The sequence below is a fragment of the Mustela nivalis genome (genome assembly GCF_964662115.1).
Source record: "Mustela nivalis genome assembly, chromosome: X".
Lineage (NCBI taxonomy): Eukaryota > Metazoa > Chordata > Mammalia > Carnivora > Mustelidae > Mustela > Mustela nivalis.
The window spans coordinates 66,423,826-66,568,004 of record NC_139040.1 but is presented as its reverse complement, the minus strand read 5'-3'; the positions used below and the strand labels follow the sequence as shown (position 1 = coordinate 66,568,004).

Below are 144,179 nucleotides of genomic sequence, written 5' to 3'. Positions count from 1 at the left end.
AGATGCTCCTTACTTACAGAGGGAAGCCCATCAGAATAACATCAGACCTGTCCACAGAGACCTGGCAAGCCAGAAAGGGCTGGCAAGACATATTCAGGGCATCACATGAGAAGAACATGCAGCCAAGAATACTTTATCCAGCAAGACGGACATTCAAAATGGATGGAGAGATAAAGAGTTTCCAAGACCGGCAAGGCTTAAAAGACTATGCAACCACCAAGCCGACACTGCAGGAAATATTAAGGGGGCTTCTATAAAAGAGGAAAAATCCTAAGAAGAGCATTGAACAGAAATATAGAGACAATCTACAGAAAGAAAGACTTCAAAGGTAACACGATGTCAATAAAAAGGTATCTATCAATAATCACTCTCAATGTGAACGGCCTAAATGCGCCCATAAAATGGGACAAGGTTGCAGATTGGATAAAATGACAGGACCCATCCATATGTTGTCTACAAGAGACCCATTTTGAACCTAAAGATACACCCAGACTGAAAGTGAAGGGATGGAGAAGCATCTTTCATGCCAATGGGCCGCAAAAGAAGGCTGGGGTAGCGATTCTCATATCAGATAAATTAGATTTTAAATTAAAGACTGTAGTCAGAGATACAGAAGGACACTACATCATTCTTAAAGGGACTATCCACCAAGATGATCTAACAATTGTAAATATCTATGCCCCCAATATGGGAGCAGCCAACTACATAAGAAAATTGTTAATCAAGATAAAGAATCATATTGATATAAATACACTAATAGTAGGAGATCTTAACACACTTCTCTCAGAAATAGACAGATCACCGAAGCAGAAAATCATGAAAGAAACAAGAGCATTGAATGACACACTGGACCAGATGGACCTCATAGATATATACAGAACATTTCACCCTAAAACAACAGAATACTCATTCTTCTCAAGTGCACATGGAACCTTGTTGCTCTCGCCAGCAAGAACGACCAGAAGAACTCAGCGAAGCAAGCTTTATTTCTGGGTAGCTGTTGGGATCTCCCCTTCACAGCCCACGCATGTGTATATATACCAAAGTTGTACAACCAATCACTTGCAGCCACATAGATACAAGAGGCATTTTGGACTACTTCCTTAATCCTCAGCTCCACCTACTGACTCGCATCCAGCCGCCATCTTAATGGCGTGTTTACTTTTGGGCACCGACATCTCCCCCTTTTCTTTTATATTAGGCATGCAAGGCAGGAGATCGTGCCTGTCTTAGGTTGTCAGCTGCCATGAACATGCTTACCCGTCATCGGATAATTCCCCCTGGTTGGAGAACTCCTGGCTTAGGTTGCTATGTGCATGCAGCCAATCTTACCCGTCATTGACTACCGATCTAGCGCTGCCAGCCAGATTTGGGGAAATGTACCAGCTTCCAGTGCCATGTAAGCTTGTACTAGCGCCAACTGTTGTCTACGTTGTTGTTTACAGAATGATGCAAAACAGCAGAACATAAGGATCAAGCTCAGGAGTAGTCCAATTAATAGTGCACCCATACCGGCCCACTCTTTAGCAAACGAGAGTGTTTGGTTTACAACAGATACCCAATCCCATAATGGAGCTATGTCAATCTTAGTTGCATTAATAGTGAATATTTGTTGTCTTAACAATCTTGTCAAATTATAATATTGATTGGACCATGTCCCATTTAGGTGTCTGCTTAACTCTTCCGACAGATTAGTGGCAATAGAAAGGTCATTATAGGCCACGGAAGTTATACAAAGTCCAGAAAGTGATTGGATGCATCCGGTCGTCAATAGTTTCTGGAGAATGTCCACTTGTTCCTGGATTAGATCTACTCGCTGATTGACGATCATAATACCGGCTTGAAGGTGGCCATTAATTAGTTCTTGTGTGGCGAGGGCTTCTGCAACTCCAGTAGTTAGGTTATTAAGAGTGGAGGCAGTCTGTACAGACGTGGTGAGAGCTACAGCCGCTGCAGTTGCTGCAGCTGCGGAGGCCGCTACAGCCGCAATAATGGCTGCAGTGATCCCAAAGTCTCTTTTATGTCTTGAGAGCAATACAGGCAAATCATTAGGATTTACAGAAAGGAGCATCGGAATGAAAGTAGGTATACAGAAGGGAGGATGGCGGACTCATTCATCAGTGGCATGGGGAACGGCCAGGCTTTCACTATTGCCCATTGGTGCATCTGTTGAAGGGATGCTGGTGTCACCAGGATCGCTATCAGGCTGAGCATCAGGACGGGGTGGGCCATGTTGTTCGATTCTTCTAATCAGTCGCTCCGGGACCCAGATAGGCACTTGGGCATCCTGTGGAAAAAGACAAACAGAACCTCAGTGCCATCTTAGGACCGGGTCAGGGCCTCTCCATTGGCCCGTGAGTATATCCTTCCACTTTGCCTGGGCTAGAGTGCATTCGGTAACCACCGCATGCCTGTCCACTGAAGATGTACCATTATGGTCCAAGGACAAAAAATTTAAAATGTAAAGGGTGAGAGATGTAAGATCATAGGGTGACTTGTAGTCATCCCCTATTCCCCCTTTTCTTATTTTTTGTAAGCATCATTTGAAGGTGCCATTGGCGCGTTCAATTATTCCTTGACCTTGTGGATTGTAGGGTATACCTGTAGTATGGACTATACCAAATTGACTCAGGAGTTGGTGGATAGATTTTGATGTATATGCAGGTCCATTATCTGTCTTTATTTGTTTTGGGATACGCCAATCTGCGAAGCATTGTAGGCAGTGTGTGATGACTTGTTTTGAATTCTCCCCCATGAGGGGAGTAGCCATTATGATACCCGAATAAGTGTCCACTGATATATGTACGTACTTTTGTTGCCCGAATTCAGGTACATGATGTGTGACATCCATTTGCCACAGGTGATTAGCTTGAAGGCCTTTGGGATTTACCCCCAAGGAAGGCTGAGGGAGTAATGTGGCACAATTCCCACAGGTCCTTACTAGATCTCTTGCCTGTTCTTTGGTGATATGGAATCTATATCTTAAGGTATTAGAATTCACGTGCCATTTGCTATGGAACAGCCTCGCCTGTTCGAAGGTAGGGCAAATAAGTTGGAAATGACTATTGTGGTCTGCTAGAGCATTGCCCTCAGATAATGGTCCCGGTAGGCTCATATGGGCTCTGATGTGATCTATCTCCGGTGTTAGGACCATTCGGGTAGCTGCTCTGATATCGAGCCCTGCTGATCCAGAGGTTGCGCGCCTTTCTCCGAGGGAGGATACCATATCCTGGGCATTTGCGTTAGCGGCCCATAAATTTGTGTTGGGCCCCGGGGTGCGGGGCCCTGCTTCCTGTTTTTTGAGTCATTGGATTGAATCCAGTTATTCGGTGGCAGGGGATTTCCTTGAATATCTTTCTGGGACCTACATTCATTAGCCCAATGATTCCCTTTAGGGTAATGAGGGCACAACCCAGGTGCGGGCTTGACTGGTCTAGGAGATCCTTTACCCTCTGGACAATCCCTCTTAAGATGACCGTCCCTTCCACAAAGGAAACAAGCCTTGGAAGAACTCCTGGTTCCTCCATTGAAACTTCTTATCCCTTGGGCTACTGCTGCTGCCATAACTTGGCCCTGAACAACTGTATCAGTGATGTCTCGACACACTTTGATATATGTAGTCAGGTCCTTAGACTTCCAAGGGCAGATAGCCTCTCTACACCATTTATTTGCTTGTTCATAGGTTAATTGTTTAACAAGGGGCATTGCTTGGTCCACATCCCCAAATATGCACCTTGCTACTTGGAGCAGACGATCTACAAAGTCAGCATATGGTTCATTAGGCCCCTGCAACACCTTGGAAAGTTGTCCCTGCAAATCGCCAGAACCCTGTATGGTCTTCCAAGCCCTAGTGGCTGCAGCTGCTATCTGTACATACACCCCTGGGGGGTACCCAATCTGATTGTTTTGTCCCACAAATTGACCTCCTCCCATGAGCATGTCAATATTCCAGTGGGGATTCCCTGATGCGGCATTACGCCGGGCAGTTTCTGAGCTACACTCTTGCCAAGCAGTTTTCCATATCAAGTATTGTCCACCAGACAGAGTTGCTTTTGCCATGTTAGTCCAGTCGTCTGGGGTAAGGTTCTTGCTACCGACTGCTTCCAAAAGTGAAAGTGTATAAGCAGCCTGTGGCCCATAAGTAGTGACTGCTTCCTTAAACTGTTTAATAAGTTTGAAGTCTAGTGGTTGATGAAACTTCTGTTGATTTTGATCTTCAAACACTGGGTATGCAAGAGGGGAGGGTTTAGTAAAGTCCGTAATGTCCCTCCATCCTGCATTTCTACATTCTGGACAACAGCATGCCCCTCGGGAGCATGAAGTGTTATATGGTGGCGGCCATTCTGCAGGTGGCGCTATAGGCCTACATTCAGGGGTAGGAATTCTTGACCTTCTGACAGAGGGCGCTAGGGAGTCATATTTTTTCCCGGCTTCTTTGTATGTCCTTCCCTTTAAAGGTTCCTTAGGGACATCCTCTTTTAATTTTAAGTGCATCCTGGCTTCCCCAAGCTCATCTTCAGAGGAGCTCTCCTCTGAACTTTCTCCCCCTCTACTAGATCCTGCCTTAAAGGCTTCTCTGACCTGCTCCATCTCCTCAACACCTTCCTCGATAACATTTTTAACTGTTTTATGGTTAGAGTCTAAACAGGAGCGTACTAGCTTCCAAATAGCCATCATACCTAGGGGCAGTGGCTCTTGTCGGTCCCGCTTACGTAGTTCTTCCCCCAAATGTTCCCATTGAGGAATATTAAGAAGTCCTTCCTCTACAAACCAAGGGCATAGCTCCTCAACCTTTTTCAAGAACTGCTGAGCTGCTTTCGTTTTTAGTGGAGTGCCGTTAGCCTTAAGCACTTCCGTCAGTAATCCCTCCATCTTAGTAAACTTTGATCCCATTATTTCTCGTCCTATGCCTAGAAACCCTTTTACTTCTCATCCTATACTTAGGAACTTTCTTACTTCTTGTTCTATACTTAGGAACTTTCTTATCTGAAATTTTGTGCGTACTTACCGGATCGTTGTGTTCACTGAGAACTCCTCGGTTTCCGAGGGTTCCCGGGTTTTGGCACCACTTGTTACTCTCGCCAGCAAGAACGACCAAGAGAACTCAGCGAAGCAAGCTTTATTTCTGGGTAGCTGTTGGGATCTCCCCTTCACAGCCCGCGCATGTGTATATATACCAAAGTTGTACAACCAATCACTTGCAGCCACATAGATACAAGAGGCATTTTGGACTACTTCCTTAATCCTCAGCTCCGCCTACTGGCTCACATCCAGCCGCCATCTTAATGGCGTGTTTACTTTCGGGCACCGACAGAACCTTCTCAAGAATAGACCACATACTGGGTCACAAATCAGGACTCAACCGATACCAAAAGACTGAGATGATTCCCTGCATATTCTTAGATCACAATGCTTTGAAACTGGAGCTCAATCACAAGGAAAAGTTCCGAAGGAACTCAAACACCTGGAAGCTAAAGCCCACCTTGCTTAAGAATGCCTGGATCAACCAGGAGATCAAGGAAGAACTGAAACAATTCATGGAAACCAATGAGAATGAAGACACTTTGGTCTAAAACCTATGGGATACAGCAAAGGTGGTCCTAAGAGGGAAATAAATAGCCATTCCTCAAAAAAATGGAAAGATCCAGAACACAGCAGCTATCTCTACACCTTAAAGAACTGGAGAATCAACAACAAATCAAACCAACTCCATGCATAAGAAGGGAAATAATCAATATTAGAGCTGAGAACAATGAGGTAGAAACCAGAGATACAGTAGAATGTATCAATGAAACTAGAAGCTGGTTTTTTGAAAGAATCAATAAGATCAATAAAAAAAAAAGAATATAGCCATCCAATAAAAGCATGGCAAGTTAGACAACTACTTAGTGCCACCTTTTGTTTAAGACCATGGCTCATATCATATTAAAATATTTTACATAAAGTAAATGCCTTATAGCTCTTACTTACTTTGCTAGAAATCAGTCTGAGAAAGATTTGGGGGAAATAAGCCTTTGTTTAACCTCAAGATCAATTCTTTATTGAGATGTTTCCCTCCCAGAACCCTGATAATTTTTTGTACTCTCTCTCACCAAGCTGGCTTAGAAACCCTCTCAACATCTCATATGTTTTCACAGTACATGTGTTTCTTATTCTTCATATTCCTTGATGAAATAGTAGATGCCTGGCAAATACTTATTGAATTAATGAATATCTGTAGCTTCAAAGCACAACTTAAGATTGATTTTAAACAATCTCCTGATTTATTTTCTTCTTTCTGCTGTCTCTTCTCAGTCCACTTAGGGATATTATTGGCAGTTTTATTTAAAATACATTAGACATATTTTAGATGCCTCAAAAATCCCCAAAATGACTAAATCTATTACTGAAACAAAAAATGGCATACCCTTATGGACATCAGGGAGGGTATGTACTATGGTGAGTGCTGTGAAGTGGGTAAACCTGGCTATTCACAGACCTGTACCCCAGGGGATAAAAATATATTATATGTTTATAAAAAATAAAAAATTTTAAATAAAAACATGGCAGACTTAAAAGAAATAAGATCGATAAACCACTGGCCACACTAATCCAAAAGAAAAGAGAGAAAGCCCAAATTCATAAAATTATGAATGAAAAGGGAGAGATCACAACAAACACCAAGGAAGTAGAAACAATCATCAGAAGTTATTATCAACAGGTATATGCCAATAAGCTTAGCAACCTAGATGAAATGGATGCATTCCTGGAAAACTATAAATTCCCAAAATTGAACCAGGAAGAAATTGACAACTTGAATAGACCGATATCTAGTAAGGAGATTGAAGTGGTGATCAAAAACCTCCCAAAAAACAAGAGCCCAGGACCTGATGGATTCCCTGGGGAATTCTACCAAACCTTCAAAGAAGAAATAACACCTATTCTCCTGAAGCTGTTTCCAAAAAATTGAAGCAGAAGGAAAACTTCCACACTCTTTCTATGAAGCCAGCATTACTCTGATCCCCAAACCAGGCAAAGACCCTACCAAAAAGGAGACTTTCAGACCAATATCACTGATGAATATGGATGCTAAGATTCTCAACAAGATCCTAGCAAATAGGATGCAACAGCACATTAAAAAGATTATCCACCATGACCAGGTGGGATTCATCCCTGGGCTACAAGGATGGTTCAACATTCGCAAATCAATCAATGTGATAGAACAAATTAATATGAGAAGAGAGAACAACCACATGGTCCTCTCAATCGATGCAGAAAAAGCATTTGACAAAATCCAGCATCCATTCCTGATTAAAATGCTTCAAAGTATAGGGATAGAGGGAACATTCCTGAACCTCATCAAATCTATCTATGAAAGACCCACAGCAAATATCATCCTCAATGGGAAAAAGCTTGCAGCCTTCCCGCTGAGATCAGGAACAAGACAAGGATGCCCACTCTCACCACTCCTGTTCAACATAGTATTAGAAGTCCTAGCAACAGTCATCAGAAAACAAAGAGAAATAAAAGGTATCAATATTGGCAATGAAGAAGTCAAATTCTCTCTCTTCGCAGATGACATGATTCTTTATATGGAAAACCCAAAAGACTCCACACCCAAACTACTAGAACTCATACAGCAACTCAGCAACGTGGCAGGATACAAAGTCAATGTACAGAAATCAGTGCCTTTCTTATACACGAACAATGAAAATACAGAAAGGGAAATTAGAGAATCGATGCCATTTACTATAGCACCAAGAACCATAAGATACCTGGGAATAAACCTAACCAAAGAGGTAAAGGATCTGTATTCGAGGAACTACAGAACACTCATGAAAGAAATTGAAGAAGACACAAAAAGATGGAAGACCATTCCATGCTCTTGGATCGGAAGCATAAACATTGTTAAAATGTCTATACTGCCAAGAGCAATCTATACTTTTAATGCCATTCCTATCAAAATTCCACCGGTATTCTTCAAAGAGCTGGAGCAAATAATCCAAAAATATGTATGGAACCAGAAGAGACCCCAAATCGCTAAGGAAAGGTTGAAAAACAAAAATAAAACTGGTGGCATCACGCTACCTGATTTCAAGCTTTACTACAAAGCTGTGATCACCAAGACAGCATGGTACTGGCATAAAAACAGACACATAGACCAGTGGAACAGAGTAGAGAGCCCAGATATGGACCCTCAACTCTATGGGCAAATAATCTTCGACAAAACAGGAAAAAATATACAGTGGAAAAAAGACAGTCTCTTCAATAAATGGTGCTAGGAAAACTGGGCAGCTATATGTAGAAGAATGAAACTCGACCATTCTCTTACACCGTACACAAAGATAATCTCAAAATGGATAAAAGATCTCAACGTGAGACAGGAATCCATCAGAATCCTAGAGGACAACATAGGCTGGACCCTCTTTGATATCAGCCACAGCAACTTCTTTTAAGATATGTCTCCAAAGGCAAAGGAAACAAAAGCGAAAATAAACTTTTGGGACTTCATCAAAATCAAAAGCTTCTGCACAGCAAAGGAAACAGTGAACAAAACAAAGAGGCAACCCATGGAATGGGAGATGATATTCACAAATGACAGTACCAACAAAAGGTTGATATCCAGGATCTATAATGAACTCCTCAAACTCAACACACACAAAATAGGCAATCATATCAAAATTGGGCAGAAGACATGAACATACAGTTCTCCAATGAAGACATACAAATGGCTATCAGACACATGAAAAAATGTTCATCATCACTAGCCATCAGGGAGAGGGCTCAAAACCCTCAGAAACTAAAATCAAATCAAAACCACATGGAGATATCACCTTACACCAGTTAGAATGGCCAAAATTAGCAAGACAGGAAACAACATGTGTTGGAGAGGATGTGGAGAAAGGGAAACCCTCTTACACTGTTGGTGGGAATGCAAGTTGGTGCAGCCACTTTGGAAAACAGTGTGGAGATTCCTTAAGAATTTAAAAATAGGGCTTCCCTATGACCCAGAAATTGCTCTACTGGGTGTTTACCCCAAAGATACAGAGGTAGTGAAAAGAAGGGCCATCTGTACCCCAATATTTATAGCAGCAATGGTCATGGTCGTGATACTGTGGAAAGAACCAAGATGCCCTTCAACGGACGAATGGATAAGGAAGATGTGGTCCATATACACTATGGAGTATTATGCCTCCATCAGAAAGGATGAATACCCAACTTTTGTAGCAACATGGACGGGACTGGAAGAGATTATGCTGAGTGAAATGAGTCAAGCAGAGAGAGTCAATTATCACATGGTTTCACTTATTTGTAGAGCATAACAAATAGCATGGAGGACAAGGGGAGTTGAAGAGGAGAAGGGAGTTGAGGGAAATTGGAAGGGGAGGTGAATCATAAGAGACTATGGACTCTGAAAAACAATCTGAGGGTTTTGAAGGGGGGGTAGGAGGTTGGGGGAACCAGGTGGTGGGTATTATAGAGGGCACGGATTTCATAAAGCACTGGGTGTTGTGTAAAAACAATGAATACTGTTATGCTGAAAAGAAATTTAAAAAAATATATATTATGAGCAACTATATGCCAACAAATTAGGCAATCTGGAAGAAATGGATGCACTCCTAGAGATGTATAAGCTACCAAAACTGAACCAGGAAGAAATAGAAAACTGAACAGAATCAGCAAGGAGATTGAAGCAGTAATCAAAAATCTCCCAACAAATAAGAGCCCAGCATCAGATGGCTTCCCAGGGGATTCTACCAAACATTTAGAGGAGAATTAATAACTATTTTTCTGAAACTGTCCCAAAAGATAGAAATGGAAAGAAAAACTTCCAAACTAATTTTATGAGGCCAGCATTACCTTGATCCCAAAACCAGGACCCCATCAAAAGGAGAATTCCAGACCAATATCCCTGATAAACATGGATGCAAAAATTCTCACCAAAATAATAGACAATAGGATCCAACAATACATTAAAAGGATTATTCACCAACAACCAAGTGGGATTTATTCCTGGGCTGCAAGGTTGATTCAACATCTTCAAATTAATCAATGTGTTACAATACATTAATAAAAGAATGGACAAGGACCATACAATACTCTCAATAGATGCAGAAAAAGCATTTGACAAAGTACAACATATTTTCTTGATTAAAACTTTTCAAAGTGTAGGGATAGAAGGAACAGACCTCAATATCTTCAAATCCATCTATGAAAAACCCACAGCAAATAGCATTCTCAATGGGGAGAAACTAAGAGCTTCCCCCTAAGGCCCCCTAATATCACCACTGCTATTCAACATATTACTAGAAGTCCTAGCCTCAGCAATCAGACAACAAAAAGAGATAAAAGGCATCCTAGTCGGCAAAGAAGAAGTCAAACTCTCACTCTTTGCAGATGACATGATACTTTCTGTGGAAAATCCAAGACTCAACCCCCAAACTGCTAGAACTCATACTGGATTTAGTAAAGTGTCGGGATATAAAAATCAATGAACAGAAATCAGTTGCATTTCTATATACCAACAGCAAGGCAGAAGAAAGAAATTAAGGAGTCAATCCCATTTACACTTGCACCAAAAAACACAAGACACCTAGGAATAAATCTTACCAAAGAGGTGAAGAATCTGTGCTGAGAAAACTATAGAATACTCATGAAAGAAATTGAGGAAGACACAAAGAAAAGGGAAAATGTCCCATGCTCATGAATTGAAAGAATATTGCGAAAATGTCTATGCTATCTAGAGCAATCTACACATTTAAAGCAATTCCTATCAAAATATCATCAACTTTTTTCAAAGAAATGGAACAAATAATCCTAAAGTTTGTATGAAACCAGAAAAGTCCCTAAACAACCAGAGGAATGTTGAAAAAGAAAACCAAAGCTGGTGGTATCACAATTCCAGACTTCAAGCTCTATTAGAAACCTGGAATTATCAAGACAGTATGGTACTGGACAAAAACAGACTCATAGATCAATGGAACAAAACAGAGAGCCCAGAAATTTACCCTCCACTCTATGGTCAACTCATCTTTGACAAACCAGGAAAGAACATTCAGTGGAAAAAAGACAATGTCTTCAACAGTTGGTCTTGGGAAAATTGGACAACCACATGCAGAAGAATAAAACAGGGCCAGTTCCTTACACCACACACAAAATAGACTCAACATGGATGAAAGACCTCAATGTGAGATAGGAATCCACAAAATCCTTGAGGTTAACACAGGCAGCAACCTCTTTCATCTCAGCCACAGCAACTTCTTCCTAGACGTATCACCAAAGGCAAAAGTGAACTATTGAGACTTCACCAAGGTAAAAACAAAAAACAAAAAAACAAAAAACTTTTGCACAACAAAGGAAACAGTCAACAAAACCAAAAGACAACCAACAGAATGAGAGAAGTTTGCAAATGACATATCAAATAAAGAGCTAGTATCCAAAATCTATAAAGAACTTATCAAACTCAACACCCAAAAAAACAAATAGTCCAATCAAGAAATGGACAGAAGACATGAACAGACATTTCTGCAAAGAAGACATCCAGATGGCCAACAGACACATGAAAAAGTGCCCAGCACCACTCAGCATCAGGGAAATATAAATCAAAACAACAGTGAGATACCACATCACACCAGTCAGAATGGATTAGATTAACAAGTCAGGAAATGACCGATGTTGGTGGGGATGTGGAGAAAGGGGAACCCGCCTACACTGTTGGTGGGAATGCAAGCTAGTGTAGCCACTCGGGAAAACAGTATGAAGATTCCTCAAAAAGTTGAAAATAGAGCTACTCTATGACCCAGCAATTGCATTCCTGGGTATCTACCCCAAAGATACAAACATAGTGACTTGAAGGGGCACCTGCTCACCAATATTTATAGCAGCAATGTCCACAATGGCCAAACTATGGAAAGAGCTTGGATGTCCATTGACAGATGAATGGATAAAGAAGATGTGGTAAGGGAATATTTTGCAGCCATCAAAAAATGTAATCTTGTCATTTGCAACGATGTGAATGGAAGTAGAGGGTATTATACTAAGTGAAATAAGTCAATCAGAGAAAAGCAATTATCATATGATCTCACTGATACGTGGAATTTGAGAAACAAGGCAGAGGATCCTAGGAGAATGAGGAAAAAATGAAACAATATGAAGCCAGAGAAGGAGAATAAACATAAGGGACTCTTAGTCTAAGGAAACAAACTGAGGGCTGCTGGAATGAGCAGGGTAGGAGGGATGGGGTGGCTGTGTGATGGACATTGGGGAGGATATGTGCTATGGTGAGTGCTATGAATTGTGTATGACTGATAAATCACAGACCTGTACCCCTGAAACAAATAATACACTATATGTTAATTTAAAAAATATATAAATAAAAATAATTTCCAGTTAGTTAACATACAGTATAATATTAGATTCAGGTGTTCAATTTAGTGATTCATCACTTACATATAGCATCAAAATATTCCAATGAGCGATTAGGAACATGCTTGAGATAATTGAAAAAACAAAAGTACCTGCAAATAAATAGAAAGTCAAGGAAAGGGAGGGGCACCTGGGTGGCTCAGTGGGTTAAGCTTCTGCCTTCGGCTCAGGTCGTGATCTCGGGGTCCTGGGATCTCGGGGTCCTGGGATCAAGCCCCGAATCAGGCTCTCTTCTCAGCGGGGAGCCTACTTCCCCCCCTCTCTGCCTACTTGTGATCTCTCTCTCTCAAATAAATAAGTAAAAATCTTAAAAAAAAAAAAGAAAGTCAAGTAAAGGGAACAGAGAGAAGCAAACCAAGATACACACTCTTTTTTAAAAAATTTTGTTTTTCTTAATTTCTTTTCAGTGTACCAGAACTCATTGTTTATGTACCACACCCAGTGTTCCATGCAATACGTGCCCTCCATAATACCCACCACCAGGCTTACCCAACCTCCCACCCCCCATGCCTTCAAAACCCTCAGATTGTTTTTCAGAATCCACAGTCTCTCGTGGTTCGTCTCCCCCTGTGATTTCCTCCAACTTCCTTCTCCTCTCCATCTCCCCATGTCCTCTGTGTTATTTCTTATGCTCCACAAATAAGTGAAACCATATGATAATTGACTCTCTCTGCTTGACTTATTTCATTCAACATAATCTTTTTCAGTCCCATCCATGTTGCTACAAAAGTTGGGTATTCGTCCTTTCTGATGGAGGCATAATACTCCATAGTGTATATGGACCACATCTTCCTTATCCATTCGTCCGTTGAAGGGCATCTTGGTTCTTTCCACAGTTTGGCAACCATGGCCATTGCTTCTATAAACATTGGGGTACAGATGGCCCTCCTTTTCACTACATCTGTATCTTTGGGGTAAATACCCAGAAGTGCAATTGCAGGATCATAGGGAAGCTCTATTTTTTAATTTCTTAAGGAATCTCCACACTGTTTTCCAAAGTGGCTGCACCAACTTGCATTCCCACCAACAATATAAGAGGGTTCCCCTTTCTCCACATCCTCTCCAACACATGTTGTTTACTGTCTTGTTAATTTTGCCCATTCTAAGTGGTGTAAGGTGGTATCTCAGTGTGGTTTTGATTTGAATCTCCCTGATGGCTAGTGATGATGAACATTTATTCAGGTGTCTGATAGTCATTTGTATGTCTTCTTTGGACAAATGTCTGTTCATGTCTTCTGTCCATTTTTTGACATGATTATCTGTTTTTTGTGTGTTGAGTTTGAGAAGTTCTTTATAGATCCTGGATATTAGCCTTTTGTCTACTGTCATTTGCAAATATCTTCTCCCATTCCGTGGGTCACCTCTTTGTTTTGTCGACTGTTTCCTTTACTGTGCAGAAGTTTTTGATCTTGATGAAGTCCCAAAAATTCATTTTCACTATTAAGAAACACACTCTTAACTACTGAGAACAAACTGGTGGTTATCAGAGGGGAGGTCGGGGGAAATGGTTAAATAGATGTTGGGGATTAAGGCATGCACTTGATGTGATGAGCATTGGGGATTGTATGGAAGTGTTGAATCTTTATGTTTTACACCTAAAACTAACATAACGTTGTATGTTAACTATCTGGAGTTTAAATAAAAACTTTTAGAAAAGAAAAGGAAAAAAAGGAAGAAATGCAAGACATAAAAAACAACCAAACTGAAATTTTAGAATTGAAAAATATAGTCACAATTTAAAACACAATGTATAAACTTGAGAGCCTAGAGAATGAGACAGAGGAAAGCATATGTAAACTGGAAGATAGAAAAATAGAAAATACTGATTTGAACAGAAAGAGGAAATATATTTAAAAAGGAATAGATTCTCAGGGGCCAGTGAGACACAATATTTGTGTCACCAGAGTTCTGGAAGGAAAGAAGAGAGGGAATGGGGCTGAAAAAGCAACCATATTATGAAGTGTTCATAAATTATGGAAAAGATCTAAACCTACAAATGCAAGAAGCCAATTAACACTCATGTAGGATTTTGCTGAAGTCCACAACAAGACATTATAGTTAAACTTACAATGACTAAAAGTAAATACAATCATATAAAAATCTTAAAACCAATGACTGAAATTTCATCTCATCTATATAGGGAAAACAGTTCACATGAACACCATTTCTCATCAGAAACTATGGAAGTCAAACTTAAGAAGTGGTACATTTTTCAAGTTCAATAAAATCAATGCAGAAAACATATCCAACTACTGCAGATTAAGGTCTGAGAGCTTCTGATAAAGCCTGATCGTGATACTAACAGGTGGAATCTCTGGGAAAGGGAAGAGAGTAAAAGGGAGGGTGTTGTGATTGAAATGAAACACACAAAATTCCCCTGCTGTTCAAGTCCTAATACAAAGGAAAGCAAATGCACAGCAACAACCCCAACAAACAATGCAGCCTCCAATTCAGGAAATGTTCATGATGAGAGAATATACTTCTACTGAGTTCACTTATACAGCTGCCACATTGTGGCAAAAGGCCAGGTAAAGTATCAAGGCATGTTTAGTGCAGCTATGGGATCCAGGGGCCAGGCAGTCAGAAATGCAATGGCATTTCTCTGACAGGTCAAGAAGCAGAGAAAATGAACATCACCACATATCCTGCCCTCTGGCAGCACATGCATGGTGCTTAGGGGGTTTAAGGTACTTACTCCATTATAGATTGGATTATTCTAGCCTGCAGAGAGGTTTGGTCCAAAAGGGGAATCTCCCAAGCACAATCTATAGAGGAGTTAGAGCAAATTCTCTGGGAGTTGAGAATGAAAAAAGCAATCTGTGCCCCTGTCTTTGAAGGCCCTGATTGGGCCACATTTACTGCAGAAATGAAACGCAAGATAAGCCAGTCCACTCTAGGACCTGGTATAGGTTACTGATATCGATATTAGCCCAGTCATGAGATAAGACATTTATGATGTTGGGTAATCAAAAGCTGACCTAGGGGAAACACAAATTCTAGCAATGGCTATGGGCTATGGGAAAGATAGAAAGGGAGCTTGGAAAGCTAAAAGGTTATCCCAATCAGCTGTAAAGCTGTCCAGTAAAAGTAACCCAGAAGCAAATGTGATTTGACCTCCTTGCTACTAGAACCCCACCTGAAAAGATAGATCAGCAACCCAACACTGTGTTGGTTAGCCTCTGGAAAACTTTTAAACCTGAACAACAATTCAGACCTGCCCCACTTGCCCCTACCATCCCTGAGGCCCCACCTGCTCCAGCAGGGACCTCAGGGATACAGTCCTGTTCTAGGTGGGTGCTTCACATGCCCCAGGAAACAGACCAAGACTGCATCCAGGTTAGGGCCATTGGAGATGATAAGAGACCTCACATTAAGCCCACTATTCACTGGTCTCCAGAAATAAACAAAAAGTGACAGCTCTGTTTGGCACTGGAGCCGACTATACTCTAATACATATCCATTATGCTTTCAACAACCTGGTATGGCCCGTTAAAAAAAACTAAATAGCTCATGGCAGAGAACCATGGACTACCAAGAACCGAACAAGGGAGTGCCCCCACATCCACGTTGGCTATGCCCAATACTGCCACCATCTTAGATACTTTGGCCATGGTCCTTGGAATGTACCATACTGTCCTGGACTTAGCAAATATATATATATTTTTTTCAGTATACCCCGGCCATAAGACCGAATTGCCTTCATATAAGAAGGGCGATAATTGATCTTTCAACTGTTTCCCCAAGGCTACCGTACATACCCACAATATGTTATGTGATGACAGCTTAAGATTTGTCTCCATTCTCCTTTCCCACATCAGTAAAACAAACCCATTACACTGAGGGTATAATGTTAAAATGTGAAGACCTGCCTGTGCTGCAGAACACCCTGCAAACTTCACTGGAACATCTGCAAGGGACAGAATGGACAGTAAACCCAAAGAAAATGCACGGCTCAGGAACATCCATAAAGTTTTTGGGAGTTGTATGGTTGGCTAAGATATGCATTGTCCTGAAGCTATAATTGACAAGATGCAAGCCTATATGATCCCTAAAAATGTGAAAGAAGTGCAAGCTTTTGTAGGGATTTTGAGGCTATGAAGGACTTTTAGTCCCAGCATGGCACAGTGCCTCCATCCCCTACACCACTTGATGAAGAAAGAACCTGGTGTTCACAGTAAAGCCGATTAACGCTCTGGTCATCTCCCAAGCAGGGCTATCATTTGAGTCAGATGTATCTGTGAATCCAGAAGGTATCCATTGGGCACTGTGGCAGAGACAATAGAAGGAGAGTACCTCTAGGATTTTGGTCACAGCTCTGAAAAGTGGAAGAAACCCAGTATACACCCATAGAGAAACAGCTTTTTTAAAAAAGATTTATTTATTTATTTATTTATTTATTTATTTAGGGGAGAGGGGTAAGGGGAGAGGGAGGGAGAATCCCAAGCAGACTCTACACTAATGGTGGAGCCCAACACAGGGTTGAGTTCACAGCCTGAGAAGAAGGAAGAGTCAGATGCTTAACCAACTGCACCCCCAGGCACCCCCATTGAGTAACAACTTTTAGCAGTGTATATAGAACTCCTTCAGGTAGAGCCTCTCATGAAAGAACATTATATCATAGTAAGAACTTAACTTCTTATTATGGGGTGGGATGCTATCAACCCACCTCTGCCATGGCTCAAACTCCCACTTGACTAAGTGGTATGCTTATTTGCAGCAAAGGAACACCATATTCACCAGCTCACTGTCTCTAGAAATGCAGAAGCTACTAGGCCCTGTAGAGTATGTAGATTTTCCAAATACCCTCACACATTCCTGTGGTGGCCCTTGCATCCTGTAGAGAGGAGTGGGGGAAATTCCAGCTAATGCCTGCCATACGGCTAGGTCTAGTTAGGGCATTCTCCACATGGGCTGCAGTCACTATTCATCCCAACACTGATACCATCTGGATAGAAACAGGAACAAACCACAGCAGCCAGTGGGCTGAACTCCCAGCAGTTTAGCTGGTGATTGCTCATGAGACTTGGCCATTAACCCTGACTGACAGTTGGGTTCATCTAAAAGGATTAAACCGATTTCTTGGATAATGGGAAGCTTAGGGGTGGATAACCACAAATAATCCCTTTTAGGGTTGTATATGTGAAAAAGACATTTGGGTTTGCCTGAAAGAGCCTGAGGCAGTCCTCATTGTCTTCCATATCACAGCTTATAAGGCACTGATAACCCCTAGCCCAGGTATAGCCACTAGCAACTGACTTTTCAGTACATACAGCAGATTGGGTGCATAGGAAGAGCGGTGGGTCATCATAGTACTCAGTTGGAATGGCATATTGCCAAGAATAGTGGATTTCTCCTGAAATGCCGTGATTTGGTTAACCAATGCCAAAGGCAACTGCCAAAGGAGTTGGGAGCCATCGATCAGAACTCAACCAGTGAGAGACTGGCAAACTGGTTATATTGGCCCTGTCCCTCCAAGTGAGGGTTTAAAATATGCCTTTGTTTGTGTGGACAGCACATCTGGCCTAACCCAAGCCTTCCCATCACTGCAGGCTACTACCATTAGGGCATTAGAGAAACTGAGTAGTATCTAGAAATATGCTCACATTTTAAGGGTCATTATGTTCAAGACTAGACAAGAGAACATAACATTAATAAAGGTTCCATCTCCCTTACAACCTGCAAGTAGCAAGGTTAGTAGAAAGGAAGAATGGAAGAGTAAAGCAGCAGATTAAATTACTAACAGGTAAAACCACCTTGGCCAGATGAACTAAAGTACTACCCCAAACTTTAATACATTTGAATGATCAACCAGTAAAGCCTGCTGCCCCATATGTCAAACTGGGGACCCCTTCCAAGACACCCACTATCATAAAGGTGTGGAAGTCACAGGAAAGAGTCACTGTCCCAACTCTCACCGCAGATCAATGTTCTTTGTTGCTGAGAACACTAAACCCCATCAGACTTAGGAAAGGCATTATCTACTGGGATTTGCACTGGAATGTCCTACTGGAATGGGTGATTACTTTATATCCCTGGGTGGGTAAGGGAAACACTCAGTTTTCACTGGGATCCCATTGTCCTGCTGCTATTCAGACCTATTGAAATGCACTATACTTGGAATGAAGCACATGCCATTGAAAGAGGGAAGAATTTAGGGGTCTTGATCTAGCATGTCTTACCCCAAGTCCATCTTCCCATCCTGATAGTGTTGCTTCCCCCAGCCAGTGAATATGGTATGAACAACAAGGTCAAGTTCCTAAAGCTGCCAACTTCCCTCTCTTCAAGGCCAGGTGGGTATATTAGGTTTTCCACTGGTGCAATCATTTGGCTATCATCTCCCTTCCTTCCATTGGCTTACAATAGAAGTCATTACTGAATTCACCCAATGATCCTTAAATGATAACCAGAAAAGCCTGTCTTGAATGAACACTGAAATGTCCCTAATCATAAAAGCTGTCCTCCAAAATAGGATGAACTTGGGCATTGTAAACTACTTTGAAAGGAGGAATCTGTGCCATTATCCAAACAGAATGTTATATGTTCATACCTTATGAGTCTGCTAATGTATTATCATTATTAAATCATATGAGTACACAAGTGAATGTCATAAGTAATATTGCCCCCCAGACAACGGGACGTAATAAATTGAATCAATGGATCAGATGATGGGGCTCTTGCTGGAAAAAAAATATTACTTATTTTGGGAATCATTATCTTAATCTATGTTTTCTCTTGAACATTTCCATACTGGTGTTATGGCATCTGCCCCTCATATAGGCAGATAGCCACAAAACATGCCAGTTCCATGCTAGTGAACCTTGCTAACCAGTTAGGGCACATTGTGGAAGAAGAATGGCATGTAAGATTGTAAGAGCCTATCACAAGGAGTACAGAGTTGGAGGTCATCAAGAGGGCACGGCCACCAGTTGAACAACAAGCTAGATCCAGGCAATCAGAGACTCCTCAACCATCCCCTATCTTTGAAATGTACATTTAGTTTACTGTTCTCATGGTGGGAGTCATCATCAAGGACACAGTCTTGAGAAAGGAATGTGTTACTGAGACCATCTGGACAGTATATGTGCCAAACCCTGTTAAGGCCTTTATATAAACTTCTAAAATTCTAGAAGGTGGATGCAGCAATCTATTCATTTTGTGGCCACCCAGGACAAGACTTATATGTAAGTTCCCTTGTTATTGAAAATGCCACCTACCAATATGGGATGGTCTACCTCTTTATTTGATCTCTCCTTGCCCTCCAGGTATAGGGGCCAGTCTACAAACAAACAGCTGGGGATTTCAATAGCCTTCTCTCAAAAACTAATAGAACAAATAGAAAGAAAATCAACAAAGATATATAATTCAACAACAGTATCTAATCAACATTTCCAGAACACTTCAAACAATAGCAAAAAGAGTATTCTTTTCAACTGCCTATGTAATATATACCAAAATGGACTATATCCAAGGTTATAAATCAAACCTCAACAAATTGAAAGAAATCCTACAGAGTGTGTTCTCCAACTACAGTGGAAGAAAACTGGAAATTAATAACAAAAACTTAAAGAAAGGAAAAATTGCAAATACTTGGAACTTGAAAAAAATGTGCTTCTAAATAATCAATGGGTCAAAAAGAAAGTCTCTAGAAGAATAAAAATGTAGTAAACTCCATAGAAAAGAAAATATTCCATATTAAAATTCATGACAACATTAAAGCAGTGGTAAGGGGGAAATCAAATAGCACTAAATGTATACATTATATGAGAAAAATAACAAATCAATAATCAAAGCTTCTACCTCAAGAAACAAGAAAAAGAGGAGCAACATAAACTCAAGGCCTACAGAAAAAATGAAATAATAATAAAGACAGAAATCAACGAAACTGAAACCACAAAGCAAATAAAAAGCTCACTCTGAAAAATGTCAATAAAATTGACAGACCTCCAAAATCCCTGACAAAAGAGAGAATACACAATTTACCAATACTGGAATGAAACAAGGGACTATCATTATAGGCTCTGCAAATATCAAAATAATAAAGATATAATATAAACAATACTACACATAGGAATCTAAAAATTTAGATGAAATAGATCAATTACTCAAAAAATACAAACCACAATTCACCCCAAATTAAACATTATTTGAATAGCTCTTTAACTTTTAATGTAATTGAATTCATACTTTGAAATCCCCCCAAAAGTCTCCAAGCTCAGATAGTTTCACTGGAGAATACTAGCAATGATTTAAAAAATTAAAACTAATTCCACATGATGCCTTCCAGAAAACAGAAAAGGAAATAACACTTTTTAATTTATTTTAAAAGCTAGAAACCTGATACTAAGACCAAACAGATGACAGAAAAAGAAAACTATAAAATATAAATGTAAAAACTCCTTAGCAAAATATTAGCAAATAGAATTCAGTAATATATAAAAAAGAATCATACACCATGACCAAGTTGGGTTAATTCAAAGGATGCAGGGTTGGTATAATATTTAAAAATCAATCAGGATGTCACCAAGATGAACCAGCTTCCAATTCCCCAACAAAGATCAATAATTAGATAACTATCCACAAACAAAAATAACTCTGAAATAGTTTGAGTCCACTTAAGAAGCTTTAGCAACCCAGTGAAACAAAAACCTGAAAATAACCACATGAGAAGTAGAGAACAAGACCTTTGCATTGCCTACATCATCCCTTCCACCATGCCCTCAGTGCTCAGTCCCAAGAGGGAAATCTCCCATTTGAAAGAGTACCTTCACTGGGAAAGGGAGAGTGGAGTGGGCAACCAGTTTCCCCAGACTTTTGGAGCACTGCACAAAGAATCCATTTCATTTTCACTCCATCCAGAGAGTGGCAAAGCTGAGATATGTGAAGATGACCAGGAACAAAGAAGGGCTACCAATATCAGTCACACAGCAGGAGTGACCGGTTATCAATGACCTACTCTGCAAACATCCACAATAGTTTTTGCCACTAAAAGCAAGAGCTAGCTATCAATGTGACCCCCCTGTAGATTTCACTAGTTTTTGCCTCACTGTTATTCAAGTTGACAGCTTTTTCTAGGACTGAATTTGGTCCTATATACTGTCACAGCCTACATCACTGGGCTAACCTGAAACCTGCATGCCTCTGGTTCAACCCTCATCATTGGCCTCCACTGCCAATAGCCATTCACATACTTAAGGAGAGAGAGTTTAGCCAAAGTACTGCATGCTAATAGACAAAACTCATGCTCTTGGTTTGGGGCCCAGATATCCAGCCCTGTCTTCTGTCACTGGTTTGCACCAGTAGGCTCAAAGCTAGCCCTTCCAGCTGTGTACCTGGATGCCACTAGCCTGATCCCCATCAACAGTATCCACTGCCATGTGCATGCCTGCAGAATGATCATGTATCCACAGGAGTGCATGTTGACGGCCAGGGCCCAGGTAGCTGCTCATAGGCTGATTTGGACCTATCTCCAGTCACTGGCTAGCACAATTGTGCTCATTTGCAACTAAGCCCTCCAGCTGTGCACCTGCATGCCCATGAACTGACTCCCAATACATGCCTCCATTGTCATTGTCAAAAATGTAGATCCCAATGGCCTGAACGAATGAGTCACATCCAGATCGGGAGCTGCAACACTTCCCTGTTCTTGGTACTCTACATCACTAAACCCAGGGCCACAGCACACTCCAGCATGACACCATCCACAGGAGAAGGTCTTTTCTTATGGAGATCAGTCCATAAAGGTTGGAAGAAGTGAGTGCTTCTTCAAATTTTCAGACAACTGTACAAGACTACAGGGATCAAGAAAAATCACAGAAATATGACAACATGGAAGGGACACAGTAAGCTTTCAGTAACTAACCCCAAAGTAGTAGAGATATGTGATGTGCCAGAGAGATAATTCAAAACAATTGTTCTGAAGACTAGGAGAGAGTTACAAGACAACACAGATAAAAGATTTTAATGAAATCAGGAAAACAACACAAGAACAAAATGAGAACTTCAACAAGGACATAGAAAACATTTAAAAAACAAAAATTTGTATAGCTAAATAATACAAAGACTAAAGAATTCAATAGAGAGCTTTAACTGCAGACTAGAACAAGAAGACAAAAGAATCAATGAGCTCAAAGACGATAATTTGAAACTATTCAGACAGAGGAGAAAAAAGAAGTAAGAATAAAAGAGGAATAGGAGGAGAGGAAGATAGGAGGACTCTAGGCTCATCTCCTCCCATAAACACAACTAGGTAACTATCAAATCATCCCAAATATCCCAGAAATCAACCTGAAGACTAACAGAACAAACTCCATGACTAAAGGCAGAGAAGAGGTCACATCAAAGAAGGTAAGAAATGCAGACATGTAGTTTAGGGGAGAAATTAATCACAGGTGTGGTGGGGGAGGGAGCCATGGTTGGTGAGAAGAGCAAGAGAGAGAGAGAGGAGCACACAGGCAAATGAACAAGGAGAACGTTTCCCGAAACACTTTGGCTTGGAATATGACAGTGGAAATATTAGTTTGTACAACCAATGAAACTTAAAGCCTGGAGTCAACAGGCTTGGCACTCGTAGAACTGGGAGAGCACAGTGCTACTCTTGGAAAGAAGGCAGGCAAACAATCCAGGGGCAGATAGCATAGAAATGGTGATCTGAAAAATACCTGGGGGCACACAGCAAAGAGATTATTCTCTGCTCTTGGACTGCATCCCTGAGAGACAACATTCATGGAGATCATCTTCAGGAACAAAGGAGCTGACTGGCACTATTTCCCTCCCCTACCATTCAATATAACCACAGAGCCACCTGTGGGAAGCACAACAGTACTCACACTGACTGCCTAACTTGCTTACACTAAGCCACACCCCTCCCCATGCTCTCCTGAGACTTCCTTATTCCTTCAAACTTGCCTCAGCTCCAGTGCAGTTAGCCCCTTCCCCAGAATACCAGGACAAACTCCTACCCAAATCACATCTCTATATTAGAGTTCCACAGGGCCTCAGTTCTGAGGGAAGTAGTATCAGATCTCAAGCAGACCAGAGCACACCTACTTAAAACAAGCTACATTCAGGACAGGGACCAAACATTACCACAGCAAACAAGGAGAGTCTCCAAAAATCTGAAGGATAGAAAGGGAGAAACACAACAACAGAATGCCTACAACACACACTAAAGACAATAACTCCAGTGTCAAGTTGAGGGCACTTTCTGACCGCTTCTTTATAAGGCCATTACTTTCAGGATTAAAAGACATAACTCACTTTTCTAACACAGAGAAGAATGCAGAGACTTAGACAAAATGCCAACATGGAGGAATTTCCCCCAAATAAAACAATAAGGCCACAGGTAGAGATCTAAGCAAAACAAATATAAGTAACATGCCTGATAGGGAATTAAAAGCAAAATCATAAAGATATTCACTGGGCTTGAGAAAAGAATAGGAGACATCAGTGAGACACTTACCAAAGAGATAAAAGAGTTAAGAAAGTATTAAGCAGAAAGCTTTTCCGCTAAGGTCAGGAACACGGCAGGGATGTCCATTATCACCACTGCTATTCAACATAGTACTAGAGGTCCTAGCCTCAGCAATCAGACAACAAAAGGAAATTAAAGGCATCGAAATCGGCAAAGAAGTCAAATTATCACTCTTCGCAGATGATATGATACTATATGTGGAAAACCCAAAAGACTCCACTCCAAAACTGCTAGAACTTATACAGGAATTCAGTAAAGTGTCAGGATATAAAATCAATGCACAGAAATCAGTTGCATTTCTCTACACCAACAGCAAGACAGAAGAAAGGGAAATTAAGGAGTCAATCCCATTTACAATTGCACCCAAAACCATAAGATACCTAGGAATAAACCTAACCAAAGAGACACAGAATCTATACTCAGAAAACTATAAAGTACTCATGAAAGAAATTGAGGAAGACACAAAGAAATGGAAAAATGTTCCATGCTCCTGGATTGGAAGAATAAATATTGTGAAAATGTCTATGCTACCTAAAGCAATCTACACATTTAATGCAATTCCTATCAAAGTACCATCCATCTTTTTCAAAGAAATGGATCAAATAATTCTAAAATTTATATGGAACCAGAAAAGACCTCGAATAGCCAAAGGGATATTGAAATAGCCAACGTTGGTGGCATCACAATTCCGGACTTCAAGCTCTATTACAAAGCTGTCATCATCAAGACAGCATGGTACTGGCACAAAAACAGACACATAGATCAATGGAACAGAATAGAGAGCCCAGAAATAGACCCTCAACTCTATGGTCAACTAATCTTCGACAAAGCAGGAAAGAATGTCCAATGGAAAAAAGACAGCCTCTTCAATAAATGGCGCTGGGAAAATTGGACAGCCACATGCAGAAAAATCAAATTGGACCATTTACTTACACCACACACAAAAATAGACTCAAAATGGATGAAGGACCTCAATGTGCGAGAGGAATCCACCAAAATCCTTGAGGAGAACACAGGCAGCAACCTCTTCGACCTCAGCCACAGCAACATCTTCCTAGGAACAACGCCAAAGGCAAGGGAAGCAAGGGCAAAAATGAACTATTGGGATTTCATCAAGATCAAAAGCTTTTGCACAGCAAAGGAAACAGTTAACAAAATCAAAAGACAACTGACAGAATGGGAGAAGATATTTGCAAACGACATATCAGATAAAGGACTAGTGTCCAGAATCTATAAAGAACTTAGCAAACTCAACACCCAAAGAACAAATAATCCAATCAAGAAATGGGCAGAGGACATGAACAGACATTTCTGCAAAGAAGACATCCAGATGGCCATCAGACACATGAAAAAGTGCTCCATATCACTCGGCATCAGGGAAATACAAATCAAAACCACAATGAGATATCAACTCACACCAGTCAGAATGGCTAAAATCAACAAGTCAGGAAATGACAGATGCTGGTGAGGATGTGGAGAAAGGGGAACCCTCCTACACTGTTGGTGAGAATGCAAGCTGGTGCAGCCACTCTGGAAAACAGCATGGAGGTTCCTCAAAATGTTGAAAATAGAACTGCCCTATGACCCAGCAATTGCACTACTGGGTATTTACCCTAAAGATACAAACGCAGTGATCCAAAGGGGCACGTGCACCCGAATGTTTATAGCAGCAATGTCCACAATAGCCAAACTATGGAAAGAACCTAGATGTCCATCAACAGATGAATGGATCAAGAAGATGTGGTATATATACACAATGGAATACTATGCAGCCATCAAAAGAAATGAAATCTTGCCATTTGCGACAACATGGATGGAACTAGAGCGTATCATGCTTAGCGAAATAAGTCAAGCAGAGAAAGACAACTATCATATGATCTCCCTGATATGAGGAAGTGGTGATGCAACATGGGTGCTTAAGTGGGTACGAGAAGAATAAATGAAACAAGATGGGATTGGGAGGGAGACAAACCATAAGTGACTCTTAATCTCACAAAACAAACTGAGGGTTGCTGGGGGGAGGGGGTTTGGGAGAAGGGGGTGGTATTATGGACATTGGGGAGGGTATGTGCTTTGGTGAGTGCTGTGAAGTGTGTAAACCTGGTGATTCACAGACCTGTACCCCTGGGGATAAAAATATATGTTTATAAAAAATAAAAAATTATATAAAAAAAAGAAAGTATTAAGCAGAGAAAAATGCAACAAACAAGATTGGAAAAGGCTTGGTGTAATGCACAGCATGCTGGAAAAAGCAGGGGAATAAATAAATAATGGAATATAATGAAGCTCAACAAAAGAGAGGAAAAATTATGCAACACAAGAATAGACTGAGGAAACTCAGTGACTCAATTAAATGTAACAACATTCATATTATAGGAGTCAGAGAAGAAAAAGAGAGAGAAGGAGTCAGAAAATTTAAGTGAAGAAATAATTGCTGAAAAATTCCCTTATCTAAGGAGAGAAAATGACTTCCAGATCCATGAGGGACAGACAAACCCATCCAAATCGACAAAATAAGGCTAACACCATCATATTATAATTAAATTTGCAAAATATAATGATAAAGAAAAGGTCATCCTAGCAACAAAGATATATTCCTTAACATATAAGGGAAGATCAATGAAGTTAGCTGGGATTTCTCAACAGAAATTTGGCAAGCCAGAAGTAAGTGACATGAAGGAAGAATTAGCAGTCAAGAATACTCTCTCCAGCAAAGTGATCATTCAGAGTAGAAGGAGATAAAAAGTTTCCCAGAAAAACAAAAATTAAAAGGGTTAGCAATGTTTGAACCAGCCCTGAATGAAAAATTAAAAGTGACTCTGAGTACAAAGGAGAGACTAAAAATGACAAAGATAAGAAAGAATTAGAGAACTCTCCAGAAACAATGATAAAATAAGTAATAAAACAGCACTACATTTATATCTATCAATAATTACATCAAATGTAAATGGACTAAATGCTCAAATCAAAAGACATAGGATGCCAGAATGGATTTAAGAAAAAAAAAATCTATATGCAGCCTACAAGAGAATCATTTTAGAATTACACACCGACAGGTTGAAAATGAGTGGATAGAGATATCATGCAAATGAATATGAAAAGAAAGCCAGAGTAGCAATACTTATTTTGGACAAGCTAGACTTTAAAACAAAGACTGTAATAAGAGACAAAGAAGGGCACTATACCATAATTAAAGGGACAATCAAAAGAAAAGATCTAACAATTGTAAATATTTATGCATCCAACATGGACAACCAAATATATAAAACAGTGAAGGAATTCATCCATTTATATCAATGAAAAGATCATCTAATCAGAAAATCAACCAGGAAATCATACCTTTGAATGACACAAAGGGCCAGATAGGTTTAACAGATATATTAAGATCATTCCATCCTAAAATAGCAGAATACACATTCTTTTCAAATGCATATGAGACATTCTAGTGGTTCTAAGAGGGAAGAGCATAGCAATACAGGCCTAACTCAAGAACAAGAAAAATCTCAAATAAATAATCTAACCTTACACCAAAGGGAGCTAAAAACAGAACAAATAATACACAAAACCAGTAGAAGGAAGGAAATAATAACTATTAGAGCAGAAATAAATGATCCAGAAACTAAAAAAGCAATACATTAGATCAATGAAACCAAGAGCTGATTCTTTAAAAATATCAACAAAATTGATAAACCTCTAGATAATTAATTGTAAAAAATGAGAAAGGACACAAATAAACAATATCACAAATGAAAGGCAAGAAGTAACAACCACAGCCATGTAAATACAAACAATTGTAAAAGAATATTATGAAAAATTATATGCCAACAAATTAGACAAGCTAGAATAAATGGAAAAAAAATCCTAGAAATATATAACCTACCAAAGCTGAAACAGGAATATATAGAAAATATGAGCAGACCATTTACCAGCAGTGAAATTGAATCCATAGTCAAAAATCTCCCAACAAACAAAAGTCCAGGACCAGATGGCTTCATAGGCAAATTTTACCAAACATTTAAAGAAGAGTCAATACCTATTACTCCCAAATTATTCCAAAAAATTAAAGAGAAGGAAAATTTCCAAATTCATTCTGTGAGGCCAGTATCATCCTGGGACCATAACCAAATAAAGATACCACAAAAGGAAGAGAGAGAGAAAGAGAGAACTACAGATGAACATAGTTGCAAAAATTCTAAAAAATTATTAGCAAACCGATATCAGCCACAGCAACTTCTTTCAAGATATGTATCCAAAGGCAAAGGAAACAAAAGTGAAGATGAACTTTTGGGACTTCATCAAAATCAAAAGCTTCTGTACAGCAAAGGAAACAGTCAAAAAAACAAAGAGGCAACCCACGGAATGGGAGACAATATTTGCAAATGACAGTACAGCCAAAAGGTTAATATCCAGGATCTATAATGAACTCCTCAAACTCAACACACACAAAACAAACAAGCATATCAAAAAATGGGCAACAGATATGGACAGACACTTCTCCAATGAAGACATACAAATGGCTATCAGACACATGAAAAAATGTTCATCATCACTAGCCAGCAGGGAGATTCAAATTAAAACTACATTGAGATATCACCTTACACCAGTTAGAATGGCCAAAATTAGCAAGACAGGAAACAACATGTGTTGGAGAGGATGTGGAGAAAGGGGAACCCTCTTCCACTGTTGGTGGGAATGCAAGTTGGTGCAGCATCTTTGGAGAACAGTGTGGAGATTCCTCAAGAAATTAAAAATAGAACTTCCCTATGACCCTGCCATTGCACTACTGGGTATTTACCCCAAAGATACAGATGTCGTGAAAAGAAGGGCCATCTGTACCCCAATATTTATAGCAGCAATGGCCACGGTCGCCAAACTGTGGAAAGAACCAAGACGCCCTTCAACGGACGAATGGATAAGGAAGATGTGGTCCATATACACTATGGAGTATTATGCCTCCATCAGAAAGGATGAATACCCAACTTTCGTAGCAACAGGGATCAGACTGGAAGAGATTATGCTGAGTGAAATAAGTCAAGCAGAGAGAGTCAATTATCATATGGTTTCACTTATTTGTGAAGCATAACAAATAGCATGGAGGACATGGGGAGTTAGAGAGGAGAAGGGAGTTGGGGGAAATTGGAAGGGGAGGTGAACCATGAGAGACTATGGACTCTGAAAAACAATCTGAGGGTTTTGAAGGGGCAAGGGTTGGGAGGTCGGGGTACCAGGTGGTGGGTATTATAGAGGGCACAGATTTAATGGAGCACTGGGTGTGGTGCAAAAATGAATACTGTTATGCTGAAAATAAAAAAATAAATTTAAAAAAATTATTAGCAAACTGAATACAAAAATATATTTTAAAAAATACAGCATGATCAAATGGACTTTCTTCCAGAGATGCAAAGGTGGTTCAATATTTGCAAAACAGTCAACATGATATAGCACCTCATTAATGGAAAATAAAAACCATATGATCTTTTCAATGGCTGCAGAAAAGCATTTAACAAAGTACAAAAGCCATTCATGATAAAATCCTTCAACAAAGAACTAGAGGGAAATATTGCAATATAATAGGGCTTTTTATGGAAAACTCACAGCCAACATCATACTCAAAGGAGAAAAACTAAGAGCTTTCCCACTAAGGTCAGGAACCAGAAAAGGATGTCCACTCTCACCACTGTTTTTCAACATAGTACTGAAAGTTCTCGACACAGCTATTAGACAACAAAAAGAAATACAAGGCGTCCAAATTGGTAAGGAAGAAATAAAACTCCTACTATTTGCAGATAATATGATATTCTATATAGAAAACTCTAAAGACTCCAACAAAAAAACTGATAAATTAAGTAAAATTGTATCTTGCAAAATCAGTGTGCAGAAATCTGTTGCATTCCTATACAATATTAATGAAGTAGCAGAAAGTGAAATTAATAAAAATTTAAAAATACACAAAAACAATAAAATACCAAGGAATAAACTTAATCAAAGAGGTAAACGACCTGTTTTCTGAAAATCATAAAACACTGATGAAAGAAACTCAAGATGATGTAGAGAAATAGAAAGATATTCCATCCTCATGGCTTGGAAGAACAAATATTGTTAAGACGTTTACACTACCCAATGCAATCTACAGATTTACTGTAATTCCTATCAAAATACCACCAGCATTTTTCACAGAGCTAGAACAATCCTAAAATATGTATGGAGCCACAAAAGAAACCAAATACCCAAAACAATCTTGAAAAAGAAAACAAAATTTGAAGGTATCACAATTCCAGACTTCAGGTTATATTACAAAGCTGTAGTGATCAAGAGAGTATGGTACTGGCATAAAAATAGACACAGAGATCAATAGAATAGAACAGAAAATCCAGAAATGAACCCAAAACTATATGGTCAACCAATCTTCAACAAAGCAGGAAAGAATATCCAATGGGAAAAAGACATTCTTTTCAACAAATGGTGTTGGGAAAACTGGACATCAACATGCAAAACAATGAAACTGGAACACTTTCTTTCACCATACACAAAAATAAACTCAAAATGGATTAAGGGCCTAAATGTGAGGCCTCAAACCATAAAAATCCTAGAATAGAGCACAGGCAGTAGTTTCTCAGACACTGGTCATAGCAACACCTTTCTAGATATGTCTCCGGATCCAAGGGAAATAAAAGCAAAAATAAACTACTGGGGCTACATCAAAATAAAAGGCTTCAACACAACAAAGGAGACAATTAGCAAAACTAAATGGCAACCTACTGAATGGGAGAATATATTTGCAAATGACACATCCAAGAAATAGTTAGTATACAAAATATATAAAGAACTGATATAACTAAACACCCAAAAAACAAATAATCCAACTAAGAAATGGACAGAAAACATGAACAGACATTTCTCCAAAGGAGACATACAGATGGCCAATAGACACATGAAAAGATGTTCAGTATCACTCATTATCAGGGAAATGCAAATCAAAATCACAAGAGATAGTACCTTACATCTGTCAGAAAGGCAAAAATCAAAATCACAAGAAACAACAAGTGTTGGCAAGGACGTAGGGAAAAAAGGAACTCTCTTGCATTGGTGGTGGGAATGCAAATTGGTACAGCCACTTTGGAAAACTACATGGAGGTTTCACAAAAAGTTAAAAACAGAACGACTCTAGCATCCAGTAATTACACTACCAGGTATTTACCCCCCCGCAAAAATACAAAAAGCTAAGTCAAAGGGATACACACACCCCTATGTGTATAGCAGCATTATTTACAATAGCAAAATTATGGAAGCAGCCCAAGTGTCCCATCAATTGATGAATATGGTATATGTATATAATGGGATATTATTCAGCCACCAAAAAGAATGAAGTCTTGCCTTTTGCAATAACATGTATGGAGCTAGAGAGTATAATGCTAAGCAAAATAAGTCAGTCAGGGAATGACAAATAGCATATGACCTCATTCATATGTGGAATTTTTTTTAAAAAAAGAGAAAAAAGAGAAAGAAAAGATAAACCAAGAAGCAGACCTGTAACTGTAGATAACAAACTGATGGTTACCAGAGGAAAGATATGTGGGTCAATGAGTTATATAGGTGTTGGGGATTAAGGACTACAGTTGTTGTTATGAGCACACAGTGATGTATGGAATTGTAGAATCACTACATTGTACAACTGAAACTAATATAACACCATATGTTAACTATACTAGAATTAAAATTAAAAATAAAAAAGAGAGAAACAATAATTTAATAATAATAGATAATTTCAGTGAAGTTGTAGGATATAAAATCAATGCACAAAATCAGCTATTTTTCTATATGCACTGACAACAAACTATCTGAGAAAGAAGTGAAGGAAATAATCCTATTTACTATAGCATCTGAAACAACAAAATATTTAGGAATAAATGTAGCCAAGGAGGTGAAAAATATGCACACTGAAAATTATAAAACCCAGATGAGAAAAATTGAAGACACAAGTAAATGGAAATATATCCTGTGTTCATGGATTGGAAAAATTAATATTATTAATATATGCATAATACACAAAGTGATTTACAGATTCAATGCAATCCCTATCAAAATCTCAATGACATTTTTCACAAAAATGAGGAAAAAATCCTGAAATTTATATGGAACCACAATAGACTAGATAGCTGTAGTAATCAAAGCAGTATGGTACTGGCAAAAAACAAAAACAAAAACAGACATATAGAGAAATAAAACAGAAGAGAGCCCAAAAATTAATTCACGGATTTATGGTCATTTGATCTTCAACACAGTTGCCAAAAACATGGAAACAGCATATTCTCTTCAATAAATGGTATTGTGAAGCTGGATAACCCTATGAAAAAGAATAAAATTAGACTCTTTCTCATGTCATACACAAAAACCTACTGAAAATGGATAAAGACTTAAATGTAAGATCTAAAACTATAAAGCTCCTGGAAGAAAACAGGGGGAAAATTTGACATTAATTTGGGCAATGATTTTTTGGATTTGGCCCTAGAAGCATAGTCAAAAAAAAAAAATACATAAGTAGGGTTGTATCAAACTAAAAACCTGGAACTAATTAATAAAATAGAGATAACATTTGGAGTGAAAGAAATATTTGCAAACCATACATCTCATAAGGGGTTAATATCTAAAATATATAAATAAAATAACCCAAATAAAAATGGGCAAAGTGTTTGTATTACCAAAGCAATCTACAGTTTCAGTAGAACCCCTACAAAAATACTGATAGCATTTTTTTTTCACAGAACTCGAACAACTATTTCTAAAATTTGCCTGTAACTGCAAAAGACCTTGAATAGCCAAAGAAATCTTGAGGAGGAACAAAACTGGATATATATCACAATCCCAGATTTAGATATACTACAGTTATAGTAAGCAAAATAGAATGGCACTAGTGCAAAAATGAACATATAGATAAAAGAAACAGGATAGAAAGCCCAGAAGTAAACATCTACATAGTCAATTAATATTTGAAAAAGGAGGCAAGAATATACAATGGAGAAAAGACAGTCTCTTTAATAAACAGTGTTGTGAAAACTGCATAGCTACATGCCAAAGAATGAAACTGGACCACTTTCTTACACCATATACAAAAATAACTCAAAATGGATTAAAGGCCTAAGTGTGAGACCTGAAATCATGAAACTCCCAAAAGAAAACATAGGCTGTAATCTTTTGGACATCAGCCTTAGCAACATATTTATGAATATGTCTCCAAGACAAGAGAAATGAAAGTAAAATTAAACTATTGGGACTACACCAAAACAAAAAGCCTTCACACAACAAGCAAAACCATCCAAAAAAGGGGGGGCAACCTACTGAAGGGGAGAAGATACATGCAAATAATATATCCTATGAGGGGTTAATATCTAAAACATATACAGAGCTTATACAGCTCAACACACACACACACACACACACACACACAGAGAGAGAGAGAGAGAGAGAGAGAGAGAGAGAGATAGAAACAACAAATTCGATTTAAAAATGTGTAGAGGACCTGACTAGACATTTAAAAAAAAAAAAGATATACAGATGGTCAACAGACACATTAAAAGATGTTCAACACATTGGGGAGGGTATGTGCTTTGGAAGAGGCTGTCTTTTTTCCATTGGACATTCTTTCCTGCTTTGTCAAAGATTAGTTGACCATAGAGTTGAGGGTCTATTTCTGGGCTCTCTATTCTGTTCCATTGATCTATGTGTCTGTTTTTGTGCCAGTACCATGCTGTCTTGATGATGACAGCTTTGTAATAGAGCTTGAAGTCCGGAATTGTGATGCCACCAACGTTGGCTTTCTTTTTCAATATCCCTTTGGCTATTCGAGGTCTTTTCTGGTTCCACATAAATTTTAGAATTATTTGTTCCATTTCTTTGAAAAAGATGGATGGTACTATGATAGGAATTGCATTATGTCCACAATAGCCAAACTATGGAAAGAACCTAGATGTCCATCAACAGATGAATGGATCAAGAAGATGTGGTATATATACACAATGGAATACTATGCAGCCATCAAAAGAAATGAAATCTTGCCATTTGCGACAACATGGATGGAACTAGAGCTTAGCGAAATAAGTCAAGCAGAGAAAGACAACTATCATATGATCTCCCTGATATGAGGAAGTGGTGATGCAACATGGGGGCTTAAGTGGGTACGAGAAGAATAAATGAAACAAGATGGGATTGGGAGGGAGACAAACCATAAGTGACTCTTAATCTCACAAAACAAACTGAGGGCTGCTGGGGGGAGGGGGTTTGGGAGAAGGGGGTGGGATTATGGACATTGGGGAGGATATGTGCTTTGGTGAGTGCTGTGAAGTGTGTAAACCTGGCAATTCACAGACCTGTACCCCTGGGGATAAAAATAAATGTTTATAAAAAATAAAAAATAAAGATGTTCAACATCACTTATCATCAGGGAAATGAAAATCAAAACCACAATGACATATCACCTCACACCTTTTAGGGTGAGTATTATTAAAATGACAAGTTGGTGAGGATATGGAGAAAAGGGAACCTTCATGCACTGTTGGTGGGAACGTGAATTCATGCAACCACCATAGAAAGCCATTAAGAGGTTCCTCAAAAAATTAAAAAATAGAAGTATCATATGATCCAGCAATTCCACTTCTAGGTATTTTTCCAAAGAAAACAAAAACACCAATCTGAAGAGATATATTCAACCCTATGTTCTTTGCAGCATTATTTACAATAATCAAGATATGGAAGCAACCCAAGAGTCCATTGATAGAATGGATGAAAAAGAGTTGGCGCGCGCACGCGCGCGCGCACACACAGACACACACACCAAATAATGGAATAATACAAAACTATAAAAAAGAGTGAAATCTTGTCATTTGCAATAACATGGATGGATCTAGAGGGTATTATGCTAAGTTAAATAAGACAGAGAAAGACAAATACCATATGATTTTACTTACATGTGGAAGGATTCTAAAAACTGAAATAAACCAACAAACGGTGTCTTAAATACAGAGAACAAATTTGTGGTTGCCAAAGGGGTAGTGGGTGGGGTGATGGACAAAATAGATGAAGGGGACTAACCGGTACAAACTCTCAGTTATAAAATAAGTAAGTCCTGGAATTGGAAAGAAGAGTATAGGGAATATAGTCAGTAATATTGTAATAATGTTGTATGATGACAGATGATGACTACACTTATATTGGTAAGTTATGTATAGAATTCTCAGATCAATACATTATACACTGGAAATTCATTATATACTGAATATTAATTACACTTCAATAATAGATTAAAAAATTGGGAAGCATGGGTAAAATAAGGGGTACTTAGAGTACACTTATCTAACTAAACACCAGAAATATATAGAATTGTGGAATCATACTGTATGTTTAAAATTAATATAACATTTATTGTGTTAATTATACTTAAATTAAAATTTTAAAAACAAATATACCATATAAATTATAACCAAAAGAGATTGAAGGTGGGTATAATAACAAAAATAAGTCAAACACTGCTGCAAGAGACAAAAAAGGACATTATATATTGCCAGTAGTCAATTTGCCAAGGATATATAACAATTAAAAATATATACACCAAACATCAGGTCTCAAAATATATGAGGTAAACATAGACACAATTGAAAGAGGAAATACAGAGCCCTCAATAAGAGTCGGAGAATTTAATACCCCACATTCAGGATCCATAAAATAATCATTGTATAAGTAAGAGGATAGAAGTCTTGAACTGCACAATATATCTACTAGACCTGGCATACACATAATGGTCCATGAAACAACAGCAGAACATACATTCTTCTCATGTGCCCAGAGAACATCTTCCAGAATAGATGACTTCTAAGTCTACAAAACAATATGAACACATTTAAAAGTAATGCAAAGCATTACTCTGTTCACAAAGGAATAATACTAGAAATCAATAGTAAAAAAAAAAAAACAGAAAATTCTCTAATATATGGAAATTAAACAACACTCAAAAACGAAAGCACAAGGAAAATTTCAAAAATACTTTGAGAGAATCAAAACAAAACATATAACACAAAATTTTATTATATAGGATGCAGTGAAAGCAGTGCTAAGAAGGAAATTAATAGATACAAGTGTTTATATCTAAAAAAGAAGAAAGATCTTAAATCAACAACTCAAATTTACATGTTAAATAACTAGGAAAAAAAGAAAAACTAAGCCCAAATGTAGCAGAATAAAGAAAATGATAAAAAAATGAAGCAGAAACAAATGAAACAGATGATAGAGAAAAAAAGTAAATCAACAAAACCAAAAATTGGTTCTTTGAAGAGATCAACAAATTTGACAAAACTTTACCTATATTGACTAAGTAAAAAGAGGAAAAACTTAAAATTATTAAATCAGTAATGAAGTGAAACCTTACTACTGACATTTCAGAAATAAAAAGATTGTAAAAGAGTATATTTTAAAAAGAGTATATGAGGGGCACCTGGGTGGCTCAGTGGGTTAAAACCTCTGCCTTCAGCTCAGGTCATGATCCTAGGGTCCTGGGATCCAGCCCCACATCCAACTCTCTGCTCAGCGGGGAGCCTGCTTCCCCTTCTCTCTCTCTGCCTGCCTCTCTGCCTACTTGTTATCTCTGTCAAATAAATAAATAAAATCTTTAAATAAAAAAGAGTATATGCAAATTTGTCCACCAAGAAACTGGATAACCTAAATGAAAAGGACAAACTTTCAGAAACACACGATCTACCAAGAAAATCCATGAAGAAATAGAAAATCTGAATAGACCTATTAGTAGTATGGAGATGGAATTAGTAATCAAAAACCTCTCAAGAAAGAAAAGCCCTGCATCGGATGGTTTCCTTGAGTTAACTACATCAAACATTTAAAGAAGAATTAACATTAAACCTTCTCAAACTCTTATGAAACATTGAGGAAGAGCAAAGATTTCCTAATCCATTCTATAAGGCTAGCATTATCATGAGATCAGAAGTAGACAAAAACATTGAAAGAAAGGAACTAGAGATCAATAATCCCTATGACTAGCAAACCTCATTTAACAGCATGTTAACATGATCATACATTATGATCAAATACAAGCATGGTTCAGCATACAGAAGTCAATCAATATTTTATCCTACATTAACAGAATGAAAATATACCATAGGATCATCTCAATTGATGCAGAAACATCATGTAACAAATTCTATCATCACGTCATAATATAAAATTATCCAACAACTATGAAAGGAAATTATCTAAAGATAATAAGGCCATATATGAAAACCCCACAGATAACATCATACTTGGTGAAACTGAAAGCTTTGCCTTTCTCAAAAAATTAGTTGACTATATATGCATATATTCTTGGATTTATTTCTTGGCTTTCCAATCTATTTCATTAGTTTGTGTGTCAGTTTTTATACCAGTACTATATTAAACTATATTATATTACCAGTACTATATTATACTATATTATATAATATATTACCATACCATCATGGAAAATACTATGGAGATTCCCCAAAAAAATATAAAAATAAAACTACCATATGACCCAGCAATCTCTCTTCTGGATATGCAACCCCCAAAAATGAAAGCAGTACTTTCACAATAGCACCAAAAACAATGAAGTACTTAGGAATAAATTTTACCAAGAAAATAAAAAATCTGTACAATGAAAACTATAAGACTTTGCTGAAAGAAATCAAAGAAAACACACAGGAATGGAAGGATATCCTGTGTTCATGGATTGAAAGAGTAAATATTATTAAAACATCCATGTTGGGGCACCTGGGTGGCTCAGTGGATTAAGCCTCTGCCTTTGGCTCTGGTCATGATCCCGGAGTCCTGGGATTGAGCCCTGCATCAGGCTCTCTGCTCGGCAGGGAGTCTGCTTCCCTTCCTCTCTCCCTTCCTCTCTCTCTCCCTTCCTCTCTCTCTGCCTGCCTCTCGGCCTACTTTTGACCTCTCTCTGTCAAATAAATAAATAAATAACTCTTAAAAAAAAAAGTCCATGTTACCAACAGCCATTTATAAATTCAAAATAATCTCTATTGAAATCCCAATGGCATTTTTCACAGAGATAGAACAATAATCCTAAAATTTGTGGAAACATAGAAGATGCAAAATAGCCAAAGCAATAATGAGAAAGAACAAAACTGGAGGCATCACACTTCCTGATTTCAAGCTATATTACAAAGCTACAATAATTAAAACATATGGCACTGATAAAAATAGACACATATAGAATAGAATACAGAACCTAGAATTAAACCCCCCCATACATGGTAAACTGATATTTAATAAGGGAGCCAAGAATATCCAATGTAGAAAATACAGTGTCTTCAACAACAAATGGTGCTGGGAAAATTGGATAACCACATACAGAAACATAAAATTGGATCCTATCTGACACCAGTCAGAAAAATCGGCCTGAAATAGATTAAAGACTTAAACATAAACTTAAAACCATAAAACTTCTAGTAAGAAAACAGAGGGAAGAATCTCCTTGATTCTTTGGTCTTGGCAATTTTTTTTTTGATATTACACCAAAAGCACAGGCAATGAAAGAAAAAATAAACAAGTAAGATTAGATCAAACTTGAAAGTTTCTGCATTGCAAAGAAACAAAAAAAATCAACAAGATGAAAAGGCAACCTACAGATGGAAAAAAATATTTGCCAACTATGTATCAAAAAGTAAACTATCAAAAAGTAAATAATGTATCAAATGTATCAAATTATGTAAACACCAAAATGTTTCAAGTATTCATACAACTCAGTAACAAATAAAATTCTAATTGAAGAATGGGCAGAGAAATTACACAGATTTCTTTTTCCAAATAAGACATCCTAAAGGTCAACAGGTACATGAAAAAGCACTCAACATCAATAATCATCAGGAAAATACAAGTCAAAACCACAGTGAGATATTATTACCTTACACTTATCAGAATAGTGGTCATCAAGAAGGCTAGAATTAAGAAATATTGGCGAGGAAGCAGAGAAAAGGGAACCCTTGTTCAGTTGGTGGGATTATAAAATTTGTTCAGCCACTATAGAGACTAATATGGTAAGTCCTCAAAAAATTAAAAATAGAAATAACATATAATCCAGTAAGCCCACTTCTGGGTATATATCAAAAAAGAAATGAAAACAGGTTACTGAAGAAATATATGTATCCCATATTTATTGTAGTATTATTCAAAATAACCAAAATATGAAAATATGTGTCCATCAATGGATAAGAGGATTAATAAGATGTGGTGTATACACAATGGAATACTATTCCACCATGAGAAAAAAAGGAAATTCTGCCATTTGTTACAACAGAGATGGACTTTGAAGACATTATGCTATGTGAGATAACTCAGACAGAGGAAAACAAATACTGTATAGTATTTCTTATACATGAAATCTTTTTTTTTTTTTAAGTAAACTTGAAAACACAGAGAGTGAATTGATGGCTATAAGAGGCTGGGGAGTGGGGAAATGGGAGAAGTATTGCTTAAGGGTACATACTTGCAACTGGTAGGTAAGTAAGACCTGGAGACACAGCACAGTGAAAAAAACTGTATTATAAACATTGAAATTTCTAAGGACTAGGTTTTAATTGTTCCCACCACTAGAAGAAATGACAGTTATGTGCATGACAGAGGTATTACCTAATGCTACAATGACAATCCTATTGAGATATAAATTTATCAAGTCAATATGTTGTACACCTTAAACTTATACAACATTATATGTCAATTATATCTCAATAAAAGATTTTTTAATAAAATAAAGGAACAGAAAATATGATGCAAACAGTAACAATAAGAGAGATGGAGTGTCCATAGTAATATAAAAATATAAACCAACATTATTATTTGAGATAAAGAGGGGTATTTCATAATGATTAAGGATTAATTCATCAGGAAAATACAATAATTATAAACATTTGTATCTAAAAAGGATACTATACAAAGCAAAAATTAATAAAAATGAATAAAAATGGAAAATTCAGCAATAATAGCTGGAGACTTCGATGACCCATTTAAGTAATGGACAGCAAAATAAGACAGAATATCAAAAAGGATATAGAAAACATAAACAGAACTATAAGGTAGATATAACTGACAGTTTTAGAACAATCCAACCAATAACAACAGAATATAAATTCTTCTCAAATGTACATAAAACTTTCCCAAAATAAATGATATGGTAAAACAACAAAACAAGTCTCTGGAAATTTAAAAGGATTTATATCATACAATTTATCCTCAAACTACACTGGAATTAAATTAGAAATCAACAACAGAAGAAAATTTAATTCTTAAATTGAAAATTAATTTAAGTTTTGGAAATCCTTAAAAAAGGAACAGGCAGAGACAGAAAAAGAGACAGGGGGAGGGAGAAAGAGAAGTAAAAAGAGAAGTGGAAGAAGAAGAAGAAAAAAGAGAGGGAGGGAGAAGATCCAGGTTAGAAAGGAATAGATAAAACTGTGTTCATTCACACATTACATAAATTTATATGTAGGAAAACCCTAAGAATTTTACGGACACAGGCACAGACACACACAGACCCAGCATCCTGGGATGGAACCCCATATTGCATCTCTGCTCAGTGGGGAGTCTGCTTCTTCCTCCCCCTGCTCTTGTGCTCTCTCTTGCTTGCTCTCTCTCTCTCTCCCTCTCAAATAAATAAATAAAATCTTTTTAAAAAGATAAGAGGAGGAATCCTTGTGGTGATGTGGTGATGTAACTGGTCTTTATCTTGTCTGTGGTGGTAGTCATATGAACCTATGCCCGTGGTAAAATTGCATAGAACTAACTTCATACACACATACACCCACACAAAATGAATACATGTACAACTGTGGAACTCTGTAAGATGGGCAGATTGTATCATGTCAATTTTGTGGTTGTGATAGTGTACTATAGTTATGCAAGACTTTATCATTGGGAAATACTGAGTAAAGTGTAAACAGGACCTCTGTATTACTTCCTACAATTATATGTCAATCTTTAATTATCTTGAAAAAAAAAGCTTAATTTATAAATGGGCAAAAGATTTGAATAGACATTTCATCAGAGAGGTATATTATGAAAAACAAGCACACAAAAAGATGTTCAACATCATTAGTCACTAGAAAAATATAAAATAAACCTACAATGTGATACACCTCATTCCCACAAGAATAGCTCTAATAAAAAAGAACATAAAAGTTGTTGGAGAGAATGTGGGGAAAATGAAACTCTCATACATTTCCAGTTTATAATGCAAACTGATCTACATTGAAAAACGGTTTGGCAGTTATCTTAAAATCAACACTCTTACCAGATGACCCAGCAATTCCTCTCATAGATATCTACCCTTGAGAAATTAAAACCTATGTTCACACAAGGACATGTATGTGAATTTTCAAAGCAAAATTTTCATAATATCCAAAATGTGGAAGCACACCAAATATCATCAATTGATGAATGGATAAACAAAATGTGATATACCTTTACAATGACACACTATTTATCAATTAAAAGGAATGAAGTACTTGTGCAAGACACAACATGATAAACTTCAAAAAAATTATGCTAAGCAAAAGAAACTAGATACAAAAGACTACATATTGCATGATCCAATTTATTTGAAAATGACCAGAAAAGAAATCTTTAGAGACAGAAAGTAGATTAATTATTGCCTGGGGCTAAGGGTCAGAATGGGGAATGATTGAAAATGGAATAGTGACTTCTTTTGGGTATGACAGAAATGTTCTAAGATTAGTTTGTAGTGATAGTTGCACAATTCTGTAAATTAACTAAAATCACTGAATTGTACACTTAGAGAAATAGAGTGAGTGAGAGAAAAGGAAGGAGGAATGAGAGGACTCTTAAAAGTTACATTTCTTCTCAGATGTTCGAAGATTGAAACCTCCTCTGATGGTTACACCTATGACCTCTTGCCTCAAGTCCCCATCCATCAGAGAGGGCAGTTATTCCTATACCCTGCTTAGCTCATCAGACAGAAAGTTATATGGCCTGCTTTTTTCTCCACCCACTCCAACTTTAGTATTCTTTTTTTTTTAATATTTTATTTATTTATTTGACACTCAGAGATCACAAGTAGGCAGAGAGGCAGGCAGAGAGAGAGGAGGAAGCAGGCTCCCCACTGAGCAGAGAGCCCTATGCGGGGCTCACCCCGATCCCAGGACCCTGGGATCATGACCTGAGCCAAAGGCAGAGGCTTTAACCCACTGAGCCACTCAGGCACCCCAGCTTTAGTATCCTTGATGGTTGCTAAACTATCATTTAAAAATCATGTCACTCCTAGTGTTTACTGACAAAATGTGTTTTTCTCAGCTTGTCCAATTCCAAATTCTCCTATGGTTCATCAAAATAAATTATAAATGCATTTTCAGCACAGTGTATATGCAAGAAAGCAGACCATATTTGTGAGTTTCTTCAAGCAATAGCACTGCTTTGTCCTTTTGACATCTGAGTAAATGTCAGAGACCACTCTCCATTTTGGCAGTATAATTTCCCCCTCCTTCTCCTCCTCTCCCATTCCCTACAGCCATCATTTCTTCACTCTTACCATAGTTCTAGTATCTCACTTGCACTTATCACAAAGTCCACCCGTTATACTCCTTTCCCTTTCTCTCCTTCAAATATCCCTTCCTATCCTAATCCTAACTGGTAAAAAGGAGAAATTACCATATAAGTAATAATCAGCAAAATACTTCCCTCTAGTCAGTGACTTAGTGGAACTTTATGGATAATATAACATGTTTGGAAAATTTTTGGTATTGCCTATGACTTTTTTGCTTTTTGAAAGGGAAGAACTTCTCTGAAATGTGGATTTGATCTTAAGTCTAAAGTATTTCACTCCCATAAATGACAATATGACAAGTTTTTATTAATATCCAAGTAAAGCAGATGTATTGTATCTGTCCTATCAGAAGGCTTTTGTAAAATATTTTAGATTAGTAGGTAAAGTTCTGTATAGTATAAAAACTAACTTTTGTTGCTTATTGATAGTGTTGCAACATATTTTTAAGGTTTCTAAATAAATTAGGTATTGAGTACAAAACATTTTTTTCACCTTAATAACACAAACCTATTGATAATAATAGTTTGAACAGTGCTGCCTATAAAACTAATTTCTTCCCCCCTCATGCATCCTAAATGCTCTGTTTATATTGCTATACCACTAGAGTAATAGTCAAATTAAGTAATACTTAAATTAAAGTACAATTATGAGGTGCCTGAGTGGCTCACTTGGCTAAGGGATTGAGTCTTGGTTCCGGCTCAGGTCATGATCTCATGGGTCATGGGATGGAGTCCTATGTTGGGCTCCACACTCAGCTTGGAGTCTGCTTGAAGATTCTTTCCCTCTGCCCCTTCCTCTGCGCATTCTCTCTCTCTCAAATAAATGAATAAATCTTTAAAAAAATAAAGTACAGTTACGTCTGTTTCCTCAGTCTCACCATCAAATTGGAATGGAGCTGTAGTGTAGCATAAAGAGCAGTGAAGCTGATATTAAAATACCTGGATTATAGGATTTGTTTTATTAATAAGCAGCTACATGACTTTACTGTCTTAATGATCCCCAAACTATGACAAGGATTTCTGTGCTGCTGCTAAGTATTAAATAGTTTGACACATGGATTGGAAACTCAAAATATGTGATCCCTACAACATTTTTGTGGGCATAGAGAAGATAGGAAAAAATATTTAAAATAAAAATTTTTAGACAAAATGTTACCACAAATTACTTAAACTTCCTGAGACTCAGTTTTGCCAGCTATAAAATAGATACGATAATGCTTACCTTATAGGATTTTTTAAGGGTTAAAAGATACTGTACATGAAAGAGATTAGCTCAGTGTCTGGAAGATGGACAATATTAATTAATATTTCCTTAGGTTGGAATGCTCCCTCCACCCCGTCCATGGCCTTCTTCCCTATTAAAAAAAAAAAAAAATACACACATCTCCAAACTTCAAACACCTTTCAAGAAACAGCCTAGAAGGTACCACTCTACAAAGCCTTTCCAAACAACGTCAGGCAGGGTGGCCCTTTGATTAAGAGTACTGGGCTTTTAGAAAAAAGAAAAGATTCCCAAGTTTAAAACCAGGTCCGCCATTAATAACTCCATGACCTTGGGCACGTTACCTATCCTCCGTGCATAGAGGTCTCCCATCTTTAAAGTGAGATCATTCTGGTACATATCCCATGCAGTTTTGAAGTATTAAATGAGATATACACAAAGAGTGCTTAGCACGGTCCCAGATACTAAGTCTTTTATTAAGTATTACAGTAGAAGTAGAAGTAGTAATACAAAGTTTCCTCTTCAGTAAAATGTTAATGAAAAATGCCTCCCAGGGTGGCAAAATTCTGATGCAGGAGTCTTATTTAAACTGTCATGCTGAACAAACATGCGTAAGAGGTTGGTATATACCTCGAGATATCTGGGGCAAAGTTCTAACCTCACGTTATAGAATATGCATTCCCTGCACTGAGGGGGGGGGGGGGTGTGGAAAATAATACCCACGACTAATTAATGGGAAATAAAGCCAGAAGATACGTCCTCCGACTCCAAGCAGCGCAAGTCCAAAGAGTAGTAAAGCACAGAACCTGCAGACCGGGCCTCGATAATTCCCCAGAGCTCACCTCTAACGCCCCCTTTCCTTTAGAGCCGCGCAAGCGTAGATTGATTTTGTTCCTCTCTCCTCCGTGCCCCCGCCTCCAACCGCCCCCCCGCCACCTCGTCTGCCTCAACACGCAGGCGCATCTCCTCAAATCCTGTCCCTACCCCCGCCCTCTTTCTCTTCCTTTCGTTCCCCCTCCTCTTACAGCACCTCTGCAGGTTCAAACTCTGCTCCGTGAGGGTGGCGGCGATCGAGAGGTCACGTGATGAGCATCCTGCTGCCCAACATGGCGGAGTTCGACACCATCTCGGAACTGGAGGAGGAGGAAGAAGAAGCGGCAACGTCGTCGTCCTCGCCGTCGTCGTCGTCGTCGGTATCGGGACCCGACGACGACGAGGAAGATGAGGAGGATGAGGAAGAAGAAGAGGACGAGGAAGAAGAGGAGGAGGAGGAGGAGGAGACACCACCCCCGCCTCGGGTAGTGAGTGAGGAGCATCTGCGGAGATATGCCCCGGATCCTGTATTGGTGCGGGGCGCCGGCCACATCACTGTGTAAGCAAGAGGGGCCATGGGGTTTGAAAACGCTGAGATTTGTCGACAGAGAAATGAGAAGGTGGTCGAGGGGCTTGTGGGGTGGGGGAGGGATGACTGAGGCATACAGTTAGAAAAGGACACCAGGTCTAAATGGAGAAACCGAGGGAGATAACGTGCAAAGGAAGTGAGGAGAATGCAAATGTGTTGCACCAACATCAGGTAAAGAGTGAGTATAGGATAGAGAGGTTAGAGGTTTGAGAACCAGAGGGATTGGAGTAGAGCTTCTGTGTATGCTGGCAAGTAAATAGTCTTTAAACTGCAGGATGTACCAGAGGATTCTTTGCTGCTAAGACTGGTGTGTAGTGGAACACGGTGACTGCTGTGACATGTTATAAGACCTAGGTTTGGATTCTTCCAAACAGAAACATGACCCGTTTCGTGAATAATATTAAAAAATATCCACCCACCCACATATTCCTTCATCCATTCTTCCTAATACTTATATGAATGAATATAATAATCCTTTCCATGTCTTGATAACTCATTCTGACATTCATTAAATATCACACGATTAGAAGTTCAGATTAAGAGGTAGTTGTAATGTAAAGGAGCAATAGATTGAGAGTGACGGCTCTTGGAACTTAGTCCCAGTTTTGCTTCTTACTGGCTCTGTGACCTTGCTCAGGTTACTTCCTATTTCTGGGCCTTAATTTCTCCATCTGTAAAAATGGGGGGTGTGGGGTAAATGGTTTCCAAAGCCTTTCACCTCTGAGATAAGATACTTACAGGAGATTTTGTATGCCCAAACATTAAATATGCAGATATGAAATACTTACATAAATTATTCCCCCCAGGAGCTGAGGTTGATTTTTTTTTGAAAACTTATGCAGAGTGACTTTTTAAAAAATTGAAGTCTTGGATCATATTTGAGAAAATAAAAGGAGAGACCTCATAGCATAGAGGTTGCAAAGCAAAGAAAATTTTCATGGCTCTCCGCGCTTTGAAGAGTGCTTTTTCTTTTTTATGTGCTTGGGCTGTATATGCTCGAAAGTTTGAGTGTGTATCTTGTTCATCCTCTTAACTATGCTGTCTTTTTCTGCATTTTGCTATCACTGCCTCTAATTTTGATAATGACTCACTTAGTCCCTTCGACTTTCAATTGAGTTTCTATTATCAGAAATCATGTATTATAGTATGCAACACCTCCCCCATCATGTTAGCTTTTAATTTTAACATGTGAAATATTTTGATTGTAATATATTTTTGTGAACTTTGCATGAAATATATTAAGGACGATTTTGAAATTGTGGAAGAGTTTAGGAAGATTTTTAGACCAGCTTTTTGGTTAGGCAATTATTTTAATACAATTTTTCTTGGCCCAAGAGTTTTGCAGATAGTCTACAATGATCAGATGCCAGCTTACTGTGCTATTTTACTTTTATTCCTTTCATCACTAGGGAGACAATTTATTACTCAAACTAATTATGATTCTGGCACCAAAGGTTACTTTCATGCAGATTATTTCACATGACTGAACAGAAAAAGGGTTTTTTTCCAGTCTGTAATTTTATATTCCCAACATTCGTCCCCCTCCTTATTTTCTAACACTCAGAAAACAGAGGAGGAGCAAGGAAACAGAATTTAAGTTAATAGAAACTTATTTGTGGTACTTTTCACACAATCGTGGTGAAGTACTTATCAACCTATTTTCAATTAAAAGCAAAGCGCTGACACTTGCCATATCTAGGGCCTTGTGATAGTTATAATGTCCCATCCAGCTCAAAAATTCTGAATTAGGAGTGTGAAGTAGTGACACTGGAAGTAACTATTGGTATTAACTGAAGCCAAAACCTGAAAAGCCGCAAACCAGTACTTGAACCACTAACCAATGTATATAGTTTGGAAAATTATTTAGTTGTGTTGTACACATTCTCTCAACTGAAAAGCACATTTGATCTTAAATGTCTGAGATCTGAAAAATGTTAAATGTTTAGGAGAAATTTTATTGAATCTGAAAAACTGGCCTTTCTATGGTAGTGAAACTTTCGCGGTATCAGGTAAAGTATGATCCTTATGAAATGGTTAATCTAATTCTGAAACATCTAAAAAAATCAGCTTCCGTTAAATTCTTTTCTGGCATGTGAGTGTTAGAGTTGTCCTATCTGAATGAAATATTTCTTATTCTCTCCTACCTCTTATTTTTTCCATTCTCTGTGCAGTCATCTATTCTATAGAGGACTTTGTTTCTTTTCTAAATTTAAAATTTGAGCACCTTTGGTTCAAACTCAGTATATCTTAAGCCATCATTTTCCGTCCCCACATTGGTTGTGCATTCCAGTTACCGCATTTCTGATCCTGATACCACCACTCTAATCTTCTGGGGTAGTATTTCAAATCCTTGAGTCATTTTTTAAAAGATTTTATTTTTATTTATTAGCAAGAAAGATAGCGAGAGCAGAAACACAAGCAGGGGTGGTGGGATAGGGAGAAGCAGGCCCCTTGCAGAGCAGGAAGCCCAATCTGGGGCCATCCCAAGACCCTGGGATCATGACCTGAGCAGACACTTAACGACTGAGCCATCCAGGCACCCCTCCTTAAGTCATTTTAACTCTTACTTGTCAAGTGCCACTCTATCCCAGAATTATATCATCATATATTTGAAATGTCTATTAAACTTTTCATTTTCTCTATTTCTGCTGGCACCACCCTAGTTTAGGTTGCCTTCAACTCCTGCTTGAATTATTGCCACAGTCTGCCACTTCTTTCTACTCCAGTACATTCCGCATACTGGTGCCAAACTAATTTTCTTAAAACAGAGTTTAATCATGTCACTTTGCTGCTGATAAACCTGCACTAGATCTTAATTAGATCTGAATTCTTATGCTCTCTTCTTCCAGCCTCAGAGGTCAAAGAGTTCTTTCACTTGTCCAAAGTTCACTGCTTCACTTGTACTTTCTGTACCCTTCTTTTCCAGCCTCCCAAATCTTGCTCCATCAGGTAGCCCCATCTCTCTAATATTATCTCTCTGTATCAGCCTGTAAACATATTCATAGTTTCTCTTTTTGTTTAAAAACAAAGTAAGACAAAGCTTTCCTAGACCTATGTTCCCCTTTAGCTATGTCTTGTCCTTCTTCCTTTCCTCTCCAGATTTCTTAAGAGTAGCTACAGTCACCATACCTATTTCCTTTTCACTCCTCTGTAACCTGGATTCTGCCACCATGACCACAGCCCAAGGGGCGGGGAAGAACTAGCCTTGTTAAGAGCACCATGACCCTCTTGTTGCTACATTTATGGGCATTTTTCATTCTCTTTCTGGTCTTCAATGCTGTATATGACACTTATAACAACTCCCTCTTATTTGGAGGCTTATATTCTCGGGGTCGCAAACGCACACACCTTCAGAGGTAATAGAGGTCACAGAAAATGGTGCACCATGAGTAATGGGGTCTCAGTTGAACTAGAAGGTAGTACATGTTTTGCCTAAAGGAATTTAAATTCTGAAGTTAAAACATTTTGCCAGTCAAACAAACCTAGGAATTCCTTGGCCACTTCACTCTCCTGGGTCTCCTGTATTTTTCTGGCAATTATTTAACTCTCTCATTCATGGACTCCTCTTACTCTTTTGACCCTTGAATACCAGTGGTCTCTGAGGTTTTGTTCTCAACCTACTACTCTTCTCATTCCCTATTCTGCCTAGATGATCTCATCGTGATTCTCATGGTTTCAATTATCTGACATCTCCCAAATATTTATCTCTGTGCCACACTTTGCTGAGACTTTCACCTGGGCTTCCTCACCTGACAGCCCACTGTCATCTTAAATTCTGCATATTCAAAACAGAATTTAACCCCCCCAACCAATCCCTTATGCCTCCATCCCAACCCCTCAAAAAAAAAAAAAAAAAGGCCTCCTGTTTCTGTTTTCCATCTCAGTTCAGTGTACTTCCACGTATCTCATTATTAATCCTTGGTTCCTCTTTCTCACTTACATTTATCAGCAAGTATTAATAATATATGTCCTAAAAATTTCTTCTTTTCCTCCCTACCAGCACTTGCTTGATTCGAGCCCCTTTCACCACCCTAACCAATCAACTTGTCTTCATCCTTGTCAACTTCACATCCATTCCCCAGCCTGCTGCTAGATTGAGATGCCATTTTACTGCCCAAGACTATTCTGTGATTTTCCCTTTATCCACAGGATAGAATCTAAGCTCCCTAACATTGCATAAAGAACTGTACCCTGCCTATCTATCAGCCTAATCTGCTGACATTTCCCCTTATGGCTTATATTTTCCTGTTCCTAGCATGCTATTTCTTATTTCTTTTCCTTTGCTCAAGCTGGGACCTCCACCTAGAATTCCAGTACCCACTGCCCTTACCCCAGCTCTCCATATGTCACCACCTCCTGCAAGTCTTCTCTGCCCCCACTAAATTGTAACCTGCAATAGTAGTAACAATTTTTAGTGCCCTCTGAATCTTCATGGCCTAGCACAGTGCTTGCCTGAAGTAGACAATCAGTAAAAGTGAGTTGAAGGAATATTGGTTCACTTTAGTAACACTCAGTATTCCTACCATAATGTATGCTGTATTTTAGGCCCTCGACAAATACGGGTTACTTGAATCATGCTGTGGAGAGTACTTCTGATTCTGAGCAAAGAGCAATATGGGTACAGTAATATCACGAGTCCCAGTGATGAGGATTATGACATGGACTTACCTCTGATATCTTTGTTAAGGCATCAGAATACCCCTATTTCTATCATCTTAACATATTGGCTTTCTAGTTACTTTTAAAAGATGCTAATCTTTTAACATGGAACAAATTATAATTTTTTAAAAAATAGAATGGGCTAACCATACTAATTGTAATTCCAATTCTAAGATGATGAGGATGAATGGGTATTTGGGGATTTTTTTCCAAATTGAAAAAATATATGGCAAAATTAACTCTACAGTTTTGAGTTTATAGAAACAGACACAATAAAATGCCTCTTGGAAATACTAAGTGTTTTAGAAATACTATACATCTGAGTGATATAACTTAGTATCTACCACTTTTCTTCTTAGTGTTTCTAGGATAAGTATTTGGATCCAATGTATTGAAATACATACAAGGATAATTATATCTCATGAGATCTTTATTTATAGGTATTATCACACTCTGTTTTTAAAGATTTTATTTTTTTATTTGAGAGAGAGAAAAAGCACGAGAAGGGGGAGGGTCAAAGAGAGAAGCCGACTCCCCACTAAGCAGGAAGCCTGAGGTGGGACTCCAGGATCATGACCTGAGATGAAGGCAGTCGCTTAACCAACTGAGCCACCCAGGCACCCTGTCACACTCTTTATAGTACTTAAAACATACAGGGGTGCCTGGGTGGCTCAGTCAGTTAAGCATCTGCCTTCGAAGAAGGTCATGATCTTGGGGTCCTGGGATCAAGCCCCGCATTGGGCTCCCTGCTCAGAGAGGAGTCTGCTTCTCTCTCTCCTTCTGCCCCTTCTTCCCCTGTCACCCATTTGTGTACCCATTCTCTCTCTCTCTCAAATAAATAAAATCTTTTAAAAAAATGAACATACAGATATTTACCCTTCATAGTAGATCTGTATAGAAGTTAGTAGAGATGATAGGTTACCAGTTCTTATAAAATTCTCACTAAAATTAATCTATAAGAGCTAAAGTTATTCCATATAGAATTGAAAAAGATGGGAAAAAGATGGCCAAGTTTGCCAAACAGTGTATTTCTCCAAAAAGTTGGACAGCAGTTATTATACTTAGACTATAATTATTGATACTTCTCAGGTCAGTTAATGGAATGCCTTTTCTATAAACAATTGTCTTTGAGGAATTACAGTGATGCATTGTTAATATGTGTTTGTATAAGGTAAATATAAGATTTTAGAATGGGGAAGCTATGGTAACTTGCTATTTTACAGTGTGGCAAGACATGATTATTTTCATATAAAATATTAAAGAGATTTAACTATAATATTTTTGAAAATATCTTTGAATTTCATAGCATAAGCTTTTCTTTTTCATGGTATAGTAAATAAAGTTCAATGTATACACTAAAGAATTATTACTGTAAGTACATAGTTTTCTAGTAAAATCATGTTTCTTAATGGCAGAATTTTACTTGTTTTATCTGAACATATAAGCTTTCATTTGTATAAGGTTTTCAAAGTCTGGTGTGTAGCCATTTCCAAAAAGATTAAAAGCAATGAGGATGTGGGGAGGGAGAGAGAAGGGAAGAGCAACTAAGAGGACCTACCCTTCTTTCTCAGTTTCCTTTACTCCAAAGAATCATCCAAGAAATTAAAAAATTTGAAGACACTTGACAGATAAAATGCAGTCATTAGGAACCATCAGCTAGGACAGCTTCAAACACAGAATAGGCTCTATATTTAATGAAGTTGATAAAATGGACAGTGCGAGAAGTTCCCAAGTGTTCATTTATCTAATGCTGGAAAATCCCCACATCCTGGCTAATGCTTATCACTAATCAATAATGGGTAGGTGATTTTGTCTAACCTCTGTGGATTCACAGTTCTTAATAGTTTGTTTATGAAACAGAGCTGAGGTGTTTATTCAGCAGCAGCCATTTCAACATTTTCCTAGTAGCTATAAAGTGAAATGTATGCCCAAGGTTATTTGAGTTAAGTATTTTTTTTAAATGCTGAGTTTCTAATTAAAAAAGATAAAAGAAATCTCTGGTAGGCAAGAATCGGATTGTTACTGCCTTTTGGCCAAAATTCTGAGAGTATATCAAGACTAGTTCGCCTATATTTATAACTTTTGAAAATATGTTTGTGTGTGTGTGTGTGTATGCATTCACATACATACATACACATGTTAAAGGAGTATTTTAAAAAATAAAATGACACCTTCCTTACCATATTTAATATACTTTTTATATTTTAGAAAAGATAATCCCTTTTTATATTGAAGAATATTGGTAATGTGAATATAGCAAGTATATATTGAGAACTTGAGCACTGGTGTATGCACTATGAAAAATACAGGAGAAAAGTGAAGTATAAACCTTGCTTTATAAAACTAACAGGAAAATTGCTTTCAAGATATGTCTATAGCAATAGAGCAGCAAAGAATAATGGGAAATATTTTATTAGCTATCGAATTATATAGTACAGATTAGAAACAGCTGTGAGCATTTAGAGAAAAAGGAAATCCATAAAAGCTTGAACATTGGTGGTATTACAGCAGTGGTTGGGACTTGACTTGAGCCTTGAAGATTGCATAGGATTTAAACTAGGGAAGGGAAGCAAGAGGAACCACCTGAGCAAAGACAATAGCCAATATGGCTGTTGCAGTGGAAGGGAAGGAATCATTATGAGAATGATTTCAAAGGAACAAATATCAGGATTTGGTGCCACCTCAGAGCAAGCACGGTGCAAAAAATAAGGGAGGGAAGGTGCAAAACCAAAACCAAGGTCTAGGTTAAAGAGAATCAATGTGTCATTGATAGATATGAAAAATTTGAAGGGGGGAGGCTTGTTTCCAATAAAGAGATAACATTTAATTTTAGACATGTTTTACTTGAGATGGTATTGTTTTTGGTAAGATACTGAAATCGAAATTTTTAGTATGCAATTAGAGATCAAAGAATACTGGAAAATGTAGAACTAGAGATACAGATTTGGTGGTAATCAGCATAGAAGGGTCAAAGCTACTAAACAAAGAGGGACTGTTAAAGTTCACGTAGAAAGACAAGCAGATGACTAAAAGCCAAATTTTTGGAAAATGCAAGAATGTTAGAGGAGAGTAGAAGGATGAGAGAGTGTTAGGGAGTGATCAAACAGTGTGACAAAGCTGCAAAGTAAAGGGAAAATGTTCTAGGAAGAGAATATATAATTGGCAATAAATAAGACATGATGAACTTGTCTTTCTGAATAAATTTACTCAGTGAGAGATTGTTTTCAGAAAAGTGACAGCATTATAAGGGAAATTATAAACAGTTAAGAAAGGAGGGAATAATAAGGAAATGGAAACAAGAAAGTTCACTTGCTCAGTGGTAAATGCAAAGAGACTAGCAAAGCTGGGGCTACAGTTGAACTAGTATGTGGTTTATCTTCCCCTCTCCTCAGGCAGGAGTCATTTTGAAGTGGTGCTGGTCCTTGCCAGGGCTGCTTTAAGGATAAAATGTGCCAGGAGCTGCTTTGGACAGATGGGTGCCTAGTGGGGTAGGTTGGATGGGGTAGATTCACAGGAGAACACAGAAGCAGTGTGTGTGGTGTTAGCAAGGTAGGTGGAGAGTGTTCTCCCTGGTTCCTGCAGGTGTCCTGATATCTAGGCTGGGGATAGGATGGAGGTAGGGTTGGCACCCACAAGCTCTTTTGTTCTTGAAGAAGTCTCCTAAAGATCCCTGCCCCTCCAGCACACATTCTGAGATTAGTAAATAAATCTCCTTTCTGTATACCCAGACCCTTTTTAAATTTTTGTTTCAATGCTTTTATCTAGCAGTGTTGTTTGTTAGGATGTCTCCTTAAGGGCTTAGTTTCCTGTTGCTCTCTGGCTCTCTAAGAGCTAATCCTGCTGATTTTTTTTTAATTTATTTTTTTAAGAGAGAGAGAGAGAGCACGCGCACATGTGCAAGGGGAGGGGCAGAGGGAGAGAGAGAATCTTAAGCAGGTTCCATGCTGAGCATGGAGCCCAATGTGGGACTCAGTCTTACAACCCTGAGATCATGACCTAAGCAGAAATCAAGAGTTGGATACTGAACAGACTGAGCCACCCAGGTGCCCCATAAGCCTGCTGATTTTTACCCAGAGTTAAGCCCTACTGCATTTCAAAGCCAAATATTATGGGGACTTGTCTTCCAAGTCCAGGTTCCTGGGGGGGGGGGTGGTTGGGGTTGGTGGGGGTCTGCTCCTCTCCCTTCTCAGTGCTTGTGATGTCCTTTCCGTTTGTGGTTAGTGTCACCAGGAGCTTGAGTCCTGACCATGTTTCTATACTTCCTCCCCTTTGTGTGACTTGTTCTCTTCAGTTAACTGGAAAGTCTGCTGTGCAGTCTTTGGGTGGTTTTCTGTGTTCATTGCACGGATATGGCTGTTATCTAGGGTGTATCTGTGGAATGAGGTGGACTTGGGATCCTCCTACTTTGCCATCTTCCCAGACTCTAAATCAAGAACATGTTATTGACATTGCATCCAAAAGGCATTTAGACAAGATATGGAAATAGAGCTCTACTTTAAAGTGTATAATGTCTCCTTTTAAAAATGAAACCTATTATCTGTTACTGTGTTACACAATAAGAATTTACTCCTTGTAGAATAATGAATTAAATTATATCTTTTTGAGATCATCTTTTACACATCAAAAGAATCAAACGTTTGGTTAGATGTTTTTCTACCTTTTAGATAGTGATGAGATCACTATTTAGCTACATATAACTGAAATGAAGGACGTTTCTTGCTCTCTTATATATTGGTCATGTTATTGAATGCTGAGTTGCAAATATATATTTAATACTGAAGTGTTAGTTTCTCAAAGAGCACATGAAATTTTCCATAAAAATTCATGTATGGGATATACTGTCTTATTTTTTTTAAGATTTTATTTATTTATTTTATAGAGATCACAAGTAGGCAGAGAGGCAGGCAGAGAGGGGGACGCAGGCTCCCCACTGAGCAGAAAGCCTGATGTGGGGCTCGATTCCAGCACCCTGAGATCATGACCTGAGCCGAAGACAGAGGCTTAACCCACTGAGCCACCCAGGCGCCCCTATACTATCTTATTTTCCAGTTTGGCTGTATCCTGTGTCCAGGTATAGACTTATAAGGAAACATTATTATGAGAATATTATGTTCTCATTACATATACTGATACCTAGAGAAGTAATTAAGTATTTTTAAATGAAGTTAAGATCTTTTTGTGGTTGCTAATTAATTGTCCCAACTATCTTAAAACATAGAATTTGTTGTTTAAAAATACATTTTAAAAACACAGAGTATACACACACACACACACACACACACACACACACACACACACAGATGTGTACCTTGCTACTAGCTGCTAAGTGTAGAGAATTTTTGTGTTTAAGATGTGCTTATGTTCCAGAAAAGGAGCCATTAGCATAAATGATACAAGGAGAATGTTATTCCCACATAGTTTTAATAGGACATTTGGATTCTTACATGTCTTTAATGTGACCATAAGACTAAAGGGCCATAAATCAGTCGAATCAAACAGTATTGTAGCTTATTATTAAACAAACTTCTATTAAATACCTACTAGATTACTTTATGCTACTAAGCAAAAAGATAAATAAGTCATTGTTTCTGCTTGCAAAAAGCTGAGTACAGGACAGAAAGAACTTAGGGATCAGCATTTGAATTTTGGTCCTCCCCACCTTACTAGATATATGACTTTGTGCAAGTCTTTTAGTTACTTTTTGAAAAAAAAAATTTCTGAGTGTCAGCTTCCTTGTCTTTAAGAGGGCGATGACAGTACTACTCTTTCAGGGTTGTAAACTTCAGAAGTAACATATTTATCTAGCACAGTGTCTAACCCATGGTAAATTGTTATTTTATTGCCTACCTCACCAAGAATTCTCAATAAATATTCCTGTTTTGTTTTGTTTTTTAATTTTTTCTTACAACCCATCATCTACTTACTATACTACACTACACTGTAAAATTATAGTTACTATGGTATGTCATCTGAAGATGGTATACAGGATGATATGCAGGACGTGACCTTTGTGATATCCCTTCAAGTAGGTGATTGAAGGCTCATAAAATTCATCTTGACTTCTGAAAACAGATTTCAATGAGCTTACTTGAGTCAGAGCTTTCAAGGCTGAGACCTGTTTTCTGAAAACAAGTTTAGCATATACATGAAAGCCATTCATAAAGATCAACCTTTGAGTATCTGAATACTAACTGATCATAAGTTTTTGAGCTACAGCTCCAAAGGTTATATTAGTCTTTATTAGGAAAATTTTCATATATGCATAAAAGTAGAAAGAATAGTATTATCCACTCCTACGTACTACCAGCCAGTTTTAAAAGTTATCAACTAGGGGCACCTGGGTGGCTCAGTGGGTTAAAACCTCTGCCTTCAGCTCAGGTCATGATCCCAGGGTCCTGGGATCAAGCCCCATGTCGGGCTCTCTGCTCTGCGGGGGGCCTGCTTCTCTTCCTCTCTCTCTGCCTGCCTCTCTGCCTACTTGTGATCTCTCTGTCAAATTAATAAAATAAAATATTAAAAAAAATAAAAGTTATCAACTAAAATGGGTTTTAACAGAAACATTAAAGTCAAAAATCTTATTTCCAGCTCTAATTTGTTATTTAATCCCATATCATGCATGGATGTAATTAGAATACCACTTTAACATTTGCACCATAAGTTTCTTTTACTATTAATTCATATTAATAATCAAAGATTTGTTTTCTATAAATACCATAACATTATTTTTAGGACACATTTTTAAATCACAACATCAAACAAAAAATGCAAGCCTTTGTTAGTTAAAAAGGGAGGGGGTAAAGAGTTAAATATGCTGGGTAGAATATATTTTGTTCTTTGTTTTTAAGGTTTGGCTTGAGCAACAAGTTTGATACTGAATTTCCCTCAGTTCTAACAGGGAAGGTAAGTGAGAGTTTGCTTTGAACTTTTCAATTCTAAAAGCATTGTTTTATAGTTTATTCAGTATTATGACAAATACTTTGGCTCCCTGGTATTGATAATAACAAGAGGCCAGGGTACTTGGAAGCTGTGTCATTACTGACAAAGCTGTCACCATGACTGCTAGCCTATGACCATTTATCTTGTTCACTGTCCATTAATGCCAGCTATTAATTGCTTATCTGTTCAGTTTTTCCAATTTTGACCTTTATTCTCAGCACTAGTAGCTATAATTGTTTTCATTTAGGTCCCTAATCCCAGTGTTCTTTAGAGTTAACAAAGTTATCATTGTTTAACTTTGTATCACTCTATTATTTTTAAAAGTGTCCTACAGTATGATTTGTTACACATCAAAAGAATCAAGTGTTTGGTCAGACATTTTTCTACCTTTTAAATCGTTTGAGTTTCTAAAATTGGACTCGCTGCAATAAATTACTACTTTTCTGTTCCCTGGTTCCTCTACATTCCACGGTATCTTCACACTTCAGGTTCAGTATTCAAAGACTTTTTAGGATTTGAGACTATGTTTAGAAAATTCTCTTACAACAGTAATGCTAACTTATAGGCCCAAAGAAAAAGGCTTTGACTAAGGCAAAAAGTTGCTTACACATGTTTGTTACTTGAGGAAATACACAAGAAAGAGAAAAGCCATTATATTACAAAATACTCAGTAATTTCCAAATGGTTAATAGGTGAATGCTAGATAGGTGAAATGATGACTTGGGGATAAAAGAAATTAACTTTTTGTATTTTGAAGCCTGTAATTTAATACTATTCTGTACAATTTTATTACTAGAACAATGCTAATTGTCAGTATAGATTTGGTCAGATTTTAAAATCATTCCATTCCCTAAAGGGCCTTTATGCAATTTATTGTTAAATTTTGTGATAATGTTAATGAGAAAAGCAAGGTACAAATCCTTGTCTACAGTATGTGTAATAAAGGGGAGAAATAAGCACATTATTAATTGTATAAAGAAATTCTAGAAGACTGCACATGGAACTAAATAAAAGTGGTGACCTTGATGGGAGAAGGGGAATGAGATAGATGGAGGCAAGGGTAAGGATAAGACCATTTTTGGTATTTTGGTATTTAGTATTATTTTGATTTTTGAACCATGTCACTGTGTTACCTATTCAAACCTGAATTTTCTTTAATTTGTCTGCTCATTCTACACTCTGAGAATGGGATAAAATGCATCTAATATTGGCTCCTTTTTGTCATGATACATTTTCTAGCTGCTTGCTTTTCACTTTTGGCCTAATCTCAGAGCATTATTCAGAGGTCGGTAGGGAGCAAAAGACAGCAGAGCTATTTCTTTTCACAGGAGTTGTCACTAGAATTGTAAGAAATTCTATTTGATTTAGCCCTGAAAGATATTTTATACTTTATTTGCTTCATTTACCCCCTGAAAAATGGGAGCTAGCTAGAGACAGTATAGAGTAGTTAAACTTTGAAATCAGATCTGGGTTGGAATACAAGGTCTATCACTTACTGTCTTTGTGGCCTTGAGAGAGCCACTTCTTTGAGCCTCAGTTTTTACGTGACTAGTACTTCATTTGTTATTGTAAGGATTAAATGAAAGAACATATGTAATAACTTCGAGTATATTGTCAGGTACTTACTAGCTTCCCAATGTAAGGTTTTTTTCCCCACCAGTGTATCCCAGTTTCATCCTGATTATTTCTCCAATTTTTTCTTACCAGCTTTCAATTTTTAATTGCTTTTTCTACTTTTATATTCTTTATCTGAGTAACAGTTTATTGACTGGTCCCACCAGTAACCTGTCATTTTTAAACTGTTGACCTTTTCTCTCTCCTTATGTATACTGTCAAATCATTCTATATAATAAGCAAGTGGAAATAGTCCCTGGCTAAGTTAACAGAAGATATATGTCCATTTACATTTTTAGGGTACAAAGAGCCCTCTGGTTTGATGTTTTGGCCTCACTCTCTAGAATGTTCTACCTTCCTATCCTGATCATTTAGAATAATTTGCCAACTGAAGCAGCAGTTCAAACTTAGATTTGTTTTATATGAATTTTCATATATGTTTTCTCCAAAAGAAAAAAAATAGCTGTAGAAAAACCCTTTGAATAATAATGTGTTTGTGGAAAGATGACAAATTCAGTATTAAAGAGAATGTGAACTAAAACATCTCCAAGAGAAAACCTGTGCTTTGTGTTTCCCTGGTGCTGCTGCATGTGTTGTCTGGGCAGTTATATTAAGTTTTATTGCTAGTTTGTTTTTTAAAAGTTTGAATTACAAGTCCAAGGATTTCTAGAAAATGAATAATAAAAAAAAATGCCAGTGCCTAGAATTTACAGGCATAAAATGTATCCATCTTTGAAATGGGCTGGTTTTATACACTCAAGGAATACTTAGAATATTTCTTCATATTTCTTTCCAAGCCTTTTAAAACTAAAAACTCCATCATTGAAAAAGGTAGTACAGTCTTTTTAAACTAGAGTAAGAATATTAAGCTGCAATCTGGATATGAGCTATTTTTAAAGATATCCTTTCTTTTCAGGTGACCATTTCTATAGCACATATCAATGATTGGGTATTCTAGTGTGCATTACTTTAAGTGGACAGGATTTCTCATTATTAAATGAGGCATAAATGATACCGTGATTTTTTTCTTAGTTTAGTTTTTAGTGATGAAAACATCACCAACAGGAATTCTGAAAGTCTGATTTTTAAAAGCCACATGGTAGTAACATTAATTTTGTTCACTTTTCTCTTTAATGAGACAATTTTTGTCCAGTAGGCGCTGTTGTAATTGTATAGGTTATTATGAATTATCCAAATGCTTCTCTAATAACTGGGGGAAGAGGCAAGAAGAATTACATTAACCAGAAAAAAAAAGGAAAAAGGAAGGTCTGAATTCCAAACTTAACAGCCTTTGTGTAAAATATTTTAAAATGAACAAATGCAGTCTTTAAAATAGAAAAATAAATCTACCTTTTAAAAAATCAGTCTTCTGGCATGAATGGGATTCTAAATAGCTTTTATGCCTAAACTAAGCAAAACTGCACAGAATTAATTCTGAAATCGTAAAAAGCCATTTTGACAAGATTCATGGCTCAGTATTAATTTTGTGCTTATATGTTAATGCTTCTAATACAAATAAAAAGATGACCTTCTATATTAAGTGCAGAAAAGATTGTTTTAGCCATTTTACTAATGATAAGTCTTCCTGTCATGATAAGATATATCAAGCAGGTGTGTACCGCAGATTCTGGTGACCAGAAAATGAAAGAACTACAGTACTTTGGAAAAGAAATGAAAACTTCTGGCCCTCAGCTTAGAACAATTAAATGGTATTATGGGGAGATTAGTGTGTGATATTGGGGGAAATCTAAGCCATAAAATCGACCACTACTATTGTGATCAAATATGACAAGTGATTGATAGGGTTGTGTTCCCCATGATTGAAGGAGGCAAAACAGTCTTGCTGGGTTTTGCTTATATTTTCTTGTTTGCAGTCTCTTGCATCCTGTTATAAAATATTATCACTCTTTCCCCCACCTTTATGATGTGGCTTTCTTTTTCTTTTCAAGAAAGTCAAAAGGAATTCAGTGTTTCTTTATAACCTGCCATTTAGCTAGAAAGTAAAAGGCTTCCATCTAACTTTCATTACTAAAGATACTCAATTATATGGAAGTAAATGAGTAACACACAGTTAACTAAACATTATTTTCACAATGTTTAAATCAGGAGTTAACCAATTCTCATTTACTATGTCCTTATCTGTTTTAAGACTTTACTGTTATTCAAACACAGATTTTCTTTCCAAAGACAATCCTGGCCTCCTTTTAAAGGCAAAATGAAGGTTTTATTTTGTTTTTTGAAATTCTAGTAGTTTTCCTTTCAATGTATTTATCTTATGACTTCAAAAAATTTGAATTCTCATTTTTAGTAACTTCAGTATAGTAGTTTATAGTTTAATCATGGTGACAAAGTAATAATTGACACGATTATGTGTTAAAGGTGGAAAGTATTGGCAAGAAAGAAGGAAAATTGCTACATTCTTTTAAAAGTTTTGTTTATTTATTTCCAGAAGCATGTAATAAAAGAAATTTTATAATAAATTTTATATATCTTGGCATATATTTTATTCACAATATTTTAAAACAAAAAGCACGTTTTACCTTTTCAGCTGATTGGTTTCTGGCCTTAGCCTTGCTCTTTATTTTTATTTTTTTGTCTGTGCTTATACACTTCTAAATAAATACTCTAAGTAAAAATTTTACTTTTTAAATAAAAATTTAAATTCTAGTTATAAGCACTTAAATTTGTAAGTGCACAGATTTAATAATTTTATGACTTACATTAGTTTAAATAAAACTTACCATATTTTAAAAATATATTAGTGTTTCTAGATACACAATTTAAAGAGAATTTATAGTAATGTTATATTACAGATTAGAGCTAAATATATAAATATATTTTCCTTATTTTAATTTCTATTTCATTGCTCAGTGATTGACTAGGAAAAAGAAGTTGAGTATCACTGAGAGGTAAATCTTGAGATAGCAACTTGGCATTGTTTTTTTTTTCTGATGTAAAATGCTCTTTCTTTTTTTATTAATTATTTTTATTAACATATAATGTATTATTTTCCTCAGGGGTGCAGGTCTGTGAAATGTCAGGCTTACACACTTCACAGTACTCACTATATCACATACCCTCCCCAATGTACATAACCCAACCACCCTCTCCAGCACCACCTCCCCCCAGCAACCCTCAGTCTGTTTTGTAAGATTAAGAGTCTCTTATAGTTTGTCTCCCTCCCAATCCCATCTTGTTTTCATTTTTTTCCTTCCCTACCCCCCAAACTCTCCACTCTGCCTCTCAGATTCCTCATACCAGAGAGATAATATGATAATTGTCTCTCTTATTGACTTATTTCACTCAGCATAATACCCTCTAGTTCCATCCACATCATAGCAAATGGCAAGATTTTCATTTCTTTTGATGGCTGCATAGTGTGTGTATGTGTGTGTGTATATAAATGTATACACACACACATACACATACACCACATCTTCTTTATCCATTCATCTCTTGATGGACAGCTCGGCTCTTTCCATAGTTTGGCTATTGTAGAAATTGCTGCTGTAAACATTTGGGTGCACGTGCCCCTTTGGATCAGTACATTTGCATCCTTAGGGTAAATACCCAGTAGTACAATTGCTGGCTCATAGGGTAGCTCTACTTCCAACTTTTTGAGAAGCCTCCATGCTGTTTTCCAGAGTGGCTGCACCAGCTTGCATTCCCCTTTCGCTGCACCCTCTCTAACATCTGTTGTTTCCTGACTTGTTAATTTTAGCCATTCTGACTTGTGTGAGGTGGTATCTCATTGTGGTTTTGATTTGTAAATTTCCCTGATGCTGAGTAATGTTGAGCACATTTTCATGTGTCTGTTGGCTATCTGGATGTCTTTGCCAAAATGTCTATTCATATCTGCTGCCCGTTTCTTGGTTGGATTATTTGTTCTTTGGGTGTTGAGTTTGATAAGTTCTTTATAGATTTTGGATACTAGCCCTTTATCTGATATGTCACTTGTGAATATCTTCTCCCATTCTGTCAGTTGTCTTTTGGTTTTGTTGACCGTTTCTTTTGCTGTGCAAAAACTTTTGATCTTGATGAAGTCCCAATAGTTCATTTTTGCCCTTGCTTCCCTTGCCTTTGGCAGTGTTTCTGGAAGAAGCTGCTACAGCTGAGGTCAACAAGGTTGCTGCCTGTGTTCTCCTCAAGAATTTTGATGGATTCCTGTCTCACATTGAGGTCTTTCATCCATTTTGAGTCTATTTTTGTGTGTCATTTAAGGAAATGGTCCAGTTGTACTCTTCTGCATGTGACTGTCCAATATTCCCAACACCATTTGTTGAAGAGACTGTCTTTTTTCCATTGGGAATTCTTTTCTGCTTTGCCAAAGACTAGTTAACCGTAGACTAGTCTACGTAGACTAGGGTCTATTTCTGGGCTCTATTCTGTTCCACTGATGTATGTGTCTGTTTCTGTGCCAGTGCCATACTGTTTTAATGACTACAGCTTTGTAGTAGAGCTTGATATCTGAATTGTGATGCCACCAACTTTGGTTTTCTTTTTCAACATTCCTCTGGCCATTTGGGGACTTTTCTGGTTCCATATAAATTTTAGGGTTATTTGTTCCATTTCTTTGAAAAAAATTGGTGGTATTTTGATAGGGATTGCATTAAATGTGTAGATTGCTTTAGGTAGCATAGACATTTTCACAATATTTGTTCTTCCAATCCATGAGCATGGAACGTTTTTCCATTTATTTGTGTCTTCATCAATGTCTTTCATGAGTACTTGATAGTTTTCTGAGTGCAGATTCTTTGCCTCTTTGGTTAGGTTTATTCCTAGGTATCTTATGGTTTGGGATGCAATTGTAATGTTTCTTTCTTCTATCTTGCTGATGGTGTATAGAAATGCAACTGACTTCTGTGCATTGCTTTTATATCCTGACACTTTGTTGAATTCCTGTATGAGTTCTAGAAGTTTTGGAGTGGAGTCTTTTGGGTATTCCACATAAAGTATCATATCATCTGCAAAGAGTGAGAGTTTGACCTCTTCTTTGCCTTTTATTTCTTTTTGACTGATTGCCGAGGCTAGGACTTCTAGTATTACGTTGAATAGTAGTGCTGATAGTGGACATCCCTGCTGTGTTCCTGACCATAGGGGGAAAGCTCTCAGTTTTTCCCCATTGCGAGTGGTATTCACTGTGGGTTTTTCATAGATGGCTTCGATGATATTGAGGTATGTACCCTCTATCCCTACACTTTGAGGAGTTTTGATCAAGAAAGAATGCTGTACTTTGTCAAATGCTTATTCAGCATCTATTGAGAATATCCTGTGATTCTTGTTCTTTATTAATATATTGTATCACATTGATTGATTTGTGGATGTTGAATCAAACTTGCAGCCCAGGAATAAATCCCACTTGGTCATAGTGAATAATCCTTTCAATGAACTATTGGACCCTATTGGCTAGTATTTTGGTGAGAATTTTTGCATCTGTGTTTATCAAGGATATTGGTCTGTTATTCTCCTTTTTGGTGGGGTCTTTGTCTGATTTGGAGATCAAGGTAATGCTGTCCTCATAAAATGACTTTGAAAGTTTTCCTTCTATTTCTATTTTTTGGAACAGTTTCAGGAGAATAGGTATTAATTCTTCTTTAAATGTTTGGTAGAACTCCCCCGGGAAGCTGTCTGGCCTTGGGCTCTTGTTTGTTGGGAGATTTTTGATGACTGCTTCAATCTCCTTACTGGTTATGGGTCTGTTCAGGTTTTCTGTTTCTTCCTGGTTCAGTTGTGGTAGTTTATATGTCTGTAGGAATGCATCCATTTCTTCCAAATTGTCAAATTTGCTGGCGTATAGTTGCTCATAATATGTTCTTATAATTGTATTTCTTTGGTGTTGGTTGTAATCTCTCCTCTTTCATTCATGATTTTATTTATTTGGGTCCTTTCTCTTTTCTTTTTGATAAGTCTGGCCAGGGGCTTATCAATTTTATTAATTCGTTCAAAGAACCAGCTCCTAGTTTCATTGATCTGTTCTACTGTCCTTTTGGTTTCTATTTCATTGATTTCTGCTCTGATCTTTATTATTTCTCTTCTCCTGCTGGGTTTGGGCTTTCTTTGCTGTTCTTTCTCTTTCTCTTTCTTTTAGGTGTAGGGTTATGTTGTGTACTTGAGACCATTCTTGTTTCTTGATAAAGGCTTATATCGCTATATATGTTCCTTTTAAGACCACCTTTACTGTGTCCCACAGATTTTGAACAATTATGTTTTCATTATCATTTGTTTCCGTGAATTTTTTAAAATTCTTCTTTAATTTCTTGGTTGACCCATTCATTCTTTAGTAGGATGCTCCTTAGCCTCCTTGCATTTGAGTTCTTTCCAACTTTACTCTTGTGATTGAGTTCTAGCTTCAGAGCATTATGGTCTGAAAATATGCATGGAATGATCCCAATCTTCTGGTATCAGTTGAGACCTGATTTGTGACCTAGGATGTCATCTCTTCTGGAGAATGTTCCATGTGTACTAGAGAAGAATGTGTAATCTGTTGATTTGGGATGAAATGTTCTGAATGTATCTGTGATGTCCATCTGGTCCAGTGTGTCATTTAAGGCCTTTATTTCCTTGTTGATCTTTTGCTTGGATGATCTGTCCATTTCAGTGAGGGGGGTGTTAAAGTCCCCTACTATTATTGTATTATTGTTGATGTATTTCTTTGATTTTGTTATTAATTGGTTTATATAGTTGGCTGCTCCCACGTTAGGGGCATAGATATTTAAAATTGTTAGATCTTCTTGTTGGACAGATCCTTTGAGTATGATATAGTGTCCTTCCTCATCTCTTATTATAGTCTTTGGCTTAAAATCGAATTGATCTGATATAAGGATTGCCACTCCAGCTTTCCTCTGATGTCCATTAGCATGGTAAATTGTTTTCCACCCTGTCACTTTAAATCTGGAGCTGTCTTTGGGTCTAAAATGAGTTTCTTGTAGGCAACATATAGATGGGTTTTTTTTAATCCATTTTGATACCCTGTATCTTTGGATTGGGGCATTTAGCCCATTAACATTCAGGATAACTATTGAGAGATATGAATTTAGTGCCATTGTATTGCCTGTAAGGTGACTGTTACTGTATATTGTCTCTTTCTTTCTGATCTACTACTTTTAGGCTCTCTCTTTGCTTAGAGGACCCCTTTCAATATTTCTTGTAGAGCTGGTTTGGTGTTTGCAAATTCTTTCAGTTTTTGTTTGTCCTGGAAGCTTTTTATCTCTCCTTCTATTTTCAGTGATAGCCTAGCTGGATATAGTATTCTTCGCTGCATCTTTTTTTCCTTTAGTGCTCTGAATATATCATGCCAGATCTTTCTGGCCTGCCAGGTCTCTGTGGATAAGACTGCTGCCAATCTGATATTTCTACCATTGTGTGTTACAGACTTCTTGTCCCAAGCTGCTTTCAGGATTTTCTCTTTGTCACTAAGACTTGTAAGTTTTACTATTAGATGATGGGGCATGGACCTTTATTTATTGATTTTGAAGAGGGTTCTCTCTACGTCCTGGATTTTTATGCTTGTTTCCTTCCCTAAATTAGGGATGTTCTCTACTATAAATCACTCCAGTATACCTTCTGCCCCCCCTTCTTCTTCTCTGGTATCCCAATTATTCTAATATTGTTTTGTCTTATGGTATCACTTATCTCTCAAATTCTCCCTTCATGGTCCAGTAGTTGTTTGTCTCTCTTTTGCTCATCTTCTTTATTCTCCATCACTAGGTCTTCTATATCAATAATTCTCTCTTCTGCCTCATTTATCCTAGCAATAAGAGCCTCCATTTTTTATTGCACCTCATTAATAGCTTTTTTGATTTCACATTGGTTAGATTTTTGTTCTTTTATTTCTCCAGACAGGGTTTCTCTAATATCTTCCATGCCTTTTTCAAGTCCAGCTAGCACCTTGAGAATGATCGTTCTGAACTCTAGTTCTGACATATTACCCATGTCCGATTGATTGGGTCCCTAGCCATTGGTACTGCCTCTTCTTCTTTTTTTTTTGTGGTGAGTTTTTCTGCCTTGTCATTGTATCCAGATAAAAATATATGAACGAGATAATAAAATACTGAAAGAGTTGCAAAGACCTCAGAAAAATGTACACTACCCAAATCAGAAAAGATCAAAACCGAGGGGAGAAGAAAGGGGGAAGAAATAAATAATAAATACATATTTTTATTAGACTCGTAAATAGAACAGAGCCACCCACTTGATTTGGGGTATATTTTGGTCTCTTGGAAGAATTTACCTCCCAAAATTTTAAAGAAAGAAAGACTTTATGTACAAAAATAAGGGTAAACATGATGAAGGGATGGAATTATGAGTGTAAAGATGAAAATTTTTTTAAAAATTCTAAAAAAGGAATTGATAAGATAAATTGGTTGGAAAAAGAAAAAAAAAAAGAGGAGGGAATGTGCTCAGGCTGGAGACTAGAACTCTGCCATGTGCTGGATTAGGGTATATTTTGATGTATTGGAAGAAATTGTGTCCCAAAATTATTTATTAAAAGAAAACCTGTATGTATACAAAAAATAAGGTTAAATACAAGGAAGGAATAAAATAACACTATAACAATGAAGGTTTAAAAAGAGTTTTTAGAAAGGTATTGTTAAGACAAACTAGTTATAGAATGCTAAAAGAGGAAAGAGGAAAAGTTCATAAAATAAAATAAGAAAAAAATAAAATTAAAAAAAATTAACTTTGCAAGACTAAAGGGTTATGCAGAAAAGCCATGAATTCTATGCATTGCTTTCCCCTAGCTTTGGAGTTCCTCTGTTCTCCTTGATCAGTGAGTTTGGTCTTGGCTGGATGTTCTTGCTGATCTTCTGGGGGAAGGGCCTGTTTCAGTGATTTTCAAATGTCTTTGCCCTAGCTGGAATTGCACCGCCCTTGCCAGGGCCCGGGCTAAGTAGTCTGCTCAAGTTTGCTCTCAGAGCTTTTGTTCCCTGAATGCTTTCTGTAGAGCTCTGGAGGATGGGAATGAAAATGACCGATTTCCAATCTCTGGAACAGAGGAGCCAAGAGCTCGGGGCCCCACTCCTCACTGTGCCCTCAGAGATAAGCAGTCAACAACTCCTGTCTCCCTGGTCTCCAGCCTCACTCCGAGCTCATGGGGCATGTTACCAAATGTTTCTATCTCTGGTGCACAGCCCCAAACCCAGCAGATTCCTGCTGCACTGTTCCTTCAGGAGCAGGAAATGAATCTCCCCAGATCTGCCACTTGTGGCATGAGAAGCAGTGGCCCATCTGTGCCTTGGATCATGGTTTAAGAAAACCCCAATCAGAAAGCTCATTCTTTGGCTCTGTCTGTAGTCAGCTTTCCTGCTCCAATACCTGGAAGCTTTGCCAAACTCAGACACTCCTGATCTTTCTATGACCCAGCGGGACCTGAGACCACCCTGTCCCTATGAGGGCTTCACCTCCACTAGCCTGTGGAACGATGTCCCTCAGTGGAGCAGACTTCTAAAAGTTCTGATTTTGTGCTCCACTGCTCTTCCACTTACCAGGAGCTGGCCCCTCCCCCATGGTCTATCTTCCTGTCTCTTCAGATTCACTTCTCCACGTGTCCTACCTTTCAGAAATGGTCGATTTTCTGTTCCTAGAATTGCTGTGCTTCTCTTCTATCTCCTGTTGAGTTTGTAGGTGTTCAGAATGGTTTGATACCCATCTAGCTGAACTCCTGTGATCTGATGTCGCTTCAGTCTGCTACTGCTCTGCCATCTTGCCTATCTCCCCTCCGGTTTTTCTTTTTTTTTTTTTAAGATTTTATTTATTTATTTGTCAGAGAGAGAGAGGGAGAGAGCACACAAGCAGGCAGAATGGAAGGCAGAAGGTGGAGAGAGAAGCAGGCTCCCTGCCGAGCACAGAGGCCAATGTGGGACTTGATCCCAGGGACCTGGGATCATGACGTGAGCCGAAGGCCGAGGCTTAACCAACTGAGCCACCCAGGCATCCCACTCCCCTCTGTTTTTTAAAAGGACATCTCTTTTTTTACTCTAAAGAATTGAAGAACTGAAGAACATTGAATTTGTGTTCAAAATGTGGCTGATTGTTCCTAGGCTCCATCACTTGCCTACTCAGCCAGATGCCTACAGGTGCCTTTGCACACTGCACTCAATTGCATGCTCCCAGCAGCCCTCATGGGCCATGCCCAACCAGACATCATCAGCTACCGTCACATACCATGCCCAGCCCTGTGCCCTTAGACACCCTGGCCTGAAGCCCCCAGCTGCCACAGTGCTTCAGGGGATCCAGCATAGGACTAATGACCCAGCAGAAATTTTGCTAACACTACCTTCCTCAGTGGGAACTCCTCCCACCCAGAGCTGGCCTACTGGGTCCCACAGAGAGCAAGCATGGCCACAACAGGCAGAAAGTCACTGCAGATGACTGCACTAAAAGGAAAATTGAATCAGATGAAACAGAAGGGCATAAAAACACACATAGGATACTCTACTGAAGATCTAGATTCTGGTAAACAGGGGACACTGCACTCTAGGGCTCTCCAGGACCTCTTCTTCATAAAATCACTATTCAAGAACAGAAGAAACACTGACTTAACCTTAACACAGAGAAAAAGACACAGAGAGGCAAACAAAATGACGAGAGAGAGAAATTGATCCTAAATGAAAGAACAGAACAAGGCCATAGCCAGAGACCTAAGTCAAATAGATGTAAGTAAGATTCCTGATAGAGAATATAAGCAGTGGTCATAAGGATACTCACTGGACTTGAGAAAAAAGTGGAAGACCTGAGTGAGACCCTTAACACAAAGGAAGGAATAACATAGCAGAGATAAAGGTCACAACATAAATGAAATGAGAAACATGTGGGGTGCCTGGGTGGCTCAGTTGGTTGAACATTTGCCTTTGGCTAAGGTCATGATCCTGGGGTCCTGGGGTCCTGGGATCAAGCCCTACATAGGGCTCTGCTGAGTAGGGAGCCTACTTCTCCCTCTCCCTCTACCTCCTGCTATACCTACTTGTGACACCTCTCTCTCTGTCAAATAAATAAAAACTTTAAAAAATAATAATAAAGAAATGAGAAACATGTTTGATGGAATAAACAAAGGATGGAAGAAGCAGAGAAATGAATTAGTGACCTAGAAGACAAAGTAATGGAAAGTAATCAAGCTGAACAAGAGGGAGCAAAGAAAGAGAAGATGCAAAATGAGAATAAACAGAGAGAGCTGAGTGACTCCATCAAATGTAATAGCATTCATATTATAGGAATCCCAGAAAAAGAAGAGAGAGAAAGGGGGGGCAAAAAATTTATTTGAAGAAATAAGAGCTGAAAGTTCCCCTAATCTTGGGACAGAAAGAGATATCTAGATCCAGGAGGCACAGAGAACCCCCCCCCCAACAGAATCAACAGAAGCAGACCAACACACAGATATGTTGTCATTAAATTAAAATATAGTGATAAAAAATTTTAAAAGCAGCAAGACAAAAGAAGTCATTAAATTACAAGGGAAAACCCATAAGGCTAGCAGGAGGTTTTTCAAAAGAAACTTTGCAAACCAGAAATGGGTAACATGATATATACAAGGTGCTGAATGGGAAGAATCTGCAGCCAAGAATACTCTACCTGGCTAGGCTATCATTCACAATACAAAGAGAGATAAAGTTTTCTAGACAAGCAAACGCTAAAGGAGTTCATGACCATTAAACCAGCTCTGTAAGAAATATTAAAAGGGCCTCTTTGAATAGAGAGACCAAAAGTGACAGTTAAATGCAGGAAACACAAAAGCAGTAAAAATGTATTTTTCTGCAAAAAAGTCAAACTCACAAAGGAAGGATATAAAATACAATAACATACCTAAAAGGTGTAGAGGACAGGAGAAAAGAATATGTTCAAACTTAAATGACCATCAAAAATATGGACTGCTATATGCAGAAGAGGTTATATACAAACCTTATGGTAAGCACATATCAAAAACCACTAATAGATATGTAAAGAATGGAGAGAAAAATCCAAACATGTCATTAAAGAAATAAGCAAAACATGAAAAAAGACAAGAAAGGATCAGAGAAATTCTTCAGAAACCATCACAAAACAAGTAATAAAATGGCAATAAATATATGTATCTATTAGTAATTACTTTGAATGTAAATGGACTAAATGCTTCAATCAAAAGACATAGGGTGGCATAATGGATTAAGGAAAAAAACACCCATCTATTTGCTGCCTGCAAGAGGCCCATTTTAGACCTAAGGACCCCTACAGATTGAGAGTGAGAGGATTGAGAAACATTTAACATTCAAATGGATATCAAAAGAAAGCCAGAATAGCAACATTTATATCAGACAAAACAGACTTTAAACCAAAGACTGTAACAAGAAACAAAGGACAATATATAATAATAAAGTGGATAATCCAACATGAAGATATATGAATTATATGATATATGAATTATATGCTATAAGATATATGAAGATACGTGAAGATATGATAATTGTTTAAATGTAAATTATATATGTAAACAGTTAATAACAAACATAAAGGAACTAATTCATAATAACACAGTAATAGTAGGGAACTTTAACACCACACATTGAGTGGACAGATCTCTAAACAGGACATCAATAAGGAAACAATGGCTTTGATGACACACTGGAATAGATGAACTTAACAGATATTCAGAACATTCCCTCCTAGGACAGCAGAATACACATTCTTTTCAAATGCACATTAATGATAAAAACTCTTAACAAAATAAGTTTAGAGGGAATATACCTCGACATAATAAAGGCCACCTATGAAAAACTCGCAGCTAACATCATCCTTAATGGTGAAAAACAGAACAAAACAGGGATGTCATGTTTGCTCTCACCACCTGTATTCGACATAGTACTTACTGTAAGTCCTTGCCACAGCAGTCAGACAGCAAAAAGAAATAAAAGGCATCCAAATCAGCAAGGAAGAAGTAAAAGTTACACTATTTGTAGATGACATGATACTATATATAGAAAATCCTAAAGACCCCACCAAAAAATTGCTAGAACTGATAAACAAATTTAGTAAAGTCACAGGATACAAAATCAATGTACAGAAATCTGCTGCATTTCTATACACTAACAATGAAGTGACAGAGAAATTAAGAAAAACATCCCATTTACAATTTCATCTAAAATAATAAGACACCTAAGAATAAACCAAACCCAAAAGGTGAAAAACCTGTATTCTGAAAACCATAAATCACTGATGAAAGAAATTCAAGACAACACAAAGGAATGGAAAGACATTCCATGCTCATGGATTGGAAAAACAAATACTGTTAAAATGCCTATATTACCCAAAGCAGTCTATAGATTTAATGCAATCTACAACAGCATTTTTCACACAACTACAATCAACAGTCCTAAAATTTGTCTGGAACCACAAAAGACCCCAAATGGCCAAAGCAATCTTAAAAAAGGAAAGCAAAGCTGGAGGCATCACAATTCCAGACTTCAAGTTATATTTCAAAGTCATAATAACCCAAACAGTATGGTACTACCATAAGAATGATGTGGAGACAAAAGAACACTCATGTACTGTGGGGAATGCAAACTGGTGCAGCCACTATGGAAAACAGTATGGAAGTTCCTCAAAAAAGTTAAAAATAGAACTGCTTTATCATCCAGCAATCACACTACTAGGTATTTACCCAAAGAGTACGAAAACACTAAATCAAAGGGATATATGCACCTCAGTGTTTATAGCAGCATTATTTACAAGAGCCAAGGTATGGAAGCAGTGTAAGTGTCCATGGACTGATGAATGGATAAAGAAAATGTGATATATAGTTACAGATACAGATATAGATATATCCACAAAATGCAATATTATTCAGCCATATAAAGGAATGGAATATTGCCATTTGCAACAACATGGATGGAACTAGAGAGTATATATAATGCTGAGTGAAATAAGTCAGCCAGAGAAAGACAAATACCATAGGATTTCACTTGTATGTGTAATTTTAGATACAAAACAAGTAAAGGGAAAAAATAAGACAAAACAAGAAATAGACGGTTAATTATAGAGAACAATCTGATGGTTATCAGGGGACAGGTGAAGTAGTGATGGGGATTAAGGAGTGCACTTGTCTTGAAGAGCAGGGTAATGTATGGAACTGTTGAATTACTCTATTATACACTTGAAACTAATATAACACTGTATGTTAACTTACTGGAATGAAAATGAAAAATTGGAAAACAAAATGTAGCTAATTAGCCTTTTGTTTATAATAGAACATGTAGCAAGGCTATGGATTATTAATGGTTACCTGATCAAATGCCTTGCCTTCAGGTGAGACCATGCAAAAGAGAGCTTTGCTTTTCTTTCTCCAAATCTAGTCAAGAGGAAGTGGCTTCCTTTTTCAAAGCATTCTGGTTAGTGAGGTTCTTTTTAAGATATGAGGCCCATTTCCTATAAGATATATGAGACAAAGGTTATTATTTTCATTTTATATAGGAGAAATTAAAACTCAGAAAAATTAAATGAATTTGCCTATGATTTTTCATAGCTAATAAGTAAGAATCAAAATCTTCATTTATTGTCTGATATGCTTAGCCTGTTAGCATTTTCTTTTTTTCATTTACAAGGCTTGGTTTTCTGAATTTATTTTCATATTTACCCTAGGAAGTTAGTCATTTAATTGAAATTCTTTTTACTCAGTGATTATCTTAAGTCATATTGCCAGCAGTTTAGTTGGAGTGTATAGATTAGTTTACATACCCATGTAAAAACAGTTTTTTGAGCCTTGCAATTTTACAACTATTGTTGGTTAACATATTAGGAAGAAAATCAAATGTATGGGTTAAGCAATTAACTTTATTGGTTGGCGTGAACAATTATAATAAAGCTAGTATAATGTTTTAATCATGATGGTGCTGGATTCTTTGGTCATGTATATTTATAACATCTGCATGTTTTTATAGCATTGATTCTAAGATATATCTATTAAAAGACAAAAATGTAATAAATTGAATTCTCTACTACAATTTTTTTTGTAAGAGTTGTAAAACTCCGTATTTTATACACCTAACGTGTTAAAGGGCTTTTATTTTATAGCAGCTTATTTTTTTTCTAATATTTTCATAATTTTTGCATGCCCAGCCACATGTTAGAATTTTTTCCCATAGATTTTACAGTCTGACAGCTTTCTAAATGAAAGAGAATAATATTTGTGATCCACAAATGTGATTTCACTGAAAGCAAACTATTTTTAGTATGCCTTTGAATTGTATAACCTTCAAGCAGAATTTTCAGTATAAATCTAATTATGCCTGTCATGCTCTTGCCTTTGAACTAACTTTGTCATTGTTTACAGAGAGGCACAAGCAGCCACTTCCAGGAATGGTGGTAGTAATTAAGATATTAAATTTGTATATTTAAAAACCTTTCAAATTTCAAAATTTACAGCAGTTTTTTTAGTACATTTTATGCTGAATATTAAGACACTTTTTTAATGCCGTTACTCCTCGCTGTCTTGTTAGTGTAATTTTTCCCTACAAATGATGGCAAGTATTAAAATTGTGCTGCAAATTTGCCAGGGAGAAAGTTTCAAGAGTTGCCTATTTAAAAATAATCCAGGAATATAACCAGAGTCTAATTTTAATTCCATTTTCTCTGGCAGTATTTAGGTTTTTATTGTTACATTATGCTTCTGGTCTTACTAGCGTGAATAATTGGAGACTATAATATTGCCTGAATAATGAGAATGTTTGGTAGAAAAACTGCTTGACAGGTATTCTTTACCACCAATTTTGCTGTCATTTTAATGCTGGTAATTTCAGAAGATTATTTTTGAACATCAGAATTAAGTTCTGTAAACATGAAATTATATTGTTTTGCTTTCTAATGTCATCCAAGAGTATGGTAATACAGTAAAGGAGGAAATCTATTTAGACATGTAATTCCTTAAAGTGTTTATAAAAGACAAACATTTTCTTCACATTTAAAGGTAAATAGTGGAAAGCTGCCCATAAAATGTTAAGTAAAGATTGCACCCTTGTTATAGGTGGCCCCGGAAGAATTTAAGACGAGCATTGGCCGTGTAAATGCATGTTTGAAAAAGGCTCTCCCGGTCAATGTGAAATGGCTACTATGTGGTTGTCTCTGCTGCTGTTGCACACTGGGTTGCAGCCTGTGGCCTGTTATTTGTCTCAACAAAAGAGTGAGTAACCATTTTATTGTATAACCATAGAGCTAACATTTATTGATCCCTTATATGTACCGAGTATGTTAAATGATTTTGTAAAATTCTCTTAACAGTGTTAGCCTCATTCTAGAGACAAGTTTAGGGACAGAGAGATAAAGTAATTTGTCCAGCCTTTATCAATACTTTGTCACTTAATATGATTTCCCATCATTTTATTTTTTTTTCTCTTTTTTTGACTATTATTTTTTATTAGTTTCAGGGATAGAATTTAGTGATCCACCAGTTGTATATAACACCCAGTGTTCCTTTCATCAAATGCTCTCCTTTCACCCATCACCCAATTATCCCTTTCCTCTCCCCACCTCCCTCCAGCAACCCACAGTTTGTTTCCTAGCGTTCAGAGACTTTCATGGTATGCCTCCCTCTCAGTTTTCATCTTATTTTATTTTTCCTTCCCTTCTATGTTCGTTTTTTTCTTAAGTTCCACATATGAGTAAAATCATATGGTATTTGTCTTTCTCTGACTGACTTATTTCACTTAGCATAATATCCTCTACTTCCATCCATATCATTGCAAATAGCAAGGTTTCATTCTTCTTGATGGCTGAGTGATATTCCATTTTATACACACACACACACACACACACACACACACACACCACCTCTTCTTTATCCACTCATCTGTTGATAGACATCTGGGTTCTTTCCATATTTGAGCTGTTGTGGACATTGCTGCTATAAACATTGAGGTGCAGGTGCCCCTTTGAATTACTTTGTTTGTATATTTTGGGTAGATATCTAGTAGTGCACATGCTGGTTTATAGGGTAGCTCTATTTTTAACTTTTTGAGGAACCTCCATACTGTTTTCCAGAGTAGCTATAGCAGCTTGCATTCCCAACAACAGTGTAAGAGAGTTCTCCTGTCTCCACATCCTTGCCAATATCTGTTATTTCCTGAGTTGTTAATTTTAGCCATTCTGACTGGTGTGTGGTGATATCTCACTGTCATTTTGATCTATATTTCCCTGATACCAAATGATGTTGAACATCTTCATGTGCCTGTTGGCCATTTGTATGTCTTCCTTGGAGAAATGTCTGTTCATGTCTTATGACCATTTTTTGACTGGATTATTTGTATTTTAGGTGTTGGGTTCGGTAAGTTCTTTATAGATTTTGGATACTAGCGCTTCATCTGATAAGACTTCTGCATGTATCTTCTCCCCATTCTGTCCGTTGTCTTTTAGTTTTGTTGACTGTTTCCTTTGCTGTGCAAAGCTTTTTATTTTGATGAGGTCCTAAAAGTTCATTTTTGCTTTTGTTTCCCTTGCCTTTGAAGATGTGTCTAGCAAGAAATTGCTGCAGCCAAGGTCAAAGAGATTTCTGCATCTTTTCTTCTCTAGGATTTTGATGGATTCCACTCTCATATTTAGGTCTTTCATACATTTTGAGTTTATTTATATGTAAGGTGTAAGAAAGTCGTCCAGTTTTATTCTACATGTGGCTGTCCAGTTTTTCCAGCACCATTTGTTGAAGAGACTGTCTTTTTTCCATTGGATATTCTTTCTCTCTTTGTCAAATATTAGTTGATCGTGGAGTTGGAAGGTCCTTTTTGGGAATCTCTATTCTGTTCATTGATCTATGTGTCTGCTTTAGTGCCAGGACCATACTGTCTTGATGATTACTGCTTTGTAATACAGCTTGAAGTCCGGAATTGTGATGCCTCCAGCTTTGGGTTTATTTTTTTTTTTAACATTTCTTTGGCTACTCATGGGCTTTTCTGGTTCCATACGAAGTTTAAGATTGTTTTTTCCAGCTCTGTGAAGAAAGCCATGGTATTTTGATAGGGATTTCATTGAATGTGCATTGCTCTGGTGAGCTTAGACATTTTAACACTATCTGTCCTTCCAATCCATAAGCATGGAAAGTTTTCCATTTCTTGTGTCTCCCTCAATTTCTTTCATAAGTGTTCTATAGTTTTCAGAGTACAGATCCTTTACCATTTTGGTTAGGAATACCTATTCCTGGGTATCACGTGGATTTTCGTGCAATTGTAAATGGGATCAATTCCTTGATTTCTCTTTCTTCTGCCTCATTGTTAGTGTATAGAAATGCAATTGACATCTGTGCTTTAATTTTATATCCTGTGACTTTGCCAAATTCCAGTAAGAGTGCTAGCAATTTTTGAGTGGAGTCTTTGGGTTTTCCATACACAGGATCATGTCATCTGCTAAGAAGGAGAGTTTGACTTCTTTGCTGATTTGGATGCCTTTTATTCCTTTTTCTTTTTGGTGTCTGATTGCTGAGGCCAGGACTTCCAATACTATCTTGAGCAACAGTGGTGAGAGTGGACATCCCTGTCATGTTCCTGGCCTTATGGGAAAAACTCTCAGTTTTTCCCCATTGAGGATGATATTAGCCGTGGTTCTTTTTATATAGCTTTGATGATCTTGAGGTATGTTCCTTCTGTCCCTACCCTGCTGAGAGTTTTTATCAAGAAAGGATGCTGTATTTTATCAAATGCTTTTTCTGCATCTGTTGAGAGGATCATATGGTTCTTGTCCTTTCTTTTATTAATGTATCACATTGATTGATTTGTGAATGTTGAACGACCCTTGCAGCCCAGGAATAAATCCCACTTGGTCATGGTGAATAATCCTTTTCAATGTACCGTTGGATCCTATTAGCTAGTGTCTTGGTGAGAATTTTTGCATCCGTGTTCATCAGGGATATTGGTCTGTAATTCTCCTTTTTGGTGGGGTCTTTGTCTGGTTTTGAGTTCTCATCATCTTAAAGTGAAATATAAATGGAGTACTGGAGTAAATATAAATGTAACTAGGCTACTCAACTCTTTTCACAAAACCCAAACATGTGATTTAAAGTATTTCTAAGCAGGGTACCTGGATGGTTCAGTTGGTTAGGAATATGCCTTTGGCTCAGGTGATGGTCCCAGGGTCCTGGGATTGAGCCCCATGTTGGGCTCCCTGTTTAGTGGGGAGTCTGCTTTTGCCTTTGCCCCTCCCTTCCACTCATGCCCTCTCTCTGGCTCTTTCTCTCTCTCTCTCAAATAAATGAATAGAATCTTCAAAAAAATAAAGTATTTCCAAGCTACAACTATATGGGAGAGTTTCTTCTGCTCTGAAGAAAAGGAAAAGAGAGTAACCTATGTAGCTGGGGGGAAATCCTCCTTAGTTTTGAACATGTTGAAATAACACTATTATAACAAGACATTACTAGTTACATGATGGATTTAAGACTACTATCTTAATCTCATTTTTAAAACTTTTAGTCTTTGGAATGTTTTCATTTCCCAGTGGAAAAGACTGAAATCACCCTGTACCACACTAATAATTTTTGTTTAAACTTTTAAATAATAATTAGCTTACTAAACTGTATTCAAAAATCACAGTACCTTGTATAGCTATAATTAGAAGTACAGTTGTTTGATAAAGGCTAAAAATATTCCCAAGAAGTACTTAACTAATTTTCTGTCCACATCTTTCTTCTGCCCTTCTTTTTTTTTTAATTTTTTATAAACATATATTTTTATCCCAGGGGTACAGTACAGGTCTGTGAATCGCCAGGTTTACACACTTCACAGCACTCACCAAAGCACATACCCTCCCCAATGTCCATAACCCCACCCACCTTCTCCCAACCCCCCTCCCCCTAGGAACCCTCAGTTTGTTTTGTGAGATTAAGAGTCACTTATGGTTTGTCTCCCTCCCAATCCCATCTTGTTTCATTGATTATTCTCCTACCCACTTAAGCCCCCATGTTGCATCACCACTTCCTCATATCAGGGAGATCATATGATAGTTGTCTTTCTCTGCTTGACTTATTTCCAAAATCTATAAAGAACTTTGCAAACTCAACACCCAAAGAACAAATAATCCAGTCAAGAAATGGGCAGAGGACATGAACAGACATTTCTGCAAAGAAGACATCCAGATGGCCAACAGACACATGAAAAGGTGCTCCATATCACTCGGCATCAGGGAAATACAAATCTTCTTCCCTTCTTAATGTGTACTTCAAAAAGAAAAATAATGAAACACTGTGATCTGTATGACTTTTCTAATGAAAAAGTTGAACATTTTTTTTATTCCCTTGGTAATTACCAGTAGGTCAAAGCTTAACTTTAAGTTAAGCTTAGTTTATTATTTGTCAAAGCATGTACAGTATTTTCAGATGACTTTCTATAAGTTAAAAAAATTGGAAGCATAAATTTCGTTCTCTATTTGTCATATTTTTTAACAATTAGAAATCAGTAATTCGGGGCGCCTGGGTGGTTCAGTGGGTTAAGCCGCTGTCTTCGGCTCAGGTCATGATCTCAGGGTCCTGGGATCGAGTCCCGCGTCGGGCTCTCTGCTCAGAACGGAGCCTGCTTCCTTCTCTCTCTCTCTCTGCCTGCCTCTCAGTGTACTTGTAATTTCTCTCTGTCAAATAAATAAATAAAATCTTAAAAAAAAAAAAGAAATCAGTAATTCCTATCCATTCCCATTATTTTTAAAGCCTCAGTGTGCATGAATTATGATTTAGATTTTCAATCATACAAATACAGCCAATTTTAGCTACTTAAGAACAGAATTTTAGGTTTTAGTATTATCCAGGATCTATCATTTTTACTGATGACCTGTTTACTCTTTGTCTACTTGTCGAAACTTTCCCCACATAGCCTAAAATATAGAGAAGCAATTTTTTCAATTATGTGACATTACTATGCAAACTTCTAATAGAATATTCGGTGGAAAATGATATTAATACTGATGCTGTCATTTCACCCTCACCCCCATTACTTTGGTTAATTAATTATTCACATTGAAGTTAAGATATCAAGGTGCCTGGGTGGCTCAATCAGCTAAGCATCTGCCTTTGGCTCAGGTCATTATCTCAGGGTCCTGGGATCAAGCCCCGCATCAGGCTTTCTGCTCAGTGGCAAGTCTGCTTCTCCCTTTCCCTCTGTGATCTCTCTTGCTTTCACTCTCTTTCAAATAAATAAATAAAATATTTAAATAAATAAGTAAATTTTTTAAAAAATGAAGTTGAGGTATCAGTGTACAGATCTTCCTGGACTTATGATGGGATTACATACGGATAAATCCATCATAAATGAAAATATGAGTTGAGGGGCTCCTGCATGGCTCAGTTCATTAAGCTCTGCTGGCTCAGGTCATGATCTTAGGGTCCTGGGACCAAGCCCCCTGTCTGTCTCAGCAGGGAATCTGCTGCTGCCTCTCTCTCTCTCTGCCCCTCTCCCTCTTGTGCATATATACATGCATGCACTGTCTCTTTCAAATAAAACCTTTATTTATTATGTTATATTAATCACCATACAGTACATAATTAATTTTTGAGGTAGTGTTCTGTGATTCATTGTTTGCATATGACACCCAGTGCTCTAAGCTGTATGTTCCCTCCTTAATACCCATCACCAGGCTAACCCATCAGCCCACTCCCCTCCTCTCCAAAACCCTTGCTTTATTCCCCAGAGTCCATAGTCTTTTATGGTTCGTCTCCCCCTCTCATATCTACCCCTTCATTTTTCCCTTCCTTCTCCTAATGTCCTCCACGCTATTCCTTATGTTCTACAAATAAGTGAAACCATATGATAATTGACTTTCTCTGCTTGACTTATTTTACTTAGCATAATCTCCTCCAATTCCATCCATGTTGATACAAGAGTTGGGTATTCATCCTTTCTAATAGTTGAGTAATATTCCATTGTATATATGGACCACATCTTCTTTACCCATTTGTCTGTTCAAGAACATCTCAGCTCTTTCCAGTTTGTATATTGTGGATGTTGCTGCTATGAACATTGGGTACATGTGGTCCTTCTTTTCACTACATCTGTATCTTTGGGGTAAATACCCAGTAGTGCAATTGCTAAGTTATAGAGTTAGCTTTATTTTTAACTTTATGAGGAACCTTCATACTGTTCTCCAAAGTGGTTGTACCACCTTGCATTTGTTGTTTCTTACCTTGTCAGTTTTTCCCATTCTAACTGGTATAAGGTGGTATCTCAGTGTGGTTTTGATTTGGATTTCCCTGATGGCTAATGATGATGAACATTTTTGTATGTGTCTGTTAGCCATTTATATGTCTTCTTTGGAGAAGTATCTGTTCATGTCTTCTGCCCATTTTTTGACTTGATTATTTGGTCTTTTTTGGTGTTGAGTTTGAGAAGTTCTTTATAGATCTTGGATATCAGCTCTTTATCTACACTGTCACTTACAAATATCTTCTCCCATTCCATGGGTTGCCTCTTTGTTTTGTTGACTGTTTCCTTTGCTATATAGAATATTTTTATCTTAATGAAGTCCAAAAAGATCATTTTCGTTTTTGTTTCCCTTTCCTTTGGAGATATATCTTGAAAGAACTTGCTGTGGTAAATGTTGAAGAGGTTACTGCCTATGTTCTCCTCAGGGACTTTGATGGATTCCTGTCTCACATTGAGGTTTTTCATCCATTTAGAGTTTATCTTTGTGTATGGTGTAAGAGAATGGTTGAGTTTCATTCTTCTGTATATAGTATTCCAATTTTCCCAGCACCATTTATTGAAGAGACTGTCTTTTTTTTCCACTGGATATTTTTTCCTGCTTTGTCAAAGATTATTTGACCATAGAGTTGAGGGTCCATATCTGGGCTCTCTATTCTGTTCCATTGGTCTATGTGTCTGTTTTTGTGCCAGTACCAGGCTGTGCTGTCTTGGTGGTTGTATCTTTGTAGTATAGCTTGAAGTCAGGCACCGTGATTCCCCCAGCTTTTTCTTTTTCAACATTTCCTTGGCCATTCGGGGTCTTTTCTGGTTCCATCCCTTTTAGGATTTTTTATTTCAGTACTTTGAAAAACACTGATGATATTTTGATTGGGGTGGTGTTGAAAGTATAGATTGCTCTGGGCAGTGTAGACTTTTTAATAATGTTTATTCTTCCAATCCATGAGCATGGAATGTTTTTCCATCTTTTTGTGTCTTCTTCACTTTCTTTTGTAGGTGTTCTGTAGTTTCTAGAGTATAGATCCTTCACCTCTTTGGTTAGGTTTATTCCAAGGTATCTTACAGTTTTTGTTGCTCATAAATGGAATTGATTCCCTAATTTTTCTTTCTGCAGTTACATTGTTAGTGTATAGGAAAGCAACTGATTTCTGTGCATTGATTTTGTATCCTGCCACATTACTGAATTGCTCTATGAGTTTTAAAAAAATAAAAGAAAATATCAATAGTTGAAAATGCATTTAATACATGTAACCTACCAAACATGATAGATTAACCTAGACTACCTTTTAATGTGTTCGCAGCACTTACATTAGCCTGTAGCTGGGCAAAATCTAACACAAAGCATATTTTATAATAAAGTATTAAATAGCTCATGTAATTTATTGGATACCGTACTGAAAGTGAAAAACAGAATGATTGCACAGCTACAGAATGGCTTTAAGTGTATCAGTTGTTTACCCCCATGATGGCGTAGGTGACTGGGAGCTGTGGTTTGTTGCCACCGTTCAGCATCACAAGAGAGTAATACTGTGTATTACTAGCCCAGCATTGTAAGTACAGTTTCTACTGAATGCATATAACTTTCACACCATCAGGAAGTTGAAAAAATCATAAATAGAATGATTATTAATCAGGGACCATCTGTATTCTTAGATCACTAAAATGCCAATTTAAACATATTTATTTAAGGGCACCTGGTGGCTCAGACAGTTAAGCATCTCTCTTTGGCTTGGGTCATGATCTCAGAGTCCTGGGATCAAGCCCTACATCAGGCTCCCTCCTTAGTGGGGAGCCTGCTTTTCCCTCTCCCTCTGCCTGCCACTCCCCCTGCTTGTGCTCTCTGTGTTTCTCTCTGTCAAATAAATAAACTCTTCAAAAAATAATAAAATAGAAAGATTTTTTAAATACATATTTTCAAATTGTCATCTTCTGGGCCACATCTAGACCATTCTGTTTTTTTTAACATTTGAATGAATTGCCAACACTTAAAATTGGAGTATTTAAAATAAAATTTGAGATAGCCAGCCTCTCTTAAAATCTTTCAGCAATTGGCCCTAGCTGAGTGGTGGCTTCTTCCTTTAAATAGGATATAAGGTCTCTGGTTCACCACAGTACCACCCAGCATTTACGTTATCTGCCTTGCTCTGTACACTTTATAGTTATGGCCCTTGGTTTTGTACATGCTATGTTGTTAACACACTAGACAAAACACTAAGCACATGTTGGTAACCTTGTGTAAGATACTGCCCTTTCTGGAGCTTCAATTTTCCTCACTGATAGAATCAGGCTACTACTACTTACTTTTTAAAAAGATTTTATTTATTTGACAGAGAAAGAGAGCCAGAGAGCACAAGAAAGGGGAATGGCAGAAGAAGAGGGAGAAGCAGGCTCCCAGCTGAGCAGGGAGCCTGATGAGGGGCTCGATCTCAGCCCTCTGGGATCAGGACCTGAGCCAAAGGCAGACACTTAACCAACTGAGCCACCCATGTGTCTCAGAACTACTTATTTTTTTTAGTACTACTTACTTTTAAGGTAGTGTGATGATAAAGAAATTTAAGGTGCCTCACTGCCTTTTAGTCCACATGTAGAAATTTTTAAAAATAAAAATAATTTAAGAACTTTTATGCTATCACTGCTGCTTCATAATCTGTAAACTAAGTTGTATAAACTCTAATAGTTTAATTGGAAAGATGATTAGCATTCATATAGCCCAAATCCCTTATTTTACAGGTGTGGAAACAGATTCAGAGAGATAAAGTGAGTTTCCCAGTGTCACATAGTAAATGACACATGCAGAAAAATATTTTTTTCTGTTTTGTTTGGTTTCTGTCTCTTGTAACACTGTATTCTCTTGACTACATCATGTTGCCTAGGTCGTATTTCCTATTGCTGGGACAAGAAACATTAGGATAAGTGGTATGATATACAGCTCAATGAGTTTTAATTCTCTAGCAGACAAATATTTCTTAAAGGACAAAATAATAAATACTTAAGGCTTTGTGAGCCAGAGGTCTCTGTTGCAAATATGTAGCTCTGTGGTTTTAGTATGAAAGCAGCCATAAGCAATATGCAAATGAGTGAGCATTGCTGTGTTACAGTAAAACTTCAGGCAGCATGACAGATTTTGCCTGAGAGCTACCATTTGCCACCCTACTCTAGCCAACTCTAGGTATCTAGCTTTATGAAAGTCATATTTGTGTTACCCACAAAATAAAATAGAAATAATGTGGTTACACTGCCCTATATCACAAGGTTGCTGTGTAAACTGATTGTAAAATGTTTCCAAGAAAAGAACTTCTTTGTAAACTGCCTTATGAACATTTTTTAGCCAGTATACTTCATGAATATGTTTTGTAACAAATTAGGTGAAAGAAAAGAAATAAAAATTAGGGTACTCTGAGCAACTTCTAGTTGCTCTTGGTTCTACTAGAATTCCATGGCTACATGATATATGAAATGAAAGTTTTCATTTACCCATTCTTACATTTACCACTGAAACAACTGTGATATTATAAGTCAACTTTCAGGCCTATTCATGCCACCATTTTAAAATAACTTTTACCCTTTTTTGCTATATTTGCTAAATTGATAGGGGTGTTCAGAGGAAAGGGACTGTTCTCTCAGTCTTGCAGCATGAATATGATGTTTTTCTTCTCTTATGATTTCTAGTTTTATACTTTGTAAGACTTAACTCTTTTTAAATTTATTGAGACTTGGTTAGTGGCATAACATACGGCCTATCCTGGAGAATACTCCATGTACACTTGAGAAGAATTTGTATTATATTGTTGTGGGACAGAGTGTTCCATATATGTGTTAGGTATAGTTGGTTGACAGTGTTGTCCAAGCCCTATATTTATTTATTGATCTTCTTCGTAGTTGTTCTACTCATTATTGAAAGTGGGGTAATGAAGACTCTATTATTGTAGAACTATTTCTCTCTTCAGTTTGGTCAGTTTTTGCTTCACACATTTTGTAGGTGTGTGTTTAGTTATGTTTGTTTTTATAATTTTAATTTCTTATTGATTGGTTTATGTTTTTATGAAGTATGCTGGTATGGAATTAATGTTTGTTTCCTCCCAAAATTTATATGTTGAAGCTCTCCCCACTAATTGGATAATATTTCAGGTGGATAGTATTTTGGTCTTTGAGAGGTAAGTAGGTGTAGATGGAGTCATGAGGGTGGGGTCCTCATGATGGAATTAGTGCCTTTGTAAGAAAAGACCAGAGCTTGCTTTTTCTCTACCATGTGAGGTCACAGCAATAAGGAAGCTAATAAGGAAGCTATCTGCCAGCCAGGGGCCAAGGAAGCCAAGGAAGAGAGCTCTCACCTGAACTCAACAAACCATCTCATCTAAGATTTCCCATCTGTTAGAACTATGAGAAATAGATTTCTGGGGGCGCCTGGGTGGCTCATTGGTTTGGGCTGCTGCCTTTGGCTCGGGTCATGATCTCAGGGTCCTGGGATCGAGCCCCGCATCAGGCTCCCTGCTCCGCAGGAAGCCTGCTTCTCTCTCTCTCTCTCTCTCTCTCTCTCTCTCTCTCTCTGCCTGCCTCTCTGCCTACTTGTGATCTCTGTCTGTCAAATAAATAAATAAAATCTTTAAAAAAAAAAAAAAGAAAAGAAATAGATTTCTGCTATTTAAGTCACTGAGTCTATTCTATTTGTTATAACAACCTGAGCATATTAAGACTTATACAGTGTCCATCTTTTTCAATTGTAACATTTTCTTTACTTAAAATAATTTTGTCTCATATTATTATAGCCATCTCAGCTCTTGTTGTTGTTGTTATTATTTACATAGAGTAGCTTTTTCCATCCTCTCACTTTGGAACTATTTCTGTCGATTAATCTAAATGGATTCTTATGTAGACAGGATATAGATGGATTAGGTTTATGTTTTATTGTTTTTTAAGTAGGCTCCACACCCAGCATGGAGCCCAGTGTAGGGCTTAAACTCAGGACCCTGAGACCAAGACCTGAGCTAAAAATCCAGAGTTGGATGCTTAAACACTTTAGCCACCCAGGCACCCCAGATGGATTATGTTTTTTAAATTAATTCTGCAAATCTCTGCCTTTGAATTGAGAGTTTGCTACATACATTTAAAGTGATTAATGGTAATGTATTAGTTTGCCAGCACTACCTTAATAAAGTACCCCAGACGTGGTGGTTTAGACAATAAATTTATTTTCTCACAGTTCTGGAGACTTTAAGTCTGAGATCAAGTTTATTTTTTCTCTGAAGTTTCTCTCCTTGACTTGTAGGTGGCCGTTTTCTCTCTGAGTCTTTACCTGGTCTTCCTTCTAAACATGTCTGTATCCTTATCAGAAGTGATTAGTCATATTGGCTTACAGCTCACCCTGATTATCTCATTTTCACTTAATTACCTCTTTAAAAACCTTATATCCAAATATGGTCACATTCGGAGGTATGGGCAGTTATGACTTCAATATATGAACTGGGGGAAAGTAATTCAGTCTATAACAGATAAGGAAGGACTTCTGCCATTTTGCTATTTGTTTTCCATATGTCATATATTTTTTAACTCAAATACTCCATTACTTCCTTATTTTACATTTAACTGATTTTGTAATGTACCGTATACCTTCTCATGTCCTTTTTTTGAATATATTTCTTAGTTATTTATTTTCTTAGTTGTTTCTTGGGGATTATAATTAACATCTTTTTTTGGTTTTTGTTTTTTTTTTAATTTAATTTTATTTTTTTCAATGTTCAAGATTCATTGTCTATGCACCACACCCTGTGCTCCATGCAATAGGTGCCCTCCTTAACACGCACCTTTAAACACACTAGTTTAAATTAATATCACCTTAGTTTTTGATAATACACAAACTCTGCTCCTGTACATATGCATACCTCCTCCCATTATATGTTATCACAATTATATCTTTATATATTTATATCTATTAACATAGATTTATCATTTTACTTTATGCATTTTTAAATCACATAGGTAGAAAAGAGGAGTTCTAAAACAAAAACAGAACAATACTGCCTTTTATTTATTGAGTTACTTTTACTGGCATTATGTCCTCCTATGACTTATTTTCTAATGTTCTTTTATTTCAGGCTGAAGGACTCTCTTTAACATTTCTTACAGATAATTCTCATAGGAATGAACTCTCTCAGTGCTTATTCATTTGGGAATGTCTTAATTTCTCCCTTTTTTTGAAGGATAGTTTTGCCATATCTAGAATTCTCGGATGACAGTCTTTCTTTTAACGCTCAAAATACGCCATTCCACTGCTTCTGAACCTCATGGTTTCTGATGTGAAAACAACAGTTAATCTTAGTGAGGACCCCTTGAATATAACAGTCACTCTTCCTTTGCTGCTTTCAAGATTTCTCTCCTTGTTTTTGGCTTTCAAGTTTGATTATAGTTTCTCTCAGGATGTATCTCTTTGAGTTTATCGTAGTCGGAATTCTTTGAGCTTAGAATTTTCCTTTTTCTTTCTTTAAAAAAAGATATTTATTTATTTACTTACTTACTTACTTATGAGAGAGGTGGAGAGAGCATGAGCAGGAGGAGGGGCAGAGGAAGAAGGACAAGCAGATTCTGAGCTAAGCCTAGAGCCTGACAACGGGGCTCAGTCCCAGGACCTTGCAATCATGACCTGAGCCAGAAATCAGATGCTTAACCTACTGAGCCACCCAGGTGCCCCAGAATTTTCTTTTTTCTATATGTGGACTCAATATCTTGTGTCCCTTGATTTCAGCCTGCAGAGTTTCCCATAGTATTTTTTGTACAGTAGGTCTGCAGGCAACAGATGCTGTCAGTTTTTATCTATGAATGTCCTCATTTTGTCTCTACTCTTTGATATATAAAATTAATTAACATCCTATTTTTTATCAATTTTAGGTTTATGGGGAAAAATGAGAAAAAGGTATAATTTCCATATATCCTCCTCACCCAACTCCCAATTTCCTCTATTATTAACATCTTGTACTGTTGAAGTACAACTGTTAAAACTGATGAGGCCAATATTGACACATCATTATTAACTAAAGTCCTTGATTTACATCAGAATTCACTCTTTATGTTGTACATTCTATGGATTTTGATGTGTATAATGACATGTATTCATTATTACAGTATTATGGAATAATAATTTCACCCCTTGAAAAATCCAGCATGCTACACCTCTTCATTTCTCCCTCCCACCCCAAAATTCCAAGCAGTCACTGAACTTTTAACTATCTCCATAATTTTGCCTTTTCCAGAATATCATAGTTTAAATCATACAAGATATAGTCTCTTCAGATTGGCTTCTTTCAATTACCATATGCATTTAAGGTTTCTCCATGTCTTTTTGTGGCTTGATAGGTCCTTTATTTTTGCTGAATAATATTCTTTTTGAAAGGTTTATTTATTTGTTTGAGAGAGAGAAGGCGGCATGAGTGTGGGGAGGGGCAGAGAGAGAGAGAATCCTCAAGCAAACTCCTTGCTGAGTGCAAAGCCCAACACAGGGTTTGATCCCAGGACCCTGAGATCATGACCTGAGTCAAGTTGGCCACTTAACTAACTGAGCCACCCAGGTGCCCCTACTGAATAATAGTCTCCTACTGAATAATAGTCTGTTGTTTGGATGTACTACAGTTGTTTACCCACCCACCTAATGAAGGATGTCGTCATTGCATTCAGGATTTGGCAGTTATGTATTAGGCTGCTACAAATATTCAGCAAATTTCAAGTAATTTGGGTAAGAAAACAAGGAGTATAATTTCTGTATCATATGGTAAGATTATATTTAGTTTTGTAAGAAACTGCCAAGTCCTCTTCCAAAGTGGCTATACTATTTTACATTCCCACTAACAATACATAAGACTTTATCTTGCAAGATGCCTGGGTGGTTCAGTCAGTTAAGTGCCTGCCTTTGGCTCAGGTCATGATCCTGGAGTCTCCAGATGGAGCCTCATGTCCAGCTTCCCTGCTCAGCAGGGAGTTTGATTCTCCTTCTGCCCTTCACCCTGCTTGTGCGGGCACGCTCTCTCTCTCTCATTCTCTCCCTCCCTCTCACTCTCTGTCTCTCAAATAAATAAGTACAATTTTTTTTAAGATTTTATTTATTTATTTGACAGAGAGAAATCACAAGTAGATGGAGAGGCAGGCAGAGAGAGAGAGAGAGAGAGAGGGAAGCAGGCTCCCTGCCGAGCAGAGAGCCCGATGCGGGACTCGATCCCAGGACCCTGAGATCATGACCTAAGCCGAAGGCAGTGGCTTAACCCACTGAGCCACCCAGGCGCCCCAATAAGTACAATCTTTAAAAAAAAAAAAAAAGACTTTCTGTTGCTCCATGTACTTGTCCACATTTGGTGTTGATGGCATTTTGGATTTTGAACCTTCTAAGATGTGCATAGTGGTATCTCACTGTTTTTTTAATTTGCAATTCCCTAAAGTTATATGATATTGAGCATCTTTCTATGTACTGATTTGTCATCTATATATCTTCTTTGAGATTTTTCTGCTCAGACATATCTTAATTGGGTTTCTGGTTTATTATTGTGAAATTTTAAACACTTTTTATATATTTTGGATGCAAGTCTTCTATCAGGTATTTGTGTTCAAAATATTTTCTTCCAGCCTTTGTCTTGTCTTTTCATTATTTTAACAGCATCTCTTACAGAATAGAGTTTTTAATTTTGATAAAGTCCAGCTTATCAATTTTTTTCTTTTATTCCTCATGCTTTGGGTTCTATCTGCGAATTCATTGCCAAACCAAAAGTCACTTATTGTGGTATATACATTCTTGTATTTGTTTGCTAATGTCTTATTCAGGATTTTTACATCTATATTCATGAGAAATATTGATCTGTACTTTTCCTTTCATATAATATCTTTGTCTAGTTTTGGCACTCAGGTAGTACTGGCCTTCTAAAATGAGTTAAGAAGTATTCCCTCTGCTTCTGTTTGTGGAAGAGATTGTAAAGAATTGGTAAAATTTCTCCCTTATATATTTAGTAGAATTCACTCATGAATCCACCTGGCCATGGGAGTTTCTATTTGGGAAGGTTATTAATTGTTGATTCAGTTTCTTTAATAAATATAGGCCTATTCAAATTGATTCTCCTTGTGTGAGTTTTAGTAGATTGTATCTTTCCAGTAATTGGTCCATTTCATTTTGCTTAACAAATTCATGGGCATGGGGTTGTTAATAATATTCCTTTATTACCCTTTTAATATTCATGGCATCATTAATGATAACCCATTTTATTTCTGATATTAATAACTTTTGTCTTTTTTCCCTTACTCAACATGGCTAAAAATTGACTCTTTTTACTAGTCTTTCAAAGAATCAGTTTTTAATTTTGTTGATTTTCCCTATTGAAATCCTATTATAATTTCACTGATTCCTGCTCTAATTTGTGTTACCTCTTTCTTTTTAGTTTGGATTTAATTTGTTCTTTTTCTAAAGTGCAAACTTACATGATTGATTTTAGGTCTTCTTTTCTACTCTATACATTTGATGCTGCAAATTTCTAAGCACAGCTTTCACTGAATCCCACAAATTTCAATTAGTTGTGTTTTCATTTTTATTTAGTTTTATATATGTTTAAGTTTCTCCTGAGATCCTTCTTGACTATATTATTTAGAAATATGCTGTTTAGCCACTCTGGAAAACTGTATGGTGATTCCTCAAGAAGTTAAAAATAGAGCTACCCTATGACCTAGCAATTGCACCACTAGGTATTTACCCCAAAGATACAAATGCAATGATCCAAAGGGACACATGGACCCCAATGTTTATAACAGCAGTGTCCACGATAGCCAAGCTGTGGAGGGAGCCAGATGTCCATTGGCATCTAGATGAATGGAAAAAGATATGGTATAGGTATACAATGGAATATTACTCAGCCATCAAAAAGGTAGAAATCTTGACATTTATATCAATGTGGATGGAACTGGAGGCTATCATCTGAGTGAAATAAGTTAATCAGAGAAAGACAATTATCATGTGCTTCCACTCATATGTGGAATTTAAGGAATAGTGCAAAAAATCATAGGGGAAAGTCAGGAAAACTGAATGGGAAGAAATCAGAGAGGGAAACAAACCATGAGAGACTCTTAACTATAGGAAACAAACCAAAGGTTGCTGTGGGGGGAGATGGGGGAAGGATAGGGTAACTGGGTGATAGGCATTAAGGATGGCATGTGATGTGATGAGCACTAGGTGTTAAATGCAACTGATGTATTACTGAACTCTATATCTGAAACTAATGATGTACTTTATGTTGGCTAATTGAATTTAAATTTTTTTAAATGTTTCTAGCCAAAGAGATTGTTATTGAAATGGCCAATTGGTGCTCATAGGTGGTTTTTTTTTTAAGATTTTATTTACTTATTTGAGAGAGAGAGAGGGCATGAGAGGGGAGGTCAGAGGGAGAAGCAGACCCCGCATGGAGCTGGGAGCCTGATATGGGACTCAATCCCAGGACTCTGAGATCATGACCTGAGCCAAAGGCAGTCTCTTAACAAACTGAGCCACCCAGGTGCCCCGAATTTAAAATTTTAAATTTTTAAAATTTAATTTTTAAAGATTTTATTTACTTATCTGACAGACAGAGATCACAAGCAGGCAGAGAGGCAGGCAGAGAGAGAGGAGAAAGCAGGCTCCCTGCCGAGCAGAGAGCCCGATGTGGGGCTCGATCCCAGGACTCTGGGATCATGACCCGAGCTGAAGGCAGAGGCCCTAACCCACTGAGCCACCCAGGTGCCCCCGAATTTAAATTTTTAAAAAAGAAATGTGCTATTTAGGAACACCTGGGTGTCTCAGTTGGTTAAGCATCTGACTCTTGATTTCGGCTCAGGCTATGTTCTTGGGGTTGTGAGATCAAGCCCTGCATCCAGCTTTGTGCTGAGTATGGAGCCTGCTTGGGATTTTCTCTCCCTCTGCTCCTCCCCCACCCTAAAAGAAAGGAAATGTGCTATTTAATCTCTTAAATGTTTGGGAATTTTCCAGCTACCTTTCTTTTATTTTTTTAAGATTTTATTTATTTATTTGACAGGGAGATCACAAGTAGGCAAAGAGGCAGGCAGAGAGAGAGGAGGAAGCAGGCTCCCTGCTCAGCAGAGAGCCTGATGTGGGGCTCGATCCCAAGACCCTGAGATCATGACCTGAGCCAAAGGCAGAGGCTTAACCCACTGAGCCACCCAGGCACCACCCCCTCCCCAGCTACCTTTCTGTTGTTGATTTCTAGTTTAATTCCACTGTTGTCTGAGGGTATGCATTGCATGATTTCTGCTTTTTGAAATATGTTAAGTTGTGTTTTAGGACCCAGAATGTGATCTATCTTGATGAATATTCCATGTCAGCCTGAGAATAATATGTAGTTTGCTATTGTTTGATAAAGTAGTCTGTAGATGTTAATTATATCCAGCTGATCAGTGGTGCTATTGAGTTGTTTTATGTCTTTACTGACTTTCTGCCTGATTGATCTATTCATTACTGGTAAAGGGCTGTTGTAGTCTCCAGCTATAAGAGTGGTTTCCTCAGGGCACCTGGATGGCTCAGTCATTAAGCATGTGCCTTCCGCTCAGGTCATGATCCAAGGGTCCTGGGATCGAGCCCCGTCAGGCTCCCAGCTCAGCAGGAAGCCTGCTTCTCCCTCTCCCACTCCCCCTGCTTGTGTTCCCTCTCTCGCTGTCTCTCTCTCTGTCAAATAAATAAAATCTTTTTTAAAAGAGTGGATTCCTCTATTTCTCCTTGCAGTTCCATCAGTTTTTGCCTCACATAGTTTGATGCTTTTTTGATATGCCCATGACATATCAAGAACTGACCTTTTTATCATTGTATTTGATAATTTTCCCCACTCTGAAATCTGCTTTGTCTGAAATTACTAAAGTAACTCCAACTTTCCTTTGATTAGTGTTACTGTGATATATCTTTGTCCATCACTTCACTTTTAGTCGTATATGATTTTACATTTAAATTAAAAGTGGGTTTCTCATTGACAATACGTAGTTGAATCTTTTTTTTTGATCTGCTAACAATCTTTAATCCGTGTATTTAGACCATTGATGTTTACAGTGATTATTGATATAGTTGGATTAAGATTTACCATGTTCATACCATTTACCATATATACATACGTATGTATATATGTATATACACGTGTGTATATACACATGTATGTGTATATATGTATACTACAAACTTGTATACACACATATATATGTATACACACATATATATGTACATATACACATATATATGTGTGTGTGTATGTATATATATGTATAACCAATTCAAGACCACTTTCAAATAACACAATACCACTTCCCAGGTAGTGGAAGTACCTTATTTACAGAGTATTTCTAATTCTCCTTCCCATCCCTTATAACATTGCTGCCATTTGTTTTACTTATCCATAAGCTAACATCATTGAATATGTTGTTATTATTTTGAGCAAATTATTACCTGCTAGATCAATTAAGAATAAGAGAAATGCCCCAATTTAACCCTCAAGTTGAGAAGCATGAAAACTTTTACTAAAAAAAAAAAGAATAAAAGAAATAAGCTATTTTACCTTCATTTTTTTCCTTCTCTAAACCTTCTTAAAGATCTAAGTATCTTAAATATAGCATTTTCCTTCTCTCTGAAGAACTTTTAACATTTCTTGCAAGACAGTTCTATTGTTGACATGTCCCCTCAACTTTTTGTCCGAAAGCCTATATTTATTTACTGGGTGTAGAATTCTCGGTTGGGGGTACTTTTAACACTTTATTTCATTCCACTCTCTTCTTGTCGCACCAGAGATCTAAAGAGATGTCTGATATAACTCTTATTTTGTTCCTTTATATGTAAGGCATTTTTCCCTCTGGCTTTGTTCAGGATTTTTCCTTGATTTTTCTGCAGTTTATTTATTTTTTAAAGACTTTATTTATTTATTTATTTGACAGAGAGTAAGAGAGGGAACACAAGCAGGGGGAGTGGGAGAGGCAGAAGCAAGCTTTCCACAGAGCCTGAAGCCCAATGCAAGGCTCTATGCCAGGACCCTGGGATCTTGACCTGAGCCAAAGGCAGATGCCAGTAGCTGAGCCACCTAGGTGCACCTACTTTCTGCAGTTTAAATATGAGATTACTAGGTATAGATTTTTGAGTATCTAGCTTTGTACTTTCTGAGCTTCCTCAACCTATGGTTTGATGCCTTTCATTAATTTGGGGGAAATTATCTTTTCACTATTACTTTAAATACTTCCTCTTCCTTTCTTCCTTCCTGTTCTTTTCCCTCTTTTACCTTCTGGCATTTCTATTCTATGTCTATTCCGCCTTTTATAATTGACCACTGGTTCTGGAATGTTCTACTTCTTTTTTTTTTTCCTTTTAGTTTTGAAAGTTACTATTGTTATATCTTCAATCTTCACTGATACTTACCTCAACCATGCCCAGTCTATTGATGAGCCCATCAAAGGTGTTCTTTATTTCTGTTATGGTATTTTGGCTTTCTGCCATTTCCTTTTGAATTTTTCTTACAGTTGCCATTTCTTTGCTGACATTATATCTGTCCAATTCTCTGCTAACATCATCCATATCTGTTCTTTCATGTTGTCCACTTTTTGCATTACATGTGACATATTAGTCTTGGTGATTGATATTCCCAGTCTGATAATTTCAACATCTCTGCCATTTCTGTGTCTGGTTCTAATGCTTGTGGTGTCTTTTAGTACGACTTCTACTTTTTTTGCTGTTTTTTTTTTATTGTGTTTACTTTTTGTGTGAAAGCCACACATATGTAGTAGGTAAAAGAAACTGAGGTAAACAGGTTTTTTTTTTTTTAAGATTTTATTTATTTATTTGACAGAGAGAGATCACAAGTAGGCAGAGAGGCAGGCAGAGAGAGAGGAAGGGAAGCAGGCCCCCTGCTGAGCAGAGAGCCAGATTCGGGACTCGATCCCAGGACCCTGAGATCATGACCTGAGCCGAAGGCAGCGGCTTAATCCACTGAGCCACCCAGGCGCCCAAAACTGAGGTAAACAGGTTTTTAAATAAGATTTTATGTTATCAGGCATTTGGCTGTATTTACTGTTGTCAGTGTTGGATACTAAACTTTCCCCAGTGTCCTTGGTTTTGTCTGGCCTGTTTTCTTTAGATTTCCCTAGATACTTCTTTTTTTGTTCTTTAATTTAACAATTTATTTAACAAATTCTCTAGTGTAAAGGACTCTAAGTAAATTATCTTCACTTTCTGCCTGTTTTTTTTTTGTTTTTGAAGTACAGTTGACATATAACATTATATTAGTTTCAAGTGTACAGCATAGTGATTCAACAATTCTCTACATTACACAATGCTTATTACCACAATAAGTATAGTTACCATATGTCATACAAAGTTATTAAGTGTTATTGACTGTATTCCTTGTACTGTACTTTTCATCCATCTGACTTATTTATTTTAAATATTGTCTGAGATGCACAGTTCTTTCAGTTGTATTCCCATATTATAAGAAACTTTACTGACATAGTGGTAAGGTGTTGGAAGACTTGGAAGTACTCTGTAGTACTATGATTTGGCCTGTTTTTTAGTGACCCTGTGCTCCTGAGCTGTGCCCTTCACAAGTGCTTCCCCGTTTTTTGTTTTCCCCTTTAGGTGAGACAGGAAGGCTGGAGGGTGCTGGAGTTCTGTCTTTGCCTTCCCCAAGGTTGGTCAGGCTCTGGTACAATAGCTTCTCTTAAGAACAGTCTTTAAGAACAGAATGTTTTGGGCATTTTTTTTTAAAGATTTTATTCATTTATTTGACAGACAGAGATCACAAGTAGGCAGAGAGGCAGGCAGAGAGAGAAGAGGAAGCAGGCTCCCCGCTGAGCAGAGAGCCCGATGTGGGGCTCGATCCCAGGACCTTGGGATCATGACCCGAGCCGAAAGCAGAGGCTTTAACCCACTGAGCCACCCAGGCGCCCCTTGGGCATTTTTTTTTTTAAGGTTTACTTATTTATTTGTCAGAGAGAGAGCGAGAGAGCACAAGCAGGAGGAGCGGCAGGCGGAGGGAGAAACAAGGCTCCCCACTGAGCATGGAGCCTGATGCAGGACTTGATCCCAGGACCCTGGGATCATGACCTGAGCTGAAGGGCAGACACTTAACTCTGAACCACCCAGGCGTCCCTTCTGGGAGTATTTAAAAGTGGCTGTTCTTTCCCTTTTCCTACTAGAGGGATGAAGGAATTTTTCTCCAATCACTGTGAGAACCTGATAAGGCTTTTGGTAATAAAACTTAAAGTGTGGGAATCTTCCCCAAGACTGGGCCTCTTTGGAATTTTTAACTCTCAAACGTCCCCACTGAGCTTCCAGCTTCCAGCAATTCGTCAAGTTCAGGTCCTGCTATCCTACTCCTGGTTCCCACAGAGCTTTCCTCTCCTGTGTTTCTACCCTGGTAATTGTGCTTATTTGTATCCATCTGTGTATCTCTCCAGTCTTTACAACCTCTCTTCTCTGATGAATCTAAGGGGAGTTGGTTTTCAGGTGGTTCAGGGTTTTGTTTTGTTTTGTTCCTTCTTGATATGTGGGCAGGAGAGATAACTTCCAAGCCTTTACATGCCTAAATGGATTACCTTCATTTTCTAAAGTTGACAGTCTTTTTTTCTTTCATCACTTTCAGTCTGTTACAGACTGTCTTGTGCCCTACATTGTTTCTAATCAGAAGTTGGCTGTTTATCTTACTGTAGTTTCTGTGTAAGTAATTAGTAATTTCATTTTACTGCTTTCATGATTTTCAGTTGTTTTTCTGTTTTTCAACATTATAATATAATGTATCTGCTATGGATCTCCTTATGGTTTATTCCTGCTTGGACCTCTTGAGCTTCCCAGATGTGTAGATAGATATTTTTCATTAAATTTAGGAAGTTTTCACCATTATTGCATTAAATATTTCTTCTGTTTTGCTCTTGTCTTTTTATGGTACTCCCAGTATATGTGTATTGGTGCCCTTAATGATGTCTAACATTTCTCTGAGGCTGTTTTCATTTTCCTTCATTCTGTTTTTCTGTGCTTTGAGATTATATATTATCTTTTGACACTGATTATTCTTCTAATTCAAGTCTACTTTGTGTTCTTTTATTTCAGTTTTGTAGTCCTCAACTCCAGAATTCCATTTGGCTCTTCTTAATAATTTCTGTCTCCTTATAGATAGTCTCTACTTAATGAGCCATTGACATCATAATTTCATTTATTTCTGATCATGGCATGGCATATTATATTCCTTTGTTGTAAGAAGCTTAATTCCTTTTTTTTTTTTTTTTTTTTTTTGGTGCACATGTCCTCCTTGCTGTGCATATTTAAAGTTACTTCAGGTTCATCTTTGCTTCTTTTTCAGGCTCCTATACTTTCATATCAAGATGTCTGCAGTCAGGCATTTTTTAAATTTCAGTTTTTTCATTTGAGGGTGGGGTCATCTATATCATACAGAAATTCCTTATATTTTGGTCAACTAATGATATCGTTTCTTGGTTTCTACTGTGTTTACTGGATTTTTCTGAAAATGTGTTAGAGTGGTAAAATACACATAACATAAAGTTTACCATTTTAAGTGTTCATTGGCATTAATTACATTCACAATGTTGTATAACAATTACCATTACCTATTTTCACATCTTTCATTACCTTAACAGAAACTCTGTAGCCATTAAATAATAACTCCTCATTCCCCTTCCCCTCAGACCCTGGTAACCTCTAATCTACTCTCTGTGTTTACAAATTTGTCTACCCTAGGATACCTCATATAAATAGGGTAATTCCGTATTTGCCCTGACACTGTTTTGCTTAGCTTAATGTCTTCAAGGTTCATCCATGTCATAGCATGTTTTAGAACTTAATTCCTTTATATGGCTGAATAACAGTCCATTCTATTTATATTCCACATTGTTTATCCACTCATCAGTTGATGGACACCTGAATTCTCACCACCTTTTTCTCTTTTGTGAATAATACTGCATTTAACATTGCTGTATAAATATCTGTTCACGTCCATACTTTCAGTTCTTTGGGGAAGTATACCTAGGAATAGAATATGTAAACATAAGGTAATTGCTTAGCTTTTTGAGAAAAAGAAAGACTTTCCATTGGAGCTGTACCATTTTTTTTGTACCAGATTCCAATTTCTGCAAATCCTCACCAACATTAGCTATTTTCCTTCTTATTGATAATAGCCACTCTAATAGGTGTGAAGTGGTATCTTGATTTTGCTTTGCATTCCTCTAATGACTTGTGTTAAGCCTTTTTCCATGTACTCTTGGCCATTTCTAATAATAGGTAATTTGTTCATTTTGCAACTAATTTGTTTATTTGTTGTTGAGTTGGGGGAGTGTTTATGTATTCTGATTATTTGCAAATATTTTCTTCCATTCTGTAGATAATTGTTTCACTCTCTTGATAGTGTCATTTGATGCATAAAAGATCTTAATTTTTATGAAGTCCAGTTAATATTTTCCCCTTTTTTTGCCTATGCTTTCAGTGTCAGGGGCCAAGAAATTGCAAAATCCAGTGTTATAAAGATTGTCTCCAATGTTTTCTTCACAGACTTTTATAGTTTTCACTCTTCTGTTTGGTTCTTTGATCCATTTTGAGTTAATTTTTGTATGTGGTGTAAGTTTAGGGTCCAATTTGATACTTTTGCATGTGGATATCCAGTTTTCCTTGCAGCATTTATTGGAGACTATTCTTTTTCCCCATTAAATGGTTGGCACTCTTGTTGAAAAACAGTTGACCATATACATTCAAAGGTTTATTTCTGGGTTCTATTCTATTCCATTGGTCTACATATCTGTCTTTATTCCAATACCATTTTTTTTTTTTTGTTACCATTGCTTTGTACTAAGTTATGAAATCCAGAGAAATGAGGCCTTCATATTCTTCATTTTCAAGCTTGCTGCCTAATAGTGGTCTCTTTTTTTTTTTAAGATTTTATTTATTTATTTGACAGAGAGAGATCACAAGTAGGCAGAATGGCAGGCAGAGAGAGAGGAGGAAGCAGGCTCCCTGCTCAGCAGAGAGCCCGATGCGGGGCTTGATCTCAGGACCCTGAGATCATGACCTGAGCCGAAGGCAGCGGCCCAACCCACTGAGCCACCCAGGCGCCCCTAATAGTGGTCTCTTAATTCCATATGAATTTTAGGATTTTTTCTATTTCTATAAAAATGTCACTGGGATTCTGATAAGGATTGCATTGAATCTATAGATCATTTTGGATAATATTGTCATCTTAGCAATATTAAGTCTTCTAATCCATGAATGCAGGATGTCTTTACATTTATTTAGGTCTTTAAATTCTTTTAGCAATGTTATATAATTTTCTGTTTGCACATCTTTACCTCTTTGCTTAAGTTTATTATTAAGTATTTTATTCTTTTTGGTTCTACTGCAAATGTAATTATTTTCTTAATTTCTTTTTTGAATTATTTACTATTATTATATAGAAATGGAACTGAATTTTGGGGGCAACTGGATTGCCCAGAGTATGTCTACCCTAGGAAGCTGAGAGGATGGGAAATGCCACTCAGTTGTCAAGCCAAATATATCAGCTTTCCCACAATACAGATATGTGACAGAAAGGGGGACTGCACTTTTCACCAACTGTTTTGCCTATTTTGTAGAAGTAAGCATTAGAGAAGTAGAAGCTGCCCTTACCCAGGAAAGCAGTTACACTCCAGGGAGCTGAAAGCTATGGGGAACCACCTGCCACACAGCTCCCAAGCTTGTTAAAATAGTTCTTCCACAATGTAGAGCAATGGAGATATGGGTGTATTACCTAGCTTTATTACCGAGGCTTCCCAATATTCTTAGCTATTGTCCATAACTTTATTGAATAAATACTTGTCAATCTGTTATCCCTTTGATCAATCTCTGGAACATTTGCTTGAGTATCCTTGTTAATACTTGATCAAAGTAATAGTTATCTCTACAAGGAAGAAATTTCCCTTAGGTTCTCACATGGCTATTCTGGAAGGGCTCTCACTTTCTCAATGGTATCTTTGACACACAAAAATTTTTAATTTTGACTAGGTCATATTTATCGTTTTTAAATTTTTCTTGCTTGTACTTTTTGCTTCATATCTAAAGGTGCTTTGCCTAACTCAAGATCACAAAGATTTACTCCTGTGTTTTCTTATAGTTGTTTTAAAATTTCACCTCTTATGGTTAGGTCTTTGATCCATTTTGAGTTAATTTTCATGCATGCTGTGAGATAGGTACCTGAGTTCATAATTTTTCTTTTGGATATACAATTGTCCCAGCACCATTGTTGTGAATGTTATTCCATGAGTCTTCTGATTCATGAACATAGGATATCTCTCCATTTATCTACCTCTTTAATGTATTTTAGCGATTTTTTTAGTTTTCAGTTTACAAGTCTTATACTTCATTCGTTAAATGTATTTCTAAATATTTTCTCAATTCTATTGTAAATGGTCCGTTACTCTCATTTTCAGATTGGTCATTACTAGTGTATACAAATACAATTGATTTTTTTACAGGTTGAGCCTCGTGTTATTTTTCTATCTAGTGTAACAAATTTAATGGTTTAAAACAGTTTTCATATTAAGGTCTCACAAGGCCAAAGTTAAGGTGATGGCAGGGCTGTCTGTATTCCTTTCTAGAGATTCTGGGAAAGAATTTGCTTCTAAACTCCCTCAGATTTTTGCATAAATCATGTTCTTATACTTTCCGTGTGGCCTCTCTTGTTATGCCCCAATAATGGGTCCACGATTAAAGGAGCGATACTGATAAAAAGCGAAGGTCAAGCAAAGCTTTATTTTGCTCCAAGCATCAAGAATCTAACCGAATGTTTGGGGACGCACCTCTTATAAGAGAGGGCGACCCCTCCCTGCTTTCCAGACTAACTTTTTTTTTTAATTTATTTATTTATTTTTAATTTTTTATAAACATATATTTTTATCCCCAGGGATACAGGTCTGTGAATCACCAGGTTTACACACTTCACAGCACTCACCAAAGCACATACCCTCCCCAATGTCCATAATCCCACCCCCTTCTCCCAAACCCCTCCCCCCAGCAACCCTCAGTTTGTTTTGTGAGATTAAGAGTCACTTATGGTTTGTCTCCCTCCCAATCCCATCTTGTTTCATTTATTCTTCTCCTACCCACGTAAGCCCCCATGTTGCATCCCCACTTCCTTATATCAGAGAGATCATATGATAGTTGTCTTTCTCTGTTTGACTTATTTCGCTAAGCATGATACGCTCTAGTTCCATCCATGTTGTCGCAAATGGCAAGATTTCATTTCTTTTGATGGCTGCATAGTATTCCATTGTGTATATATACCACATCTTCTTGATCCATTCATCTGTTGATGGACATCTAGGTTCTTTCCATAGTTTGGCTATTGTGGACATTGCTGCTATAAACATTCGGGTGCACGTGCCCCTTTGAATCACTTTAGGAACACGGCAGGGATGTCCATTATCACCACTGCTATTCAACATAGTACTAGAGGTCCTAGCCTCAGCAATCAGACAACAAAAGGAAATTAAAGGCATCGAAATCGGCAAAGAAGTCAAATTATCACTCTTCGCAGATGATATGATACTATATCTGGAAAACCCAAAAGACTCCACTCCAAAACTGCTAGAACTTATACAGGAATTCAGTAAAGTGTCAGGATATAAATCAATGCACAGGAATCAGTTGCATTTCTCTACACCAACAGCAAGACAGAAGAAAGAGAAATTAAGGAGTCAATCCCATTTACAATTGCACCCAAAACCATAAGATACCTAACCAAAGAGACACAGAATCTATACTCAGAAAACTATAAAGTACTCATGAAAGAAATTGAGGAAGACACAAAGAAATGGAAAAATGTTCCATGCTCCTGGATTGGAAGAATAAATATTGTGAAAATGTCTATGCTACCTAAAGCAATCTACACATTTCCTATCAAAGTACCATCCATCTTTTTCAAAGAAATGGAACAAATAATGCTAAAATTTATATGGAACCAGAAAAGACCTCGAATAGCCAAAGGGATATTGAAAAAGAAAGCCAACGTTGGTGGCATCACAATTCCGGACTTCAAGTTCTATTACAAAGCTGTCATCATCAAGACAGCATGGTACTGGCACAAAAACAGACACATAGATCAATGGAACAGAATAGAGAGCCCAGAAATAGACCCTCAACTCCATGGTCAACTAATCTTCGACAAAGCAGGAAAGAATGTCCAATGGAAAAAAGACAGCCTCTTCAATAAATGGTGCTGGGAAAATTGGACAGCCACATGCAGAAAAATGAAATTGGACCATTTCCTTACACCACACACAAAAATAGACTCAAAATGGATGAAGGACCTCAATGTGCGAAAGGAATCCAGACTAACTTTTATAGAGCAAAGGCCTTGTGGTTGGGCCTGGCCACTCTCAAGTGGCTAATTGAATTACAATTCACCCCACAGTAGCCATAGGAACTAGCCCATCACCTTGGTAGCTAGGAGACAGTATGCACCCCCACTGATTGGGTATCTCCACCTGCCCTGACCCACCCTTGTATTCGAGCTTTGTTACCTGAGGCTGGTTTCCCGGACTTGTTTTTAAGTAGGTCCCCCTGGGGGAAGAGGAGCAGGGACAATTTAAGGGTTAAACAACAAAGTTATTGTTTAACTTCAATGGAAGCCTCTGGCTAAAATAAAAATATAAAATGGGTCCTTACATCTCTGTCTTAAAGCTAGCAGTGGTGGTTTGAGTTCTTCTCTTGCTTCAGATCCCTCTGACTCCTTTCATCTGCCAGAAAAAGTTCTCTACTTTTAAGGGCCCTTGAGATCACATTGGGTCCACCAAAGTAATCTAAAATAATCTCCCTCTATTTTAAAGCCAAGTAATTAGTACCTTGAGTTACATCTGCAACACCCCTTTTGCAACATAATGTAACATATTCACAGGTGTAACTCCAGGAGGTGAAGATCTTGGGAGCCAGAATTCTACCTACCAAAATCTTGTTTCCTGCAAACTTGGTGACTTATTCTAGTAATGTTTTAATGGATTTGTAACCTAATAACTAAAGTGAGTTCACTCCTTGGGAAATTACAGATAGAGACTACATCAAGTGGAGTTGTCACACAAAACTTTACTTCAACAAATAAGAAAATCATGGGGAATAACTTCCAAAGCCATGACTTCTGAGTAGGGGTAAATGGATTTCTTTTATTTAGGAACAGGATGGATATTCAGAAAAGGGGGGAGGGATTTGTCATTGCATGTAGAGGTATAATGTCATATACACATATATAGGAAATATGCCTGTAACACATTGTATGTTATGTTGATGAGGTTTGTATTCCTCATTGAGCAGATATTATGAGATTGAAGCTACTGTGGACACTCCATGGTCCATCTCCACGGGTGTGAATCCGTAGTCAAGCTCAAACTGGTCTAAGCCTGCCTGAGCTCTTCCTGTTTGCCTCTAAAAGGTTAAGGTTTAGCATTCTTGTGAAGAAGGAATAGTCAGTGAGGGTCTTGCTAGTGACAGTTTTAACTTCATTAACCCTATGGAGCATGGTTTCAGGTTCCTTAGTGTTTTCTCTGTGCAAGGCCATGTCTGCAAATGAAGACAGTTTCACTTTTTCATTTCCAATCTGGATGCCTTTTAATTCTTATTTTTGTCTAATTGCCCTCCCTATTCTTTCTAGTACACTTGAATAAATTTTCTCATACAGTTGAATAAAAGTAGGGAGAGGAGACATTCTTGTCTTTTTCCTGATCTTAAGAGGAAAACAGCCTCTCTTCATTAAGTATAGTAGCTATAGTTTTTTTTCATAGATGCCCTTTATCAGGTTAAAGAAGTTCATATTTATTCCTAATTTTTAAGGATTTTTATAATGAATGGATATTGGATTTTGTTCAAAGCCTTTTTTAAATCTGTTAAGATGATCATGTCATTTTTTTCCTTTATTCTATTAATATAATGTATTGCAGCAGTTTATTTTTGTGTTCCTCAGATAAATTCCACTTGGTTGATATAATCTTTTTCATATGTTGTTAGATTCAGTTTGCTTGTATTTTGTTGAGTTTGTGTTTATTGTCATGTTATTATTTCTTCTTTAACTCTTTGGTAGAACTCATCGTTGAAACCATCTGGGCCTGACTTTTTCTTTGGGAAAAGATTTATAATTACTAATTCAGTCTCTTTGTACCCATCTGATTTTGTTTAGAGATTCTATCAAGTACAGTAACCCCATGGTGCACTCCAGCTGGAATTGTTGTCATTCTGACCTAGTGAACGAACTGAATATAATTGCCATTGATTGTTAACTGACATAGTTCCACAAATGGAATAGTATCTAAGTTGGTGCTTTAGAAACCATTTCAGATACGGATTTGTAAATCATTCAATTTTGAGGAGTAGTATTAAATTTTAACCATGACTTCTTTATCAGAAACCTAATAAAACTCTTCCAAATAAGAGTTGAAAATGCCTAATAGACTTTAACTTAATTTTTTTGAAGGTTTTTGCAAACTTCTTCCTCCCTGCAACATATGTGCACTCCAATAGAGAAATTCAGTCTCTGTCCCCTTGTTTAGGACAGTGCTGCTTCTCATTTAGTTTTTCCTCTAAATAAAATTTTCTGACTAGCTGTTTTTAACATGTTCTTGTCAGTGGAAATTCTGATATATGTTGGCTTGCTTTTTTCAACTTGTAGATCTGGAGTGACTACCATATGCCAGGCATTTGTGCTAGGAGCTCTTATAGGAAGACTTTCTCTGAGGACTCAGGGTTAACTTGGTATATTGCATGTATATTGAAAAAGTAACCCTATGAAAAGATATGTGAAAGTCAAGATTAGGTCCATTTAAGTGGACTACTAGCTGTATCAGTATTGATTTCATAGTAGTCCAGTAAATCGACTCACAACACAGAACAGTTTGTACATATTTGATTTTGAAAAGTAGATATTAAAACCCCATATATACGCATGGGTGTGTGAAGAGGGAGAGAAAACGATCTTACAATAACAGTATAATAATTGCTCAAAATATTACTCCTCTTTTGGCAGTTTCTGTCAGTTACATTGCCTTTTTTCTGATTTCTAATGCAAAAACAAGAAGAGAAGATAATTGGATTTTACAAACAAGCAGAAAAATATACACATAGTTTACAAAGTTCTTCAGTTCATCTTGTAACAGAGTCTTGATTCTTCCTCTTAGACCAGAAGATCAATTCAGAAGTTATTAGAATGGGAAAATAACAGATTATATCACAAGGTAAGAAAGTTTAAGCAAATAAACTTACATATTTGCATTATTAAATTGATAAGATGAGAATTTTTCAGGCCACAAAAGAATGGATTAGAGAATATTCAATTTTAATATATATTCTTTACAAGTTATTTTAAATGCTATTTTATGTGTTTTATGCTTTTTCCGGATGGTTCTCGGTGATTTATTCAAATGTTATAGGTAATAATTAATATAAATTGATATCGAAATTCTTAACTGTACTTTCTTAGCTTGCTTTGCACTGGAAGTTGACTAAAAGGAAATGCGAAACTAGCAATATGATGGAGTATGTAAGTATGCAGTTGTTTTTAGTTACTTTTTTTGGATTCCATTCTAAATGTTACATTTTACTGAGCTTATCACTTGTCAGTTCTTTCTACATTTTTTTTCTCCTCAGCCTAAACTTCTGTCCATTGGAGCATAGAGGTTTCCTTCCATCTTCCTTATATTTGTAGCCAACATAAAATATCTTGAAAGCTAGTAATTACTTAGATCTGAGAAAAATGTCAGCTAGTATGCTGCAATGAAAACATTGCCCAACCATAATCTTCTCTTCACATAGGTGCAGAATATCACGTTTGATAATGAGCACAACTGCTGTTGAACAAAATATTTCTAAATGTGATCTTGACAAAACTTGCATAAAATAGGAATTGACTTCTGAATTCATGTTCCTGGCTTTTCCCAGCTAGCTGGAAATAAACCTCGCTGTGTGACTTGCATTATCGAGAGTGTTCTCTGTCTAATTGAGGGGTGGTCAACTCCGTACCCTAACAGTCTTAGCTAGCACTTAATTTTTGATAAAGAAATGATAGGCTCTTATTTTTTTTTATAAACTATGCAATCTTAATCACAAAACACAAATTTACCTATAACCAATGTGATAACTTCATCATAAAACATTCAAAAGAATATGAAACTCACCTAAACTTCACATTGCTGACATATATATATACATATATATATATATTATGTAAACATTCCATTTCCATATCATAAATAAGGATTATTGTGCCATTTTTCTCCATTTTGAATAGCTAGGGGGAAGAATGTGCAAATGACCACAAATCTAAAATGCACTATAGATAAAACCTTATATAAAGTATTATAAATTTACACATTAGATTTGTAAATAACATATATAGAGAGCATATATCTAAATATAAGTTAGCATATAAATTTATATAGTGTATAAATATTTTTGGTTTTTATTATTATATTTCCAGTCTTTAATTAAAATGTTTTAATCCTTTTGGATGTTTCATTATATTTTCCAAACTTGTAAAAGATGGTAATAACCAATATCAGCTACTTTAACTGAAAAATATATAGATGTAATATAGATAAAGGTATTTTTTATAATCTGTAAAACACAGTTTTAATCCCTTCTACTTTGTCAAAAAAAAAAAAAGGTGGGCCAAAGGAAGTATAGATAGATGGAGATAATAATGTAAGACGGTTTGCTTTTCTGCACATAAACAAATAATTACATGAATTAGGTCATAGAAACTGTTAGCTACAATAAGTAGTTATGTTTACCAATTTGATTTAATTGCCAATCTAATGATAAGTTATAGTAAATTCTTTTTATAACTTTTATATATTTTGCTTACTTTATATTAGAGGATCAAAGTACATCCTGTGGAAAGTGATTATAGACTTTCTGGGTTATATATGTTCTAGCAAATGAAAATTATTTTGTCAATATATTCTGTTTGTTTTTATTTTACAGGTAATACTAATAGAATTCTTACCAAAATATCCCATATTCCGACCTGACTGAGGAATTTTATTCAGTCACTTCTGTGTTACTTGTCATTTCCTACCCTTAGTGCCTTGTAGATGATTTTGGAATGAAGATGGTCTCCTTTGCTGTGTTCAACTTATTCCTCATTTTTTCTTCTTCTTATTCTTTAGAATATTCTCCTTACTCTTTTATTTGTGTTGGTTTAAGAAGAAAATTTGCACATCTTTTTTTTTTCTTAATGAAGCTTGTGTTTTGCACTCTATATTTTTAAATAAATACACATACAGAGACGTATATGTATATATATAGTTGCCACTAAAGATAAATCATCAGTGCCGGTGTTTAAAAAACAAAAACAAAAATTTGTTCTGAGCATGCTGCCTTATAATTTTCATACTCACTGTTTCTAAATATGCATCATTTTTCTAGGCTACTTAATGCTCTGTAATCCCTTACTGGACATAAGTAAATAAGCTTTTGGTAGCTTTTAGAAATGGTTTTACTCTTACTTGCTTTTAAAGGACATGCAATTAATAGCACTGGTTTTGTCCTGCACTTTGCTAAATTATCACTTATGTTAGTGGATAAAATATTTAAACTCTTAAAAGACTTGTAAATATTGTCTCTTTGCATAACATAAAATGTGATATGCCATGGTTTACAGAACGTAATATTACTTACTGTATTGCCAACAAATCTACATAGATTTAAATATGAATGAAGTTCGCAAGCATCCTCTTGAATGTGTAGACTGTTAACATGCTGTTTTATGGCAGAGCCATAATGAGTTTGTTAAAAATTTCAGCTGTAGGGCAGGATTGCCCAAGTAATGAGTGGATTAAAATTGAAATCATTGTCTGAGATATTCTGCATTGCACCTGAAACCAAGAACCTTAGTTTTTCCATTTAATTCAGTAATTCCCATTTTGTCCTTCACTCCCACTCCCTAAAAAATTCATTTGACATCCAACACATTTCACAGCTTCACTGTCCTTATATATTGCCTTTTATGTATCCTTTCCCTCACTTGAAAATACACACAATTACTATCTTTAAGGAGTGTTTTAAGATTTCACATTTTTGGGAAGTGTCTAGATCCTCATGTAAGCCACACTAATCCCTTTTTGAAGTTCTGATACTCTGCTTTGGGAAAGAGAGAGAGCTAATTGAAAAGCTGTACCTAAAGAATATATAGTGGCTGATTCATAATTGATAAAAATATTCTTTATTTTTTGAGGATCTTTTTTTAAACATTTGGATATTACTAATAAGGAAAGACAAGTACCTAGACAAAAGTATTTTAGTTTATAAATTCACCACACATGTAGCCTTTTCATTTACATATACCTATTTTTCTTTTCCTCTTCACAAGTAAGATGAATGATAATACCACACTTATTTTGAATTTTTAGCATAAGTATAAAGCTTTATGTTGTGTTATTTCAACTGCAAATGTATGCCTGTCTATAGGCATTATTTGTAACTCCTTTTGCTAAAAATAAATTAAAAGAATCTGAGACTCAAAAATATCCTATTTGTCATCTTACTCTTAACTAGAGTAAAAAATTTTTAGACATTTATCCCAGTGAAGAGAACAGTCATTTTTTCATACAAAGTCAAGTATTTTAAAGTCACTTTTAAAATTTATGCCTAATTTGAAATCCATAGTCCTGGACCAGTAAAAGAAGAGGAAAAAAAGAGATACTTTTTGATATATGACAATAATTGTTTGCACACTTTTCCAACTCCCTCTGTAGAGTCTCATTACCCCTATACCACCAAGCTACCCGGAATCTCTAACTTTTAATATGTGTGCCTGAAAATAACATTTGTCTGTCTTCTGCAAAATTAAATATGTATTTTTATAGACAAGGTGGAAACCTCTGAAAATGCATACCAAATGTCTTGTTTTATAGCTAAGGTCAGGAAAAAATTCTATCTGTGGTTTATGCTCCAGCTAATATCATCAGGTTTATGCTTCAAACCGTGACTGTTTAATACCAAGATTGATTTCCAGAATAATACAAAATTTCTAATTAGCAATGATAGAATAATTTTAAGTGTCAATCCTTAAAATCTCATTTTTCTGTATATTTAGAATTTGGTTATCATAACTTTTTCTGCCATGTATAAATTAAAATTGCACTTGGTTTTGCTCAAAGAACAGCAAGAAGTGGTGAATTGTTTCCATGAAACAAATATTGAGACAGAAATAAAGTGCATCTGACGGTGACAGAATATAACTTAAGTTACAGTAGTATTTGTCATTAAAATCATTTGCCAGCATTTGTAAACTTAATTTAAAAACCTACTCTTAATTGCTTTTAAATTTATTGTTTTATTGTTCATTATGCTGGTTGATTCATCTTATTTTCTTGAACTACTCAGATAATATAAACTTTCTTTTTTCTTTCTTATATGAATGCTTTTTCAAACTATTTTCCTGCGTAAGGGGCTAATTACCAGTTGGGTATTTTGGAGTGCTTTGGAGGAGGATGTTTTCTTTTCAGTGAAATTGGCAGCAGTGAATGATGAAATGACAAAGCACACTGTGTGGTCATAATCCCTCCCCCACTGACCTCTTTTTCTTTTATCCTTAGGGTGAAACATACTTGGTTATTTCTATCAAGTTGTTAGAATATGTTTATGAAAGCTGTTTTTGGTTGAAGAAAGTAATCGTGAATTTCTTTTTTACATGATATTCTTTTATGAATACTGCTGTGGTAGGTTCCAGAGAAAATAACATGTATTTGCCAAAGTATCTAAATCTCACAAAGCTTTAAAGTCACAAGTTAAAACTGTTCCTTCTCTAACGTTTCATTACATATCTCCATCCCCAGTTCCCCCTTTAAAAACCTAAATTATGTATAAAATGAAATTAAGGCCTAACCTTTTTTGACTCTTTTTTGTTCCCTCCTACCCATGATATTAATTTAAGAACGAGATCATTGTAGTCAAACATTAGAAGAAGATGGAGAAGTGCCTTGTCTTTTTTGAACAAAGATAACATTTTATGTTGATGGAAACAAAATGGATGAATTGACAGATCATTAGATTTAAAACTATCCTTTTCAAGTATAAGAATATTTCATTAGCATATTTCTTATTTTTCTTATTTCTCATATTTCTTATTTCATATTTATTATTCAAAGCCTGTTTCCTAGTTTTCCCCCAATCATATATGTTAATGATAAAGCATTACAGAACAGGGCTATCAATCACTTAAAAAACTGGTATAATTCTAATGCTAGTGAATATATAATTTACATGGTCTGGAAGAACAGTGGTCTTTGATTGAAGCCCTACCAAAATCCACTTAAGTATTTAATGTACATACTATTTATATTATGATCTATAAGCACTAATGTGTGATCAGTTTATCTGTGTTAACATTTAGCACTCTACCATTTTTAATGAAATTTATTCTTATTTTTTCATAATTTGAATGAAGTTCCATGCTCATAACATTTGTAAGGCTTAGAACAAATAGCATTTTTCCAAATGTATTAAGAGTTTCAAAAATTATTAGCATTTTAATTTTGTTTACACATAAGCCACCACTTAAAATCAAACCTCACTACTCGAACATAAAGCCCCAGATAACATTTCATCAGAATTAACTGTGTTGGCTTAGGAGAATATAGAAATTATATACACTTGTTTAACTGGAGCAGTTTCACATGTGGGAATATATTTGCTAATTTGATTATAACATGCCCAAATTCACTGAAGTTAAATCCCCTTATGCCTATAAAATTCTGCTTTAAAAAATTCATTTTGCAGCAATTGTCTGCAATTGTCTGATTGTTTGGATTCCTTTAAATGGTGAACTATTAGGAAATTTTCCACAGAAAAGGAATAGATTTTATTAATACTACTTGTTCATGTAACATAGGATACTAAAAAAGGATATGTATATCCTTATCTTGCCCCAAATTTCTCTCTTGATTCTGAGCCAGCCTTTTCATTTTCACGATGGCAACCTGAAAATATATTCCATTTTCTGTGGACTTTGTCAGCTTCTTACTATAATGAGGAAATGACCTAATATTATGGGCTTTGGCCAAGTCACATAAATTACATTTCAGTCTCTTCATCTGTAAAATCATTGGGTTGAACCTAGAGCTGACAGAAAATTAGAGAAAAACTAATACTCTGTGATTCTAGGAATCCTTAGGAAATTCTTACTCTACAGAGTCCCAGAATGATTTTTCTCAGATCTACTACCCTTGGTGGAAATTCTCACAGTGCCTTGCACACAGTAAATGTTTGATATGCCAACTGACTCCTAACTGCTGTGTGTTTATGTCACACAGACTAAAGAACCTGATACCTGCTAGACCTCAGCCCCTCTATGGTAATAAAAAGAAATGCAGTTTCCCTAGGAATGAAAAGCTAAGATCTATGGGTTTTGCATATGTGGAATCTGACTATGCATTTGGTATCGAGGCAAGAATTATAACTGTGACAACAATGGAGATATGGGAGGACCACTTTGACATTGATGTGAAAATTGTTCATATCCTATCCAATATCTGCTTCAGTGTCTTACTAGGTTCCATATCCTCAAAAAGATCTATTGGAACAAATTGATACTAGATGGAAAGAAAAGTGGTATGGAACTCAAACCCAAATCACTTCTGGTTTAATTCTTCGTTCTGCTGCTTAATTCCTCTGTACCTCATGTCCTCATTGTGGAAGTGGGGACAATAATCTGGGCCTACCTCACAGGGGAATTGAGGATTTTTTTTTCATATATTAGTGTGCTTTTGAAGTTCACTGAAAGATATACTGGATATCATAATTTTGTAATTTCTAAATAGATTCCTTTAAATCTATGTTGTTATGTTTTCTTTCTCAGTTAAACTCTACAGAATGAGTGTTGCAGTTAATCTATTTTGTCAGTAGTAAATTTTGTTATTAATCTCCTATATGTTAACATGAGTAATTGTGTTATGTTAATACTTGACTTAGGGAGGAAAAGCAGGTGGATGCAAACTTCAGTGGTTCCCAACTTGGGACAGAATAAAGATAGCAGAGGGCATCCTTGAAGCTTTTTCTTAATATTTCAAAAAATATACTGGAAAGCATACATTTACCCATATTTCTGCCACATAAGCCAATTAAGACGTTGATTTTCCATGCATTTTACTTATATTTTTTCAATCCTGCCTAACAACACTGGTTATCACACATTGATCAGAAGCTGCAAATGACAGTTCTGCTTTTGATTAATAAAAGAATGAAAAAGCCTATTATTACATGCAGTTTAGTAAATAAAATTCTTCAAAACATGGGGAGGGAATAATAAAGGGATGCTAATGGTGAAAATGCTGAAAACCACTTTTACAAAGGGGCTAAGATTATTGATTATTTGACCCTCTCCCCAAGTTACTTACCCAGGTCCCTAAATAACAAAATGCTAGATGTGTGTGTGTGTATTAGATTGGCCCATATAACTTCAAGTTAGAATTTGCTTTCTGTTCTCTTCTGTTTCAGGATAACTGAGTTAATTTATTTGAGTGTGTATTTGTAAATTATATATACACACATAGGATTGCAAATGTGGAAAGTTTTATATGTTCTAGCATTGGAGTAAATATCAGCTTCTGAGTCTCAAAGTAGTTCTGTGTATAAACTCATTATGAGCCTAGGCAATAATTTCTCAAATGTCCCTTTTATTCCTGTTTATTTTGTTGCTTTTATCTTGGCTTAGTTTTCTTAATTTTCCATTTTTCTAGTAAGCAAATAGTGTAAAATTATTTTAATGCTTGAACTTTGAACAGATTACAAGTGTTTGAAATTGTATAATCAGCAAGCTAGTTTGCCTTCCATGACTAACCACATACAAATAATGAATCTCAGCTGCAAAAACAGGAAATGCTGGTAGCTGGAAAATGGGCATTGATCAAAACATCTATTTGAAAAGCCTAGGATTTCTACTTTTTGGCAGAGGATTCCTACTGGGACAAGTTTACCAGAAAAGAATAAAAGTGGAAATGTCCATTCAAACCAAGAACATTCGTGATCTTGTATTGTTACATAGCCTGTGGAATGAATTTATTTTTCTCCCGTGTTTGAGAGTGACTCCCCTGAAAGAACTCATCCTATATACAGCTGTGCCAAAATGAAGGAACCTGCCTCTCTGAAACTTTCACTGCTGCTTCTGTTGTTCACTTGTCGGATATAAAATTTTATTATCTCAGGATGCAAAATTACAATAAAGTGCAAAACTATGTTAATGAATTCTGTATTCTTTGGTGCATCTTCCTTTCTTCCTTCACTTCTGTTTTCATCATTCTAAGGTAGTCACCTAAGGCTTCTTTTTAAAAATTGTATTTTGCATATTGCCTCTTATTCATGCATTTGCTAGTATTATGTCTGATCCTGTAATTCATTCTGTGTTTTAGCTTTAGGGGCCTTTGTTGTGCCCATTGTTTAGTATTTGCCTAAGTAGGAATTTGTTTCTAAACTACTTTGCATGCCTACCTGTGAACTACAAAATTAAAAGTGATGTTACACCTTAATAACCATAATTTTTTTTAATTTTATTTCTTTTCAGTGCTCCAAAATTCATTGTTTATGCACCACACCCAGTGCTCCATGCAATACATGCCCTCCATAATACCCACCTCCAGGCTCACCCAACCCCTTACCCCTCTCCCCTCCAAAACTCTCAATAAGCATATTTTTTAAGTGAAAGAAATGTTATGATGTGAAGCTACTTGGCAAAAGTTTTGACTCTCTTGTCAACAGTTTGTTATAAAAAAAATTCAAGTGTTAACATCTTGATTTACTACTCAAGCTAATGAGCATATAATATTAGAATTTTTTAAACTTGTGCCAAACTTTTGCAAATTCAGCAAAGCAGGAAGGAAAATATAAAATAACAAGAAAAACTTAGGGGCACCTGGGTGGCTCAGTGGGTTAAGCCTCTGCCTTTGGCTTGGGTCATGGTCTCAGGGTCCTGGGATCAAGCCCCTTATCAGGCTCTCTACTCAGCGCCCCCGCCTGCCCCTCTGCCTACTTGTGACCTCTTTATATCAAATAAATAATAAAATCTTTAAAAAGAAAAAAAGAAAAAATGTTTCCCATCTTCTTTGGTAATTATACTGAGTATTTTTTAAAGACTTTAAATTTTGAACTGTTAAAGCAGAGATCACAGACTTAAACCTACAGGAAGTTTCATGTTTTGTTTTAAAATTATTTTTGAAACTTTATGGATGAGCAAAATTCTGTACTTTTTATTGATAACTATATGGATGAGCAAAAATCTATACTTTTTTATTGATAACTATTTGGGTGTGCTATGTGGGAAATACTTTTACATTATATTTTCTAATATTGAGGGCTGAAGCCCCATGCCTTTATATCTGTCATTAAATAATATTTAACACAGTATAGGATATTTACCTACCTAAATGTGGGAAACTCTCTGGGGGATGCTAGAATTTTCCAGTTGTAGTTACCATAAATCTGAATTGTAATCCCTCTTCTGTATGAGTGACTTCTGTAAGGTTTTATAGGCGAGATAAACAGGACACCTGGCGAAGTTTCAGGGCTCAGGAGAAGGGGAGCCAGGAAAGTTGCGCTGGGAGGAGGTGGGCACCCTCCGGCAAGGTTCCCGGACTCTGGAAAGCAGAGTGCGGGAAGTTGCACTGGGAGGGAGTTGGAGGCCTTTTATCTGTTTCCTGCATAGGTATTGGGTTACCTGTGGAGACCTGGGCATACATCCTTTTGGCAGGAGAGTCAAGGGTTAAGGATAGGGGGGCGGGACGCAGTGGTCATTTCTAATGTTCCTCCTCTACTCCCAGAGCCCGCCAACCCAACTTCTAGCAAAAATCAGTACACTCAGCTTGGTTTTATACGTCATCCCCAGGTAGGAGGTTGAGTTAAATCAGGGTTACAAACTAAGATATATCCATTCCTCCAACAGACATGTCTTGACTTAGAGAATTCTTTTTCACACGTTTTGAATTAGTTTGTCAGCACTTAAAATTGAGAGACTTCATAGAAATCTAGATTTCTGGCTGCTTTTGAGAAATTTCGTATGTGAACAATTAGCTAGAGCTGAGTAACAGCTAATACCAACCATGGTAGCTACATATACTCTTTTTAAAAAATATATTGGTGTGGGGAGGTGGGGGATGGAGTGAGTGTTTGGGCTTTTGGTGGTGTTTTTTTGGGTGGAGGGGAACTGTTTTCTTAACAAATCACCTACTGATCTCATAATTCCTGAGCTAGATTATCTCTAAAACCTCATTTAATTCTGACATTTTGAGCTTCCATGAGGTGATTCTATAACATTGTACTTCAAACTGTTATGCCTTTGAAGGTCTGTGTGTGATAAATGGGTAGTGTTGATGAAACTGGTCAGGCTTCCAAATAGAATAGTGACATCAAAGACCACCTAGTGGAACACAGCCACAAGCAGGGAGGACAAAAACATTGTTTTAGAACTAATCTTTGCTATATAGCTTTTCAAAAAAGATTTGGTCAAACACCCAAAGCAGCACCTACCTCAGTATCTCCCAAAGGTAGTACTGCCCAAGGTAACACTACCATAAGAATTCTAGGTAGGAATCTGTAAAACCTATTCTATGTTTTGTTATTTACATAGGACTGCTGATGTTTCTCTTTTTCCACAATACGTTGAACCAAGATGATATTGATCAAAAAGAAAATTTAGGGGATGCCTGGGTGGCCCAGCCATTTAAGCATCTACCTTTGACTCAAGTCCTCATCCCAGGGTCCTGGGATGGAGTCCCTCATCAGGCTCCTTGCTTAGGAGGGAGCCTGCTTCTCCCTCTGCCTGCTACTCCCCCTGCTTGTGCTCTGTCTCTCTCTGACCAGTAAAATATTTTCAAAAATTAATAAAATTTATACTTATTTCAAAATTAGGCTGTTATTTTTCCCTCGTGTAAAAAATACAAAAATTAGGTTAATATTTCACTCACACATAGAATTTTTTTAAATGAGTAAATAAAAACAATCAGACCTATAAGTACAGAGAACAAACTGATGGTTGAGAGAAGGAAGGGGTTTGGGAAGTGGGCAAAATGGATGAAGGAGAGTGGGAGATACAGGCTTCCAGTTATGGAATGAACAAGTCACTAGAATAAAAGTCACAATATAGGGAATATAGTCAATAATATTGTAATAGCATTGTATGGTGACAGATGGTAAATACATTTGTGGTAAACATAGCATAACATATAATAAAGTTGAACCAGTATGTTGTACACCTGAAACTAATGTAACATTGTGTGTCAACTATACTCAAATACTTTCAAAAAGTAGGTTAGACTCAATATGTTTAAATTCTACAACCGGAAGTAAGCTTTTACTTTAATAGGATCTGTATTATGGTCTGATGGATAAAAAGTATGGCCATTAAGATAATTTTTTCCTTATTATAAAAATATTGGCTTCCACTAGAAAATATAAGAAGTATGAAGAAGAAAATAAAAGTTTACCCACCATCTACAACCATTTCAGTGTTTTAAATATTGCAACATAAAATTGTTATGTGTATTTATAGTGTATTTTTTTTAAAGTTTTTTAATTAGATTGCATATTGTATGCTGATTTTACAGTTTTGTATTTTCCCATTTAATCTTTCAAAACTAAATTATGGTGATATAGAAGTATAATGTTTGAATATGCCATAACTTTCTGTTGTTTGGTATTTAGTCTGTTTTCAGTGTTTTGCTATTATAAATAATGACTTCATGAGCATTTTTATACATAAATCTTCACCTGAATCTGGTAATTTCTTTCAGAAAGATTCCTATAAATTATTAAGTGAAAGAATATGAAGTCTTTATAGCTCTTGATGTATATTACATAATTGCTTTAAGAGAGGCATGGGAGATGTGACACTCAGACCAAGTATTTGTCTTCCTCTGGATAGATGGGGAGAATTAAGAGTAAGAATTAATACAGACACACTATTTAGAGGCACTAATTGGGGTGGGATACTGTCAAAAATTGGAAGGCTTAAACTGACATTTCCCAGCAGCTAAGAATAGAACTGAGGGTCCTTGCTTCTCCACTTAAGGGCATGAGGACACCATCCTTAGCCCTGCAGATCTGTCCTTAAAAGTCAGTGCTATACCACCTCACACAAGTCAGAATGACTAAAATTAAGAAGTCAGGAAACAACAGAAGTTGGCGAAGATGCAGAGAAAGGGGAGCCCTTCTACACTGTTATAGCCACTCTGGAAACAGCATAGAGATTCCTTAAGACATTAAAAATAGAGCTACCCAGGGGCGCCTGGGTGGCTCAGTGGGTTAAAGCCTCTGCCTTCAGCTCAGGTCATGATCCCAGGGTCCTGGGATCTAGCCCCGCATCGGGCTCTCTGCTCAGCAGGGAGCCTGCTTCCTCCTTCTCTCTCTGCCTGCCTCCCAGCCTACTTGTAATCTCTGCCTGTCAAATAAATAAATAAAATCTTTAAAAAAAAAAAAAATAGAGCTACCCTATTATCCAGCAATTGCACTACTGGGTACTTACCCCAAAGACACAAATGTGATTTGAAGGGGCCCCTGCACCTCAATGTTAATAGCAGCAATATCCACAATAGCCAAACTGTGGAAAGAGCCCAAATGTCCATCAACAGATGAATGAATAAAAATGTAGTATATACAATGTAATGCTACACAGCCATCAAAAAAAAAAAAAAAAGATGTTGCCATTTGCAACAACGTAGATGAAACTAGAGGGTATTATGAATTCAGTTAATTAATTAAATGAAATAAATTAATCAGAGAAAGAATTATCATGTGATCTCACTGATATGTGGAATTGAAGAAACAAGGCAGAGGATCATAGGGGAAGAAAGGGAAAAAAAATGAAACAAGATGAAACCAGAGAGGGAAAAAAAACCATGAACTCATAGGAAATCATAGGAAACAAACTGGGGGTTGTGGGAGGAGAAGAGGGCTGATGGACATTGGGGAGGGTATGTGTTGTGATGAGCACTGGGTATTCTATAAAACCGATGAGTCATAGACCTGTACCCCTGAAACCAATAATACATTATATGTTATTAATTGAATTTAAATTAAAAAAATTAAAATTAAAAAAGTCAGTGCCAGACACCTCATCCCTTAAAAACCACTGGCCTTCAAATTCTGATTTACAAAGCTCTGATAGCTCAGTAAAAAAACAGCAAATATAATTTGTGTAGTCTGTAATTTCTATCCCATCTTTCAGCAGTCAGATATACTGCTTCCCTTGATATCTTTTAAAATTTCACCTTCTGAAAGAGATCCTTCCTTACATACTATTTGCCATATTCTGTATCCCCACAGGGTTATTTCTCACTCTCCTAAAAAGGCTGCTTCTTTCCTGCTTTACCAATTCTGGAAAGGCAGCCATGGTTCAGGGAAAGAAGCACTGTATCTATATTACATTTATTGTAAATCTGCCTTTATGCTTCCTGTCTTCTATTCCCCACTAGACAATTTTGAGAAAGCAGTTTAACTCTTAGCTTCTGTTTCTTTTGTAAAACAGAAATAATTACACCCGACAAAATTGTTAGGATTAAGGTAACATGTGAAAGAGCTGGGAAGATATCAAATCACAGTACTTTTGTTTCCGTGGAAGAGTAATTTCACAACCTATGCCTTCTGATAGGTGAATAAATTAATACAATTTTTCATCAGGATTGTCTACTGCTGGTTATGTTTTAAAAAATGTTGATTATTCAAAACTCTGCCAAGGTAGAAGTAGTGGGTCTTTTCTCAGTTATTTTTACTTGGGGTGACTCCTCACATTCTTTTGGCATTCTTTGTACACCCATTATGTGCATGGCCCCTGCCATGTCTCATTTCTCTTTTCTAAGAAAACATCCTGAAATACAGTTGACCCTCGAACAACACAGGGGTTAGGGGTACCAGCCCCCTCCCCATGCAGTCAAAACTTTTTGACTCCCCAAAAACTTTACTAATAGCCTATTGTTGACTAAAAGCCTTACTGATAAAATAAGCAGTCAATTAACACATATTTTGTAAGTTACATGTATTATGTACCGTATTCTTACAATGAAGTAATCTAGAGAAAAGCTTATTAAGAAAAGCATAAGGAAAACACATTTATAGTCCTATACACACACACACACACACACACACACACACACAGACCTGTGCAGTTCAAACCCATGTTGTTCAAGGGCCAACTGTACTTACAGTTTGATCAGGGTTTTTATGAATGAAAAGTAGGCAGCAATGCAGATAATCAGAGTGGCATAGATTATCAGAATGAAAGGCAGAGGAAGATTAAAGGATTACTTCAAATGCTTTCAAAAAAATCTCCAAAGATTAGTGAATTTTCAACAAGCTAAGATAGGATGTACATAAAGGGGGCCAAAGAGCAAGAGTGATGAATTATCAACAAGGACTTGATACTTTGGGATGTTGAAGAAATTTTCTGAGAACATTTTTCATCCAGCTAACTATTTGAAGTGATTAGAGAAGGGGAAAATTCTAATAAACCAACCTTTCAACTGGATCCTTGTAACATCCATATGTAGAGGGAACACCTCTACATAAAGAGCCCCATTTTCCATGATATCTCTCAGTCTGCTACTCTATAAAAAGCTTAATGGGTAATCAATTATAATATTGTTTTACAATCCTTAATTTTATTTATCTTTCAGTTTGGCTTTTATCTCAACCTTGGCTTTTATTAAATTCTGACTCAAATTTTCATTTGCTCAAAGTGATAGGAACAGTCAACAAATAAATCTGTGCTCACAAATGGGAATGGGAACTCTACTGGCTACCCTACTGAGTTCACCTGAGTCATGTTAGTGTTGGCTTGGCCTCCAAGAATAATGTCCTTTGGTGTATTTCAGGCACAAAGTAAGAATTAAGTCTCAATTGAAAGGAATGAGTACCTGATTAAAAGATACCAGGGGGCGCCTAGGTGGCTTAGTGTGTTAAAGCCTCTGCCTTTGGCTCCGGTCATGATCCCAGGGTCCTGGGATCGAGTCCCGCATCTGGCTCTCTGCTCAGCAGGGAGCCTGCTTCCTCCTCTCTCTGCCTGCCTCTCTGCCTACTTGTGATCTCTCTCTGTCAAATAAATAAACAAAATCTTAAAAAAAAAAAAAGATACCAGAATGCTTTACCACAGAAAGAGAAATTATTTGATCACTCAGAACAGGCCTATGCTGACTCTAGAAGTTGTAATGAAGAGAGAAAGGAGGTCAAGTCCTACCATAAAGAACAGAGCAACTAGAGGGATATGTGCTGTTGGATCCAAATAAGTCAGTAAGAATGTCACCTATGTTCTACTTTCTCCTCAGATCAATAATAGCTGACAGAGACAATTTGTGTTCATATTGTCTAGCTGTTTCATAGAAAATATTGGTAATGGGACATGGCATGTAAAGAGGTTTTAAGATGTTCTCTCTTGTAAAAAAAAAAAAATTATTTGTATCTTGGGAAAATGACTAGTTCCTCAAGACATGCCAGCAACTAAGACTACAACACACAGTCTACTTTAGAATCTCCGTTTTCTATGTATACAATGGGTCTTTTCCGCTTTCTAGTCTATTGAGCTACAACAGAATGGAAAACAAAACTAAAGATAAAGATTAAAAGAGATCATGAACTAGTGAGTAGGAAAAGAAATGGGCAGCCTTTGGAGACTGCTATGAGACCTTGCACCTGAAGTAGAGGAAAAGTGGTCTTGTGGAAAGAATACCAAACTTGCAAACAGATTATTTGGATTCAAATCCTGGCTCTACGTTTTTCTAGCTTTGAGATTACTTAAAGTCTTTGATATACTTATGAAGTGGAAAGAATATAATAATTCTTGTCCAATACTGGATTTCCTCCAATATATAATAATTGCCATTCTGACAATCACTGTGCTCAGTTTAGAATGACCTCTCCCTCCTTTTCATAATCTTACACAACTTGCTTCTTTAGTGAAAACTTTCTTGACCACCCTCTATCAAAGAAATCTCCCTCAAAGCACTTTCACACTTTACTATTATATAGCATATGCTATTTCTGCATGTATGTGTATTGCCTATTATAACCAAACATCCTGATTCCTTTATTATAATACAGATTTTAATAAGTTGTTCAAATGTTTCCACAGGAACATGTGTACTTACACACCACAAATCCAAATTTTTGCTATGGAAAATAGGAATAGCACATCTTGTCCCCATAGCTAAAATACAATGTCATCAAGGGAAGGAGGTATATTTGAGAATTTGAAATTCTTCTATCTCCCTGAAGGGCCCCTAGTACAGAATTGGGAGCACAGTAGGCATTAGATAAGGGACATTGAGCCATAGTTGGGTCAGTATGGGTGAATCAAATGTACACATTTCCTGGAAATAATCAGACTCCCAGATGTAGGGTATGCTAGATGCCCTTGAACAAAAGAACGCTACTCTATAGATAACTTGTATATAGTTTGTAAACAGTGGATACATAATACACTGCAAAAATGCTCTGTAATCCCATTTGGTTCACTCCCTTCCCCTTAGGAAACTGAATTAATTAGGACTTTATATATCTAACCACCACTTTCATATCTAAAGGACCTTTTTAAAAGATTTTATTTATTTATTTGAAGAGAGAGAGCATGAGAGGGGAGAAGGTCAGAGGGAGAAGGGGACTCCCCATGGAACTGGAAGCCCAGTGTGGGACAGGATCCTGGAACTCCCAGATCATGACCTAAGCCGAAGGCTTAGCCACCCAAGCACCCTCTAAAGGAATTTTAACACTTTTGCAGATTTTTCTCATTTTTCAAATTAGTTTCCTTAACTAATTTTGCTTCTTTCAATTCTCTCAAAAATATCTCTAGATAAGTAAATCAGACATTATTATCTCCACCTTAAAGACAAAGGAAATCAGGAGATGGAAGATGGCAGTTGAGCAGGAGGACCCTGGGCTCATCTCACACCATAAACACAACTAGGTAACTATCAAATCATCCTTAATAACACATAAATTTACCTGAAGACTGACAGAACAAACTCCACAAGTAAAGAGAAAGAAGAGGCAACAGGTAGGAAGAAAGAGTAGATATGTGGTATAGGGAGAAACAGATCACAGGTGCTGTGGAGAAGGGGAATCCCTGGTTGCAGAGAAGGGTGAAAGAGAGAGGAAGACACAGGAGAATGCACAGGGAGGTTTTCCTGAAGACATTGGTTTGGAAAATAAGACGGGCTGAATTTCATGAGTTCTTTCAACCAACAGGCCTTAAAGCCTGGAGTTTTAAAGGTCAGCAGGTTTGGCTGAGATAAAGCCTGAAGGACACTGCACTGATCCTGGAGAGAAGGCAGGCAAACAACCTAGGAACAGACAACATGGACACAGCCATCTGGCAAATGCCTGGGGCAAACAGAGGAGAGATGGTTTGCTTTTCTCAGAGCACACCTTGACAGGCATAATTCATGGAAACACCTTTTGGGGAACAAAGAAGCTGATGTATGCCATTTTCTTTCTCTGTCTCTCAATATAAGCACAAAGGAACCTGCAGGAAGCAGCAGATTGCTGATCCTGGCTGTCTACCTTGCTTACACCAAGCCCCACCCCCCATGCCATTCAACAGGACTGCACTTCTCAGTCAAGTTTGCCTCTGTCCCAGTGTGTCAGACCCTTCCCTCAGAAGACCAACCCAAACTCCTGCCAACAGCGTCTTCCAACCAGAGAATTATTCAGGGAAATTTTCTTGGGTGTCTTTTCAAAAGCAGACCAGAGTACACCCCCTTAAAACTTACCATACATAGACGAGGGACCAAACACTGGCCACTGCAGGCAAGGAGACTCTACAGAAAACTGCCCTGAAAGCTAGGGCAACCAAAACACAACAACACCAGAGTGCATGCAGCACCCAATGGAGACACTCCCTGAAGTGCCAGGCATTGGACATCACATGACTTCTTCTTTCCTATTAGGAGTAGGAAACATAACTGGCCTTTCTGACACCCAGAAAAAAGCAGAGACTTGAACATAATGCCAAGATAGAGACGTTTATGTCAATTGAAAGAAAAGATAAGGACGCAGCCAGAGATCTAAGGGAAAAAGATATAACTAACATCCCTAATGGGGTATTTAATACAACAATCACAAGGTAACTTATTGGGCTTGAGAAGAGCATGGAAGACATCATTGAGACACTTACTACACAGATAAAAGAGCTAAAAAAAGAATGAATCAGAGATGAAGAATGCAAAAAAAAAAAAAACAGGAGAGGAAACAGGCTTGAAGCAATGAACAGTAGACTAGAAGAAGCAAAAGAATGAATTAGTGACATACAAGACAAAATAATAGAGAACAATGAAGCTAAACAAAAGAAAGAAGAATTATATAACACAAGAATAGACTTAGGGAAATCAGTGACTCCATCAAATGTGATAACATTCTTATTATAGGAGTCCCAGAAGAAGAAGAGAGAAAAAAGGGGGCAGAGAATTTATTTGAGGAAATCATAGCTGAGAATATCCCTAATCTGGGAAAGGAAATGGACATCCATATCCAGGAGATACTGAGAACTCACATCAAAATCAACAAAATCAGGAGTGGGAGGTGCTGGGTGGCTCTGTTAGTTGAGCATTTGCCTCTTAATTTTGACTCAGGCCATGATCTCAGGATTGTGAGATGGAAACCCATATCAGGCTCACACACTGGGTATGAGGCCTGCTTGGAATTTTCTCGGCCTCTCTCTCTCTTTTAAAATAATAGTAATAGGGGCGCCTGGGTGGCTCAGTGGGTTAAGCCTCTGCCTTCAGTTTAGGTCATGATCCCAGGGTCCTGGGATTGAGCCCCACATTGGGCTCTCTGCTCAGCAGGGAGCTTGCTTCCCCTCTCTCTCTCTCTGCCTGCCTCTCTACCTACTTGTGATCTCTGTCTGTCAAATAAATAAATAAAAATCTTTAAAAAAAATAAAAAAATAAAATATAATAATACTAATAACAATAATCAACAAAATCAGCCCAATACAAAGGCACATTGTAATTGAATTTGCAAAATATAGTCATAAAAAAAAAATATTGAAGTCACCTAGACCAAAGAAGTCCTTAACTTAAGACAGGACCCATCTCAACAAAAATTTGACAAGCCAAAAGGGATTGACATGATATATTCAATGTCCTGAATGGGAAATATCTACAGTGGAGAATACTCTCTCCAGCAAGGTATCATACAGAATAGGAGATAAAGACTATCCCAGACAAATAAAAACTAAAGGAGTTCATGACCACTGAAACACCCTTGCAAGAAATATTAAAGAGGATTCCATGAGTGCAAAGGAGAAACTTAAGTGAAAAAGACAAGAAATAAAAAAGTAAAAATCTCCAGAAACAACAACAACAACAAAGTGATAAAATGGAACTATATACTTATCAACAATTACACTGAATGTAAATGGACTAAATGCTCCAGTCAAAAAACATAAGATATCAGAATGGGTAAAAATCAAGACCCATCTGTATGCTGCCTACAAGAGACTGATATTAAACCTAAAAACAACTATAGGTTTAAAGTGAGGGGATGGAGTAATATTTATAAATATTGTAAATTATTGTAAATATTTATAAATATGTTTTTAAATATTTACAAATATTTACAATATTTATACACCATCCATTACAAATGGATGTCAGAAGAAAGAGTATAAATACTTATATTGGACAAACTAGACTTTAAAACAAAGACTAAAACAAGACAAAGAAATGCACTGTATAACCATAAAGGAGACACTCCAAAAAGAAGATATAACAATTCTAAACATGTATGCACCAAATATGGGAACACACAAATATATAAAACAATAACAAACATGAAGGAACTAATTGATAATAATCCAATAATAGCAGGGACTTTTAACACCTCATTAATGGATTAACAATTCAATAACATACATCAATTGATAAATTATTAAGGAAAATTGTGGAAATATGATAAATTCATGAAAGTTAAAGAACATCCTACTAAAGAATGAAAGGGTTAACCAGGAAGTTAAAGAATAAATGAAATACACGGAAGCAAATGAAAATGAAAACATGACAGTCCAAAACCTTTAGAATGCAGCAGAGATGATTCTGCGAGGGAACTAGATTGCAATCCAGGCCTACCTCAAAAAGCAAGAAAAGTCTCAAATAAACAACATAAACTTACCCCCCAAGTACATAGAAAAGGAACATCAAATGAAGACTAAAGACGGCCAGGGAATTAATAAAGGTTAGAGCAGGAGGAGTCAAAATGGCAGAGAAGTAGCAGGCTGAGACATCAGGTAGCAAGAGTTCAGCTAGATAGCTTATCTAAAGATTGCAAACACGTACAAATCCAACGGGAGATCGAAGAGAAGAAGAACAGCAATTCTAGAAACAGAAAATCAACCACTTTCTGAAAGGTAGGACTGGCGGAGAAGTGAATCCAAAGCAACGGGAAGATAGACCATGGGGGAAGGGGCCGGCTCCCGGAAAGCAGCAGAGCAACGGAAGACAAAATCAGGACTCTTAAAAGTCTGTTCCGCTGAGGGACATCACTCCAGAGGCTAAACCGGGTGAAGACCATGCAGGGTTAGCGTGGCCTCAGGTCCTGCAGGGTCACAGAAGGATCAGGGGTGTCTGAGTGTTGAAGAGCTTGCAGGTATTAGAACGGGGAAGCTGGTTACAGAGACAGAGCCAAGGAGTGAGCTCTCAGCTCAGGGTTACCTTGAACCGGCTGCAGGCTCGATGAGCTCAGAGCGCGACCAGAGGCCAGGAAGACGGGAGTAATTGGGTGCTATTCTCTGAGGACGCACTGAGGAGTGGGGCCCCGAGCTCTCAGCTCCTCTGGCGGGAGACTGGGAGGCTGCCATTTTCATTCCCGTTCTCCAGAACTTTACGGAAAGCATTCAGGGAAGAAAAGCTCCTAAAAGCAAACCTGAGCGGATTACTCAGCCCAGCCCCTGGTAAGGACAGTGCAATTCCGCCTGGGGCAAAGACACTTAAGAATCACTACAACAGGCCCCTGCCCCAGAAGATCAACAAGAAATCCAGCCAGGACCAAGTACACCTAACAAGGAGTTCAGATTCAGTACCAAGGAGAGCAGCAGAATTCCAGAGGAGGAGAAAGCAAAGCACGGAACTCATGGATTTCTCCCCATGATTCTTTAATCTTGCCGTTAATTTATTTTTTTTCTTTTTCAATTTTTTTCTCCTTCTGCTAAATTTTTTTAAACTTTACCCTTTTCTTTTTTAACGTTTTTGACTAGTTTATCTAATATATATATTTTTTTCTTTTTTATATTTTTTCTTTATTCGTTTTCTTTTTTAATTGTTTCTTTTTTTTTTTTTCTGAACCTCATTTTGTCCCCTTTATCCCCCCTCACGATTTGGAATCTCTTCTGATTTGGTTAAAGCTTATTTTCCTGGGGTCTTTGCCACCCTTTTAGTATTTTAATTGCTCCTTCATATACTCTTATCTGGGCAAAATGACAAGGCAGAAAAATTAACCACAAAAAAAACAACAAGAGGCAGTACCAAAGGCTAGGGACCTAATCAATACAGACATTGGTAATATGTCACATCTAGAGTTCAGAATGATGATTCTCAAGGTTCTAGCCACTCAAAAAAGGCATGGAAGATATTAGAGAAACCCTCTCGGGAGATATAAAAGCCCTTTCTGGAGAAATAAAAGAACTAAAATCTAACCAAGTTTAAAAAAAAAAACAAGCTATTAATCAGGTGCAATAAAAAATGAAGGCTCTTGCTGCTAGGATAAATGAGGCAGAAGAAAGAATTAGCAATAGAGAAGACCAAATCATAAAGAATAAAGAAGCTGAGCAAAGGAGGGACAAACAGCTACTGGACCACGAGAGGAGAATTTGAGAGATAAGTGACACCATAAGACGACACAACATTAGAATAATTGGGATTCCAGAAGAAGAAGAAAGAGAGAGTGGAGCAAGGTATATTGGAGAGAATTATTGGAGAGAATTTCCCTAATATGGCAAAGGGAACAAGCATCAAAATCCAGGAGGTGCAGAGAACCCCCCTCAAAATCAATAAGAGTAGGTCCATACCCTGTCACTTAATAGTAAAATTTACAAGTCTTAGTGACAAAGAGAAAATCCTGAAAGCGGCTTGGGACAAGAAGTCTGTAACACACAATGGTAAAAATATTAGGTTGGCAGCTGACTTATCCACAGAGACCTGGCAGGCCAGAAAGATCTGGCATGATATATTCAGAGCACTAAAGAAGAAAAAGATGCAGTGAAGAATACTATAATCAGTTAGGCTATCATTGAAAATAGAAGGAGAGATTAAAAGCTTCCAGGACAAACAAAAACTGAAAGAATTTGCAAACACCAAACCAGCTCTACAGGAAATATTGAAAGGGGTCTTCTAAGCAAAGAGAGAGCCTAAAAGTAGTAGATCAGAAAGAAAGAGACAATATACAGTAACAGTCATCTTACAGGCAATATAATGGTACTAAATTCATATCTCTCAATAGTTACCCTGAATGTTAATGGGCTAAATGCCCCAATCAAAAGACACAGAGTATCAAAATGGATAAAAAAACAAACCCCATCTATATGTTGCCTACAAGAAACTCATTTTAGACCCAAAGACAGCTCCAGATTTAAAGTGAGGGGGTGGAAAACAATTTACCATGCTAATGGACATCAGAAGAAAGCTGGAGTGGCAATCCTTATATCAGATCAATTTGATTTTAAGCCAAAGACTATAATAAGAGATGAGGAAGGACACTATATCATACTCAAAGGATCTGTCCAACAAGAAGATCTAACAATTTTAAATATCTATGCCCCTAATGTGGGAGCAGCCAACTATATAAACCAATTAATAACAAAATCAAAGAAATACATCAACAATAATACAATAATAGTAGGGGACTTTAACACCCCCCTCACTGAAATGGACAGATCATCCAAGCAAAAGATCAACAAGGAAATAAAGGCCTTAAATGACACACTGGACCAGATGGACATCACAGATTCATTCAGAACATTTCATCCCAAAGCAACAGAATACACATTCTTTAGTGTACATGGAACATTCTCCCGAATAGATCACATCCTCAGTCCTAAATCAGGTCTCAATCGGTATCAAAAGATTGGGATCATTCCCTGCATATTTTCAGACCACAATGCTCTGAAGCTAGAACTCAATCACAAGAGGAAATTTGGAAAGAAGCCGAATACATGGAGACTAAACAGCATCCTTCTAAAGAATGAATGGGTCAGCCAGGAAATTAAAGAAGAATTGAAAAAATTCATAGAAACAAATGCTAATGAAAACACAACAGGTCACAATCTGTGAGACACAGCAAAGGCATTCCTGAGAGGAAAATATATAGCAGTAAAAGCCTTTTGCAAGAAACAAGAAAGGTCTCAAGTACACAACCTAACCCTACACCTAAAGGAGCTGGAAAAAGAACAAGAAAGAAAGCCTAAACCCAGCAGGAGAAGAGAAATCATAAAGATCAGAGCAGAAATCAATGAAATAGAAACCAAAAAAAAAAAAACAATAGAACAAATCAACGAAACTAGAAGCTGGTTTTTTTGAAAGAATCAATAAGATTGATAAACCCCTGGCCAGACTTATCAAAAAGAAAAGAGAAAGGACCCAAATAAATAAAATCATGAATGAAAGAGGAGAGATCACAACCAACACCGAAGAAATAAAAACAATTATAAGAACATACTATGAGCAACTCTACGCAAACAGATTTGACAATCTGGAAGAAATGGATGGATTCCTAGAGACATATATCCTACCACAACTGAACCAGGAAGAAATAGAGAACCTGAACAGACCCATAACCAATAAGGAGAATGAAAGAGTCATCAAAAATCTCCAAACAAACAAAAGCCCAGGGCCAGATGGCTTCCTGGGGGAACTCTATCAAACATTTAAAGAAGAACTAATTCCTATCCTCCTAAAACTGTTCCAAAAAATAGAAATGGAAGGAAAACTTCCAAACTCATTTTATGAGGCCAGAATAACCTTGATCCCCAAACCAGACAAGGATCCTATCAAAAAAGCGAACTACACACCAATGTCCATGATGAACACAAATGGAAAATTCTCACCAAAATACTAGCCAATAGGATCCAACAGTACATTAAAAGGATCATTCACCATGACCAAGTAGGATTTATTCCACGGCTGCAAGGTTGGTTCAACATCTGCAAATCAATCAATGTGATACAACACTTTAATAAAAAAAAGAACAAGATTCATATGATTCTCTCAATAGATGCTAAAAAAGTATTTGAGAAAGTATAGCATCCCTTCCTGATCAAAACTCTTCAAAGTGTAGGGATAGAGGACATATACCTCAATATTATCAAAGCCATCTATGAAAAACCCACCGCAAATATCATTCTCAATGATATTTGAGAAAAACTGAAAGCTTTTCCACTAAGGTCAGGAACACAGCAGGGATGTCCATTATCACCACTGCTATTCAACATAGTACTAGAGGTCCTAGCCTCAGCAATCAGACAACAAAAGGAAATTAAAAGCATCCAAATCAGCAAAGAAGAAGTCAACTATCACTCTTTGCAGATGATATGATACTATATGTGGAAAACCCAAAAGACTCCACTCCAAAACTGCTAGAACTTGTACAGAAATTCAGTAAAGTGTCAGGATATAAGATCAATGCACTGAAATCAGTTGCATTTCTCCACACCAACAGCAAAGCAGAAGAAAGAGAAATTAAGGAGTCAATCCCATTTACAATTGCACCCAAAACTATAAGATACCTAGTAATAAACCTAACCGAAGAGGTTAAGAATCTATACTCAGAAAACTATAAAGTACTCATGAAAGAAATTGAGAAAGACACAAAGAAATGGAAAAATGGTCCATGCTCCTGGATTGGAAGAACAAATATTGTGAAAATGTCTATGCTACCTAAAGCAATCTACACATTTAATGCAATTCCTATCAAAATACCACCCTTTTTTTTTTCAAAGAAATGGAACAAATAATCCTAAAATTTGTATGGAACCAGAAAAGACCTCGTCTAGCCAAAGGAATATTGAAAAAGAAAGCCAAAGTTGGTGGCATCACAATTCCGGACTTCAAGCTCTATTACAAAGCTGTCATCATCAAGACAGCATGGTACTGGCACAAAAACAGACACATAGATCAATGGAACAGAATAGAGAGCCCAGAAATAGACCCTCAACTCTACAGTCAACTAATCTTCAACAAAGCAGGAAAGAATGTCCAAAGGAAAAAAGACAGCCTCTTCAATAAATGGTGTTGGGAAAATTGGACAGCCACATGCAGAAAAATGAAACTGGACCATTTCCTTACACCACACATGAAAATAGACTCAAAATGTATGAAAGACCTCAATGTGAGACAGGAATCCAACTATCTCCTCAAATCCTTGAGGAGACCACAGGCAGCAACCTCTTCGACCTCAGCCACAGCAACATCTTCCTAGGCACATCGCCAAAGGCAAGGGAAGCAAGGACAAAAATGAACTATTGGGATTTCATCAAGATCAAAAGCTTTGGCACAGCAAAGGAAACAGTTAAGAAAATCAAAAGACAACTGACAGAATGGGAGAAGATATTTGCAAACGACATATCAGATAAAGGGCTTGTGTCCAAAATCTATAATGAACTTATCAAGCTCAACACCTAAAGAACAAATAATCCAATCAAGAAATGGGCAGAAGACATGAACAGATATTTCTGCAAAGAAGACATCCAGATGGCCAACAGACACAGGAAAATGTGCTCCACATCACTCGGCATCAGGGAAATACAAATCAAAACCTCAATGAGATATCACCTCACACCAGTCAGAATGGCTAAAGTTAACAAGTCAGGAAATGACAGATGCTGGCGAGGATGCAGAGAAAAGGGAACCCTTCTACACTGTTGGTGGGAATGCAAGCTGGTGCAACCACTCTGGAAAACAGCATGGAAGTTTCTCACAATGTTGAAAACAGAACTACCCTATGACCCAGCAATTGCACTACTGGGTATTTACCATAAAGATACAAACGTAGTGATCCGAAGGGGCACGTGCACCCGAATGTTTATAGCAGCCATGTCCACAATAGCCAAACTATGGAAAGAACCTAGATGTCCATCAACAGATGAATGGTTAAAGAAGAAGTGGTGTATATATACAATGGAATACTATGCAACCATCAAAAGAAATGAAATCTTGCCATTTGTGATGATGTGGATGGAACTAGAGGGTATTATGCTTAGCGAAATAAGTCAGAGAAAGACAACTATCATATGATCTCCCTGATATGAGGAAGTGGAGATGAAACATGGGGGGGTTAAGGGGGTAGGAGAAGAATATATGGAACAAAATGGGATTGGGAGGGAGACAAGCCATAAGTGACTCTTAATCTCAGAGTACAAACTGAGGGTTGCTGGGAGAGGGGGGTTGGAAGAGGGTGGTAGGGTTATGGACACTGGGGAGGGTATGTGCTATGGTGAGTGCTGTGAAGTTTGTAAACCTGGCGATTCACAGACCTGTACCCCTGGGGATAAAAATATATTTTATGTTTAAAAAAAATAAGAAAATTTTTTAAAAATTTTAGAGCAGAAATAAATGATATAGAAACAAACAACAAAAAGAAAAACACAGTAGAACAGATCAGCAAAACTAAGAGCTGATTCTTCAAAGTTTATTAATAATAATGAAAAACTCCTAGCCACACTTATCAAAAAGAAAGGAGAAAGGATCCAAATAAACCATGAATGAGAGAGGAGAGATCACAACCAACACCACAGAAAGGCAAAACATTATAATACTATTATGGAAAATTATATGCCAACAAATTGGGCAATGTGGAAGAAATGGAGAAATTACTAGAAAAATATAAACTACTAAAACTGAAACAGGAAGAAATAGAAAAATTTAAACAGATTGATAACCCACAAAGAAATTTAATCGGTAATCAAAAATATCTCAACAAATTAAAGTATAGGGCCAAATGGCTACTCAGAATTATGCCAAACATTTAAAGAAGAGTTAATGCTAGACACATGAAAAGATGTTCAACATCACTCATCATCAGAGAAATACAAATCAAAACCACAATGACATAAACCTTACATCTGTCAGAATAGTTAAAACACAGGAAACAACAAGTGTTGGCAAGGATCCAGAGAATGAGGAATCTCTTACCCTGTTGGTGGGAATGCAAACTGGTGCAACCACTCTGGAAAACACTATGGAGGTTCCTCAAAATATAAAAATAGAACTACCTTATAACACAGCAATTGCACTACTAGGTATTTACAATAAGGATACAAAAAATTCTGATATAGTGATTCTGAAATAGTGATTCCAGGGATCACATGGCCATGATGTTTATGGAAGCACTATTAACAACAGTCAAATTGTGGGAAGAGCCAAAACAGCTATCAACTGATGAATGAATAAAGAAGATGTGGTATATATTTATAATGGAATATTACTCAGCCACCAAAAGAATGAAATATTGCCATTTGCAATGACATGAATGGAGCTACAGTGTATTATGCTAAACAAAATAAGTCAGTCAGAGGAAAACAAATACCATATGATTGCACTCATATGTGGAACCTAAGAAACAAAACAGATGAAAATAGGGTAGGGAGAAATAAGAGAGGGATGCAAAACATAAGAGTCTAACTATAGAGAACAAACAAGGTTGCTAGAAGGGAGGTGTTTGGGAGATGAGCTAAATGGGTGATGGGGATTAAGGAGAGCACTTGTGATGAGCACTGGGTATTATATGTAAGTGATAAATCACTAAAGTCTACTCCTTAAACCAATATTAAACACTACATGTTAAGTAACTGAATTTAAATAAAAACTTTGAAAAATAAAAATAATGAAGAGTTAATACCTATTCTTCTCAAACTATCCCAAACAAAAGAAATAGAATGCAAAAACTTCCAAACTTATTCTATGAGGCTTGTATTACCTTGATTCCAAAACCAGACAAAAAATTCAATTAAAAAGGAGAATTATGAGCCAATATCCCTGATGGATATGGATGCAAAAAATCTCAACAAAATACTAGCAATTTGAATCCAACATACAGTAAAAGAATCATTCACCATGATGAAGTTCGATTCATTCCTGGGCTTCAAGGGTAGTTCAATACTCACAAATCAATCATTGAGACACACTACATTAATAAAAGAAAGGATAAGAACCATGTGATCCTCTCAAAAAGAAAAAAGACCCAAATAAAATCATGAATGAAAGAGAAGAGATCACAACTAACACCAAAGAAATACAAACAACTATAAGAACATGTTATGAGCAACCATATGCCAACAAATTAGGCAATCTGGAAGAAATAGATGCATTCCTAGAGATGTATAAACAAAACTGAAACAGGAAGAAATACAAAATCTGAACAGACCTAAGGGGTCCAGCAAGATGGTGGAAAATTCATCTGGTCCCTTGAATTTAGCTGGATATTTATCAAATCATTCTGAACATCCATGAATTCAGCCTGAGACCTAAGAAAATATATCTGAAACTGCAAGTAGAAAAGCAATTGCTTTTTGCAAAGTGGGAGGTGCGGAGTTGTGAATTTGTGGGGAGATATTGGAAGATGAATGGAGGGGGAGGAAGCCTCCACAAGCTGGCCACTGGAAAGTGATATAACACCAGAGCATAAAACCTGAACCCTTAGAAAATTGCTGCAGGGAGAGACATCCCTTTCTGAAAGGGACTCAAGGGATGAAAATGGCAGAATTCTAGGTGAGTCATTGTGGTCTCAGGATCCCAGGAGACACAGAAAAAATAGGGGTGCCTGAACCAATAAAGCACCCAAGCAGTGGAGCAGCAAAAACTGGTTATGATCAGCTTGGGCTGCCATAAACGACAAGCCAGGCCAGTAGGGTGTCTGCTCTTTGCCTAAGCACCCTGAAAAGGACTGGAAAGCACAGGTCATTTACAATTCCCTGAGAGGGGTGAAACAGCTGTGCCCACAACAAACAGCTCTCAGGGTGGCAGCAGCCCCAGAAAGGACAGTACTGGAGACAACCAGCCATGGCCTAGGAGTGGAGAAGTAGAGTTCATGCAGGAGCCTGCAACCACTCATGGTTCCAGGTCACACAAAGGGCAGTGATGCTGGCAGGTCCCTGGGACTCCACCGGGGAGGATGGCAGTGGGCACGCACTGCAAGAGTTGGCAGAATTTGTCACACACAAAAGTAAAAACAGTTTGTCCCAGAGGGTTTAGTGAAGAAGGGGACCACAATCTCTCAGCTCTGGGCTGGACATCTGGCCTCAGCCATTTTTGCTCTGATCCTCTGAGGAGGTGCAGAAAGCCTCCAGGGAACAATAGCCACATAGAGCTTCTACTGAGCCTACCTTACTAACAAGGGTTGGGGCAACTCTGCTCAGGCAAAGACACCTGAGAAGCCCCTCTCCCAGAATACAGACAGGTGGATTACAATTTTATGGATCCCACAAGACTGTAAAACTCCAGTGCCAGAGGAAAATAGTATGTTGAGCTACAGATGTTTTCTCACAACTTGTTTATCTTTCAGTCTAAAATATTGTTTTTACTTACCTTTTCTCCACTTCAACTAGATTCTTATTTTACCAAATTATGTTTCCAATATATTTAATTTATTTTTACACATACATTTTATAAATATAGGCTTCATTTTAGTACTTTTTTTACTCTATTCAAATTTATGTAAAGATATAATATATATAGTACTTTTATATGTTTTATGTATATATAACTCATATATAAGCTATATATATTGCTTGTATAATATATATGAGTATATATACTTATGTAGCATAAAAGAATACTATTTCAGTATTTATTATAGTATAGAAGAATACTATTTCTTTGCAAATACTTATTTGCAAAGAAAGCAAAACTTTGGGATGTAGTGTCTTCTAACACAGAGATCAAAACTCAATCAAGAACAAGTGGATCACCGTGCTTGGTCCACCCTGTGAGATTATAGTCTCTCTTCCTGCTCCCACACCTTTTTTTTAAATTGTTTTGTTTCATTTTGATTTTTCTTGTTTTTCTTTTGGGGCTTTTGACCATGTCAGTTTTTTCTAAAGTATATTTTGCTTGGGTAGTGGTAGATATTTTGGACTCTGCTCATTCACTCACCCATCCTTCTCTGGGAAAAATGACTAGAAGGAGAAATTCACAGCAAAAAAAAAAAAAAAACCCAGAGGCACTGTTCTCTGCCACAGCAAATCAATATGGATATAAGTAAGATGTCAGAGATGGAATTCAGGATAGCAATTACAAAGTTAATAGCTAGGCTGGGAAATAGCATAAGTGACAGTACAGAGTTTCTAAGGGTAGAAATGAGATCTAATCAGAATGCTATGAATGAGATGTAGTCTAGATTGGGTGCTCTAACAGCTAGGATCAATGAGGCAGAAGAGAGAATAAGTGATCTAGAGGACAGTACAAGCTGATGGAAAAGAAGGGAGTAGAAGAAAAGGAAAGGCAACCAATAGCCCAAGAAGAAAGGCTTTGAGAATTTAATGATGCCTTCAAGTGAACCAATGTCAGAATTATTGGGATTCATGATGGGGGGGGGGGTGTCTAGAAGGTATATTTGAGCAAATCATAGCTAAGAACTTCCCTAATCTGGGGAAGGAAATAAGCATTCATATCCAACAGGCAGAGAGGACTCCTCTCAAAAATCAATAAAAATAGATCAACACCCCAACTTATAATAGTGAGGCTTGCAAATCTTAGAGAAAAATAAGCTAGTCTGAGAACAGCTAGGAAGAGGAGGTTCCTTACATACAGAGGAAGGACATCTGAATAACATGAGAATTATCCACAGAAACCTTAGAAAAGGGTGTCGAGACATACTCAAGGTACTAAATGAGAAGAACATGCAATCAAGAATACTTTAGCCAGCAAGGCTGTCATTCAGAATGCAAGCAGAGCTAAGGAGTTTCCAGGATAGACAGAAATGAAAGAATATGTGACCACAAAACCAGCCCTGCGAGAAATATTAAGGGGGATCCTGTAAGCGAAGAAGGACCCCAAGAATAACATAGACCAGAAAGAAACAGAGTCACTCTACAAAAACAGGGACTTTATGGTCAATACAATGGCACTAAATTCATTTTAATAGTTACTCTGAATGTAATGTAATGTACTCTGAATGAATGTAAATGAGCTAAGTGTTCCAACCAAAAGACACAGGGTATCACATTGGATTAAAAAAAGAAAAAAGCAAGAACCACCTATATGCTGTCTACAGAGATTCATTTTAGACCTAAAGATATCTCCAGAATGAAGGTGAGGGGGTGGAGAGCAAATTACTAGTTTCATTGCTAACGAACCTCAAAAGAAAGCTGGGGTGGCAATCCTTTTATCAGACAAATTATATTTTAAACCAAAGACTATAATAAGAGATGAGGAAGGACACTATATCACACTTAAGAGTCTATCCAACAAGAAGATCTAACAATTGTAAATATTTATGCCCCCAACATCAGAGCAGCCAAATATATAAACAAATTAATAACCAAAGTAAAGATACATATTGACAAAAATACATTAATATTAGGGAACTTCAACACCCCACTCACAGCAATGGACAGATCATCTAAGTAGATCATCAAAAAAACAAGGACTTTGAGTGACACACTGGGCCAGATGGACTTCACAAATATATACAGAACATTCCATCCTAAAACAACAGAATACCCATTCTTCTCAAGTGCGAATGGAACTTTCTCCAGAATAGATCACATACTGGGTTACAAATCAGGTTTCAACCAATACTAAAATATTGAGATTATTTTCAGACAACAGTTCTTTGAAACTGAAACTCAATCACAAGAGGAAATTCAGAAGGAACTCAAACACTTGGAGATTAAAAAGCATCCTGCTAAGAATGAATGGTCAACCAGGAAATCAAAGAGGAGCTTAACAAATTCATGGAAACTGTGACACCTGGGTGGCTCAGTCAGTTAGGCATCTGCCTTCAGCACAGGTCATGACCCCAGGGTCCTGGGATAGTGTCCCAAACTGGGGTCTTTGCTCAGAAGGGAGCCTGCCTCTCCCTCTGCCTGCTGCTTCCCCTGTTTGTGTTCAGCCAATCTCACCCCTGCCCCGGTTCTGAGAAATAAATAAATAAAATCTTTTTAAAAATTCATGGAAACTAATGAGAATGAAAACACATCAATTCAAAACCTCTGGGATAGAGCAAAAGTGGTCCTAATAGGGAAGTACATAGCAATACAAGTCTCTCCCAATAAATTAGAAAAATCCCAAATACACAAGCTAACCTTACACCTGGAAAAACAAAAGCAAATAAAGCCTAAACAAATAAGGAGAAGAGAAAGAATAAAGATTAGAGCAGAGATCAATGAAATAGAAACGGAACAGTAGAACAGATCAACAAAACTAGAAGCTGGTTCTTTGAATGAATTAATAAGATCAATATTATGGTCAGACTTAACCAAAAGAAAAGAGAAAGGACCCAAATTAATAAAATCATGAATAAAAGAAGAGAGATAACAATCAACACCAAGGAAATACAGACAATTTTAAGAACATATTCTAAGCAACTACATGCCAACAAATTAGGTAATCTGGAAGAAATGGATGCATTCTTGGAAACTTACAAACTACCAATACTGAAACAGGAAGAGATAGAAAATCTGAACAGACAAATAACCAGCAAGGAAATTGAAGCAATAATCAAAAATGGCCCAAAAAACAAGAGTCTGGGGCCAGATGGCTTCCCAGGGAATTCTACCAAACATTTAAAGAAGAAATAATACTTATTATTCTGAAGCTTTTTTGAAATATAGAAATGGAGGGGAAACTTCCAAATTCATTCTATGAGGCCAGCACTACCTTGATCCCAAAACCAGACAAAGCCCCCATCAAAAAGGAAAAATACAGAGCAATATCCCTGATAAACATGGATGCTGAAATACTCACCGAGATACTAGCCAATAGGAACCAACAGCACATAAAATGATTATTCCCCACTACCAGGAAGGATTAATTCCTGTGCTGCAAGTGTGGTTCAACGATCTCAAATCAAGCAACATGATAGATCACATTAATAAAAGAACCGTATGAGCCTCTCAGTTGATGAAGAAAAAGCATTTGACAGAGTACAGCATCCTATCTTGATTAAAACTCTTCAAATTGTGAGGTTCAAGGGAACATACATCAATATCATAAAAGCCATCTATGAAAAGCAGACAGCAAGTTAATTCTCAATGGGGAAAAACTGAGAGTTTTTCCCTTAAGGTCAGGAACATGACAGAGATGACCATTCTCACCACTGTTGTTCAATATAGTACTAGAAGTCCTAGCCTCAGCAATCAAACAACAAAAAGAAATAAAATATTCTGAATCAGCAAAGAAGAAGTGAAACTCTCACTCTTTACAGATGACATGATACTGTATGTGGAAAACCCAAAAGACTCCACCCCAAAACTGCTAGAACCCATACAAGAATTCAGCAACTTGGCAGGACATAGAATCAATGCACAGAAATCAGTTGCATTTCTATACACTAACAATGTGGCTGAAGAAAGAGAAATTTAGTCAATTTCATTTACAATTGCACCAAAAACCATAAGATACCTAGGAATAAACCTAACAAAAGAGGCAAAGGATCTATACTCAAAACACTATAGAATACTTATGAAAGTAATTGAGGAAGACACAAAGAAATGGGAAAAAAATGTTCCATGCTCATAGATTGAAAGAACAAATATTGATCGTCTCAATAGGGGCAGAAAAAGTATTTGACAAAGTACACCATCCATTATTGATGAAAAACCCTCAAAAAGTAGGAATGGAGGGAAAATACCTCAACATCATAAAGGCCACATAGAAAGACCCACAGCTAACATTATCCTCAATGGGGAAAACTTGAGAGCTTTTCCTCTATGATCAGGAACAAGTTAAGTATGTCTATTCTCACCATTATTATTTAACACACTACTGAAAGTCTTACTGTCAGCAATCAGACAACAAAAAGGAAAAAAAAAGGCATCAGAATGGGCAAGGAAGAAGTCAAACTTTCACTATTTACACATGACATGATATTCTATATAGAAAACCCAAAAGACTCCACAAAAAAAATTGTTTAAACAATACACAAATTCAGTAAATTTGCATGATACAAAATGAATGTACAGAAATCTGTGGCATTTCTACAAGCATAAATAAAGCAGAAGAAAGAGAAATCAAAGAATCAATCCCAATAACAATTACATCAAAAATCACAAGATACATAGGAATAAACCTAGGCAAGGAAGTAAAATATTTGCACTCTGAATATTATAGAACATTTATGAAAGAATTGAAGATCACACAAAGTAATGGGAAAACATTCCATGCTCATGGATTGGGAGAATAAATATTGTTAAAATGTCTATAATACCCAAAGCAATATACATATTTAATGTAATCTCTATCAAAATACCACCAGCGTTTTTCACAAGAGCTAGAACAAACCATCCTAAAATTTGTATGGAATGACAAAAGAACTCAAATAGACAAAGCAATTTTGAAGAAGAAAAGGAAAGCTGGGAGGATCACAATTCTGGAATTGAAGCTAAATTACAAAGCCATAGTTATCAAAACAGTATGGTGTTGGCACAAAAACAGCACAGACCAATGGATGGAAGGAAAAACCCAGAAATGGACCCACAACTATATGGTCACCTAAGCTTTTTATTTTTAAGGTTTCTTCAGAGGATCTTTATTAACATGTAACATATTATTTGTTTCAGGGGTGCGGGTATGTGACTCATCAGTCTTACACAATTCACAGCATTCACCATAGCACATACCCTCCTCAATGTCCATCACCCAGACACCCCATCCTTCCCACCCCCTCCAGCAACCCTTAGTTTGTTTCCCAAGATTAAGAGTTTCTTATGGTTTGTCTCCCTCCCTGGTTCCATCTTGTTTCATCTTTTCCCTCCCTACACCCCACGACCCACCACCCTGCCTCTCAAATTCCTCATATCAGAGAGATCATGTGATAATTGTCTTTCTCTGATTGACTTATTTCACTCAGCATAATACCCTCTAGTTTCATCCATGTCGTTGTAAATGGCAGTATTTTGTGGGGATTTTGATGGCTGCATAGTATTCCATTGTGTGTATATACCACATCTTCTTTATCCATTCATCTGTTAATGGACATCTAGGTTCTTTCCATAGTTTGGCTCTTGTGGACATTGCTGCTATAAACATTCGGATGCATGTGCCCCTTTGAATCACTACATTTGTATCTTTAGAGTAAATACCCACTTCTGTGATTGCTGGATCATAGGGTAGGTCTATTTTCAACTTTTTGAGGAACCTTCATAGTGTTTTACAGAGTGGCTGCACCAGCTTGCATTCCCAGCAACAGTGTAGGAGGATTCCCTTTCTTCACATCCTCTCCAACACCTGTCATTTCCTGACTGGTTAATTTTAGCCATTCTGAATGGTGTGAAAGTGGTATCTAACTGTGGTTTTGATTTATGTTTCCCTAATGCTGAGTGGTATTGAGCACTTTTTCATAAGTCTCTTGGCCAATTGGATGTCTTCTTTGCAGAAATATCTATTCATGTCTTTTCCCCGTTTCTTTTCTTTTTAATTTTTATTTATTTGACAGAGAGAGATAGTGAGAGATGGAATACAAGCTGAGTAGTGGGAGAGAGAGAAGCAGGCTTCCCATTGAGGAGGCAGCCCTATCTGAACCAAAGGCAGATGCTCAACGACTGAGCCACCCAGACTCCCCTGCCCATTTCTTGATTGGATTATTTGTCCTTTGGGTGTTGAACTTGATAAGTTCATTTAATCTTTGATAAAACAGAATATCCAATTCTCTCTTCAACAGCCTCTTCAGCAAATGCTTCTGGGAAAACTGGGCAGCAATTTTAGAAGAATGAAACTGGACCACTTTCTTACACCATACACCAAAATAAATTCAAAATGGATGAAAGACCTAAATGTGAGACAGGAAACCATCAAAGTTCTAGAGGAGAATGCAGGTAGTAACCTCTTTGACATGGGCTTTAGCAACTTCAACAACATTATCTCCTGAGAAAAGGGAAACAAAAACAAAAATAAACTATTGGGACTTCATTAAGATAAAACCTGCAGAGCAAAGGAAATAATCGACAAAACAGCCTACAGAAAGGGGGGAAGATATTTGCAAATGACATATCTGATAAAGGGCTAACATCCAAAGTCTATAAAGGACTCATTACACTCAAACCCAAAAAATCAAATAATCCAGTTAAGAAATGGAAAGAAGATATGAATATATATTTCTCCACAGAAGACATCCAGATGGCCAACAGACACATGAGGTGATGTTCAACATAACTCATCATTAGGGAAATACAGATCAAAACCATAATGACATACCACCTCACACTTGTCAGAATGGCTAAAATTAACAACACAGGAAACAAATGTTGGCATGGATGCAGAGAAAAGGGGACACTTACACTCTTGATGAGAATGTGAACTGGTCCAGCCATCCAGGGATACAGTATGGAAGTTCCTCAAAAAGTAAAAATATAACAACCCTATGACACAGCGATTTCACTACTAGATATTTACACAAAGGATACAAAAATACTGATTCAAAAGGGCACATGCACCCCAGTGTTTATTGCAGCATTATGACCAATAGCCAAATTATGGGAAGAGCTCAAACATCCATCAACTGATGAATGGATAAAGAAGAGAAATATACAATGGAATACTACTCAGCCACCAAAAAGAATGAAATCTTGCCATTTGCAATGACATGGATGGAGCTAAAGCATATTATGCTAAGCGAAATAAGTCAGTCAGAGAAAGAAAAATACCATGACTTCACCCATCTGTGTAATTTAAGAAACAAAAGAGATGAACATAGGAGAAAGAAGGAAAAAAAAGAGAGAGGGAGGCAAACCACAAAAGAGACTCTTAGCTACAGAGAGCAAACTGAGGGTTGCTGGAGGGGAGGTAGGCAGGGCTATGAGCTAAATGGGTGATGCATATTAGGGAGGGTACTTGGGATGAACACTGGGTGTTATATGTAAGTGATGAATCACTAAATTCTACTCCTGAATCTACTATTACGCTATATGTTAACTAACTAGAATTTAAGTAAAAACTGAAATATTAAAAAATACTCTGATGTAGGAAATTTTTTTAAAAGGGGGGGTTACTAAAGTATAACATCCATTCTTAATGAAAAATCCTCAGCAAAGTAGGTTTAGAAGGAACATACCTCAACATAATAAAGCCCATATATGGGAAAACCCACAGCTAATATCCTTTTTCATGGGGGAAATCTTTTCATCTACAGCCAAGAACAAGACAAGATGCTCACATTCTTTACTGTTACTTAATATAGTATTGAAAGTCCTAGCCACAGCAATCAGACAACAAAAAGAAATAAAAGGCATACAAATAAGAAAGGAAGAAGTCAAATTTTCACTATTTGCAGAGGATATAACCCTCCATGTAAAACACCTGAATGATTCCACCAAAAAAAAAAAAAAAAAAAACTCTGCTAGAACTGATAAATTCAGTAAAGTCATAGGATATAAAATCAACATACAGATATCTGTTTCATTTCTATACACCATTTATGATTGCAACAAAAACAATAATATACCTAGGAGTAAACCTAATCAAAGAGGTGAAACAACTGTACTCAGAAAACTATAAAACATTGAAGAAAGAAATTGAAGATGACAAAGAGATGGAAAGACAATACATGCTTATGGATTGGAGGAAAAAATATTTTTAAAATGTCTCTACTACCCAAAACAATCTACACATTTAATGCAATTCCTATCAAAACACCAGCAACATTTTTCACAGAACAATCCTAAAAAGACCCGGAATAGCCAAAGCAACCTTGGAAAAGAAAACAAACATGGAAGGATCACAATTCTGGACATCAAGTTATATTAGAAAGCTGTATGGTACTGGCACAAAAATAGACACATAAGTCAAGAGAACGGAACAGAAAACAAATAAATAAACCACGGGGTGCCTGAGGGGCTCAGTGGATTAAAGCCTCTGCCTTCGGCTCAGGTCATGATCCCAGGGTCCTGGGATCGAGCCCCACATCGGGCTCTCTGCTCAGTGAGGAGCCTGCTTCCTCCTTTCTCCTCTCTCTCCGCCTGCCTCTCTGCCTACTTGTCATCTCTGTCTGTCAAATAAATAAATAAAAATCTTTATAAAAAAAAAAAAACCACAACTAGAGGCACCTGGGTGACTCATTCTGTTGAATGGCTGATTCTTGATTCAACTGAGGTCATGATCTGAGGTCATGGGATCAAGTCTCACATCAGGCTCCATGCTGCATGTGGAGTTTGTATGTCACTCTCCCTCTGTACTCCCTCCCCCCTTCTTCTCTCTCTCTCTCTCTCTCTCTCTCAAAACATGCTCATACACACACACATGCATGCACACACACACATAACTATACAGTCAAGTAATTTTTGACAAAGGAGGAAAAAATATCTAATGGGAAAGAGTCTTTTCAACAAATGTTGTTGTGATAATTGGATCACAGCATGCAAAATAATGAAACTGGACTTTCTTATACATAAAAATAAATTCAAAGCGGATGAAAGATCTAAATGTGAGATGTGGAACTATAAAAATCCTAGAAGAGAACAAAGCAGTTACCTCTTTGACTTTGTCCATACCAACTTCTTTCTGATAGCTTCCCTGAAGCAAGGGAAACAAAAGCAGAAGTAAACTATTGAGACTTCATCAAAATGAAAGCCTTCTGCTTTCATTTTGAAATAAAGGAAATCATCAACAAAACTAAAAGAATGAAATGAAATGAAGGAAATAATGAAGGAAATAATCAACAAAACTAAAAGATAATCTATGGAATGGGAGAAGATAATTACAAATGCCATATCTGATAGAGAGTTAGTATCTACAATATATAAAGAATTTATAAAATTTAATATCCAAAAAAAGGAATAACCCAATTAAAAATGGGCAGAAGACATGAATAAACATTTTCCTAAAGACATTCATATGGCTAACAGAGACATGAGGAGATGCTCAATATCACTCAGCATCGGGCAAACACAAATCAAAACCACAATGAGATACTGGGGTGCCTGCGCGGCTTAGTGGGTTAAGGTCTCTGCTTTCAGCTCAGGTCATGATCCCAGGGTCCTGGGATCGAGCCCCACATCGGGATTTGTGCTCAGCTGGGAGCCTGCTTCCCCCCACTCTCTCTGCCTGCCTCTCTGTCTACTTGTGAGCTCTCTCTGTCAAATAAATAAATAAAATCTTTTTTAAAAAAACACTATGAGATACCATCTCCATCTCACATCTCTCAGAATAGCTAAAATCAACAGCATAGGAAGCAATAGATGTTGGCAAAGATGCAGAGAAAGGGAAACCCTCTTGCACTGTTGGTGGGATGCAAACTGGTGTGGCCACTGTGGAAAACAGTATGGACGTTCCTCAAAAAGTTAAAATTAGAACTACCCTAATATCTAGCATTTGTGTTATTGGCACTTACCCAAGGAATACAAAAATACTAATTCAAAGGGACACATACACCCCAATGTTTATAGCAGCATTTCTACAATAGTCAAATCATGTAAACAGCCCATGTGTCCATCAACTGATGAATGGATAAAGCAGATGTGAGATATATGCATATATATCTCAATCATTAAAAAGAATGAAATATTGCCATTTGCAACAAGATAGAGCTAGAGAGTATTTTGCTAAATGCAATAAACCCAAGAAAGACAAATACTATATGATTTCAATCATATATGGAATTTAAGA

General features: G+C 37.1%; 1 protein-coding gene and 1 long non-coding RNA gene across 6 annotated transcripts; one reads left to right on the top strand and one right to left on the bottom strand.

The window, feature by feature from the left end:
• Nucleotides 1-35,400: 35,400 nt before the first annotated feature.
• On the bottom strand, nt 35,401-44,759 carry LOC309855618. The gene is made up of 3 exons (XR_014306921.1): nt 44,713-44,759; nt 43,683-43,815; nt 35,401-35,743 (listed from the first exon to the last, which is right to left on the bottom strand). It is a non-coding gene; the product is annotated as an uncharacterized lncRNA (long non-coding RNA).
• CHIC1 (cysteine rich hydrophobic domain 1) lies at nt 44,568-112,650 on the top strand. 5 transcript variants are annotated; one of them, XM_082716053.1, is made up of 6 exons: nt 44,568-45,054; nt 56,589-56,643; nt 74,282-74,437; nt 104,586-104,642; nt 104,888-104,947; nt 106,390-112,650. In XM_082716053.1, the coding sequence occupies exons 1-6, from the start codon at nt 44,768-44,770 to the stop codon at nt 106,438-106,440; spliced, it is 666 nt and encodes a 221-aa protein (XP_082572179.1). In that variant the 5' UTR covers nt 44,568-44,767; the 3' UTR covers nt 106,441-112,650. The 5 variants fall into 5 exon arrangements, with proteins under 5 accessions (XP_082572179.1, XP_082572180.1, XP_082572178.1 ...); XM_082716052.1 differs by having other exon boundaries at nt 44,599-45,054; nt 105,220-112,650; XM_082716055.1 differs by lacking the exon at nt 104,888-104,947 and having other exon boundaries at nt 44,599-45,054.
• Nucleotides 112,651-144,179: the final 31,529 nt, after the last annotated feature.

Coding starts and splice junctions, on each gene's coding strand:
- CHIC1 (XM_082716051.1), top strand. CDS start 44,768: ATGAGCATCCTGCTGCCCAACATGGCGGAGTTCGACACCATCTCGGAA. Junction 45,055..56,588: donor GGCGCCGGCCACATCACTGT/GTAAGCAAGAGG, acceptor TTTGTTTTTAAG/GTTTGGCTTGAGCAACAAGT. Junction 104,643..104,887: donor ATAACAGATTATATCACAAG/GTAAGAAAGTTT, acceptor GTACTTTCTTAG/CTTGCTTTGCACTGGAAGTT.